Source organism: Salvelinus namaycush, chromosome 30 (assembly GCF_016432855.1).
Source record: "Salvelinus namaycush isolate Seneca chromosome 30, SaNama_1.0, whole genome shotgun sequence".
Lineage (NCBI taxonomy): Eukaryota > Metazoa > Chordata > Actinopteri > Salmoniformes > Salmonidae > Salvelinus > Salvelinus namaycush.
The window spans coordinates 12,954,439-13,079,557 of record NC_052336.1 but is presented as its reverse complement, the minus strand read 5'-3'; the positions used below and the strand labels follow the sequence as shown (position 1 = coordinate 13,079,557).

General features: G+C 43.7%; 2 protein-coding genes and 1 pseudogene across 2 annotated transcripts; 1 reads left to right on the top strand and 2 right to left on the bottom strand.

Moving 5' to 3' along the window:
• The first annotated feature begins 50,847 nt into the window (after positions 1–50,847).
• LOC120024957 (homeobox protein aristaless-like 4) lies at positions 50,848–71,967 on the top strand. Its single transcript, XM_038969344.1, has 4 exons — positions 50,848–51,193; positions 64,406–64,719; positions 69,756–69,884; positions 71,647–71,967. The coding sequence occupies exons 1-4, from the start codon at positions 50,848–50,850 to the stop codon at positions 71,965–71,967; spliced, it is 1,110 nt and encodes a 369-aa protein (XP_038825272.1).
• Positions 71,968–77,954: 5,987 nt separating this feature from the next.
• LOC120025384 lies at positions 77,955–96,380 on the bottom strand (annotated as a pseudogene).
• Positions 96,381–97,998: 1,618 nt separating this feature from the next.
• LOC120025355 (diacylglycerol lipase-alpha-like) lies at positions 97,999–123,070 on the bottom strand. The gene is made up of 19 exons (XM_038969892.1): positions 122,971–123,070; positions 122,576–122,787; positions 117,890–117,991; positions 117,532–117,670; positions 117,170–117,257; positions 116,891–117,025; positions 116,665–116,742; positions 116,439–116,563; positions 115,881–116,031; positions 115,103–115,186; positions 113,464–113,541; positions 113,101–113,181; positions 112,601–112,743; positions 111,473–111,541; positions 111,306–111,378; positions 109,311–109,519; positions 107,364–107,490; positions 102,213–102,385; positions 97,999–101,227 (listed from the first exon to the last, which is right to left on the bottom strand). The coding sequence occupies exons 1-19, from the start codon at positions 123,063–123,065 to the stop codon at positions 100,153–100,155; spliced, it is 3,237 nt and encodes a 1,078-aa protein (XP_038825820.1). The 5' UTR covers positions 123,066–123,070; the 3' UTR covers positions 97,999–100,152.
• Between the last annotated feature and the right edge of the window lie 2,049 nt (positions 123,071–125,119).

Sequence of the window (125,119 nt, the reverse complement as noted above, 5' to 3'; positions counted from 1 at the left end):
TTCATCAAAAACAACTTTATATCGAAGTGCCTTCGAAGGCCTGTACATGCGCAATGTAGTGCGATACGACAGAACCTATACGTATTTATATGCATTAGTTTAGCTAACCGACGTCGCCATGACATCGCCTACAAATTTGATCGGGGATTTCTATTGGAGAAGCAGTGTTAGCCTATTTCATACTGTACTGTGTTTGTACTGATTAACAGGTGCCTGTTAATCAAGTGATCGTGTGTAGTAGGCCTAAAATCGAAATGTATTTGTCAATTGCTTCAAATACAACAGGTAAACTTAACCGTGAAGTGCTTGCTTATGAGTCCTTCCCAATGACGCAGTTAAAAATAAAAAATGGTGACACGAGGAATAACTACTCAACAATGGAGCTAGAGTGCATTCAGAAATTATTCAGAACCCTTGACTTTTTCCACATTTTGTTACATGACAGCCTGATTCTAAAATATATTAAATTGTTTGCCCCCCCATCTACACACACTACTTGATAATGACAAAGCAAACAGGTTTGTAAACATTTTTGCACATTTCTTAAAAATAAAAAACTTTAATATTGCATTTACATAAGCATTCAGGTCCTTTGCTCAGTACTTTTCTGAAGCACCTTTGGCAGCGATTAGCCTCGAGTCTTATTTTGTATGACACTACTTGGCAGAGGTGTGGACTCGAGTCACAAATATGATGACTTGGACTCGACTGACTTTAACACCAATGACTTGACTTGAGCCTTATGACTCGACCTGACACCCTCCCCAAGCCCAAATATTAAAAATGCTATTAAAAAAAAAAAAAAGTGCACCGCATCAACTCTTCATTTAACGGATTACAGTTTGAATCGGACAGCAGCCAATTAAATTGTGCGTGGCAGTGCAGAGGAACGTCGGCGGGTGAATTCAGATTGAGCCCTTGGCAAGATACCCAAAATTATTATTTTCGGATATAAAGACACCGCTGTATCAACAAAAAACGGATTGCAACTTGCAAAACATGCGGGAAGAAAATTACAGACGGAGATGCAACAATTTCCTACTTTGTTCGACATTTAAAGCTGCACAAAGAACGGTAAATCATGGCTAATATAGCCGACAGCTATATATTTTATTACTTTACTAGTGTATCATGTAGGCTAGTGTAAAGTTTAGTCAATGAGCCTCCACACAGTCAGTGCGGGAACGTGATCATTACACCCAAGATTGAGCTACAACTGGCTAGGCAGTTGATAGCCTAAATCCTGCCTGACGTTCCTAATGGGGGGGGGGGGGGTATTTCTCATGGCTACCCATGTATTTCCATGGAAATATAAAGTTGATTTGGAAAGTAATTAATATAGATATTTTTAAAAGCATTCATGACTTGCGTAAATGTAATATACTAACTTTTGTTAAAAATATTAAATGGTATTGCATTTGGTGAAGAGCACACGTAGCACATTCATCTCCTGCACATCTATCACTCCAGTGTTATTGGTATATTGTAATTACTTCGCCACCATGGCCTATTTATTGCCTTAACTCCCTTATCTTACCTCATTTGCACACACTGTATATAGACCTTTTCTACTGTGTTTGTTTATTCCATGTGTAACTGTTGTATGTGTCAAACTGCTTTGCTTCATCTTGGCCAGGTCGCAGTTGTAAATGAGAACTTCTTCTCAACTAGCCTACCTGGTTAAATAAAGGTGAAAAAAGAGCACATTATGACTTTAGGACTCGAAACTCAAAGATAAAGACTTGACTCGGACTTGCCTGTCTTGACATGGGACTTGAGTGCTAAGACTTGAGACTTACTTGAGACAATGACTTGGTCCCACCTCTGCTACTTGACACACCTTATTTCATAGTTTTTCCCCAGTCTTCTCTGCAGATCCTCTCAAGCTCGATCAGGTTGGATGGCGAGCGTCACTGCACAGGTATTTTCAGGTCTCTCCAGAGATGTTCGATCAGGTTCAAGTCCTGGCTCTGGCTGGGCCACTCAAGGACATTTAGAGACTTTTCCTGAAGCCACTCCTGCATGGTCTTGGCTGTGTGCTTATGGTCGTTGTACTGTTAGAAGGGGATCCTCTGTGTTCTAGAGTAGGTTATCATCAAGGATCTCTCTGTACTTTACTCCATTCATCTTTCTGTCGATCCTGACTAGTCCACTAGTCCCTGCCGCTGAAAAACATCCCCACAGCAAGATGCTGCCACAAACATGATTTACTGCAGGGGTGGTGCCAGGTTTCCTCCATACGTGACACTTGGCATTCAGGCCAAAGAATTCAATCTTGGTTTCATCAGACCAGAGAATCTTGTTTCTCATGGTCTGAGTGTCCTTTTGGTTCCTTTTGGTAAATTCCGAGCAGGCTGTCATGTGCCTTTTACTGAGGAGTGGCTTCCGTCAGGCCTGATTGGTGGAGTGCTGCAAAAATGGTTGTCCTTGTGGAAGGTTCTCCCATCTCCACAGAGGAACTATGGAGCTCTGAGAGGGTGAACATCAGGTTCTTTGTCATTTTCCTGACCAAGGCCCTTCTCCCCCGAATGCTCAGTTTGTCCGGGCGGCCAGCTCTAGGAAGAGTCTTGGTGGTTCCAAACTTCTTCCATTTAAGAATGATGGAGCCCACTTTGTTCTTTGGGACCTTCAATGCTGCAGACATTTTTTGGTACCCTTCCCCAGATCTGTGCCTCGACACAATCCTGTCTCGGAGCTCTACGGACAATTCCTTCAACCTCATGGCTTGGTTTTTGCTCTGACATGCACTGTCAACTATGGGACCTTATATAGACAGGTGTGTGCCTTTCCAAATCATGTCCAATCAATTTAATTTACCACAGGTGGACTCCAATCAAGTTGTATAAACATCTCAAGGATGATCAATGGAAACAGGATGCACCTGAGCTCAATTTTGAGTCTTATAGCTAAGGGTCTGACTCTGAATACTTATGGAAATAAGGTATTTCTGTTTTTTATTTTTCTAAACTTTTCTAAAAACCTGTTTTCGTCTTGTCATTATGGGGTATTGTGTGTAGATTGAAAAATTTAATCAATTTTAGAATAAGACTGTAATGTAACAAAATGGTCCACCACACAAAGGACATCCAGCCAACTTAACACAACTGTGGGAAGCATTGGTGTCAACATGAGCCAGCATCTCTGTGGAATGCTTTCGACACCTTGTAGAGTACATGCCCCGACAAATTGAGGCTGGTCTGAGAGCAAATAGTCTTGTGAGTGTGCATAGGGTTAGTGCAGATAGTCCGGTTAACCTTTAATTAACTATTTATGGCTTGGCGGTAGAAGCTGTCTTGGAGCCTGTTGGTCCGAAAGCCAACGCTCTGGTCCTGTTTACGGGATGGTAGCAGAGTGAACTGTCTATTGCTTGGGTGGCTGGAGTCTTTGGCAATTTTTCGGGCCAACTTCTGACACCGCCTGATATAGACGTCCTGGATGGCAGGGAGCTTGGGCCCCAGGGCCATGAGGAAGTTGCCGTATATATATTGCCGTTACTGTATATAGACTTTTTCTATTGTGTTATTGACTGTATGTTTGTTTATTCCATGTGTAACTCTGTGTTGTTTGTGTCGCACTGCTTTGCTTTCTCTTGACCAGGTCGCAGTTGTAAATGAGAACTTGCTCTCAACTAGCCTACCTGGTTAAATAAAGGTGAAATAAAATAAAAAAGTTCTCTGTCTGAAAATTATTCCGCATTACTCTTTAAATGTCAGTCAGAAGCAGTGTGATGTTTATGACCAAAGTACTTTCTAGTACAGCATCAATGGTGATACACACTCATGCAACTAATCCACCACACACATACAATCACAAATACACAGGCACACAGATGTTACTAGATTACATCACAGGCACTCATTCCCATACACACTTCACCCATATGAGAGGTATCACGTAAACTCCCTCTCGGTGTTTGAGGTTGCCAGTCTGCTTATTTTTACTCCCACCTGTCACCATCGTTACGCGCACCAGCTCCTCATCAGACTCACCTGGACCAAGGGGGGGCGCCAAGGGTTGGCGCCCCCCCTTGGTTTGTGCTGTGGTGGAGATCTTTGTGGGCTATACTCGGCCTTGTCTCAGGATTGTAAGTTGGTGGTTGAAGATATCCCTCTGGTGGTGCGGGGGCTGTGCTTTGGCAAAGTGGGTGGGGTTATATCCTTCCTGTTTGGCCCTGTCCGGGGGTATCATCGGATGGGGCCACAGTGTCTCCTGACCCCTCCTGTCTCAGCCTCCAGTATTTATGCTGCAGTAGTTTATGTGTCGGGGGGCTAGGGTCAGTTGGTTATATCTGGAGTACTTCTCCTGTCTTATCCAGTGTCCTGTGTGAATTTAAGTATGCTCTCTCTAATTCTCTCTTTCTCTCTCTCGGAGAACCTGAGCCCTAGGACCATACGTCAGGACTAACGGGCATGATGACTCCTTGCTGTCCCCAGTCCACTTGGCCTTGCTGCTGTTCCAGTTTCAACTGTTCTGCCTACGGTTATGGAACCCCTACCTGTCCCAGACCTGCAGCTTTCAACTCTTAATGATCGGCTATGAAAAGCCAACTGACATTTATTCCTGATTATTATTTGACCATGCTTGTCATTTATGAACATTTTGAAAATCTTGGCTCTCTCTAATTCTCTCCTTCTCTCTTTCTTTCTCTCTCTCGGAGGACCTGAGCCCTAGGACCATACGTCAGGACTACCGGGCATGATGACTCCTTGCTGTCCCCAGTCCACCTGGCCTTGCTGCTATTCCGGTTTCAACTGTTCTGCCTGCGGTTATGGAACCCCTACCTGTCCCAGACCTGCTGTTTTCAACTCTTAATGATCGGCTATGAAAAGCCAACTGACATTTATTCCTGATTTATTATTTGACCATGCTTGTCATTTATGAACATTTTGAAAATCTTGGCTCTCTCTAATTCTCTCCTTCTCTCTTTCTTTCTCTCTCTCGGAGGACCTGAGCCCTAGGACCATACGTCAGGACTACCGGGCATGATGACTCCTTGCTGTCCCCAGTCCACCTGGCCTTGCTGCTATTCCAGTTTCAACTGTTCTGCCTGCGGTTATGGAACCCCTACCTGTCCCAGACCTGCTGTTTTCAACTCTTAATGATCGGCTATGAAAAGCCAACTGACATTTATTCCTGATTATTATTTGACCATGCTTGTCACTTATGAACATTTTGAACATCTTGGCCATGTTCTGTTATAATCTCCACCCGGCACAGCCAGAAGAGGACTGGCCACCCCTCATAGCCTGGTTCCTCTCTAGGTTTCTTCCTAGGTTTTGGCCTTTCTAGGGAATTTTTCCTAGCCACCGTGCTTCTACACCTGCATTGCCTGCTGTTTGGGGTTTTAGGCTGGGTTTCTGTACAGCACTTCGAGATATTAGCTGATGTACGAAGGGCTATATAAAATAAACTTGATTTGATTTGATTTGACTCCATCACCTTCCTGAGTACCTTCCCTATAACTGTCACTCACTTTGGTTCTTTCCCTCGGTGTTATTGTTCCTGTGTTCAATATCTGTACTCTACTCGTGTTTCTTGTTTTGTTCCATGTTTGTTTATTTAAATATTCACTCCCTGTACTTGCTTCCTGACTCCTAGCATACACGTTACAAGGGGTAGGCCTCTATAGTATATATCTGCAAGCACACACACACACACACACACACATCCTACATATGCCTTTGAAAAGTTTCCATGATGATGACAGCAGTCTTTCATGTGTGCTTCTGTAGTCTTAAAACACTCTCACATAGCATGAGAGGTTCAGGCTGTCAAATATCACCAGCCACCCCAGAAGCCACGTCTGCCTACCTCATGGGTCAGCCACACTGTAGCCTACCCTCCGGTGGCTGCTCTGGCACCATAGCGATTATGACAGCAGGGTGAGACAATGATGTACTACTGCTCAGATCCGAAACGGCAGATAGGCTAATTGGTAATTGAGCCTTGGGACCGTGATCTAATTCTAGATTTACCCATTTCAACTCTGGCTATAAAGAAATACATTAAGCATTCTAAAGAAATTACATTGAGGTGATTTACTGTAAATTAATGGCCCTTGATTTCCAATAGAGAGTAACAAATGCTTAACTACATTTTCATAGATTGTTTTGATTTTCTTTGCATGTTATTATTAAACACTTCAACCAGTTTTATATAATTTTCTGGTCAAATAATGCAGCCCATATGTTAAACAGCTCTCGATGTGCCTATGCCAGAATTAGTGGGTGGTTTGTGATGCCATTCAGTATCTCTCCCTTCAGTCTCTTTCTATCTCCCTCTCTGTATCTTGGATCATGGTTTGATACACAACAATGCTGCTGAGACGCCTGTCTGTCCAGGTCGAGGTGCTGCAGTGATCTATGCCTTGGACAACACATGAACAGTGAGCAATAACATACTCAAATGTAAAATAGTCCTGAAGACACACCATGCCGCCACACACAAGTAGCTGTTGTCTCTTCCCAATCTCTGGGGTTTGGAACAGCTGTATGCCTCTCCTGTCTTCTGTTAATTTATGTGTTTGTTATTCTTCAATGTAGTCTGGTTTGGCGCAGATCTTCTTACTGTCTAATCTTTAAGATGGATGGCCAGAGATATGAGAGTCTGTGTGAGATCTGCTCCCCTTATTGACCAAAGCTCATTATTTATGGGTGAAAACTAACTACACCCCTGATATTGAGGGGAAAATGTACTGTAATTTAATTAAGGAGGAGCAGTAAGAGACTGTTAATTTCAAACTGGCATTACTAACACATCTGGGCCCTGAGAGATGCTTGAGAACCTTCCATAAGAGCTGAATTGATGATCTGAATATTGTCCCCTGACAGTAAACGCTTGCACAACTGTTGAGCTGTGCTTTGATAGGCTATTCATGGAAGCTGCTGTGGATGGACGTAAAAAAGAGAATACATCTGAAAAGAGATTCGAGTCTGTCTTGTGGTTAAAAAGGCTTTCATGTGGAATTAAGTTGAAGCTCAAATCATTCCCCATTACCTTTTCCCCTGCTTGTGCCTGTCATGGGAGCGTCTCCATCTGAGCGCCTTACCCCTGTGTCACTGACAGCTCCTAAAGAGCCCCGCCCCCATCTGACATCCCCTCCTCAGGCTCCAGTTCTAGTAATCCTTCTCTTTCTCTGAGCCAGTGAGTGAACGATCACAGCTCTCTCTCTCTCTCTCTCTCTGTCTGTCTCTCGTTCTCCTGGAACCTGCTGAGAGATAATTGCATCCATGGTTGCTAAGTTTTCGGTTTTGCACGTGAGGTCTCTGAAAATGTTTAAGTCTGTCGTAATTGGGAGTTGGAGAAACAGCGCTAACAGACATAAATAAATGGTTACTGTTTGGCTTGTGAAAGGATCACGACCACATGAGAGGGATGATGTCCTCTTTGTGTGCAATGAGGGAGGAAAGAAGTGAAAGAAGGAATGAAAATAGAATGAGTACTGAACTGGCTCCATCCACAAAATGAACGGTTCCAGAATTCTGTCTCTCTGCCCAGATATGATGGCTCTGTATGTGTGCATGCACCAGGGGGGTACATGGCCTGGCATACACATCAGAGCAACTCATGTCTGATTATAAATTCTAGCATACCAAATGGTTACTGAGCATAATGACTGCCTATATAGCCTATCCCTCATAGAGTTTGCTGTCTCCTAAGGGGGCAACACCCACCCAGTCCCTCGGTTGTGAATGGATATGGCCATGAATCCGCAACACAGAACCCCTCCTGTTGAAAGTGCTTGGAGACAACTGTCTTCAGTCAGGCCATTGAACAAATGCACAGGCCTGACACACGTCTGCCCCAAATAAAACCCTCTGTCGCTGGAGTTCATCGAGTCTCAGATGGAAAGCCATGAGCGACTTCTGTTTTCATCATAGCATCCAGAGTATAAACAGAATGTAAACCTCTAATAAACGACATGAAGGGCGTCTGGTTCCAATCGCAGGTCTTTCCCAGAGCCTGAGAGGGCTGAGCCTGAGAGAAACTGAACCCTGTTCAGCAGCGTTTATTTAAGAGGTCACGTCTGTTACATCATGACTCCATCACTATCCAGCAGCCATTCAGGACAGGGGTGGAACACAGAGTCAACGGATGAGCCTCATGGAAAATGAGGTAAAGACAGTGGACTAGACCAGTGTGTTTGTCTGAAGTCAGAAACAAACTGACCTATTGGAGATTTGCCTGTTGATAGCTCCTATAGACAGAAGATGGCGCTAATATCACAGATTGTGGAGAGAGAAGTGAAACTGCACAGTTTGTGAGAGACACAAGAGGAGGGAAATAGAGGAACGGATAGACAGAGTTTAACTTGTTTATAACAAGAGAACAACATGCACTTTACAGCATCTTCTTCACATTAGATTACATTATGATGCACTTGCATTGCCTTCTGTCAAATCTTTTCACTTTTAGTAATGAATGAAGGGAACAAAAAAATAAATATATATTTAACCTTTATTTAACTAGGCAAGTCAGTTAAGAACAAATTATTATATATATTTACGGCGAAGGACCTGTGGTGAAGGACCTGTGAATACATGGAGTTTTCAGGCCTCCAGAGCACCAGACCTCATCACACCTCAACAGTGTTCCCCAGAGTCTGGCCCTCTCCTGGGCTGCCGGGGACAGGGGCAGGGGAGGTGGGGGTTTATGGATCCCCAGCTCCTCTCTCTGATGTGGGCCGCTGAGTAATGGTCATACATCCTTCAGCGCTCCTCTCCTGCTGCACATTCTGACTGGATTGAATACGTGCAGAGGATTTATTGGCTGAAAAACCACAGGGGCCCCACAAACACTTCAGCCCAGCTCCACTCTCAGTGCAGCCTAGACGGGTGCAGGAATTCAACAGCTGCCCCACCGGTTACTCCTCTCTTCTCCTCTCCCTTTCACAATATGTCTATGTGTCTCTCCTCACCTCTCCACCTTCATTTTTTCAAGGTTCTCTCCATTATCAGCTCTCCATATTATTTTGTCTTTCCTACATCTCGTATGAATCTCTCTGGTTCCACTCTTAGTTCTGCAGCTGCACCATCGAAAGCATCTTGCCTGGCTGCATCACCGCTCGTTATGGAAAATGCACCGCCCTCGACAGCAAAGCGCTACAGAGGGTGGTGCGTACAGTCCAGTACATCACTGGGGCCGAGCTCCCTGCTATCCAGGACCTCTATATTAAGCGGTGTCAGAGGAAGGCCAGAAAAATTGCATAAGACTTCAGCCCCCCAAGCCATAGACTGTTCATCTGCTACCATCCGGCAAATGGTACCGAAACATCAGCTATCCGACCAACAGGCACCGAGACAGCTTCTACCCCCAAGTCATAAGACTGCTAAATTGCTGTAAGACTGCTAAACAGTTATTTAAATGGTTATCCGAACTATCTGCACTGACCCTATCTGGCACTGACTCTATGCACACTCACAAGACTATGTATAGACTCACTCACTCACTCACACACACACACACACACACTGAAACACTTTCACACTCACCAAATGCTGCCCCTACTCTGTTATTTAATTTAATTGTATTATTATCTATCCTGATGCCCAGTACCTTTACCCTGCCTTTATGTACATACAGTTGAAGTCGGAAGTTTACATACACTTAGGTTGGAGTCATTAAAACTCATTTTTCAACCACTCCACAAATTTCTTGTGAACAAACTATAGTTTTGGCAAGTCGGTTAGGACATCTACTTTGTGCATGACACAAGTAAGTTTTCCAACAATTGTTTACAGACAGATTATTTCACTTATAATTCACTGTATCACAATTACAGTGGGTCAGAAGTTTACATACACTAAGTTAACTGTGCCTTTAAACAGCTAGGAAAATTCCAGAAAATGATGTCATGGCTTTAGAAGCTTCTGATAGGCTAATTGACATAATTTGAGTCAATTGGAGGTGTACCTGTGGATGTATTTGAAGGCCTACCTTCAAACCCAGTGCCTCTTTGCTTGACATCATGGGAAAATCAAAAGAAATGAGCCAAGACCTCTGAAACAAAATTGTAGACCTCCACAAGTCTGGTTCATCCTTGGGAGCAATTTCCAAACGCCTGAAGGTACCACGCTCATCTGTACAAACAATAATACACAAGTATAAACACCTATTGGAACACGCAGCCATCATACCGCCCAGGAAGGAGATGCGTTCTGTCTCCTAGAGATGAACGTACTATGGTGCGAAAAGTGCAAATCAATCCCAGAACAACAGCAAAGGACCTTGTGAAGATGCTGGAGGAAACAGGTACAAAAGTATCTATATCCACAGTAAAACGAGTCCTATATCGACATAACCTGAAAGGCCGCTCAGCAAGGAAGAAGCCACTGCTCCAAAACCACCATAAAAAAGCCAGACTACGGTTTGCAACTGCACAAGGGGACAAAGATCGTACTTCTTGGAGAAATGTCCTCTGGTCTGATGAATCAAATATAGAACTTTGGCCATAATGACCATCGTTATGTTTGGAGGTAAAAGGGGGAGGCTTGCAAGCCAAAGAACACCATCCCAGCCGTGAAGCACCGGGGTGGCAGCATCATGTTGTGGTGGTGCATTGCTGCAGGAGGGACTGGTGCACTTCACAAAATAGATGGCTTCATGAGAAAGGAAAATTATGTGGATATATTGAAGCAACATCTCAAGACATCAGTCAGGAAGTTAAAGCTTGGTCGCAAATGGGTCTTCCAAATGGACAATGACCCCAAGCATACTTCCAAAGTTGTGGCAAAATGGCTTAAGGACAACAAAGTCAAGCTATTGGAGTGGCCATCACAAAGCCCTGACCTCAATCCTGTAGAAAATTTGTGGGCAGAACTTAAAAAGCATGTGCAAGCAAGGAGGCCTACAAACCTGACTTCATTACACCAGCTCTGTCAGGAGGAATGGGCTAAAATTCACCCAATTTATTGTGGGAAGCTTGTGGAAATCTACTCAAAACGTTTGAGTTAAACAATTTAAAGGCAATGCTACCAAATACTAATTGAGTGTATGTAAACTTCTGACCCACCGGGTTTGTGATGAAAGAAATAAAAGCTGAAATTAATCATTCTCTCTAATATTATTCTGACATTTAACATTCTTAAAATAAATTGGTGATCCTAACTGACTTAAGACAGGGAATTTTTACTCTGATTAAATGTCAGGAATTGTGAAAAACTGAGTTCAAATGTATTTGGCTAAGGTGTATGTAAACTTCCGACTTCAACTGTATCTACCTCAAATACGTCGTACCGCTGCACAGAAATATGGTACTGGTACTCCCTGTATATAGTTTATTTCTTGTGTATCCTTTTGAGTTACAATAATTGTTTTTACTCTGCATTGTTGGTAAGGGCTCATAAGTTAGAGAGAGATAAGGAATCCCTTGGTTTTAGCTAATTTAAAACACTGTTAAAACCTAGGGATTCCTTATCTCTCTCACACACTCTTTTCCCCCCCTGCCCCACCTCTTTCTCTCTTCGGAGGTAAAGGCAGGATCTTCAACTCCTCGAGTCATTTGGGGATGTGTGCACTCCACCAAGAGTCTCCCTTAAATTAGCCAAACTACATGAATAATTCATAGCCATGTGCGGCAGAGAGAGAGATGAAAAACAAAGTCCACGGTTGTAACTACCTATCGTTATCATTATTATAAAAGTCCCATTTTATGCACCATCATGCAAGTACAGTGAGGTTTTGGTTGGGGGATGGTTCAGAATAGCTTACAATTCCATGCTTTAATCTGTTTTTATGATCTCAGCTCAATATAATGTATTCACTAGCTTTAGATTTCAAACCCAAATCAACCATGTCCTGGATTGCAGAAGTTACAAGACCAAACCAGCAAAGGCTCTGGTAATTTGGATGTTTTCAAAGAGGCTATAAGAGCCTCTTATCCCACAGAGTGTGGCCAGCTGAAACCACTGGCCAGTCATAACATGGTGAGTTCATAGGAGTGTGTTTACTACTAGCCAGGCAGCAGACTGATGCTCAGTGAGCCTGTTGTCCCCTAGTCTGTCTGCCACGTGCACCGCTCAGGGATGACATGGCACCCAGCCGGGGGGGTGGGCAGAATAATCCCAGCTCGTAATTGCCACAGACATCCATCAGGGTACACATCCATCCATGTGCAGGCTAAGACAGGGGCCTGTGTTCAGCCTCCACACAGACCCTCCCTCTAGCTAACTCTCTCTTTCACTCTCTTTATCTCTGTCTCCCCCTCGCCCTGTGTGTCTGTCTTTATGAGGATCCAGGGTTGGCTGCCCATATGGAGGAAGCTAAGCAGCATTTGGTGCCAAGATTGAAATCAAAAAGATAAATATTCCTTTCCCCAGGAGGGAAGTGAGAGTGGAGGCCTGATCTCCTCTATTGATGGGGGGAATGGGAGGCTGCGGGTTGGGGGGGGGGTCTGTTCACCAGCTGCCTTGCATGAGATATGTCCTATACTCCTTATAAGCAGGGGGTGTCCCTCTCTCTAGTTTGGGGGTATGTATGCTTACCATTGGCTTGTATGGTTAGCTGACTTTCTCTCCCCAGCATTGCAGGTCCCTCAATATCACCCTACACAGCTGATTTATTTACCATTTGATTAAAATATGTTGATATAAGATGTTGAACTTCTATTCACCATGCCTTGTATACTGTAGTTCAACTGCTGGGTTAAGGTTGTGAAAGTTGTGAAGGTGTGAATGGGAATTACGTAATTAGCTTAATGTAGTCTGATATAAACACAGCACCCAGTGAGCCACCCAAGAGACAATCAGAGAATGCACTCCCTAAAGTAAAAGAGAGATGGGTGACATTAAAGGAAGAGTGTTTCATTATGAGGCACATGGATAACTGAGGCCCTTTCTGATCCACAGCACACAACTCTTTGCGGGTGAAATTAGCACACAGCTTTTCAACATGTTCCTAATGCGAATGCTCTCTGATGCTGAGTGTCAGAGTTGGTATCCCTAGTTTTTTATATGTAGTTCACACGCACACAAATCCCCCTCCCAGTAAAGAACCATGTATTCCCCTGACAGCAGGGAGTAGCAAGCTAATTGAGAGAATAATGAAAAGACGAAAATAGCTCTATGAGATGCCCTCTAATCCTCGCCTCTTCTACTCCATTATTCCTCAGCAGGCCTCTCCAGGCTGAGTAGCTGAGGGGCCTAGTGTACACTTGACTAGAGAGTCTCTAGTCTCTCAGAACCCAGAACTGGTGACCCAGAACTGGTGGGGCCCATATTCTCTCTCTCTCTCTCGCTCTTTTTCTCTCTCGCTCTTTTTCTCTCTCTCTCTCTGATTTCTCTATTTCTCTCTCTGATTTCTCTATTTCTCTCTCTGTCTCTCGCTCTTTTTCTCTCTGTCTCTCTCTGATTTCTCTATTTCTCTCTCTGATTTCTCTACTTCTCTCTCGCTCTCTCTCGCTATTTTTCTCTCTGTCTCTCACTCTTTTTCTCTCTGTCTCTCTCGCTCTTTTTCTCTCTGTCTCTCTCTGATTTCTCTCTCTCTCTCCCTGTCTCTCTGTCTCTCTCTCTCCCTGCCTCTCTGTCTCTCTCTGTCTCTCTCTCTCTCTCTCTCTCTCTCTCTCTCTGTCTCTCTCTCTCTCTCTCTCTCTCTCTCTCTCTCTCAGCCAACACAAAGCAGACTCCTCTGCCTGTGAGGCCCAAGCAGGCCCTGCACAGATGCATTTGTAACAGTATAACTTTAGTACGTCCCCTTGCCCCGACCTCGGGCGCGAACCAGGGACCCTCTGCACACATCAACAACTGACACCCACGAAGCGTCGTTACCCATCGCTCCACAAAAGCCGCGGCCCTTGCAGAGCAAGGGGCAACACTACTTCTAGGTTTCAGAGCAAGTGACGTAACTGATTGAAATGCTACTAGCGCGTACCCGCTAACTAGCTAGCCATTTCACATCCGTTACACATTATAACACTTAACAAGAGAGAGAGAGACATAGAGACATAGAGGAGAGAGATGGTCTGGATTGATTCTCTCTACACTTAGGAGAGACTATTTTCCAAATGTATAATTACAGCATTGCTTTAAGCAAAAAAGTTTAGACGACTGTGTAAAATCAGTTAAATCATACCAACAGGAGAGGAATTGCCAAACTTTGACCCTGGCTTCCTGTTGTAGTGTTGCGTGACTGAGTTTGGCTCTTGAACCCCCAAACCTGGGGCAATATTTCAGCTGCTCCAAGGGGTCAACTGTAACCTGTGTTGGTCAGCAAGCTGAGGAATCCACACGCGCCAATCTTATCTGGCAAGGTGAAACCAGAGCAGGCCTGGCGCTGCCGTCAAACTGAGCCAGGCCCAGAGGGCATCATGGGAACTATTGGGATGCCTGCCCAGGGACAGGAACCTGACTGAGGTTCACAGTCATGTGACCGGCTCAGAGACTGGCTTTGAAACTCATCTGTCACTCATCATTAATCCCTCTCCAGGTCCAGTTACACTTCCAGGGGAAAACATTTAATATACTACAACTCATATATCCAAAAGAACTACTGAAAATTATACTACATAATCATTTTCTTGTCATATTTCAACATTTGTCTATTAGCTTTTTAAGGATGGAAATATAAAACATGCACAAAAAAACATGGTTTTATTGTTCCATACACCAGATACACAGACGCAGTGAAATGTGTTGTTTTACAGGGTCAGCCATCGTAGTACGGAGCCCCTGGAGCAAATCAGGCTTAAGTGCCTTGCACAAGGGTACATCAACATATTTTTCACCGTGTCGGCTCGGGTATTTTAACAAGCAACCTTTCGGTTACTAGCCCAACGTTCTAACTGCTAGGCTATCTGCAGCCTTTTATAGAGATGTTGTTTTGTTCTGAAATGTTTGTGTATGTTAGCGCAATACTATAAGCGCAAATGTGCATGTACAGTATGTACAGTAGTGGCAGAGCTTAAATTGAGCTGGAGCTACCTGGAGCTGGGCTCCTGCACACTGGGTCAAAGACAAAAGGAGAATACAAAGAAGAACAAAATAATCATAAACCAAGGTTAGGGTTAGGATTATAGTTGAGGCTAGGATTATGGTTGAACCGGGATGTGGACAGAAAACTAGGGTTAGGGTTGTGGTTGAGAATAGGGTTAGGGTTGAACCGGGATGTGGACAGAAAACAAGGGTTAGGGTTGGGGCTAGGGTTAGGGTTGAACTGGGATGTGGACATGAAGCTAGGGTTAGGGTTGTGGTTGAGAATAGGGTTAGGGTTGAACCGGGATGTGGACATGAAGCTAGGGTTAGGGTTGTGGTTGAGAATAGGGTTAGGGTTGAACTGGGATGTGGACATGAAGCTAGGGTTAGGGTTGTGGTTGAGGATAGGGTTAGGGTTGAACTGGGATGTGGACATGAAGCTAGGGTTAGGGTTGTGGTTGAGAATAGGGTTAGGTTTGAACTGGGATGTGGACATGAAGCTAGGGTTAGGGTTGTGGTTGAGGATAGGGTTAGGTTTGAACCGGGATGTGGACATGAAGCTAGGGTTAGGGTTATTCCCAATTTAACCAGTGTGTTTGTGTTTGTGTGTGTGTGCACATGTGTGTGTCTGTGTTACAGTTGGGCAACAAAGACAAAGCCATCCCATGATGCAACTCCCCACCAATCCATTATAGTCTGTGTAATGTTTCTATGTATTTTATGTTTTAGGCCATTACCTTATCTCCTATTTAAACCATCACCATAGTTTCTATACTAGAGCACTTCTGGTTCTGGTAGTGTTCAGTCACTGTGCAGGAAATCCCTCAACACTCTTCATTCCCTGAAGATAGACAAGAGGTGTGTGGCACACTCCCTTGTCTCCTACCATTATTTTTTGTGAGGTGGCGTTTTTTCAGATGGCCTTTCAAACATGTGTCCCTTGAAGAGATCATACATGACATAAAATGATACTCCTATTACTACTACAAGGCAGAAAATAGGGATCATCAATGATTAAATCTTGCAGGGCAGAAAGTAAAGAGGTCCCAATGGGTACAGGATCTTTGGTTCTCTCCTCCTCTCGTCTCCTACGAACTGAGAGGCGGGGTTGGATCTCACACCCTGTGCTGGATCTCAGACTTTCCCCCATCCAGGGGTGTGACTCTGTCTCCTACTAAATCTGAGCTCAACCACTGTGATCCAACTGCACTGCTCTCCCATCTTTCAGATCCAAGCCTGGACACACGTGGAGGGGTCACATAGTAGAATGGGAGTCTGTGACCTGCCACGCTCAATGTTGGACTACATTTTTTGTCTGCTTCACTTTAGATCTCATTTGAAATCAGCTTCAAAGCACCTTGTGATATTTCTGTGTGCTCTGCCAATGAAAACCCCTGGGCCACACAAAGAGGGTCTCAACTAGATCACAACAGGAGGTTAGGAGAAAAGACAGTGATGAGTTGACCTGAAATTCCTAGCTGTGCATTTCTTTAAAACATTCTGCTCTTGTCATCAAAACTCTCTCGTTTTTACATTAAAGCAGATGGAATCTGTCATGTTTACTTGAAATTCAGATTTGAATCAGTTCAGATGGAAATCTAAACCCAAACTTGGAGCCGGAGAGCCTCCGCTTCAGGCCGGTGTTTGTGTTCTAGCTTTATGGAGGGTTTTAGACTTCCACTGTTACCTCGGGTGAAATCTATCCACTTTAGAAAAACTAAACAAAACTGATCTGCAGATAAGAGAAATGGACATTTCATCCAAACGAGTCAAACGAGAAACATGTTTTTGGAGATATCCTCATTCATGTTGATGGTATCAGTCCACGAGCTCATTGAAATCTCTGTAGCAGAGCTCTTCGAGTAGATGGTCAGCTCACTGGATAAATATGCAGCAAAATGAAAAGGGTTGACCATTCGTTTTTAACCAGGATGAGAGACCATTAAAATTATTACACCCTTGCACTGTCTCTGCCTAAGATAGGAAGGAGAGGAGACTAGTAATATTCATGCGATCAAGAACTACTCCTTTCTCCAAGGAACATCTTGGCATACAGAAGGTGAAAAATAGCAAGTGAGAGAGAAAAGAGGGACTGGGAGAGGATGATTGAAAAAGAGAGCCTACATTCAACTGTATCACAGATAAAACACATATGCTCCACATCAATCATAGGGACAGAGGAGGAGAAAGGCCTGCTCTGAAATACACAGTATGACTGAACCTATGGTAATGGAATGGTTATGAGAATCACAGGATACGCAATTACAGATCATCGACAAAATTAGCTATATGACTGCACCCCAAAAAGAATGCGCAGGGCAGGATGCTTTCATGTGCATGAGCCAGCGTGCACAGATTTAGCCCAAACAGTGTGCGTGAGCATTTATGACTAGCATGTTTACAGCTGAACACACATGCTGATGTCTGGTGTATTTCCCTGAGGAGAAGGGTCTATTGTGATTCCTGTGTGTCCCAGAGCTCCCCAGTCCTCTGTGGTGTCTCTCTGCAGTCTGGTTGGACTGGACCAGGGCTCTGGAACCTGTCAGCGTTTCCTCAGAAGGAGACTTCAGGAACAGAGACAGGCTTCATTTAATTAACTTTGGTTGCTATTCTGAAAAACACTCTCTCTCTCTTTCCTGTTTCTTTAGGGCTGACGTGAGGCGCTGGCTGACCCCATCGTCCCAGCAGGCCTCAGAATGGGCATGGTGATGGGGTTGAAAGGCTGACATGGTGGGGCTCTGTGGATGATCTGGGGTCAGGGTTTAGATTGAGGCTGAGGAGCTGTTAAGACAAGGTAGGGTTTGACATTACACCATGGGCATGCGTCAGTACCAGGAAGTCTGCGGAGCATACAGACTCCACATCAGATACACTTCCTGGCAGGCAATGGGTGGGCGGCGTCCATTCCAAGACCCTGAAAGGAGCCTTCAAAACACACTATGTGCAGTTCAAAGCTCATAAAGACGCACTGCAGAGATCCACCTACGTGTTTCACACACATCAACAGGCCTGTGTGTGTGCGCGCATGTGTGTATTTGCGTGTCAGGGAGTGTAAGAGAGTGTGTGTACCTGTATATGCGTGTAAATGTGTGATTGGAAACAGTGTGCAGGCCCTTGCGGTGTGCTGTGTGTGTGTCTGTGTTTGTGTGCAATGTTGTAGTCCAACATCAGAGACCAGATGGTTCATTATGTAGTTATAGTTCAGTTCCAGACCTGGTGGTGGTGGTGTGACTGTGCATTCATTGTGGGAGAATGGCCTCACGTTAGGAAAATTGTGTACCTCTCAGTTGATTTCACCCACAAGGGCCACATCCGCAGCTTTTGAATCCTGTTGGTTTATCTTGCCCAGAAATGCTCAAATTGAGCATATCGTTTTTAGACTAAGAGTGCACATGTTTTATACCAGAAGACAGTGACTGCAGACCACGTATGCATTGGTATGTTATGTGATATTATATGACTCACGTTTATTCAGTATCTTGTTATATTATATGACTCACGTTTATTCAGTATCTTGTTTTTCCATCTAATATAATGTAATATAACACTGTCATTATCACCTGACCTAAACCAGTCAAAACAAAAAATACCAACAGTGGACAGTGTGTCACTGTAACATAAATTAGATTTCCCTTTAAGAGCCAAAGACTCAAGAAATGACCAGAGTACTATTACTCCACACAAACAAATGTGTTTTTCAAATATGGTAAAACTGATGGTTATCTGGAAACGGAGCAAATGAGATTTGAGAAAAGACAATTACTGCTCACGTCATGATCTAACCATGACAACACACAGTACCAAACAATAAACAACTATAACTCTGCCTCCGAACTCTACGGGAGAGATTTTTGGACAGTGGATTATTATGACAAAGTTTTGATGGCGTGTCCTCTGCAGAGTTGCATTACATTTGATTGTGCTAATTCCAACCACTTACAGTTTACAGATCAGCCGAGGCAGAAAACGCCTTTTGGCACTAAATCCTATACTCAGTCACTTTTTCTTATTGAAGAATCAACATGTCTATGCTAAAATTTTGACGTATGAATCAGGACGACCCTGTCGTCAGAAACAAATTCATATCAATCCCATATCATCTCCTTTTCCCACCAAATCATGGAGCAGCAAGAAGTTCCGAGGGTAGACAGCTGGGGTCCTGACGAGAGGGGGAGAGCAACGCCTAAACATAGTAACAGGCAGCAGGGTTCTGGCCCTGCAGGCTCTCCTGTTAGTGGAGTAAGGCCAGGCCAGGCAGGCTCTACCTACCTCCAGCAGGGCTTGTTTCTCCCTGACAGTGAAGAGAGGAGACCATGAGCAGCATAAACACTGCACTTCCTCCCTCTCCTGGTTTTCATTCACAGCAGCTTCCTCCCACCCTGTGGGTCTCTCTCCTCAGGGGTCCAGCTAGCACCACCCCCCACCTCTTCCCCCTGTGAGACATGGCCAGAGTGTTCCACTCGGTCTTGAAGCTCCCACATTGCCTTTCGGCTTGGCAAGTGGTCCTGGCGTTTAGTCCAATCACAGGTGACCCCTCTGATCCCCTACCACCAGAGAGGGGGTTAGGGTCCAACAGAAACAAAGCTCTGTTTACAAGAGGAGGCTGGATATTCACCTAGCTGAGCTGATCTCTAAGTTAACATATGGAGTCTGTTTGACGACGCAAACACTGCTGTTCACTTACGAATGTCTTAGGATTCACTTTGTGTGTGACTTATGACCAGTATATTTTCTTGTCAATTTGTTTTGAATCAATTGCAATGCCCTCGTCATATTTTGACATACCATCGGCACAGTCAGAGTAGTTCAGGACAGGCACATGACAAAGTAATTACCATGACCTTCAATGCAATCAAGAGCTCAGCGTCCTCCAGCAGTTGTCCTCTGCTCTCTCTGTCTGTGTGCCATACAACCATCTTAAGCATGTGTGTTTACTGCTTGTTCTACAAAGCAAACAAAGACAAGAAGAGCCTCAGCAGTGATTAGAGAAATCAAACAAATCCTCACCAGGACGTGACCTCATGGGCCTCCAGGCCGGATCAGGTTCTTTGGAAAGGGTGAGTCAGTGAGGGTTGGGGGTGGGGGTTAAGGGAGGGTGCTCCGGGACCAGAGGTGTGAACTCAGAGCTAACGGTGCGCCCCGTCTCGATTCGGTTTACCATATCCGTCATGGGAACATCGGCTCTATTTTCTTTTCATTACAGGACCAATCCCTCTGCAATCCTTCCAAACAACAGTGGAATAACAGCTTATTTGCTCTGTGTGGCCTAGGAGGAGGGTGGAGTGATTGTAGTCTGCACTGAGGTCCACCGAAGACTCTTTGTTGTTGAGCTCGGCCCTCTGCAAAGGTGGAAACAATCTTTCCTCTCAGTGTAAACTTAATCAGTGGGGAATTGGTGAACCACTACAAGATTACATTTTTCCCACGCCAATAACCTGGCCTCCTCACTCAAGCTGGTCCACTGCCTTACTAACTCTGCTATCTGATGCTATTTGGAAGTAGAGCGTTGATGATTGACTCACAGCTATGACATACAGTATGTTTTTTCAAAAGAGGGAAAATTAGATGAATTAAGATCTGACAGAAGTAACACAGAGGAAATCCAGACTAGGGCACTTTGAAGGATGCTGGCAGGGGACATTTGATTTGTACCTTTGTTGTATAGCGTATTGCAAAACCAAAATATATTACTCTTTTCATTTGTGCTCTGCTTCAAAAAACCTTGACAACAAAGAAGAACACCCAATTTAAGGATGATTTTTTTTAAATCCCCCAGTTCAAAAACATGAGTGGAGGTTGCAGTGTCTGGGACAATCTGTCGTGGCAGGTGAATGATGTAGAATGGCAAGGCCTGGCACGCATACGTCGTCCTCAGAACAGTCTCTGCCTAATTGGCCTTTCCACACGCAGCCTGCTTTAGATCAGAGCTGACACTGCTGCGTGCAGCGGGAGTCCAGGACAACCAGCTCTACATACATGTACAACAATCCAAGATCTGTTTAGTGTTTCCCTGAGGACTGGTTTATGATGCGTTTAACTGAACAGACAGGCTTGGCTCTGAAACCTGGCGTCATGGGCAGTGGGCACGGGTCTATTGAAAGAAGATGATGACAAACAGCAGAGATAGGTGGTCCCGTGTGGCTCAGTTGGTGGTCCCGTGTGGCTCAGTTGGTAGAGCATGGCGCTTGCAACGCCAGGGTTGTGGGTTCAATTCCCACGGGGGGACCAGGGTTCAATTCCCACGGGGGGACCAGGATGAATATGTATGAACTTTCCAATTTGTAAGTTGCTCTGGATAAGAGCGTCTGCTAAATGACTTAAATGTAAATGTGAGATACAGCAACACCAGTGAGGGAGGGGGTTAAGGCTAGCTGGGTTACCCTCAAGGTGAGGATCTGCTCTATTATCAACAGGTATATCAAAGATCGACATTCCGTATGCACCTGTTCTGCACCAAACCTTCCTTTTCTGCCTCCATTCCACTTACCAAGGAATTTGGTCTCTGTCACTGTTAAAACTCAATGAATTCAATCTGCATAAAGAAAAACAAGAACAATGGCCACATTTGTGATTTGTCAGTGTCATTCATACCATTCATATCAATCCTCAAAAATAGCTGTTATCAGATTAACCAAGACACAACCGGAAGTCAGTCTTAGTCAATAGGATTGGTATTATCTTTAGTAAAAGCTGCAAGATTCTCAGCAGTCAGGAGTGCTGCAGACAGAGATTCCTGTCATGATGTGTGAATGAGATGGAAATGAAGATGAACCTCTAATTTACAAAATCATGTTAACACCAAAGAGGAGCTGGAGAATATCTCAGTTTGAAAGATAAATCCTGGACTTATTTTCTGAGGGAATCAAAGGGATAATTTGACCATTATGGCGACAGTTGAAGTCTGTGCATGACCGTACTATCCAGCTATTCCAACATAATCTTTTGAAATAGACAGACACCCTGTACCCCTTTCTCTGGCTTAGCTTTTAATGTAACTGCGATCAACCACAACAAGATTTTTGAGGTCCGGTGTTCATCCCTTCGAAATCCTGCTGAGTAGTTTTGGAATTCTGGAGTGCCATGCCAACCGTGAAGCCTCCCTGCCTCTCGCCGGCACTCCATGGAGGGCAATTTTCCTCTGGCTGAGCTTACCAAAGCTGCCTCACCTGGAACCAATCTGTAATACAATCGAAGGGTCCTGACTTAAAAGCCCAGTCCTTCCCTTTGATAGTCTTCTCCTGGTAGCCTGCGTGGCGCTGGAAACAGTCCCTTTGTAATCTTCAGATACAAAAGAGACCGAGGGATGGAGACAAGTATTCACCCATCAAAGTGAATTATGCAAATAACCCAGAAACAAAGCTCAGATACTCCTTATTTTTCCTGGGAGGGAAAGAGGAAATTGGGGCTGGACACAATGTTTCCTAACATCCATTGTGTTTTTTGTTACTTTACCATACACTGTAACCTACAGTAACATCATGGTATGTTGTAGATGTAGTAGTGATGCAGCACTGAGTTCTCAGGCTTGCAGGTGTCAGGTGAGCAGCCTCCTCTGAACACCCACCCAGCTAACAATTACAGGGAGAGAGAACATTATCTTATGTTCTGAAAACATGGCAACCATGTTCTGTGAATGTTTGGCTTGACGTTGATGGACAATTCTCCAAACCCTTAGAAAACTGGACATTGTAATATTCTTGTTCTGATGAAACTTAATATTAATATTAAATATTCTGAAAACATGGTGACCACGTTCTGGGCAAGTTCCGTTTGACATTAAGTGAATGGTCTTGAAAACAGTCCTTGCACATCACTGGAACGTTCTTATGAAAACGTTAGGTAATGACCTAATGACACTCTTAAGGGAAGGTTCTCTAAAGTTGGGAGAGTGTTTGTTGTTAGCTGGGCAGACATTTCCTACCTAAACCATGACTGGGCCTTATTCAACAAATGACCTTCCTTCCCCAGTAGCTCAGCAATTTACCCCTACAGAGCTCTGAGGACTTCCATGATAGGCGAGCCTAGCAATTAAACTTTAATAGCTGTCCGTTGAGGGGTCCTGAGGGGCCTACTCCTGAGTCAACATGCCAGACCCCATTTCCTCTTCCTCACATCTTCCTCGACAAGCAATCTCTCCCTTCTCTGTGTGCTATAGGCCTCACCAAAGCCGTGCAGCTAGTCCTGTAGGGAGCAGAACGGAGAGGAGGGAGAATCCCTGGCTCTAAGTAGCCTGGGAAATAAACCTAAGGAATGCAATAGAGAAGTAGACATTAAAACATGTAATTTAGGGGAATGATAATTGGATCCACTTTAAGAAGAATTTATATAACTTTAATATTGGTGTCCATATATTGTAGCATGGAGAAAACTACAAAAATTGTAACCGCTGTAAAGAAAAACTGTCCTAAATGAACCTCCGAACCTCGCGAGTGGGGCAGCGGTCTAAGGCACTGCATCTCAGCATCACTGCAGTCCCTGGTTTGAATCCAGGCCGCATCACATCCGGCCGTGATTGGTAGTCCCATAGGGCGGGCGACGCACAATAGGCCCAGCGTCGTCCTGGTTTGGCCGGGCCAGGCAGTCGTTGTAATTAAGAATTAGTTCTTAATTGACGTGCCTAGTTAAATAAAGGTTAAATAAAATGTAATTTAATGAAAAAAATATATATACAGTATGTCCTCAGATTAATGTCTTTCACTAACGAGTGGCCAATTTAATGGCTGGTTGTATAAAAGTGCTAAAAATGGGCTAATGGGCCTGTTCTGCCATGTCATGTAGGAATTCTCTTCACCAGACATTCTGGGGGATGTAGAAATAGTTATTTTGGAGCTGAGGCTCTTTAAAAAAAAGGTTACTTGCCCCTGCATGTGATTTTAATTGAGTAATTAGTTGTAATTGAATCAGCAGCAGAAGGGCATGGATGTAAGGCATGAAATGACAAGGCCAACTGTTCAGTGGCCTCTTTGTATCCCGACCCGGCCGGAGGTCCTTACCTTTGATAGTCCCCTCAGTCACAAGTCCTGATCGGCATGTGGCCAGCAGCCCTTCTGGACCGGGGCACTGCCAAGCGCTCGCACCACACACCCCCTGTCCAATCGTCTAATCAACTTAGCCCCTCTCTTGCTTTCATTTTTAGGATTCTCTTCTCACATGTCCAACGTTTTCACATCTTGGTGTGTTTCCATAATCATATTTCATACCCCAGAGGCCCTGAGAGGAATTCCGGACCAATATTAGATTACATTAACTTCCATCCAAACGTTTATCTTCATCCAAACTTGTCGGTTTAGTAATTCACATTGAATTGTGTGTAAAGTTGAACCTTTTAGGCTGATATCTCACCAATCAGATATGTGCTTTATGGTCTAACACGCAAGAGTATTGTGACTGACGACTGTCCACATTGTAAACCATAGCAAACAGTAGCAAATCTACCAAATAAACTTGCAACATTTTCAAGGCAACAGTAGTCGATGGACCAGGACTACAACATGGCTGCCGTGCTCTCATTACGAGAGGCCATACCAAGCCTGGTGTTAGACACTGCCAACATCATACAATATCCAGAGAAAGGTCCTCTATAATGGCCATCATTATAGGAATATAATTGCTGTGTTATGCTCTAGTATGCTGCAAGTCACTATATTAGGAAATCATTAAATCTTATGGAAAAAACATGTGTTTCTAAACAACCATAGCTCATTAGCTATGAACAAAGACTGTGAGTGGAGCACAGCAAAGCTTGTCCTGGGGAGTTTGCTATTTCTGATTGGTTGTTAAGTTTTATTTCAAATCACTGCTACTGATTCCCCATGCGGGCAGCGGGCAGGACGTATTGTACTGCTTTATTATTACAGCCGCAGCAGCTGGCACCAAGGTGGAACCCAGAACTCAGCCTTGGATACCACATGCTGGCGCTACTTATTACCCCTTTCACTACCTATTGTCAAGGTACACCACACTGAAACCTACTGTACCGCTGGAAAGACATTCTGATGACAGACTGGTTTTATCGCTTGACGCACCTGAACAGCTACTGCTGAATCACACTTTCAACATTTGAGTTGGCCCTTGAGATACTAAAGTGAACATATACAGCCATACTAAATCAATATTTATTATCACGGCTTCTCATAAAACGAATCATAAAGATATCTGATAACACTTCCGTTTAAGGGGTCCTTGTTACAAGTATTGTAGTTAACGGTAACAACTCATAGTTACTGTGTAATAACAACATGCAACTGGTAGTAATTGCAGTCTGTAATTACAGCAGTGTAACAACAAATTCTTGTTACCATGCTCGTTACAAATGGGCAGGGTTCCATTAAATTCACCAACTTCTTCTCAGCTGCATCCGATGCATTAACAACTGTGACAAAGGTTGGGAACTCTTCTGGATGCACTTGGTGTCTGACAGATTATAGCCTATACTCATTACGATCAAATTACTTACCCATGAATGTGCACTGTTCAAAATATACTGAACATGGAAACAAAGATTAAAAACTCTGATGCGTTTTATTGGACAATACCTAGTAAGCAATACTATACACATTCAAAAGTGAAAAACTGTAGATATGTTATAGTATTGCTTACTAGGTATTGTCCAATGAATTCTGTAACCACTCCCTCTTCAAATCAGGGTTGATTGGAAAAAGCTGTTCAAAAGAGTACATCGATTATCATATTTTGTACTCCCTGACGAAGGCCATGCAGCCGAAACGCATCAGAATTTAAAATCTTTGTTTCCTTTGAACATGCCTTACAAATAAAGTCATTTTAATTCATTATATGAAGTCTGCCTTGGTCCTCCTTTCTTTTTGATGACCAATTTACCCATTTTTACCAAAGAGCACCTTCTGTCTACCAAAATCTACTATTGTTTCCCTTCCTCCTTTTTTTGCAACATGTAAAGTGTTGGTCCCATGTTTCATGAGCTGAAATAAAATATCAAAGAAATGTTCCATACACACAAAAAGATTATTTCTCTCAAATGTTGTCCACAAATTTGTTTCAATCCCTGTTAGTGATCATTTATCCTTTGCCAAGATAATCCATCCACCTGACAGGTGTGGTAAATCAAGAAGCTGAGTAAACGGCCTGATCATTACACAGGTGCACATTGTGCTGGGGACAATAAAAGGCCACTCTAAAATGTGCAGTTTTGTCACACATCACAATGCCACAGATGTCTCAAGTTTTGAGGGAGTGTGCAATTGGCATGCTGACTGCAGTAATGTCCACCAGAGCTGTTGCAAGATAATTTAATGTTATTTCCTCTACCATAAGCTGTCTTCATTGTCATTTTAGAGAATTTGGAAGTACGTCCAACTGGCCTCACAACTGCAGACCATGTGTGACCAAACCAGTCTAGGACCTCTACATCTGACTTCTTCACCTGCGGGATCGTCTGAGACCAGCCACCCAGACAGTTGATGAAACTGTGGGTTTGCACAACCGAAAAATTTCTGCACAAACTGTTAGAAACCGTCTCAGGGAAGCTCATCTGTGTGCTCGATGTCCTCACCAGGGACTTGACCTGACTTCAGTTCGGCATTGTAACGAAATTCAGTAGGCAAATGCTCACCTTCGCTGGAGAAGAATCCCGGATTAATCTCTGTTTCAACTGTACCGGGCAGATGGCAGACAGCATGTGTGGCGTCATGTGGGCGAGCGGTTTGCTGATGTCAACGTTGTGAACAGAGTGCCCTATGGTTGCAGTAGGGTTATGGTATGAGCAGGCATAAGCTACGGACAATGAACGCAATTGCATTTTATCGATGGCAATTTGATTGCACAGAGATACCGTTGACGAGATCCTGAGGCCCATTGTCGTGCCATTCATCTGCTGCTATCACTTCATGTTTCAGCATGAAAAGGCACAGCCACATGTTGCAAGGACCTGTACACAATTCCTGGAAGCTGAAAATGTCTCAGTTCTTCCATGGCCTGCATACTCAGCAGACATGTCACCTATTGAGCATGTTTGGGATGCTCTGGATCAACGTGTACGACAGCATATTCCAGCACCCGCCAATATCCAGCATCTTCGCACAGCCATTAAAGAGGAGTGGGATAACATTCCACAGGCCACAATCAACAGCCTGATCAACTATGCGAAGGAGATGTGTCGTGCTGCACACCAGATACTGACTGGTTTTCTGATCCACGCCCATACGTTTTTTAAAGGTATCTGTGACCAACAGATGCATATCTATATCCCCAGTCATGTGAAATCCATAGATTAGGGCCTAATGAATCCTAATGAATTTCAATTGACGGATTTCTTTATATGAACTGTAACTCATTAAAGTCTTTAAAATTGTTGCATGTTGTTTTTATATGTTTGTTCAGTGTATATCTCCAGTCAATGTTGTTGTTAGCACTTGCTCCCAAATTAAATTGGTTGAGCTTAGGAAAAAAGATCTCAAATTGAATGTCATCCCAGATGAGGAATAAGACACTATTTCAAAGCCTAAGTACAATGTAAGTACTAGTTGTTACACTTCATTTTAACTAGCTAAATCATGTGTATCTTGATGGGTACTTACTTGTTGTTATAGTATGCCTACAAAGTACATTGCCCATCCTGACAATCTAATCGTCAGCTTCTGAAGGTGCCATCCAAGTGAAAAATAAACACACTCATACACCACAGAGTATATGTACTATCTGCATAAGTACAATGTAATTACTAGGTGTTACATGGGATATAGATATTTCTATATAATTACTTTGGGCTACTACTCATTACCAAGTGAAAATACCTACAAACAATAGATGAACTTCTACTTTAGTCAACTTTATCGACAACATGTAAAAAGATTTTGCTTTTCTTACAAAATAATTAGGATTTTTATTGTTAGATTAATAATTGGACTCATTAGATTAAACAAAGACATAACATAAAAATACCTTTTCTAGTGGTGACTCAAATCTGTAGACTATAGAATGGTGAGTGGCCTAGATAGGTAATTTAGAAAAAATAAGATTGCCTTTTTCTCCTCTTTTTAACATTACAAGTAGCAATGGAAATATGTCTCTGTCTGTTTCTTTCTTGTAAACATTTTCCCATCCTAGAGTTTGTTGGGAAGACATTATGCCTTAAAGTGGAACTGACAGCGTTTTAACTACTTTGCAGATATGGAACAAACAGACAATCATAATATCAGTCACAAATATAACATTCCCAGTTTATGTTACAAACCCAACTTTATAAGAGGTTTTAAAAACAGGTTCTATTTGACTCAGCGTTCCATGACGTACACGTATTGTTGGCAGAATAGATGGATGCAGTTCAATGCATGATTAGATTAATAATCTAATAATCTAAATTATAATTCACAAATACATTTCTTGGTAGTCCAAAAAGTATTGCTATCAGGTTGTAAATCCCAGCTGGCCTGGTACATTGTTTGCTGCCTCCGTTCGAGATGCACTGTTTCAGTTTCAATGACTCAATAATCTGGACAAAAACAGACGACTGTAACTAAGGCTGGGAATTTCAATACAATCAAACTAGCAAGGTCAATGATCACAAGTCAGTCATAATGTGGCTAATGGGCTAGCGTATCTATTTATATAGCAAGCTAAAAAAAAGAGACTGACATTAAATAGATAGCTAGCTAGCTGCTAGGAGGATGTAATGTCATGTCATTGAAGGAGTGGGTGAGCGACTGACTTTTTCCCCTCATATTGTTTTTCGGAGGCTATTCACAGCTAGAGATGCAGGTGTCATTTGGTTAGCTAGCAAGAAAAGTCCAGTTCAAAGTGAATGGTGGTAAGCCTGTGTGGCAATGGGTTGTTTGCATAAAGGCCTACTGTAGCTCGATTGGCTATGGTGCACAGGTCTGCGTAGACTCCGGTCCTGGACGAGACAGATGTTTTTATTAGGTTTATTTACTCCAGAGTCTATTAATTGTCTAAACGCACGGACGCTTTCCCTCTTTATATTGCTATAGATTTTTCACAAATACCTTAGCATATGTAATTCCCAAACATTCTAAGAATTTATGAAAATGTGAAAATGACCATATCTAAGCGGTCACTTTTTTTTTGATTTTATTTTGTTAAATGTGTCATATTCTTCCTGGGGGTGTATATGAACAGATTTTTATAAGATTAAAATGCTGTCAGGTCCATTTTAATTCCTTGACATGATGCCTTAAATAAATAATAGCACCAATGCATCTCATCCAAAAGTGAGAACGTTCTTTAACAGGTTTTTATGTGAACCGCTAGTGAACCCGTTTTTTGCCATTGCGCTCATAAGCTTCCATTAATTTGAAACGAAAGCTTTACCTGGACCTGGATACTAGACTCCAGAGCTTTTTTAGTGCAGAGTTGTGTCAATGAAGTGATCGGTTCTAAGTTGGCTAACACATATAATGTGGTTTGTGCAGGCTGAAAATTGTGTGTTGGGATGCTATTGCCAGTGGTGTAAACTAAAGTACCAGTACTTAAAAGATGCAGGTGTCATTTGGATCTTAAACAGAATAAATTCGTAACATATTTTATTGTACTGTATCTGTACTTAACTTTCCTATTTATCCTTTTGACAATTTTTACTTTAATTCCACTACAGTTCTAAATAAAAAATAATGTACTTTTTAATCCATACATTTTCCCTGACACCCAAAAGTCCTCATTACATTTTGAATGCTGAGCAGGACAGGAAAATGGTCCAATTCACACACTTATCAAGTGAACCACCCTGGTCACTCCTACTGCCTCTGATCTGGCGGACTCACTAAACACAAATGCTTTGTTTGTAAATTTTGTCTGAGTTTAGGAGTGTGCCCCTGGCTATCCATACATTTAAAAAACAAGAAAATTGTGCTGTCTGGTTTGGTTAATATAAGAAATCTGAAATTATTTATACTTTTACTTTGATACTTAAGTATATTTAAAACCAAATACTTTAACTCAATTAGTATTTTACTGGGTGACCTTTTATTAAGGTATCTTTACTTTTACTCAAGTATGACAATTGGGTACTTTTTCACCGCTGGCTATCAGTACACTATAATTACAAGTAAGTACCCCTCAAGATACACAGAATTTGGCTAGTTAAAATGAAGTGTAACACCTAGTTATTACCCTGTACTTATGCAGATGTTACATGCAATCTGGTGTACTAGTGTATTTATTTACCATTTGGGTCGCACTTCCAGAAGCTTGAAAATGAGAGCCAGGTTGTCAGAATGGGTGATGTACTGTAATGAACTGTATACGTTGGTGAACTTAGTGGAAACCTGCCCATTTGTAACAAGCATGGCAACAAGCATTCGTTGTTATACTTGTTACAGACCGCAATTACTACCAGGTACATCTTGTTATTACATTGTAACTATGAGTTATTACAATTAACTCCAATACTTGTTACAGTGTAATTACACATGTAATTACACTGTAACAAGCACACCTTAAGAGGAAATGTTACCAGATATCCTGTAATATCATAAATTCAGGTGAATTAGGTTTGTATATTCACAGAGTAGAGATGGGAAGACTCACCCATATGGACATAATGTTGTCACATGTGATGTTTGCCTCTTTTCCCAACCATGCCATCCCCTGCTGAGCTGTAGCTGTGGAATGGGGCTCTGCCTGCTTGGGCCTCTGTCTGTGGCCTCCATTGTTCTTAGCTGAGCTATAGCTGGCCTCAGGCACAGCTAGCAGAGCACTAAACTCAGCTTCCTATTCCCTCCAGGCCCGGCCTTCCGCTCCCTTTCACTCAGCGGATGTCATAATATACTAAGACAAATTGATTATTCTTGCCTTTTTTTGCGGCATGGCTCTATGTTAATCTAATTAATTGGTTTACATTGTTCTTGTGTAGTTTAGTCATGTTGGTTGTATTTTAGAGTTCAGAGGAGAGGATGAGGGGAGAGGCCATAAGGGTCAGAGGTTAGCCAAGTCTGTTCAGATTCACTTGAGATTGGGAGTTTTATTGTGGGATGTGGTGCTTGTCTGAAACCCCTCTGGAACCATTCCATTTATTTTAGTACCATTGTATTACGTTAGGGGATTTCCACCAAATCTGGAAGAGGACAAATCTAGTTTCAGTGTTGTATGGTCCTTAAGGACTATAACACTGTTATCTGTTGTTTGCAGGCTCTCCTGTAGTGTCCAGCCAGACTGAAGAATAGAGAGAGAACACTGACTTTGGATCCTGTGTCTGTCCATTGGGAGACAGGACGAGGGACTCAAGGTTCTGGTCCATACTAAAAAAAAGATATATTAAAAAAATTACTATGAAGATCAGCAGGACCCATGTGACCCAAGAGTCCGTAAACAGCACACACAGCTCTGACTGAAATCATTTGGACCTTCCAAGCAGGATGAACAGGGCTTTGTTGCCAACCTGGCTGACCCCCACAACCTGCAATATCTAACAGGTTTGGACCACATGGGCTACACTTTAAATTGTTCTACACTTCTACAATTACAGCAAAGGTGCCCTTTATGCACTAAGTACTCACTAATAATACTGCTTATGTGTGCCCTATCAGTGACATCCCAGGTCAGGTCTTCTCCAGATGAGAGGGGTCAAACTGATAGCTGACCCAAGTGTATCACAGAGAAAACCATTCAACCAGTAACCTGCCAAGCCTTAACCTTTCCTCAATGTAATCAGTGGCTAAATATCAAGGCATTCACATTCACTTGGAAGGTCTTTGTGGGTCCTTATGTTAGATAATGTGATCAAACCTTATTAGTACATTTCATTAAAAATCCTGGCAGTTTGATTGCTCTTTCGCCCAGCCTGTGACAGAAGAGCACACACTCACATATTCACACACCAATCAACTATGTAAATGTACATAAATAAGATCAGATTTCTATTGTTGAAGTTAAATTGCATTTACATTGAATTGAGTAGCGGGCAAGTGAAGCAAGGAGTAAAATAAATGTTTTGATGTACTGTATGTATGGGTTTATGGAGGGAGAGATGGAGAAGACACCAAGCCCCCCCACCCCCACTTCTTGTGTTACTCAATTCCCCAACCCTGGGAATGAATGAACTGTGAATAAAGGACATCTTCATCCATGCAAGTGTCCTCGCAAATTAAATGAAGAACATGACTCTGATTAGGGGGCTGTTTGAAAGGGCTCCTTTCAAGTCTCTGTCAGGACATTCCTAGGTATTAGGCCTATGAGTGGCCCTCTCTGTTTCCTCCTCATGGTGACCTCTGCTCAAGAGGTCAGTTTTTTCGCAATACCTGACAGCTCTGTTGGGCAGAGAGGATGCCAGCTCCTCCGGCTCCACAACCCAACACGCCACCCAGGCCTGTTTGCAGATAAACCAATACTGCCTTAGAGAGGCTGCAACTCAAACATGTTTGATAGAACATTGTGCGTAGAACAACAAAGATTTGTGGCATTTCCTGTTCATCAAACTGCATCAGACCTCATTGTCTTTATCTTATTGCTGAAGTAATGATGTAGTAATGCCCTCACATTCAGTCACAGAGAGATAATCATCTTATTGGATAAGCAAATGTGAAGAGATTGTTTTAATGCTTGTGGGAAGACCTTCCAATTCAAATCCTTGTTTCTATGAAAGTTCAAGAAAATCATAGTTTAAACTACAAATGTGCCTTACCGAGGTAGAGATTGTTAGTGTGGTATTGTTATGGCAGCCATCTCCTCTGTTGAGCCTAATAAGATCTGACATTGTTCTGACAGCCACAGGACCACAGACTGTAACTACTTTGGAGGATGGGCTACCGGCCTTCACAGTTAGAGATGGACTCTCTACCCACAGACCTCCTGGCCCACTGTCTGCCTCTCCTGAGCTTGGTGCCACAGTGCAATATCACTCCCTAGCCCTCTAAGAAATACCTGTGAGTGCAGTGGCAATGTCTATATGTGTCTATGGATTTATTCCATCAATGGAGACTTGAATGGCCTTTGGCTACAGTCCAGCCAGCCATCAAAATGAACATCATAGTGGGGTTTCACGGAGAAAACACAAACACTTCATTAAGAAGTGAATGATATCTATGAAATATGCAGCTTTTTGTGTTGCAGACAGACGCTGCCTTGACTGCAGTTTGTCTCTGTGCCACTTTCACTGAGTGTGCTCTGTAGATGGAAGACAGTCTCAGATAAATTTATTCTTGATTTCTCTACTGCCTGTCCACTGAAATCAAGCACTCTGTAAATTCATGTAGTTTTACTGTAAAGTATGTGATGTGGTGTCATGCTTGTTAAACCAAAGTAAGCAGTGGTGCTCTGTACTGCAGAAAAAAGCTCCTGTCTAGGTCAGAATCACCATCTCAAACCCTTTGATAAACAGTGAACCTCCTCTGTGGCATCACACAAGAGTGTTTTATGTGGAAACCCATGTAAAATGAGATCACCATAGAGAGTCTTTACAGCTGCTTCTCTTTTTCCAAATAAATGATAGAGTTCTTCTGCTCATGGTCATTATCCAATATGGAAATGACTGACACAACCAGGACAACCTAGGAGGCACACTATGTATCACCATAGAAATAGGACTTGGATGATTTTTCTGAAGAATATCAAACCCATATTGACAATGAGACTGAGTTAATACACCTGACAAATAGAGAATAGAAATATTGAAGGCATATTTTCTTCCATTTCACAGTATTTTTCAAGTAGACGTGTTTTCATTTGGCTCATGGCTTCATAGAATTGTGTCCCCTCTTTGTAAGGCTGTTTTACCACAACATGGAAACCAGCATTACACATCTTCCCTCCACTTGACTAAAGCCCTGATAACAACGAAACACAGTCACAGTTGTGTTCAGATGAAAGAAGCATCAGTGGAAGGATGACACTGGGTTCCCATGGCTGGGGGAAACACTGCAAACATTTAGCAGATACTCTACCATAAGCACTCTCATCTTCTCTTTATAGACTGTAAGTCAATCTGTATACAGTACACTGTACTGTACAGTATCCAAGCCGGGTCAAAGATGGACCTCTAGCTTACGTTCTACAAAGATGGATTTTTCTGTCCAGATTTGACAAATTAAAGACAGACTTTTAATTAGTGGTGTTTTTCCTCTGTGGCTGTACAGTCTACAACACATGGCTATTATATAACATGTGATTGCTCTCTGTGTTGCCATTAACCATGAGAGAGGCCACATTACACAGAACACGAGAGCGAGACACTTTAAAGGGGTAATTCAAACATCTGACGGAAATCACAGACACACAGCCAGACACTTCACACACATGACACCTTTTATGAGATAAAATAACACACTATTACTTTCCACTGAAACAAAACATTTACGCGAAGTTCAAGATATACAGTATTTTACAAGGATAGTTTTGGGAGCTTGTGAGGACTTATGAAAATATCTTCCTTTTACATGTTGTGCAAAGTACTACGTTAAGCTTTGTAGGCTTCATAGTCATAGAGGTACTCCACACATTTCATGACCATGAGAGTGAATAAGGACCTCCTGACTGCTGAGGGCATCAGTAAATCCATATGTCAGTATGGCTCTGTGTCCCATAGCACTGAGAGCTTTTGTCTGCAGTATATGCTGGAAGGCCTGTGTTGACCTGTGTCTGACCAGCCAGCCTCTTCCTGCTCCATCCTCTTTAAGAAAATATTTAATTGAATTACAATGGCGTGCCTGGAGGGGGCATGGGAGGAGATGGAGGGGCAGGGGTGACACTGACCTCTGTCCAATCATAATATTTCCACTTGATTTGGAGGTGGTAGTTATAGGAAGGAAAAGGTAGTCCGGAGACTGGACTATGTGCCAGCCTGGAGGCAGGTGGCTGACCTGGAGCTCTGAGACCTGCTCGCAAGCTTGGGAAGGAGGGAAGGAATCTGTGTGTGTGTGGTGTGTGTGTCTGTCTGAATGTGTGTACACTGCGTGTGTGTGCAAACGTGTGTGACAATGAATGTACAGGCTTGAGAGAGAGAGTATGAGTAAATAGTTTAAAACAAAATAGAGAGTTCCCATCTCGGCCTTGGACACTGTCTGTCAACTGTTGAGTGATAGGCTTAGGGTCTGTAGCTAGGTTTCTATCCAATTGGGGACAGATTTTCATGTGAATATTCTAAAACAATATGCACATTTTCCCACCAGAGATGTGTTTCACTCAAATTGACTTGGTGCGGATAAAAGTATGTGTGTGTTGACATGTACCGAATAAAGAATACAAGTTAAATGGGATTCTATCACATTTTCAACTCTGCTGATGGTTTTGTCACAAAACATGTTGTGTTATATAGCTCGCAGATACAGTGCGGGTAGGCTACGTATATGATGTGTCACGCCTGCTCCCCCTCTCAGGCGCTCCAGGGCGCCAGGCTGCCTTTCATTACGCACACCTGTCACCATCGTCATCATGTCACCAGAATAAGACCCTCAACATTTATTGGAAAGGAGTGTCAAGCTCACACCATGCACATTCACCACCCTGTGAAGTTCATCATCATTTATTTAATCTGTAGCCTAATAAACTGCATGGTTTCCCGAGTCATAGTGGGAGGACTACATAACATAAACGTTCCAACATAAACGCCATTTCTCGCATAGTATATTTTACCGACATAAAAAGATCCCACATTGTCTAGCATATTTCCTTTGGTCGTCATTTGGAACGTTTACCGACAGATTTGCTGTTTCCATCAGGCCTGTCGTGACATTTTATATCCGACATGTACTTTACTCGCATAAAAAGGTTGGATGGAAACCTGTTTTGTGTTGTGATGTGTGCGTTTTAACCTCTTCCCTTCCTTGTACAAAACGAGGACCAGCAGGATTGGCAATGTATTAGTTACATGTAACACACTCTCGGCACAGACGTGATCCAAGCACACTATTTGCTGTTGACAAGTCCACTACATAGCCTTCACGGATAATTCTAGCTTTATTTAAGATGAACGCCTGTCCTGTCTGGGGAAAACTCAGCACTACATGAATATAGTTTATCTACTCTAGCTAACACACATAAGCCTCATAGTAATCAGACACTATGAAATGAGGCAGAGATGGTTGATTTGGGAGGTTGAGAGCAGGCTACAGATCCACATGAAGCTGGCTTTTGGCAATTCTTCACCACACTTGGATCAGGCTATTACCCTGTCATTCAGTAGAGATATCCATTGCACATTGTCTCAGAATTAATTTAAACCTCAGACAAAACTCTAAAGGGTAAATAACTGAGACCAAATCTAGAGACCAGATATACTGATGAATGAAGAAGAGAGAGTGTGGTCCATTTCCTGACACATGTGCACATGGCCAGCATCCCTGCCCTCTGACCTCTGTGTGATTGTCCCAGGAGCCCCTGCGGCCCTCTTCTCTGGAGTCCTGGGGATTGCCAGTGGCCGAGGTCAGGGGTCAAAGCGATGACAGCAAGCACCTTGCTGCGAGAGTCCTGCCCGTCCCGCAAACCAAACAAAGGAGGGTTAGGGTCCAGCCCCTCTCCACCCCCTGTCCAGCTCCATCCAGGCCAGGCAGATAAAACGCCCAGGACCCAGCCTCCTCTTATGAAAACATTGGCAGGGTCGCAGGATGACCTGGAAGATCACACACCACTTTCATCCCAGAGACTTCTGACCAGGGAATGTGGCTTCACCCTGGTGAAGGGAGAGTCTATTCTGTTTTCCTACGCTGGACTCCCATTTGAGGCCCATTTCACCACCACCACCACTTTGCTTTCTCGCATCTCTGCCTCAGACACATACTGAGTCAATGTCTGCCGGTATTCAAGCTATATGCAATATACAGTTTTTAGAAAAATAATGATATGGGAACTGCAATGGATTTCACAATACTGCATATATGTTGTCATACCAGAACCCCTGTAAAAATTAGATGACTTCTCAGGGGAGTTTATCCTCCAAACATTTCTAAATAAAGTAAGATAAAATATGCCTTTTTTTACAGCCTTGGGGGACAAATAAAAAAGCTGTGCAGCATGGAGTGTGAGATGAGCACTGAGCCAAATCTATAACTCTGAACTTCATACCGATGTTCTACCCCTAACTTTCACAGTTCAATCCATAAGGGAATCATTGAGACCGAACGCTTCTCACAAAACCCCAAATGCTATAGAAGATTATTTGTGCTGGAGCCAGGGGGCGAGACCTCACCCTTCACACCCTGATCGTCTACCCATAATTCAGAGCAAAGAGCAGTACAGAGACAAAGACAGACAGGGCCGACGTACACGCACACATGTGCACTGTCTCTCATGCACACATTCATGCAGAATGAGTCTTACTCTCCCATGAACAATGACTAAAACATGATTCACAGTAAACATTAATGTAGCTTTGTTTAGGACAGAAGAAATGGCTATAATTCTATAGTCTGGTGAGTTGTGTCTCTCTAAGATCCAGACAAACAGGTGTATCAGTCTCCAGGAGATCTGAACCTCCACATGCCTCAGTGTCTGACGCTTCAAATGAATCTCTAATAGCCATAGTGACTGAGAACAGCAGATAGGTGACAAAGACAACTATGGTATTACTATCACAGAAGTGGAGTCAGATACAGTTAAACCGGCAGGATACCTGGGAGATGACCATAGCAGAAGAACTGCCCAGTCCAGCAGATACACAGCTTGACCAGCTCTGTCTGGCTAGAAATAGTGCTGTCAGGTAACTGATTTGTACCTAATTTTCCTTACAAGTGCTTCCATATGGTAGTCATATGCAGTAGAGGGGGGAGAGGAACAGAAAGACAACTCTCCTCTCTTCTCCCGCTCCATTCTTCACTCCTCCTCACATCCTCCTACACACTGTGACTGACTGTAAGAGAAAACACAACCTGAGAGCAGTAAAATTCAGTTTCTGCAGCCTGTTGTCATACACACATACACACACAGACTTTTTTCATACAAAGGGACACACACAAATTTTAATAAAAATAGTTTTGATTGGTTTATTGAACTGCTAAATGTCTTTCAATATAAAACACAAAACAAACATTAAGAGCATTAGATGGGCTAGCGTACAACAACAATACAAATAATGATGCATAATTATTTACACGTGCACAAGTAAAGTGAAATGCCTTTCTTGCTAGCTCTAAACCCAACAATGCAGTAATGAATAACAATGTAATACTCCAAATGACAAGGTAGAATAAAAACACACGAGAAAAATAAGAAATTCGAAGAACACAAGAAAGTAAGAAGCTAAATACCGAGTCAGTTCCAAAACAACATTTACAATGTGCAGAGATACTGGAGTGATGGAGGTAGATATGTATAGGGGTAAGGTGACTAGGCATCAGGATATGATAAACAGAGTAGCAACAGCGTAAATGATGATTGTATGTGAGTGGTTGTGTAGAATCAGTATAAATGTCTGTGCATGTTAAATGTGTGTTGGCGTGTCAGTATGCGTGAGTGTGTAGAGTCCTGTGAGTGTGCACAAGGGTCAACTCAGATAATTGATTTTCATTTATGGTGCGATACTGAAACAGTGGTTATAAGAACAGGGTTAGTGAAGGGACAGAGGTAGCTGGGTTTGGAGACAACAGTGCTGAAAATATACATATCAAGTTGGGAGGGCTCAAAGAGCCATGTGTACTATTTTCAAATTGAAGGCATTTGGCGTCCCATTAGATGTCCTTGGAAGTGAATAGCAGCTTCAGAGAATTCAGAGCAGTGCTTCTCTGTTTTTTTGGCAAGCACTGTCCTCCCAATGCCCTACAGTGTTTATAACGGACCTTCCCCGAATGCACTAGGACTGGCTCTCTGTGTCTAAAATAGAAGGCTTGGACAGCTATAATGTTGTGTTTATGATGTGCTTATAGATGTGCATGCTTGATGATTATAGTAAACAGATAATGTATATCGTTACCAAACTTTTAAACAACGGCAACACATAGTAAAGCAATGTAGCAATGCCAAAAACAGGGCATAACAATTCAACATCTGGCTTTTTCCACGGGAGAAGATAAACAAATTGCTGGACATCTGAGTAATTTATTCAGAATACATTGCCATTTAAATTGCTGCCTGCAACCTATTTGCACAACATTATCAGTAAGACGTGGTTGTTGTTTGTTACGATGCCTGTGAGGTGTTGATAAGGTATTCACTGCTTGGTTCTCTCTCATTCTCTAAGGAGAGGTTCACACCAGTGGAGGCTGTTGAGGGGAGGACGGCTAATAATAATGGCTGGAAAGGAGTCAATGGGTTGGTATCAAACGTGGTTTCCATGTGGTTGATACCATTCAATTGACTCCATTCCAGCCATTACTATGAGTTGTCCTCCCCTCAGCAGCCTCCACTGGTTCACACGTTCTCCACATCAATTCAAATATACCTTCTCACTTTGTGTGCTGTTCCCTATGCATCATTCCAGTTTGAGGTGTGAAACAACAAACACTACAGTATCAGTATGCAACTTTGGCAAGTGCAGTTTCATGCTTCCAGAGGCTTTATGTTCATCTACCATTATCATATGAAGAGCCCGATCTGAATACTTGCGGCTGTAGACTGTAAAGCACCTTAAGGACCTCCACAACAGCCTCCTGACCCATACAACCAGAATGGCTGCATTTGAGAACTAAATTATGGGTAGGGACAAATACCACACGTATGAGGCTGCCAAGCATGTGAGGCATTAGTTGTTTACATACCAGTGGGTGACTGTTAAATACTCTGAGTATGATTAATGGCAGTCGATATTCCATCTCCCCACATTCCACATGATTCCTGGGGTCTGTGTGTGTGTCATTTTTTCACAGGCAGGATCTAACACACACAGCCGCTCATTCTGAGGACAGTAGGCTGCATTAAGGTGAGGGACGTATCCTCTGTGGGCCTGTGTGTGTTCAAACACAATGACACAGTATGGCTAGAGGGAGCCAAATACCATCCTCTTGAGGTTTAACCTATACATGTGCACTATCCAGGTCATGGACAAGTGGACCACTCTGATATTGACTGCTGAGCATCTGGGCCCGGCTGGACCGATAATACCTCACAGCAGACAGTGTTATCTGGGCCTCTGTCAGGGCCGTGGAGGATGGAGGGGCTTTAATGTGCCGCACGCACAGTGCTCCCCTCCTTCGCTCCTCCTCTCTGTGCAGCGCATGCCGGGTGTGCTCTGAATTTGATGAAGTGGGATAATTCGACCAACTGATCATATCACTCAAGGAGGAATCCCAAGATCAAGACCAGACTGCCTAGCCAGTCACATATGGGATGCATTTTTGCAAATCCTAATAAACTTTCATCTGCAGATTGGGGGGGCCGTGGGCATCAGCTCCAGGCCCCCTACAAGTTCTGCAGGAGCAGATCCTAATGTAAGGAGATGTTTGACGGGCTGGGTGGAAAATGAAAATCTGGGACTGACCTAGAGTCAAACCCAAACTATACGAACTAAAACTCACATCCCCACTCTTGACTGTGCCCCCCCCTCTTCTAAATAAGATTTAATTTCAGACAGTGAAAATGATTTCATAAACAATACCACATTCAGTATAATCAACATTTGACATAATATTCAGTCATTTTCACATTATTGTTCTTAATTTCTAGTAGTTGTAGTATGCATATTGTACAGTCTTCTGATGAACAGTGATGCTTATGTGTTGCTACACAGGAACGTTGCCTGTTCCACCTTGTAGCCCTAGTGTTAGAGTAACAGGACCAGATGTGTGGCGCTGCGGTGCCCCATCAGGGGAAGACCAGCAGATGTTCCGCTGATGCTGCTGATCAGTATGTTACGGAGGAACATACTCTGTTCAACACTGCACTAGAACGGTTAAACCCAGCCTAGCCAAGGAGCAGAGACCAGAGAAAGAGGGCACTGATGATTTTTCTGTCTCTCTCCTTGGTCCTGTTTATTAAATTAAAGATCAGTACAACCGCTGGCCCTTTTCCCTTCTTCTCTGTTTAATTTGATCAGAGAATCTGCTGATGCAGTCTGCCCCTCCACTCATGTGAAACCAATTTCAGCAGCACATAAAAATCTGGTGCTCTGCTCCAAATAGGCACGGTGAGGGCTCATCCTCACGCAGAAGACACTCACATATCCGGGGGTGTCTGTCTGAAAACACAGGGGTAGGGACAGATCAGAGCTACACCCCACACAGGGACAGGGGAGGGGGTAACAGAGTTGAGCAGACCTGGGTTAGCGTCACGGGTAGGAATGGGTTTCTATGTTATACCCCAGCCGCCTATCCTCAGACTGACGACACCACACAACATGCAGGGTGGAATAAACAAGCGTCAGTGAATGTTGTGGGTCATGCGTCATCCAATCAGCACCACAGGATGACTATGGTGGGGCACACCATATGGTTACTATGGTGAAGGGAAGACCCCCCCACTACGCCTCACAAACACACTGTATCTATGATTCAAAACAGTAGTCACACGCAGAGCAGTCTGTTGAATACACACCGTCTCACTCTCACCACATGCACACACACACACAAACATGCATACACACATACACATACACACACACACACACACACACACAATTGCAACATTTGAGGAACATTTCTACTGTAGGTTACTAATTCCAAACTCCCCATTACAATCAATAGACCTAACAGTTCAGCAAGAACAAGAACACAAACGACATGAATGATGATGAGATTTTCAAATGTCCAGGTTGAAATGACACACTCACTACACATTACACGGTCAACATATATAAACAGCACACAACAAATCACATGAAGCAGTAACATGAGAGTAACCGCCTACACTGTCAGATAGAACACTGTGTGTGTATGTACGCATCAAGGCATACAGACCAAACTCAACTCCCTGGTACACTGTGATTCGTTCATCTGGGCAATGTAATGAATGTCAAATGTGTTCAGGAGTAATTACTTGTGTTCACTTCCTGCCTGCCTGGGCAGGACTGTTTTCCCCTCTGCAGAGCACGGGCCAGTCTAGATACCTGTGATGCAAAAACAGTGGACTAGATAGAGGGAGCAGAGCAGAGTGGAGCCTCAACCCAAAACAGACCCTCTGGAGGGAGATTGTGTTCATCAAACACTGCTGAGCTGTGTCCTCCTCGCTTTGGCTTCAGCAAGCCCAAATGGAACTATCTGGAACATACAGTGCAGTCCCACATTAGAGAGAGGAGGGATGTGCTAGTCATGTGATATCATGCTCAAATAGACTGCTTTGGAACAGTTATTTTATGTTAAATTAAATAAGATCTGCGTACGATCCACTCATCTTCCTGTTCCTCTGTCCACTTTACATCCGCTAGCGTCACTGAACAATGCCGTCAATTATTAGCGTCTCTCCACACTGTATTAACAGCCATCAAAGGCCTCCACCACCAGCCTAGCCAAGGGCTACAGTCAACATGGCTGACACAGTCACTGTACTAAGGATGTAGCCCGCATGGTGTCTCATCCATATCCTTGTGTTGTCTTTTAATTTCCACATTCACAAATAGATGACTCTTCCGGTGATTGGAATGAGGCATTTGAATAGAGCAAAACACTGTGGGTGCAATGGGTGCATGTCAAGGTCATTGACTATGACAACTGTCACTCCCCCCTTGTGTCATGAGGACAATGTGTTGGGCTATTACACTGGGCTGACTTTCTTCCAGATCAGTCACAAACTATCATTTAGATGGCTGCTAATACTATAGAATCAGACTTTCTAATACATAAGCTGTTAAGACATTGTACCATCAGACTGCAATATTGCAAGATATTTGCAGAGTTGAGCTGTGTGTTGCCTTCTTATTGCCCTCTTTTGTCTGGAAGGGGGGGGGGGGGGGGGGGGGGGGTTGAGGGCGGGGGTCATCTCTCTCCCCTCTTCTAAAATCCAATATTATGAATCACATGCAGCCCCTTGACTAAAACAGATTTTTTTCCTGATGTTTTTTCATATCTTGTTCGCCGTGTTTTCATAAAGTGTACCTCATTAAAATGGATGAATTCCCCCCTGTTCCATTATAGCGGGAACCTTATGTCTATATTCTGTATACCACAGGGATTTAGACCACAGCTCGTGTGCGTGCTGGGGTGCACCGCCCATCGACGAAATAAGGGGTTCACGTTTTAATAAATCAGCAAATTTGTCAACATTTCCACCATGCAGCCAGTTTATTTCATACATTTACCCTTATACTGAATGTCAGGGAATGAATAGTTGTTGGTTCAGGGAACATACTTTGACAGAAAGACGCAGATGACTTTGATCACATACAAAATAAACAATATAACATGTGATATAAAAACCTCTGCATCTGATTATAGCATTTTCAGACAAAATACTTATATGATGCTAGCATTTTAACTAATCCCTAGAGAACAGTGAATATAGATCATGTCAGGCTGTCACGAATCCCGCTTCCTGAGTCTGTTTTTGCCTGTGTTCTGTCCTGGAGTGTTTTTTCCGGTGTCCTGGAACGCACCCTGTCTGGTTGCCGGGCGAAGTAGCTGGTTGGGAGATCTCTGATTTACCGCACCTGCATCCAATCCGCTATCTGCACACCTGGTCCTGATCATCACCCCTCCACTTCATAAGCACTGACCTGACATCCATTCCCTGCCGGATCGTTAGCCATGAACAGTATGTTGTGCCAGCGTATCAGCCTCCAGTTTGTTAGAGTTTGTTTTGTTGTTTTGTACGTCTTGCTTGCCTTGAACTTACCTCCGTTTGTTCTGTCTACAGTCATTCACCAGGAACACTCACCCCATTCCTGCCTGGTCGTCGGTGGCTTCTGTTACTCCCTTGGATCTGCCTATTCACTCCCATCAACTCACCTCCACTGCCCGCTCCGCCACCTGGATCTTTCTACCGCTACATTTCAACTTGTAAATAAATACTCACCTTCATCCTACTCTCCTTGTCCTAGTCTGCTTCTGGGTTCAATTGTAGAAGAAGCGTGACACAGGCATCCTCAAACATTGAAATAATTCAAACTGACAAACAAGTGTAAAAATTATGATGATTATTGGTCTCTGCTTCTCTTTCGTTAATACAGCAATTGACATTGACATTAATGCTGTATAGTCCAACGCTTTATGATGATAATAATAATCTTACCCCTAATAATATACCCCCTGACTATTAGAAACAGAATAGTGGTTATTGTGACACATATTTCAATGATGACCCAAGGGGACCTGAGTTTGTAATTGCAAGAGCAGCTAAATAAATAAGACACATGATGTTGTAAATAATCAGCTAGGTACAATCCATATAGCGGGACGTTCCTATCAAAGAAGTCTACTGACAGGCTCTGCATTACTCCCGACACGTTATGATGGCTTACAACTGTTTCCTCAGCATGAGATATATTATATTACAACTAAAAACACGTATCATCCACTTCTTTCAATTTTTTTAAATACACATAATGACACTTTCATGAAATAATTACAGTGTTTGAGGTTTTAAGTGTACTTACAGTGATCATACTCAAAGATGTAATAACTTCTACATGACTTTGGGCTAATGTTACACCTTATAAAAACAGCACTAAAACATTTGTTATTAAAAGCATCAAAATTCTCCTATTAAACAAAACAAGTGTGATACCAAGGTGTGGCAAGTGTTTATTTTCTTGATGTATATATATATATATATATATATATATATATATTCTATTTTATTAAAATGCCACACTCAATAAATACGGAGCCTTATTCAAGGCAGGTGGGCCTGTGGTCGAAGGGAAGCTTTTAATAGCTTTGCCAGAAAACTGACACGTTAATAGCTTTTCAATAGTCAGGAGTGTAATCGCTAGCTGGAGCCCCTCTCCCTCTATGTACTGTGTCTATTCCAAGCTGCAGCACCAAAGGAGGGCGCATGGTTTTTATAATAAAACAATTACAGTAAGTGAGACTAGGGACGCTTTACCCCTGAAATAAACAGAGTAGGAATCACGCTTGTGGCCAGAACACGAACCACCCTCTGAATATGCCAATGGAAATATACAACATATAGTCCATCTTTATCTACAGTGTAGCCAACATATTATTTTGCACAGTGCGGACTGTGCACACTATAGACAAAAGAGGAAAGTAGCAAAAAATGTCAACCAAATGTTAGACAGTATTGTAAAGTTATATTATACTTTTGGGGGTGCTATGTTCTGCTTACTACTGCTTAGAGAAGTGAAACAAGACACTTTTGGTAGTAACCCTGTAACTAGTAGCCTAAATAGTAGCTCATGGTATTGAAAAAGTACAGAAAATTGTGACACCTATTCTGGAGTCCGTGTCGATGTAGGATCTTAATTTGATCACTCTGTTGCAGCAGAACTTTCCTGCACTTCCTGCACATTTACAATGTGTAGTGTATTTGAGGTTTAAAAAGGTTTCTGAAGTTTGTAATTTCCATTTTGAAATTTCAGGCTTGATTTTTGGGACTCCCGAGTGGCACAGTGGTCTAAGGCACTGCATCTCAGTGCTAGAGGAGTCACTACAGACCCTGGTTCGATTCCAGGCTGTATCACAACCAGCCGTGGTTGGGAGTCCCATAGGGCGGCGCACAATTGGCCCAGTGTCTTCTGGGTTTGGCCAGAGTAGGCCGTCATTGTAAATAAGAATTTGTTCTTAACTGACGTACCTAGTTCAATTTAAAATTAAAAACAATCCCTTACAAAAAATGTATCAACCACTACAAAAATGTCAATTAATTATAATCCACATAATAATTCACATTTCCTGTTGCTGCAGGATTATTTTCCTGCTGTAGCAAACTGTCTCAAATTAAGATCCTACATCTGTAGTTGCTTAGTTGAATCATCAACGTTTCTTGATCTAATACCTGCCCTAGGAGAGGGAAGAGGCAGTCTCAGCATTCAGCATCCAGCTGTGGGTGTGGAAAGCAGGCACAAGCCACATAACCATTTATTATTTGGTTTAGGTGAAGGTATTAGTCATTCACAGCCTCTTCTGAAAACCACAGCGAAAAGCAGAGAGAGATATTTCGCTCATTGTAGCCTACTTAGAGACATTTTGTGGAGCCACTGTGCTCTCCTAGCTGTTATTCAGAAGCTGGTGTCATCACTAACCCTTCTATCATTGCTGGGGTATAGGATGTGTGTGTTCAGCCTCTTAAGCCCTGATGGGCTTTCATTACCAAACACACCTGTTCCTCTGGCAGGGGTCAGGGGACGGAGTAGGACACACACAGTGGTTCACTCACATTGTAAAAGTGTTTCTTGGGTTGTATTTTCCCCCATAAAATCTGGTATTTGAATCCATTTGACTGTCACAAACCTATGTACCTCACTTCTCAAAGGCTTTTTGCTGCTGGCTTGGCTGAACGTAAACAGTACTGAAGTATAGAGACAGCGATACATAAACATAGAGGCACCTTTTCAGCTGTCTAAATGGCCTTCAAATGTAATCTTGGGAACGAAGTGCTGCTGTTACTGCATTGCCGTATTTGACATATATATATACATACATATATATATGTGTGTGTGCGTGTGTGTGTGTGTGTGAGCGCATACGTGTGGGTGTGCATGCGTGTGTGTAAGATACTGTGTGTTCGTGTATGTTTGTATGTATGTGTGTGTGTGTGTGTGTGTGTGTGTGTGTGTGTGTGTGTGTGTGTGTGTGTGTGTGTGTGTGTGTGTGTGTGTGTGTGTGTGTGTGATTGCTCAGTATGGCTGGTTTGCATTTATTCTGCTGTGGTGTTGGGTCCTCCACACGTTCTCTCTGTATGCCATGAATATACATTCCTATACTGCCAAGAGTGCTGCTTTCTACCACCCTGGGCACCAGCCTCAGACCTGTAACACAACCTGGCCCCTGCCCTGCCTGCCTGCCTGCAGAACAAATACACAATGTGACATCATGTCTCCCTCCATGTCTACCTGTCGGAGACAGGCTGGGCACATCAGGTTAAGGTTGGGCGACTGGTTTCTGGACCACATCCGTAGAGGTTAAGGGTGGACCCACCAGCCCCTGGAACATCCTGATCCTGTTCCCATCTATGACTGACGCATCACACTGTTTCTCCATTTAGACAACATGACAACATATTCCACTTTACCATTCACTAAAGCATACAATGTTCCTCATTTCGTCGGTCTGTCATGACAGATGCCTTACATAATACATAACATAAATCATCAATCTACATTATTCAAGCTTGCACACTGGTGTGGTATTTTTGCTACCTTGTCTTTTTTCTTTACCCTTTCATAAGGAACGGCACAATGTACAGTACCTGTTATCATAGGATATTAACAAAACTCCAACATCGGAGAAAATAAGTGACAGATGAGCTGAGAATATTTCATTTAAGTTAATAGCAGTTTATATAGCAAGTAATATGGAACAAACAAACGTTGCTGAACGGAAAAGTAGACAAAGCCTGTATTGCTGTATATCACGTCAAAACATCTAGGATCATTGCTTCATGTTACTGGTAAATAACTGGCAAACAAAGTGAAAGTAACTTTGTGTTTGACACAGATGTGACAAATACAAAACATCTATGTTAAGACGTTGTGGAAATGGAAGTCACCACCCCCCCTTGAAAATATAGTTTTTTCAGGACTTTCTCCTCCAGCAGATTTCGGGTCCGTTTTTGGACCGTCTGTACAGAGACTGACTGGGAACACTGACTAGGAACGCTTATTGTTGTTGTATCTGTCATTGTTGCTCTATTCTTGTCCCATGTCTTGCTTAAGCAATGCTTCATTTCATATGTCTGGCAGCTGTGTTTTTTTGTAATTTTTTTGTGTGCTTTTGTTTTGTACTAAATTGAAAAAGAAAATCATTTAAAATAAAATATACAGCAACAACAAAAAAGACGTTGTGGAAATTCGATTAATTTGAAAGTAAAATAATTTTAAAAAGCCAGATCTAAATACATTGTGGCGTTTGATCTCTTTGATATGAATGACCACTGTCTGGAAACAGAACTTTTAATTAAATTGATTCACACTGCTTTAGGGTGAAATCAATCGAATTTATCTGTCCTTGAGACTGAGCGTTTAATCAAGCGCTTATTTCACATTAACGTAATGTTATCTACATCAGTCAATATAACATTTTAGTGGGCCTCCACATTTCCAAAGTCCACTGAAATATCCTATTCATTCGTTTATGTAATTTGTGAGTCCTACTAAATTAATATAATGAATGCTTCTCATCTAATATTTCAATAAATGATGCATGACAGAAAAAAGTTGGAAGCAATTTGGAGCAATAATAATTATAATAATAATAGGCTTATAATAATACTTATAATGCTTTAATTAATTATTTTGATTGATTGGTTTTGGGTTTAAATGACAACAACATATCTGAGGTGTGTGCATCCCGTGGAAAGAAATGGTGAATATATTCATTGGTTCGATGGTGGAAAATATAATCACCCGTGAGTTTTACACAAGTTCTCTGATACCGGAAGTACTGGGGAAGAAAGTCCGCAAATGAGCACCAATGTGGAGATGTGCTCTATTTAATTTAATATGGAATGCGGCTTTGGATAACCCTGTTTTATAGCGTCCTTGCCTTGGTGTTTTACTGTTGACAGTAAAGGAGAAAAGGCTATCTCTAGGCCAATCTAACAGGTAAGATTGGCTTAAGCTTGCGCTAAAGGGAAAGATATAAAGACTAATATAAAGACTAACTAAACCATGTAGCCTAATTTACGATTATAATTTTCAATTAAACTTAACAATTAAAGGAATCACCAAACCAATCACCACGAACTGCATAGATAAAACTGCACACCGTGTAGGCCTAATGTGTACTATAGCGTGTGGTTAAATTAACAAGGCCACTTTAATGCAGCCTGTATTGAACTTCGTTATGCTGTTGATTACGTTTCCCTGGGTAGTAAATAATACCAATGAATTATTTAAGTGCTTGAATGCTCAAGTCCGTTTCCTGTAATATCACCATGTAGCCATGTCCAATAGCGTTAATGGAAATTTCTATCGCCACATTATTTTTTTAATGAACATTCGTTTTGTAGCATCTAAAAAGCATGTAGGCCTTTACTGTCGTCTGAAAGTGATCTATAGCAAAAGGCACACGATGGAGACTGCCTTTGACTAGGCCTTTGCTACGTTTTTGGGAAACGTTTCATAGTAGGCTAATTATGTTTTTAATATTGCGTTTGATACACTTAATTAAACATTAAATTAGACATTCATCCTAATTACAAGTTTGACTCGATTTCAGCCCACTCATGCAAGATTTTTACATAAACTATGAGTGTGAGATTGTGCTAAATTTGCTTAATTGATGACATCACATTTTAATGTAGCCTACTAATGTCCCACTACCCTGTCATCACCACTTGTAGGTTTTAGGAGGGTGTCAGTCTCGTTTCCAAGCTCATTACCCATGAACTACACCGTGAACATTCAGTGATCAAAGAACCGTGTTGTTGCAGAGATATTTTACGCGGAATATTTTTCACCGGAGGGGCTTAAACACAGCAACTCCCTGTAATAAGATTGTAGCCTAATAGCCATATGTTCAAGTCTAAATACAGTGACTATAGTAGCCAAGCATGTTCTTCACCAATTCAATTAAAATATTTAATTTGCTGAGCAATATCCCACAAAATTGGAGATATCAATGAAAAAGTAACTCAAGGAGAAAAATATGTTTTTTTCCTGCATGTGACAAATAAATGTCCCAAAGTCCCACGAGCTCATTAACATAGTCCTAATCTGTAATTAAAATATTGAAGTAAGTGGCAATAGAAGACACGATGACTCCTACCACTACGTTTTGACATTTCAGTGATGTGCTTGTTGCTGAGTTTGCAATAATCGTTGTAATATAGAAATATCTCCAATTATTAATACATATTGGACTAATTTCACTGAAATTATTAGATAATAATTTTGAGCCCATAAGCCTTTAGGCCCACATAGTATGATTTTGTTGAATTAGATAGACGTGGTTATATCAGTGTGGTTCATTTATCGACGGGACCCATTCAACCTTTGCAAACGTGTCTAATTGAGGAACCCGTGCTATAGGCTTAAGTTAAATAATTTGCATTAAAGCTTGAACCCGGCGATATTAAATGCTATTAAGAACGTACAATATATTATTCACATCAAATTAATCACATCAAGAGGCGAAGGGTTTGACACGGGGATAAATTATAAGTGCAATGTGATTGATCATCAATCAGTTGATGACATGAGGAAAAATATTCATTTCAAAAAGTCAAAAAAACTTAGATCAACGGGATATAAGGATAAAGTTGTAGATATTCTGAATATAGGCTAACTCATCATTAACGATAGAAAATATTTTCTGAGTGATATGGTTTCCAGAAAAATAAAATGTAATTCTGCTTAAAACACATAACCCCCCTCCCCCTCTGAAACAAATAAATAGAAATACGTGTCACAAATCACACAATACACATGAAAAATAGATAGGCTATATTGTCCTGTATGTGTCGAGATCCCAGTTGTCTGGAAGAAGTCCCCTCTTGACGAACCATTACGAATCAACCATAAAATTGCGCTCTCGCTGTTGCCCTTCACTTACAATTAGTTATATATTCATACCCTAATTACATTAATGTCATGTGTTAAGTCCCCCCACATATTAAAAAAAAGAAAAAAAAAAGAAAGTTTTTTCTTCTGAGGAAAGGTCTGACATCACCCATTCATTTTATCAACATAATCACTCCGGAGATGTCTTGACTTAAAGTCCGCACAGCTCTAGTGTATATCGGGGAGATCTGGGTTGCATCTTCTGAAGAAAGACGCATTTTTGTTACTCCTCTAAACCTTAAGGGGAGTTTTTAGCTTTTGGTCAGCGAGTGGTTCCTGGAAAACATCTGAATCGTTTTATAACCAAACACAGCTGCCGCGCCAGTGTATGTGTGTGTGCGTGACAGTGTGTATGTGTGTGTTCATCCGTATGTGGAAGAGGGAGAGAGAGTGAGGGTATCTGTTTGCTTCCCTTTCCAAAACGGAAAGAAAGAAAAAAGTTTGGTCGTCTTTTTCTCACAGTAACTTTTTTTAGGCATGAACGCCGAGACGTGCGTCTCATACTGCGATATGACATCCATGGATTCATATTATAGCCCCTCTGCACCGCAAGGTAGGGATCATCCGACGAACCCGTTTAGGACATTCCAAGCGAGTGACACCAAATACAGCCCCACTTTCCTGCCAAACAAAGGTCAGGCTTACGGAGAAAAGTCTCGGAGCCCATTCCAACAGGAGTGTCAGTCATTGGATGCCACCGCTGGGGAAGGCACCTTTAACAAATACCACCTCTTCATGCAGAGGTCTTCTTGCAAAACCCCCCCGGAAGGAGGCAAACTGCACCAAGAAAGCGGACACAACGGAGCGCTCATTCCCTGCTATGGTGAGTAAAACCACAGTTCTGTTTCGAACGAACGGAGATTTCCCGTGTCCCGTATTGTTTACTCTTATGGAAAAACCATATCAAATGACAACCGAAAGTGTGCTTGTGTTCTGTATACACTGCTCGGTGTAAATATCTGTTCACTTGACTGACTATGCCCCCAATTATGAGGGATGTTTTGCGTATTTTCTTCTTAAAGTTGGGAACGTTATGCATGTCTCCACATGCCTCGTAAACAGTTTCCTGTACGTTGAGAAATTCCTTCCAATAATCAGAACCGACGATAAAATCAAATAAATGGGTGAAGTAATCACGTCTGCTATCATTCCGGGTGTTAGGATAATATCACTAATCGCATATGAACTTTTGTCAATGCATGAGTCTTTACAAACTCAATGTGATGGACTTCACAACTTACTACCAATATTACGGCCACAACTATCCCCTGTAACACAATTACGAAGAGGCATAACCTTCCGGACTATCACGTTTTCCCTTTGACGATTGAATTAAATTAGGCTATATTTAATGCGATAATCTGCATTACAATCCTTAATATTGAATCTGAATCGGACAATTGAATTAACACGTTTTCAAGCATGAAAAATTACCGAGCGTTGAATTTACTTTAATATGGGAAATAGTTTATCAGCGGACCAATATTATTATCCCTAGTCTCTTTAAATCTATAGGCTACATACTCAATATTGTCTCACGAGCAAAAGATGTTGGGGGAGTTTGCAAATGTTAAGAATCCATCGATGACATACACAACATACACATACACACACCCACACCCACTCTCACACACACACGTTTCGGCACCTATATGATATCAAGGTAAAGATAATCCGATTCTTATAGAAAATATTGCCCAAACTGATAGCCTATGGTGAATTGAAGTTGGTGACTACAACAGCCAGATTTTTTGAACTGACAAAATAACACTGTAAAGGCCTCTAGCCTACAATAGCCTATGTGCACTCTGCAGAAACGTTGCGTTATCGTGACTTGGGTATTGGTGACCTTATAGATGTTTGTATGGCCATACAATAAAATATAACGGATCACAAGTTCTTAAACAATATTTGTTTATTTTACAATGAAATACAACCTTTAACTTTGCAACTGGAAACCCACAGTTGCGATGCATTAAATTAATATGTAATGTGAAAAAGACCTACATGCAATTCTTAATTCTTAATAAGAAATAATACCCTCTACTGATTTACCGAACTATATCTTTATGTTGAAGATATTCTGCAGAGGTCTAGCAAAGGGCACATCTTGAGCGCAGGAAGAATCCGCCCATGCTATAAATTTGACACAAATACCGCAAAATCCAGCGCTTTCTCTAACCATCTGCGAGCAGCTTGTGGGTGAGATGAAAACCCACGGACATACAGCGGCTTCTCAGATGATGAACTGGAGGGAAGCATCAAATACTGCGGTAAAAACTTTATGAAACCTCTCTCAGGAGAGTGGCTACAAGTGCTAAGAATTTTTTTAGGAGTTATTACAAATTTCAAACGTGATTCATTTGTTGTTTATGGTTGAGAAGTCAGTGACCGAAGCCAGATGATATTCGATACGTAGGCCATGAATCCTCAAGAAAATGGTTTACTTAAACAAGACTAAAGCAGTGCTAAAATTATAATAGAGGCAAAATATGCCTTAGACTTTCTGCCAAATAATTATGTCAGTCTCACGTTTCGAAGTCTCTATAAACCAATTGCTATTAATGTTTGAGTAGTTAGCTAATTTCTAAAACATGTTCATTCAATTTGGCCCAATTCTGTCTCAGGTTTAGGCTACATTTAGATCAAAGATGTCCAACGTTCCTTAATTTAAACGCACATTCTTCAAATGTTTTATTACGAAATGTAAGAGCGCATAGACATTGATCGAACCACATGATAGTTTATTGAACGCTATAGGTAACATTAACTTTAATGTAGCGCAAGAATAAGTAAAAATCACCAATTTCAATAATCCTTAATTAATCATGCTCGAAAATCAACCAAGCGCTCTGTGAGGGAAACTGAAGTATTTTTCCATTCATCTGTGTAATGTAGAACATTTAAATGTAATACCCATTACATCTGACTTATAACATAACAATAACATCCGTTTCCCGTTTTTCCGAAAAACTAAACCGACACTAAAGATGCATGCACAGTGAACGTATTGGACAGTGCTGCTAACACAAACAACATCCAAATTAAAATCAAATGCCAGATTACTGAAATTATAGAATTAAATTAGAATAGTTAACCATTTTCATCAATATACTGACTTTCGATTAAACGAATGTACAGGCTTCACCAAACCTGTTAACGATTCACTATTACAGATATTCTAATGAATATCTAGTGAAAACGACAGGAGTTCTGTCCTTCGTGAAAATGAGAAAATGGGGACACAACCAAAGAGGATATAACGAGTTGAGATATCAATATAAAAGCGAAAGCACTGAATCACTGCTGTCAAAGAGAAGACATTGATCAATTGTCTGGTCTAGCGGGCCAACGTGAGAAAAAGTACACATGAAGAAACTTTAGTTAAACTTTGCCACGCTGTTCTTACTATTGGCTAATGGCTACCATGCTGAGGATCAGGGTGATATTAATGAGGATAAAGCTGATATTATTGTTGATGACTAGACTATCATCATCATCGTCATCGTCATCATCATCATCATAACAGTAATAATATTATTATTACATAATTAAGTATTTACAGCTGAGTTACGGAGGAGGGCTGGGCACTGAAAACATGCCACTAACGTGCCAGAATAGGATTTATGTAAACCTTAATGAAAGCACATAAACCAATCAGTCTTTCCTCGCTACATAATTAGTTTAAACGGGTGACGTAACATAGCATAGCCATCAATATAAGATTTAATGATGGTCTGCTGTGCAGATGTTATCGAATCTCTTTGGTTTAATCAAATAACTTTAGACAACAACACACGAACACCAGACACTTGCTTTGTCAAGAGTATGCGACTGATCGATCACTGCTGGGAATCTATGGGAATACGACTACTACTACTGATAATAATAATAACAATAATATTAATAATAGCTAAACAATAGTTAACCATATGAGCATATTATGATGAATCAGAAGTCATTTACCGTATGCACATCTTTATTATTCAAAAAGCGACAAGTTGCCTATTATGTAGTCATTATATAGCTTCCAATATTTAGATCATTCTGAACAAGAAAATATTCACCTGAAATAAATGAGTAAATACTCTGATCCAAATTTGAACCCAAACGTGGTATGCCTATAACATTAAGGCTACAAGTTATTCAAATTAAACATAATATTCCCTTTTTCACATACTTAATTTCCAATCCTGTGTTACGGCCTTGCTTAACATTTGGTACGTAATGACTCACAGGAGAGGCGTGCGTAATATAGCGCTGAAAAGATCAGGCCAGCACATAAACCTGTAAAAAATTACGAATATGCGCGGCATATACAAAGTCAACCAATGAAAACGTATAGACACGGGCTGAAATTTGAATGATCGATGTGAAAGTGCGTTTGAATCACATAGACCTATACTAAAAAACCAAACACATTGTCATGCTTTCCTATCAACTCGGGGTCATATTTGTAATGGAATGCGTTAGTGTCCGGGGAAGAGTTTTGATGTTCTATAAACCTACCAGATCACATAGTCAATCACGAGATCTTACTTAGGGTCACGTTTTAAAGACCCCAAACCTGGTATAGGAAGCCTTATTGGTTTCGACCACAGGTATAAGTCATGGCAGGAAATTCAACGGAGACTTCGTGAGTTATTACTTCAATCAGGCTTAAGCAGGTAGGCTGAAATTCCTGGAGTCACAGTCTTTACAATATTTCCCACTAGACACCGCGGGGACCTTTGAAGATAATACCAGCGCTGTTTTCAGGAGATTTCAAGGGAGTTTGTTTCTTTTTGCGTTCAGCTGAACTTGCCGGTGGCCTGTAGTCTACATAACGTCGCACACTCGGTAGATGTAAAGAAAATGATTTCTGCTGTTAATCTCAAACAAACCGCTATAAATAATACTTAGCCTTATGATGCCTTCCTAATATATCTTATTAAAGCAATAAGTGAGCCACTAAAAAATAAAGTTTACACCAAAGGACATATCTAATATTTTACAACGGATGACACATTCGAATTCAACAATATAAGACTATTTTCTTTCCATGATAAGACCACTCAATATTGTTATATGACCTTTCAAAACAAAGGGCCCAGTAAAATGTGATGTTCTATGGCAGGGTTTCCCAAACTTGGTCCTAGGCCCCCCCCCCCTCTGGGAGCCCGTTTAGTTTTTTGTCCTAGCACTACACAGTTGATTCAAATAACCAAGTCATCATAAAGCTTTGGTTATTTGAATCAGCTGTGTAGTGCTAGTACAAAAAAACAAAACGTGCTCCCAGGGGAGGCCCAGGACCAAGTTTGGGAAACCCTGTTCTATGGTATCACAGGACCCTGGCTGGGTAGACCATGCACGTTTTTACAGTGGTTGCCCCCGTTGCAGCAGCCTTGCCTGACAACAGGTATGACTGACTCCTCAGACAGAGTGAACATTAAAGAGCAGGCAGGAAAGTCTCAGCACTACAGGAGACCTCCACCATTAATGTGACTCAGATGTACATCAGCACTTCCCCCAGTTATTTTCATACTTTCAAAGGCCAGCCCCTCGTAACCACAGGCAGTCCTTGCGTGTCCAAGAGGTGACTGGATTGTGTAACCTTGCTAAACAAGTGCCGCACACAAATACACAACATGTCCCCAATACAATATTTGGTTATGGGGTGGGTCGCAAGAGACTGAAAGGATCAGGGAATGATTTTGTGGATGTTAACATTCTGTACTGTGCTTGCACATCTTTACGTACTGTAAGAGGAAGGAAACAAATACTTTGTACCTGCAACTAAGAAATGAGGCAAAGTGAAATGTAATGTTTCGTCAAACAAATTGTAAATGACAGCTTGAACCCTTTAGATTTTCCTACAGGTTTCTTAATCCACAATTGAATTATAGTAAAAACTGTTGCTCCAAAACAGTATAGGGTAACAAATGGCATGGTTTCAACCATTCCTCCATTCAAACCTCTTAAGATGAAACAATTGGACACTTTCTACGGCCCATCAGTCCAGTTACATTGAGGTTCTCTCAGGTCCAGCAGCCCTGGACCAACAGTATGCTACATCAGGGACAACATATACAAGGTCTGTGCATTAGCAGTAGGGGAGAGCAGTCCCTTTCCTAGCCAGGTCTACATGCAGTGATAAAAGCCTGTAACTCCACTGGACTCCAGGCTCCATTAACCACTCCTCTCCTCCAGGTAGTAGGATATTTAGGGCCTGGCTCTAAACATCTCAGGGAGAGTGGACAAAATTCAACCTGTTAAAATCTGACAACAGGTGGCCTTTACATTGGGGGATTGTGTTTTTTTACATTAAAATATATAGTAGAATAGAATAAGATGGAATAATAGATCGTTTCTTGACTTGGTTTGACACACACAAACAATGCACATTGTCAGAGATAGCTATCCTTGGCTTCTCTGCCGTGTCAAGAGTGGTCAGAATACTCACTGACAACGTAACCTCCAAACTAGGAACATCAATCTCTTTATATTTTTCTTGAAGCAACAGGAGTTTTCCTCTTATGGTGCTTGACCGTCTTCCCTGAGGACAGGATACAGAGACCTTTAACTATGACTGACCTTTTTAGAAGAGCTGTACACCAAAATTCTTCAGAGAGAATTGATCTAAAACCCAAAAGAATCCAAACAGAAACGTACATTATGTTTTCGCAACAATTGTAGTCAAGATCACTTTAACTTTAACATTCCAAGTGCTTTTCCAATTAACTATTCGTGAGCTATAAACGGAGAGAGGAAGCTCCTTTGTTGTGACATTACAAGCATTTGGTATATAGTTGTGGTTACAATATTGTGTTTTCACTCAAAGAGAGGGGGGATATAGGAGGTGTGAATAAACTGTCCTGTGAGATCCTTTCAATCTAGACTGAAGCCACCAACACCCCATCTGCTGCCCTTTCTCTCTCTACCGTCTTTAGTACAGCACAACCATTTGAGCCTTTCTTTCTGTCCGTCTGTGCTGATTGATATGAGCAGCGGGTAATAGAAACCAGCCATGGAAGTGCTGCGAAGCCTGGAGAACCAGGACACACTTCAGCAGGTTGCTGACATGACTAGAGGTGACAAGGACCTAGGATCATTTTACCAGTTAACTCGTATTTTGGCACAGCAATTTACATTAAGCTCAATCTGCCGGCTGGAGTGCGACAGGGCTACATTGAACCTCGTACTCCAGGCCTTCTCTCAGCCCGGCAGTCAGATCCTCTGCTGTGTAACTAAACCCTCCATAGTTGAGGCCCTCAGAAGATGCTTACTGATCAGACGTCCAGCACATAGAATATCTCAGAAGATTAGAGTCTGTAATATCACCTACTGCGTATACATTTTCTCAGACGTTATAGTACAGTAAAAAGTTAGCATGTCCATTGGCCTGGACAGTGGCACCCATCACAAGAACTGAAATTATAAGCATGTTGATTTTTTCTATAAACTACCCATTGAATCACATTATTTCACATGGTGTTTAATAATGACAGAGTACTATGTAAGTTCACATGGGAGCTGATGTAAATCATTTTAAGAAGCCTAGATGAAATTATATATTATTTAACAAGCAGATGATCATTTTTGCTTCGTTACAAGTGATTATCAATTTGGACCACGAAGGACAATCTAGTGCTCTTTCCACATTGTATTTACTTCAGTATAACAATGCTATTGTCAGAAGTGGAATCCACATTATGCTAAGAGGACAGTGACCAACCTGTCTTTTATTATGGCATTCCCGTGCACTCGTAAAATGGATGTTTGCTTCATTGTGGTTTTTAACATCACCCGAGAGATTCAGACCTCACTGGGAAAGGAGGAGGGAACATAACGTCAACTGTTAGATAAACTGAGAGGATCTCACATTAAGAAGCCTTCCCCTCTCAAGGGGTCTCCCTCTGCATTCATTCAAATAACCTCAAATCTATTGGAACATGAAGGCTTTCTTTCCTTTAGTCATTTCAGTACAGTACTGGTTAAAACCACAGCGTACGCAGTCAAATATTATTTTACATGAACTTTGCATTACACTGGGTATTATATCTCCAACACAACTTACAGTGTTGTTACAGTTATTACTGTGTATTTACATGGGTATAAGAGCAGGGGAAAGTGTTTCCAGATATGCTAATAAGTTGGTTTCAGAAAGACAAATAGAGCTTTGTTCCTTCATCTTATGTGTAATTGTCTAACACTGTCTTGACCTTGGTTTAGTGCTAGCCAAACTGTGGAAAAGGCACTGAGTAGACCCTAGCCCAGTCTCAGGCTAGTGGAGATCCTGCCATGCTCTGGGGCCTGAGAGAGACTCTCAGACAGATGAAGAACCTTGAAGAGAGAGGGGTGATTTATCAGTGTCTCAGGCTTTATGGATACGCTCCCATAGCAGTTGTTTTTTGGCGCAGCGTGTGCACTTCACAGCAGCCTGATGGGATGAATCATCCCTCTCACTGTTTGACTTCAAAGTGGACGCTTACCTATCAGATGCTCCCAAACTACTGTAGCTGTAAGCTAGTCAGAGAGGTACTTATGGAACTTTCTCATCCGTTAGCTGAGGTTTTGTTTACGGCGTCAGGCATATGAGAGGGCAGCAGGGATATGAGAAAGGCATGGGCCTAGTGAGCACCAGCTTAGGCTAACCTTGAACTGTTTCAATGACTGCAATTGACACCATAGCCTACTCATACTGCGGTGCTATTCGTAGTGGTGTCATGGTGCTCCTGACCAGGAACAAGATCGTTTAAGAAGGACTGGTTTATATGAACTGCTGAGACTCGACTCCATCTGCCTTTGGGTAGGCGATTAGCTCTGGTTTTGCAAATGGCCGTGTAGGCAGAGGGCTTGCTAATAAGGCTCTCCCCATGCTAATGCCTTGTGGTGACACACTCACTGGTTGCAATAAAATTGATCAATGTCTCTCACATCACTTTTCATTCGTCATGATGTAGGCATGACAAAGTTTACATCTCAACACACCAGTCAGTCTCTCCATCCACTACCTGTGTTAGTTAGTGTGTCTGTATGTAACAGCCTCACAGCCAGCGGAACGGGCCGGAAGAGAGGACTTCACAGAGATGGCGGGACTTCAGAGCACAAAGCTTCCCATTATGATTCAATCCATATTTTAAGAAGGGAAAACAAACCAAATTAGAGTTACAAATAAACGCTTAGCAGAGAAAACAGCTTACACAAATTTCCTCTGCACCCTGGGTCCAGTCAAAACAGGTATCTATCAAGCCTAGACTACACACACTTAATCTCTTTTATTTATGTTTTCTAATATTTAGGGATATTTCTTTGGGTTTGGGAATATTTTGCCATTAATCGCTCTCAGTCACCGCAGGGTGTCTAATTTATAGTGTTTCTTTTAAATGCTGTGAGCTGACCCTAGCCGTCCTTTTCAATAAAGAGGCTGGGGAGGCGCCCTGTCGCTTTACTGCCAGTTAAATTACACTTTGATGTTCCCCTCTCGTTTTTGACAGCGACTTAACGTCTGTCCCCAGTGAAGGTCTGACCCTTGCTAACTTTAAGGGGTCCAGCACGGATATCCAAGGGCAGGAACTATAGTAATTTACCCCTCATAGCAAAGCTGCTATGATGATCATATCTATTACTCTAACGTAACCATCTTTTTTATTATAATTATAATTTCTTATTTTGACATTTTCTGTGGACACAACTTTTTAAAAGACTTAGAGTGCAAAATATAAAATTACGTTTGAAGACATTTTTTTGTGGGGAAATGTAGACGCTATTAAAAGGGGTTTACAAGACCCTGTGTTGCTCTGCAGGCAGGTGTGAATACTATTAGGGTTAAACTGCCAATTAGTTCTCTGGTTTAACCTCACCCCTCTTCTCTCTCACCCACTGATGAACTCTGCTTTCAGACCCTCTTGGTTTCAGCTTGGTCAGATCTGGACTGATTTAGTAGAGTATTCTGTTTCCTTGACAGTGTAAAGAATAATATGAAGATTTCAGTTCTGAACTACCTTGTACTTGGACACAGCCACAGTTCTGTATCACATCTCATTATTTCTTACTTTAAACAAACATACAAATAGCATAAGACAGCAGTTATAATACTGGAAAGGAACAGGGAAGCTATTTCAATTTTAGATCACAGCAGTTGTACAGTCACTGTAGACTTGGTATGTCAGATCCCTAACAGGGTTGGGGCAGACAAAGAACAATGGGCTCCAGACGTGCCTCTCTCCGTCAGAGAGCTGTAATTGGAACTGATGTGGAATCTTGGATCCAAAGTAAAAAAGAAAAAAATCAGTGAACACTGCTGTAGAGCAGCTTCCTCTAAATGGGAAACACGCATGCTATGAGGTTTAAATGGGAAACACGCATGCTATGAGGTTTAAATGGGAAACACGCATGCTATGAGGTTTAAATGGGAAACACGCATGCTATGAGGTTTAAATGGGAAACACGCATGCTATGAGGTTTAAATGGGAAACACGCATGCTATGAGGTTTAAATGGGAAACACGCATGCTATGAGGTTTAAATGGGAAACACACATGCTATGAGGTTTAAATGGGAAACACACATGCTATGAGGTTTAAATGGGAAACACGCATGCTATGAGGTTTAAATGGGAAACACGCATGCTATGAGGTTTAAATGGGAAACACGCATGCTATGAGGTTTAAATGGGAAACACGCATGCTATGAGGTTTAAATGGGAAACACGCATGCTATGAGGTTTAAATGGGAAACACGCATGCTATGAGGTTTAAATGGGAAACACGCATGCTATGAGGTTTAAATGGGAAACACGCATGCTATGAGGTTTAAATGGGAAACACGCATGCTATGAGGTTTAAATGGGAAACACGCATGCTATGAGGTTTAAATGGGAAACACGCATGCTATGAGGTTTAAATGGGAAACACGCATGCTATGAGGTTTAAATGGGAAACACGCATGCTATGAGGTTTAAATGGGAAACACGCATGCTATGAGGTTTAAATGGGAAACACGCATGCTATGAGGTTTAAATGGGAAACACGCATGCTATGAGGTTTAAATGGGAAACACGCATGCTATGAGGTTTAAATGGGAAACACGCATGCTATGAGGTTTAAATGGGAAACACGCATGCTATGAGGTTTTAGCAGAAGGGACTGAGGAGTTTATTGTCTGCTTGCTTCCAAGTGTTGTATCAGGGATGCTGAGATCTAGGTCTGTATAACAGGTAAAAGGTGAAAATGAGAGGGGGGTTGTAACCACTGATAAATTACAGCAGCATGTCAGAACATATCCTGGCATAGAGACAGAAGTGTCTTTCCTTTATACAGTATATAACATATCATACTTTCACTAAGCCAAAATATGATTGTGTAATCCGATCAGCTAAGGTGAAAGTGTCTGAGTATCAGTTATCTTCAGGAAAATCCACCATGATGCTCATTGGAAATGTCTTTCTCCCCAATCAGTGATCATGAAATGTAGTGAGGAATGCCACTCTGACATTGCTCATCCTAATATTCATACATTGGTTAATTCCATTATTTTACTTTTAGGTTGTGTGTATTGTGTGTATTGTGAATTGTTAGATATTACTGCACTGTTGGAGCTAGAAACACAAGCATTTCGCTAGATCCGCAATAACATCTGCTAAACATGTGTATGTGACAAGTACAATTTGATTTGATTTGATGATACTGTATTTCTGAAATACTTTAGTGATGACTACTTTTAGTGATGACTGATAAGCTCTTTACCTCCATAGGAGAGTTGGAGAAAATATTGCCTCTGCGATTTCAGAAGGACCTCTCCATGCCAATTACTCTCAGTGGGCTTCTTGCTACAGGCATATCTCCTTCTATCCGTCTTTTACTAACCCAACTCTGTTAACAGGAAGAAACAATTCAACATTAGCCTTTAATGGCTGTGTTCACTCAGGGCTCCCCCCACTGCATGGGTATCTTGACTGACATTATTTGCAGTAAGACTTTCTCATGATCCTCATCCATATGACCCAGCCCCCGGAAGGGCCCACTGCTGTTCACCTTGGGCAGTGGAGAATGCCTTGCCTCGCAGCCACGGCCCAGCGCACGGATAACAAGCGGGAGATTGTCACAGTACCCTGCCCCTGCCAAAAACCATCAATGACACAGGGCATAAACAAGAGTCTTTGATCAGCTGCAGAGAGCCCTTGATTTCAAGCAGCCTGACAGCCTTGCCTTGTTGAGACCATCGGTGCAGGGCATATGATGAGGGAATAACTAGAAATGATTACGTTTTGGTAAATGCGTTGAGCTCGCTCGTCTCAGGCTTAACAGGATGTGTCAGTCCTGGGCAGGCAGCAGGCAATGTGGGAGCCATTATACCCCTGGCCAGGGCCCGGGCCCCTGTCGATGCTGCCTGCCTGCCTGACAGTCCACAGTGACCAGGGTGCTTGGCAGCAGCCTGGAGAAGGCAAACTGACACAGCCAGAGAGAGTGAGCATGCTGCTGAGACGGCTCAAATCAGACCCTCACAATTATTTACCAACACCAGGAGTAATCTTTTTCCTCATATCCAACTCTGAGGGAAAAGCTCTAACTTATAGTATGACAATAACAGACAGAATGAGAGTTGGAGGTTTTGAGAATCAGACGGGTGAAACATAACAGTGCAACAGTGATTGGTATAAGTGAACAACTTAATTACAATATTATGGTAGGAAGAGAGGCTTTCCCTAAGTGTGGCCCCTGGAGTAAACAAATCCTACAGCACAAGGCTTCTATTTCTCATGGTGTCATTGACTGTTATGCGGCTCCCTTTAACCAAGTCCTTGAAAGGTGTGTAGGGCGGGGGACCGAGGGTGTGTGTATCATCAGATGAGCTATCAGGTCCCCTCACCTTGCAGCACATTACCCAACAAGGCTCTGTGTGGAGGGCCGGAGGGCATGCTGCCCTGCTGTGTTGAAAGCAGTACGCACACCAGAAGCTCACATGCACACCTACACCCCCTGGCTCTAACTTGACAAGGCTTTACCCCAGCCTCAGATAAGAAATGAGCACATCCCAACCCTGGGCTCCCTAAAATAACTCCCTGTCTCTTAGAGCTAAGCTAAACAGAGGGGAGCGTAGTGCCTGGACTCACCACTAGACCGAGCCAGAGGGGACGTCACCAAGCAGAGGGGTTGAGAAGCAGATGTGAGGTTTGGCTTGGACCCCAAACCATATTCTATACACCCTTGAACAGCCTAGAGCCCAAGGGGGAGGGTTTGCAGTTCATGTGAGTGAGTATGACAACACATTGCCTTCCCAGGACCCTAAACAAACCCCTTAATAGAAGCCGTAATGGAGAGAGTTTAATGATCCACAGGAAGGGAGGGCAGTAAGGGCACAGAAGATTGGCACTATTGTGGAATAATGAACGAACGGCACACTGGCACAGACAGCATCATGGGAATGTATGATCAGTAGGCTGACTGAGGTTTCACGGATAGGCTGCTGTGTGTGTTTCCCCTCGCTACAAATTACCGTCCAGCAAATTGCCACTGACACTCTTGTTGCCGGGTTAGTTTGGTCGTGTTACTAAGTGAGCTTCAGCTTGCAGCCACACCACAGACCACGCCCGGCCCACGTGTCTGCGTTAAAGACCTGAGTTACCCCAGCGTAAGACCTGACTCCAACCCCAACCATACTGAGAGAGAGAGCGAGAGAGACGTGAAAACCTGTAATTTTCTATTATTTTGCAATTACTGCCTGCCAGGGTGTCTGTTTCCATGATTTATGAGCAGCGGTATGGAGGGAGTGTTCTGGGAGTCACACAGCTTACACATACACTCCTAACCACACCATGAACCAGAGTCCAGACCTGGAACCAGCTGTCCAGGGAGCTTTCAAAGAACAACATGCTGCAAGAGTCATTTAATCCTTGTGCTAGTGCTATATAATACTGTAAACACAGTCTAAATGAGTTTTCTGTTGCACATCAGTCCCAAAACATAGGGTGTCAATAATAACCACATCCATAATAATTGAGCACAGTACGAGATATATTGTGTTCTAACACCTTCCTTCTCTCATCCTCTCTCCAGGTAAAGACAGCTCAGGACTGACAGACTCTGACCTGACCCCGAACTCTGACCCCTCTGGGATGGACGGCAGCTACCTGAGTGTGAAGGATCAAGGCGTGAAGGGCCCCTCGGACCGACCGGGCTCGGACATGGCCAGCCCCATGGACAAGGGCGAGGGTGAGAGCAACAAGGGCAAGAAGAGGCGTAACCGCACCACCTTCACCAGCTACCAACTGGAGGAGCTGGAGAAGGTCTTCCAGAAGACCCACTACCCAGATGTGTACGCCCGTGAGCAGCTGGCCCTCCGGACTGACCTGACTGAGGCCCGGGTACAGGTAAGACTGGCTCATCTGAGAGGAGCTCTACTGCTAACCGCTACTTACTCAGGTCCTGTGAAGATCTGGGACTTCAGTCTAGCAGTATCACCTTCATTACACATCAATAACAGTTATGATCACCGTTATAAACAGAAGCACAATTCGTAGAGTTCTATACTTGAGCATCCTTTACTTTAGGCCACGACTGGCCAAACAGGAACAAGGACCAACGCTATCTCGAATCAGGTGGCAGCTGTTAGTTATTGAGAGGACTTGAAGAAAAACCGGAGCAAGCCAATGACTAGGAGATTGTGGATAGAACCACAATAATCCCTCAACATCTGTGGCTTTGGAGAGATAACGTCGCCAAGACACCAGGGTGAGAGTGAGATTTATCTGGTAATGTGGGAGTAGGGGCCAACGCAGGGCAGGAGGCCCCAAGGGGCTGAGGCTGGAGCTGGGCCTCATATGTTCACTGTCAAGAGAGCAGACTTTCATTCACATATGAAGATACTCGCTTGGTTCTGCTCAGCTCCACACCCTAGCCTGCACCTGAACCCCTGGACTTCTGAACCTCTGAACTGAGCTCTGTAAGTGGCTAACCAGGCCGGGGCTACAAACATACAACCTTTGACCTTTGATTTACATATAATCCGTCAATGACTACAGCCGCATTCCAGCATTGGTGGATAGCTGATGAGACTCCCCTCGTTCGGAACACAGACACAGACACGGACATACACACACACACGTGTGCACACGCAAAGTCTACCAAAAGCCCTTGGATTCATAGTGTTTTTCTTTCATTAACATCCTGTTCAGGAAGAATGTGTCCCTCCCGTGGTCTCGGGGGTAGGTGTGAAAACCTTCCCGAGTCTCTGGTAAGTTGTGAGGTTCGCAGCAGCCATCATGCACTATTCCATAGGAAACATGCCACGATATACAGTACAATACCAACACCAATATCTGTAAATTCAAACGTCATGTGAAAGTAGAGAGCAAGTGCTCTGTGAAAGAGTCTGAGGGATGAGATCAGGCTGGATCTTTATATGACATGTGCTGGCGCAGTGGCCAGAAACCCCTCAGAGTAAAACACAGGAAGTCCCTGAAGCCAGAGGGTTGTAATTCAGCCTAGAGCTCTCTCTCTCTCTCTCTCTCTCTCTCTCTCTCTCTCTCTCTCTCTCTCTCTCTCTCTCTCTCTCTCTCTCTCTCTCTCTCTCTCTCTCTCTCTCTCTCTCTCTCTCTCTCTCTCTCTCTCTGTCTCTCTCTGTCTCTCTCTGTCTCTCTCTGTCTCTCTCTGTCTCTGTCTCTCTGTGTGTGTGTGTCTGAAGGTATGCTATTCCTCTAGCTATAAGAGGGCTGGTACAGCTGGGCCTTTTACAGCCTAAGTTCTCCCACTGGCCCTCTTAAACCATTCAAGTTAAAAGATAAAAGACACAAGATGCCTCATCAGTCAAAGAACAGGACTTTCTGCTCTTTACTCAGAAAAAAGGAGCTCTGCATCTAAAGTGGACAAACTGTTCAACTAAATCCACAAAATTTTGTGCTGCTAAAAATCTAATAGAACTGTGAGTTTTTGTTGATTGGAATTCCACTGAGATTTCAGTTTTGTGGTTGTCAATAGATTTCCAAACAAATACTTCTTGATCAAGGTAGTGTTTTTCAGATTGTAACTGAAGTACTCTCTCTTTAGTCCACTTAACGGGACAGAACAAGAGGAGCTTGTAAACTTGCCTGACTTTAAACGTTAGCCAGAGAAATGTTTGTTTTTTCTGTCTACTGGTTTCAAAGGGAGGAAGTCATATGCACTCCAGATACATCTACTCAAGTTGAGCTCTGAGTCATATGCACTCCAGATACATCTACAGGTCACAGGTCAAGGGTTTCAATAACATCACATCTCTCAGACTACCTTGCTGTCAGCTCACAGCTCTGAGGCTGCTGGATATGGAAATATTTTTATTTAACAAGGCAAGTCAGTTAAGAACACATTTTTATTTACAATGACAGCCTACGGGGAAACAGTAGGTTAACTGCCTTGTTCAGGGGCAGAACAACAGATTTTTACCTTGTCAGCTCAGGGATTCGATCCAGCAACCTTTCAGTTACTTGCCCAACGCTCTAACACGCTGTCACCCCAAAGGACCAAACTACAGACCTTAGTTAAGATAAAACAGGACAGCCACCCATCAGAAAGCATAATAACAAACAATGTAAATATGATATTAGATATTGAATGTTGTGCTCACTCAGCTGGGTAACTATACAAGGTAGAAATACTTAGTCATTGTGTACCACCATTGTGTACTATTTGCAGGTCCATTTGGGCCTTGCTATAGTATGGAAACAGCAGTGGCAGACGATCAATCCTCAAAGCTGGTCTCTGACTTCAAAGTGGCTGTATCCCCATGCAGCTTCCCTCCCAGGACAGTTTGGCATTTCTCTGTTCTTTCTCTCTGTGCTGGAACATAACTAAAGCCTCATAGTAAGTCTCTAAGCTACTTTAGCTGTCAACGTCTTTACCAATTACTGCCACTACCCAGTGAGCACAACACAAACACTTAGCTCTACGGAACAGACCCTGTCTAGGGAGAAGTCGGACAGAAAGCACAAACAAACCGTATCTGCTGGTAGATAGATACTTACTGTCCCAACATGATCAACAACTCTACTGGTGGATCACTGTCAAAAGACACAAAGGGAGAAGGTGCATGTGAACCAAGGAGTGAGTCCATCCAACTATCACAGCGTAATGTTTACAATCTCTTCTCCACGTCATTTATCATTGTAGTTGAAGAGGGGCTTCATTGGCAATAGAAGCTAGTGACTATTTGGGTTGTATGAGACTGTTGAAAGAAAGACATGAAGACAGAGAGAGAAGGAAAGAGACAGATGACAGCAGTGAGAGGAGAGGAGAGGTGAGGAGGTAGCATAGCTGTCCTTCTCTCTTGTCTGTGTGGCTCCTCTGGGCTGGAGGGGGAGCATCGGAAAGCCAGGGGTTTAGGTGTCAGGAAATTAAACATAAAATGAAAACAAGCTCTGGTTTGAACATTCTCCCATGTCACTTTTCAATTTCCCAAATTCCCTACTCAGATTTAAGGAGGGAGGAAGAGTGTGAGTGAGTGAAAGAAATAATAAATGGAAGAGGAGAGATAGAAGTAATGTCAAGGGTGCAGAAAGAAAAAGGGGGATTAATTGGCTAGTTATTGTGCTCTCTCAAAAAAAATGCTGTGATACCATATACTGCTCATATATTTTCTGTATCAGTGTAATCAGTGAGTAAAGCTTTCTAAACAGACGATGTGAAGCTGAGGGACAGTGCTCTCTGTGCTCTGTGCCTTGACATGAAGTGCAATCAGAGTCAGGCTGATATCAGGTTACCCAGCTCTGAGATAGGTCCTATGACGTTGTGTGGGGGAGGGCGCCAGGCCTAAGCCCATCTGAGACTGACTCTATTCAGATCACTTTCACCAGCTTTGATGGAAATTTAAACACAATAATGCTTTCAATAAACAACCGTTTTAGGCTCAAATGTCAAAGGTAATTGCAGCACACTTTTGTCATGAGAAAATTGCTCTGTTCCTGTCAGAAGACAAAGAAAGGGAGGGAAGGGTCTGTGAACGTTTTGAGTACTCAAGTGAAAACCTCCTCTCCACATTGTCTGTATTAGAGGCCTAGAGATCCTTCCTTTCTGCTCTCCTCTCCTCTCTGATTGCCCACCCGCCCAGGGAATCAGACCAACAAATGTATTACTTCACCTTCTTTTTAAATACAGTATACCTCTGAAAGTGTGTGTGTGTGTGTGTGTGTGTGTGTGTGTGTGTGTGTGTGTGTGTGTGTGTGTGTGTGTGTGTGTGTGTGTGTGTGTGTGTGTGTGTGTGTGTGTGTGTGTGTGTGTGTGTGTGTGTGTGTGTGTGTGTGTGTGTGCGTACGTACGTGTATGTGTATACTTGGTTGACGGAGATGGAAAATTGTACGGCAGTGGCTGTGTAAACCACAAACTGATTGACCAAGGCTCATCTTCAGAACCAAGTTCCAACTCTGTGACAAATCAAGATTGCAAAATAAAGGAGGCTCCCCCTTTAAATAGGCCTCCACTTCACGAATCAATAAGTAGATGGAGTTAATCTGAGCGGCAGAGGGATCACAGGAAAATGAATTTCTGGCTGCTTTTGAGACTATAAGCTTAAGAATAGTTTGCTTTATCTACAGAGCAGCACATACGTTCACTTTTTTCCACTAAGAGTTTCGGCACATTAATGTCTGTGCAGATAGAACAGTCGCTTTGGCTGTGATCCTCAGAACCCTTTTTCCATACAGAAAATAATAGTGTTATTTGTATCTATCAGAAAGGCATTCTCCTGAGATGTGGTGGAAAGTTTAAAGCTTCAGGCTTACTGGGTCCAGTACTATCTCCGCCCAGGCCCCCACTGACTCCCCCACTCCCCCATCTCCCCTCCACATCTCCCCCTCCATCCCAACCTCCTGCTGCTGATGGCGCTGATAGGAGGGGAACTCAGAGGAGGCCTTCACAATGCCTGTCAACTCCCCCAGACGTTAAACTCCAGCCAGGTCTCTGCTTTCTCTGAGAGAGGGAGACTGTAAAAAATAAGCCATGCACACAGGCTCAGGGCTGAGGGGAAGAGAGTCCCCTTCTCTGCGATTCCCCTGCCAGGCCAACCCTGGAGGTTCCTGTTTCTCAGGTGCCTGGCAATGCTGCTGTACAGTGTTTGCCCGCAGTTCAAAGAGCCTCACGGACGCACTGAGCCCCAGGCTTGAGAGACACATGGCAGTCTCTTTCCTCCCCTTATAGCCAAAAGACACAGAACAGCACCACAATTATAATCACAACAGTGTTTGTGCAAGTTATGTGCTTTGTATATTATACTATATTAGACCGACATATTATTTTAGTTCTATTGGATGTTCAGGGAAAAACATGTATGACTGACTATATTCTTCTTTCAATTTTGACCTATGCTCAAAATGTTTTACTATATGTATCTAGGGATCTTATGTGACTATGTGACTCAGTCCTGACCTTTGCCCAGCAGGTGTGGTTCCAGAATCGCCGAGCCAAATGGAGGAAGAGGGAGCGCTTTGGTCAGATGCAGCAGGTTAGGACACACTTCTCCACGGGGTACGAGCTGCCTCTTCTAGCCAGACCTGAGAACTATGCACAGGTAATAATAATTAATAATACAATCATTGAATTTATTTACTGTATATAGCGTCTTTTCAAATGCTCAAATAAAATGCTTGGGCCTCCCGAGTGGTGCAGTGGTCTAAGACAGTGCATCGCAGTGTTAGCTGGGCCACTAGAGATTCTGGGTTCGAGTCCAGGCTCTGTCGCAGCCGGGCCGCGACCGGGAGACCCATTAGGCTGCGCACAATTGGTCCAGCGTTGTCCGGGTTAGGGGAGGGTTTGGCCAGCAGGGATGTCCTTGTCCCATGATGCACTAGCAACTCCTGTGGTGGGCCGGGCACAGTGCACGCTGACACGGTCGCCAGGTGTACGGTGTTTCCTCCGAGACCTTGGTGCGGCTGGCTTCCAGGTTAAGTGGGCATTGTGTCAAGAAGTAGTGCGGCTTGGTTGGATCGTGTTTTGGAGGACGCACGGCTCTTGACCTTCGCCTCTCCCGAGTCCGTACGGGAGTTGCAGCGATGAGACAAGACTGTAACTACCGATTGGATACCACGAAATTGGGAAGAAAAAAAATTATAAAAAGTAATAATGATAATAAATTAAAAATTAAAAAATGCTTACATAGTAAGGAGGAAACTCTCCTCAACCACCACCAATGTGAAACGCAGCAACCATTTGTGCCAGAACGCTCACCAGCCATCAACTGTCATGGTGGAGAGGTGAGGTAGGTCTTGGAGGAGCAGAGAGTGGGGTTACTTACATCTTCTGGATGTTACAGACAAAGGATTTGAGAGAGCAGTTCAAGTTGAGGGGGAGGCCTTTCTCTGTGATGCATTGACAGATCAGCAGGCCCAGATGAGGCAGCTCCCCTTCCTGTTCTCTCCTCTCTCTGTCTGCCCCCCAGAGAGTGAGGTCAGGCTGGCTCCAGTGACAGGCCAGACACACCCTCACATAGACCCAGAGAACCCCCCATGTATTATTCATCTGCACAGAGGGTCAGAGGGCAGGTGTGTGTGTGTGTGATACTGTGGAATGCAGCTCTGTGCACATCTGGCCACTCCATGCGAGCCTCCAGCACCACTACCCCGGCCCCCCATCTCAAACACTCCCACACCCACATCCCTATCAGCTCCCTGACCCCCGCAGCTCTCTCTCTGTCTGTGGAGGAGGGTGACAGGAAGCATGGAGATTACTAAGACAGCCAGGCAAGGTGTTGAAGGACTGAGGTAGGAGGGAAATGTCTTTCCCTTCAACTTATGTACCGACCTGCAGCAACACTCCAATAGAGTTTTCAACGTTCAAATATCAGGCTATGGATAAGTAGACCATAATGTGAACGTTGCTCCACAGAGTTGATAGGTTAATGAATCATTGAAGTCGATTTGACAGACTATGGTGGGTATCGTACACTTCTTGATCTTTATAACCTTCAAAGCGTTTTACCATAAAAGGTCTACCTCGTCTTTAGGCCATTGAGCGTGCCGGGCGAAATACCAAGGAAGAGACAAGTGGAAGCTGGTGCACAAGATAACCATTTTTTGGGGGGGTGAGCGTTGTAGACTGATGAACTTCACCGAGGAAGCAAAACATGACAATAAATAATTGTACAACTTGTGCTGTATTGCATTAGTATCCTCGGTTGGTTCTTTTGTTTGTAAACAGGATGTCAAACACACACCACATCCTTCATTCTGCAATAATCATATTCAGTCCACAGAGGGTGTCTGAAAAAACTAAGCACTGACTCACCCACATAGTTTTGGTATTTAAAGTGACCCTGTCCTCTCTCTACGTTTCAGATACAGAACCCATCATGGATTGGTGGTGGCAGTGGAGCGTCCCCTGTACCAGGCTGCGTAGTGCCCTGTGACTCAGTCACGTCCTGTATGACCCCTCACCCTCACTCTGGCAGCGGCGTATCTGATTTCCTGGGCGTCCCGAACCCTGGGGGTCACATGGGACAGACACACATGGGCAACCTGTTTGGGGGTCCTGGCATGGGGTCAGCGATCAACGGGTATGATCTGAACAGCATGGACCCGGACCGCAAGTCCTCCAGCATCGCCGCCTTGCGTATGAAGGCCAAAGAGCACAGTGCAGCCATCTCCTGGGCAACATGATGCCTCAACAGCAGCAGGACAGGGGCCTCTGGGAACCCCACCACGTCCAATCCAAGCCAAAGCAGAGAGGGGAGGCAGTCTGTGCTACTATAACAGAAATATTGATAATCTAAAATAATAATGATGATAAAAGCCATAGCAAATTGCTGAAGATGAGAGAAAAGAGACTAACAAATCTGGACAGTGCACTTCTTTATTTTGTGTCTCTGATGGGAGAGACCAGTGGACATCAGAGATGAACAACAGTCAGTCAGTCAGTCAGTCAGGTAGTCAAAGCATGAGGTGAGAGGCAGGAAATCAAGAATTAGACCTATCCTTAACGAGACAAATGAATTGGTTGCTTGTTGGAAACAATGTGCTGGTTATACAGTAGCTATAAACTAAAACACAACAAAAATAACAAAAAAAGCTGAATAGATTTGAACCAATCCCTGCACTTATTCAGTTAATACAGGTAATGCTGTTTGTACAGATATTGAGATGCGTCCGCTAACACACCTGCTATTGAGTGTCAATATAGCTTTTTCTGTTCAGGTGTTATTATACTTTCTTGTTTTCCGGTATTTAAATTTTAAGTGTGTATTTCTTTATTCATTTTGATCCTGGTTTTGTCACAGAATCCCTTGTCCCTTTCTGTCAGACTGTGTGCAAGTGCAACTGTTCTCTCCACATAAACTGCAAACTGATATTCACACACATACATTGGGCCTGATTTGGGTCTGTGTGTACATTTGGGTTTCCTAAGGTCATTTTGGTCAGCTTTACTTCAAGGAGAGGGGTGTAGGTAACGGTCAAGACCAAAGCCGATTCATCTCCGTCAGACTAACTGAAAGAGTGCTGATAAAATCAGTCATATTCTTCAGTTTGGGAAAGAGGTAAACCATTTCAAAGGTAGCTTACTGTTTCTGGTTTGCATGGTCAGCACTAGCATACTTTAGGTTGGTGCTACCTTCCAACATTTAAATGTCAGATATAAATCCAGGTTTGTTTAAATGCGGGCAGACGAAGAGCCCTACTTGCCCCGCTGATGGGCCGTCACTGAGCCAAAGAGGGACGGGGACGAGGAAGTGGTGTGTGTGAGTGTGAGTGTGAGAGAGGTGCACAGCAGGCCTGCTGGGGGCTACAGGGTCTGAGAGCACCAGACAGGCTCAGCTCTGTTTGCAGGAGGAGATTCAAAGTGGACATGCCATTTCCTCCCTTGGCATTTCCTCACCTCACATTTCCACCTAGGGAGTTACAGGAAAAGTGCCCTCCAGTCCCTTTGCCAGAAATAGCACCCAGCGGCAGCCTTGAACAGCAGAGAGGCAGTGTAGATTATATAGACAGTTTTTGAGGGAGGATAATAAAATGGTGACTAGTTCAGTGGTCAGTGGTCAATGTTGACCACTGTCTCTTTTCATGCAAAGCCTCACTATAGTGGGATGGTATTCTCAATGGAGAACCTTTGGTGCTTTTGTTAGAAGTATTACTTTGTCTCCACACAAAATAAGCCGTCAGTCAGTTTTATACTGGGAACCCCAGGTCTCTTTCCACTTGGAGGAGACTTGTGAAGTGAATCCCTGTGAAACAGTTTGTTGAGGCAGAGGAGGGCTGTGAATTGGCTGCAGGTCATGATGGACTTGGGGGAACGTGTACTGCACAACTTTATTCCATCTCTCACTCACGGTTTATTTTCCTCTTGGAGAGAGCCATCAGTAGGCACTTAGCAGCTCCACTCTGTTCCTAAACCAATGTGCTCTTATGCATCTCTCAGTCCCAGATGCAATGTATGGCCTTTCGCTGTTAGAGACACATGTAAGTTCAATGCTGAATTTCCTGAAGGTGTGTAAAGAATGTGGAGAGGCTGCGTCCCATGAGAGCGGTGTCAGAGTAGCAGGCTGTCATAAAGACTGGATAGCACTCTAGCAGAGCTCTGAAAGAGCTAAGCATCTAGCAGCCATATACATCTGCCCTGCCAACCCAGTGCAATTCATTCTGCTCTCAAGACCTTATTTCCATGTTTGCATCAACATGATCACTTTACCAATGACAGTAGAGATATGTTGTTAGAAATTCCTCATTCTCCGCGGTCTGCTGTCCTCCTGACAGCTTTAGCATGACGACTTGAGTTGAGCAGGCTGAATTTTGAGCCCGGCTTCATTAACTTTTTGGCATAGGGTCTGAGCAGGACCATTTCAAGAAAAACCACCAGCATGCCAGGATGAGGATCCAATTACAGCCCCCCGGCAACAAACAGATTGCCCCCCCCCCCCCTCCTAGCCCCCCCCGGCAACAAACAGATCCCTACCCTTATAGTCCCCCGTCCAATCCCCATCCCCCCCGTCCCGTCCCTGGCAACAAACAGATCCTCCTGTCCCACCCCTTATAGCCCCCCCAGGGAACAACCGGATCCCCCGTCCCTGCACCTCAGTGTGGACATGGAACAATGTGGGGGGCAAACTGTATTCCGTGCTTTCAATGGCTCCATGTCACGATTTGCGGAGGTGACAGAAATAGTAGACCTGTTCCATCATCTTATGCATTATGGGCTTTCAGTTTTCCCAAGGTCCCATTTGGATCAAGTCAAAACAAAAGGTCTCATAGATTTGAAGCCAAATATGATACCCCATGCACCTTAAGTGGAGAATACATCTCTAATTCACCAACACAAGCCTCATTATTTCCCCTTTCACTAGGTAGCTCTGCTAGGATATAGTATTATGTATGATCCAGGATGAACTGTCAGCATCTGCACTAGGTAGCTCTGCTAGGATATTGTGGTATGTAGGATCCAGGATGAACTGTCAGCATCTACACTAGGTAGCTCTGCTAGGATATTGTGGTATGTACGATCCATGATGAACTGTCAGCATCTACACTAGGTAGCTCTGCTAGGATATAGTATTATGTACGATCCAGGATGAACTGTCAGCATCTACACTAGGTAGTTCTGCTAGGATATAGTGTTATGTACGATCCAGGATGAACTGTCAGCATCTACACTAGGTAGCTCTGCTAGGATATAGTGTTATGTACGATCCAGGATGAACTGTCAGCATCTACACTAGGTAGCTCTGCTAGGCTATAGTGTTATGTATGATCCAGGATGAATTGTCAGCATCTACAAACAGTGGATCAGAAACCCTTTCCAAATGACGACTCAGATTGGATCCAGTTTTACATGGCAGTTCAAGCCTAATGCATGAACATACTGCTGACAACATGACTTGTCTCTCAGTGTTTGGAGGTGCTCCTCTGAGATTTGGAGATGGGGCCCCTGTGCTCTCATAGGCCGCTCTAAGGGGTTGCTGGGAGTGCGAACGGGCCGCGGCGTTCCGGTGTTCTGGGAAAAGGACAGTGCACACAGCTGCGCTCAGGGGATAAATGCAAAACAAACATGCCTCGCGCATGCTTCTCCTCAGCTGTCATGGCTCCATTTTCAAAGAAGCCCCCACACTGCACTAGGGCTCTCTCTTTCGCTCCTCTGGCCGAATGCCTGCCCCTCCGGCACTACGGCCATACACAGCCGCACAGCCAGGCTGCAGCCTTTTTAATTAACACTGGGACATCTGTGGACAGGGATTCTTTCTGGGATTGTGTGACAGAACAGACAGAGCCACCCGTGGCCCTGTGCTTCAGGTTGGCCTATAGCTGTCTCTGACTAGGGCCTGTAGGGTTTACAGTGCTGGGTTGGGTGCTTCTCAGAGCTCAAACACACATGAAGCTCAGGTCGACACAGAGTTGATTTGTTTACCTTTTTCGTCATGTTTTTGAAAACATTTGAATTTCTTTATTTATAGACATGTTCTGTTATCTGCAGTTCTCTATTGATTGAGAAGGACAAAACCGAAAGCTCAGTGTTAAAGACTGCAGAAACGTACAAGCCCATATGAAGCCTTCTTGGATGAATCACAGGTTAATATGTAAATATTCTCTTTCTCATCTACCCTAATCGAGGCACAGCTTGCCTTAGGGCCTTAACTGATCAGATATGCAGAATTTAAGTAGTTGCGAAACGGCTTGTATATCAGCTCATCCTGTTGTAGCCTGCAGGGGTCCCAGTCTGTCCCTCGGTGATGATGTCACCTTTCACACCACCCCTATCATTTCTAAACTACTGAAGCAGGGCAATAAAAATAAGTAAATACTTATTATAATATAAAACTGTGTGTTGTGTGTGCATGTAAAAAAAAAAGTTTTAAATGTAAATTGGACTGATTTACAGTCATTTACAAAGACCCTTGAAATGTTACTAATTTGATGTAAAGTATTGCTTTATCTTTGTGAGATACTTGTGGGTTGGTTTTTGAGTGATCCTTCTGAAGGGGGTGGGTGTTCTTGGTTTGTTGAGTTTCCAAGTATTTTGAAAGGTTTTTGTGGCTTTAAGCTATATTGTACGGCTTTTTAATAATGATGGTATACTTTTACTTGTGTTCATGTTCTCATATATATTTTGAGTTACTATAGTACAGTAAGTTATTGCACTTACATAATACTTTAGAAAATTATTTTACAAGCATTGAGAGCAAAACTGTTGTTCATCACATACTTATTTAAGAAACACACACACACACACACAAAAAAAAAACTGCATCAACTACAAATTGTTTTAATGGATAATTGAAGTGCAGCTTCAATTGTCACGAGTAATTTCATATTGTTCCCACCAATTCTTTAAAGGTCCAGTGCAGTCCAAAATGTGATTTTCCTGGTTTTATATATTCCACACTATGAGGTTGTAATAATACTGTGACATAGTGAAAATGATAATGGCCTTTTAGTGTAAGAGCTGTTTGAAAAGATTGCATGAAATGTCAGCCTGTTGTGGTGGGATGGAGTTTTGGCCTACCTGGTGTCAACACCAGGCGGTACAATTAGTTAATAGACCATTAAGAAAGAGAGTTACATCCTGCTCTGCCAATAACAGCTGGTGTTCAGTTCTCCCCTCCCCACTCAGACCACTCCCAGACAGTCTAGCAAAATTCTTGCTTGAGAAATTGCTCTTTGCTAAGAAGTTGTTTTTGCTTATTTTTGACCATTTTAATTGAAATCACAGTAAGGTACTTTACTGTTACCCTGAAATAATTTAATATTGCGATTAAAAAGGCCTCATTGGACCTTTAAACAAACAATAAAACACATTTAGTCAAGGTCAGCGCTCAATATTTGACAATCTTTCTATGCTGTTGTGTGGTGTGAATGATACTACTGCAGAAGGATTCCTATTCTCACGGAAAGGTCCTACATTTAAAGACTGGGATGTTTTTAGGATGGCAACTCCAAGGATTAATTAAGAGTAGCAGTTTTCACAATGTCCTGCAGCAATGGGCAACAACATCTGACCGTAATAATAATGGAGATTTTGGGGATTCTGGTGTTGTTCTGTTTTGACTGATGTCTATATAATTAGGATGGAGGGGTGGGAGGGCCATCAATAAAAATCTAGTGTAAAAAAAGAAAAAAATTAACACGTCCATCTTCTTGTATTACATATCATCTACCTCATATGTTTCATGATTGCATCAGCTACAGTGACAGCCTAAAATCCCTCTGTATTTCAGACATGAGGGCTGAAATGAGATCGCACAGCCTCCAAGAATTTCACGCTAATTGAAGTTGACAAAAATACTAACAGTGCCCTTTTGAACTGCTGACATTGTACAGGGTGGATTAGGGAGCGTATATTAACAGGTGACAGGCGAGGCTGAACAGCGGTGCTGCACACGGCCTGGCTGTCACAACAGCCCTGGACAGACATGGGCTTTCACCAAATCAGAATGAGGACAGAGAGCGTGACAGACACAGAGGCCTGCTACTGCTGACTGCATGAGAAAACCACTCATCTAGAACACTTCCGATGACATAACTGTTTTCAAGCACTTTTATCAACTTCCTCTGTTCTCCAGTAGCTGAATTTCCTCTTCACCTCAGTTAGCTCCTCAAGTCATGCACCTTGGTTGGAGTGAGGCAGCGCCATTGTTCCTTTCTTTAATCACAGGCCAATAAAATGGCCATGAAAAACATCTTTATTTAGCATGTATTTCTTTACAAAGTCATATTTATATATATTTTGGGACACATTTATCACAAACAACAATCCTTACACAAGTAAAAAAAAATACAAAAAAACAAAGGCAATATTGACATCTTAAAAAGTGTGTGCTGACTCAAACTTGAAATGCTTAGGACATTCCTTTAGAGAGATGAGCAAGCCTACACAGAAGGCAAAAACAAAAAGAGAACTCAGAATTGGGGAATTGTACAACCTGGTGCCTACATCTCCATGAAGCAGACAGTCCAATGTCACCGCATCAATTACAGTAGCTTCCCTCATATACCAGACGTTACTGCAATAGTTTATATATTATGCAGCACAACACTTTAAAAAAGGTCATTCAAATGTCCAGATACCGGCCATTCTTTTGAAAAGTGTTAGCAGTAGAACAATTGGCAGTAAATATATAGTGTACATATTATTTGCGATATATCCTCTATGCAGAGAAAGCTGACCATACACCTCTGCAGTGCTCACACTAAACAAATAAAAATAGCTCATGCCATTAAATGACCTTAGACGAGAAGCGCCCTCTTAAACAGCCTTGTTTTTCATATTATTTATCATTTAAAAAGATTCATCAGTTTGAGATAAATGACATAGGATATATTATCTCGATGGGTGTTCAACATATTACTCATCCCCGCCCCCCTGTGCTTGGCAGACAGCAGCGTCAGACAGTGGTCCTGACTCACCATGCTACATTAAAATGTAGCACTGCTGTGATTTATATACACTGACCCCAGATCAGCCAAAAAGCCCACAGGGCCTCTGGCTCGAATACAGCAGCAGTGGACATACACAGACTAGTCATCTCAGTCGCACAGTGGATTCATCAGCGCACAGTGGATTCTGTCCAGTCAACCAATGAGCACACACACACCTCATCTCTCACCACTTCCACTTAAAACCAGTATTTAGGAAAGGAAACAATACAGGCTCCCAACCCCACACCACCCTACAGAGATCAACAACAACCTTCCAGATAGTTCTATATGGACAGAGATAGAAGAGTTTATGTCTCCCCTGAACTAGATGATGCTGGGTATGTATGGGTGTCTGGGGGTTGCTGGGCCACAGCCCTGTCCGGTCAGAGACTGCCGATGTTGGGGAAACTCTTGAGCTTCTCTGGGAAGTCGTCCTTGTAGAGGACTGGGTCTGCACGGTGTTCCACTAACTTCAGGGGCATGGTTCCGAACACCGATGCAAACTTGTTGATGCACTCCGATCTGGGGAAGTGTACAGAAGTTACCGGCGTTAATATTGAGGCATTCAACCACAAAAAAAAAAAAAAAAAAACACATTCAGATATTGTATGTCCACTACTACCTCTATGAATATTGATTTGGCATATGCACACCATTTCTAGAGTTGCTAGGCGATGAGCATGCTCAGTGCAGGACGTACCTCTCTTCCATGTGTGTCTGGTCCAGGGACAGACCGTCAATGGCTGGACACTTGAACTTCTTCCTTGGGGTCACCTAAATGGAACCAGGACAGTGACCTTTACAATCTACCATTCCGCCATTGCTACACAACTAAGAAACATACAGTACAGAATCTACTGTGTGGTGAGATCAAATCCCTGTGCTGATGAGACAAGTCTATAACCGTCAAAGTACTGCTTAAAGGGATACTTCGGGATTTGGGCAATGAAGCCCTTTATCTATTTCTCCAGAGTCAGATGAACCCGTGGATATGGTTTTTATGTCTCTGCGTGCATTTTGAAGGATGTTGCTAACTAGCTTTAGCGCAATTGTTAGCATACTAGTAAATACCATAGAATTACAATCATTGTGCTAATGCTAGTTAGCATTGGCTTGCAAAACTACCTTCATACCGGAGACAGACATAAAAATGGTATCCATGAGTTCATCTGACTCGGGGGAAGTAGATAAGGGACTTCAATGCCCAAATCCCAAAGTATCCCTTTAAGTTGCAGTTCTCTAGAATGTGATAAACCCATTAGATAAAGTCATGCTAATTGTGACAGCAGGTCCAGCAGTGGTTGTTGCAGCAGAGTGTGATTGAGGGCTGTTGCGCTGAGGGAGGATGGTGTGCTGCTGTATACCTGAATGGTCATTAAAGGCCAGGGCATGCTGCTTGCGTGCCGAGGAGAAACAGCTGTATGCTCATTAAAGGGGTGATGTATGGCCTTCCTCCGTCTTACCCACCCCACCAGTCCATCTTACTCCAGACTGGAGATCAGTGCTGAGGAGGACGTGTGGGAGATGTGGGGTGGGGGGGTAGCCTACTGCAGGCACAGAGGGAGGGAGAAGGCATTGCTTTGACGGTGGGGTGAGTGAGCCCTGGTGAGCTTAGGAAAACATAGTCGGAGGGGTGGCAGTCAGTGACACCCAGAAAAGAGAGGTTAAGGTTGGGCTTTAGGGACGGCCTCTGCACCTGGACACGGTCACAGCGTTGGGGAGGTATCAGGGGGCACAGAGGGGTGAGAACTGATCAGAGACAGAGCCTCTGGCAGGACAGGAAGAAATAAATATTTCTGCATTCTGGGACTATTCCACCTCTGTGGAGTTGGAGTTAAGGCCTTCAGCTTCCTGATATGTGGTGCATGTTGTAGTACTGCTCCTAATGAGATATTAACATAGCTCCGTCCCAAATGCCACCCCATTGACTAGGAAGTTCACTCATTTAGACCAGGGCCCATAGGGCTCTGGTCAAAAGTAGTGCACCATTATAGGGAATAGAACACAATTTGGGATGCAAGCCATGGCTCTGGTGAACATCCAATATTGAATTTGACCCCCTAAGGACCTAATGTCAGCATAATGGGTTGGGTAGGACTGTTGTGTTCAGGTGGTGGGACAACGTTGTGTTCTGTACCTTTATGGGGGCTTTGCCAATGATGTTGGCCACCAGGAAGTTGATGGCGATATCCTCACAGTTCATATGAGCATCCACCCAGTTATTGATGTCTCCTGGCATCTTGTAAGTGTACAGGTAGTTAAAGTACTGGAAAGGAAAGAAGCCAGTGTTACTCAACATCAGCAAGCAGTGGAAACTATCTTCATGTAGATAAATACTGAAATACATTTGTCATCCTACTCACTCGTGATATGATAAATGAGTCTAACCTCTGAATAGAGGGATGTGTTCTCAGAAGTATTTGCTTTAAATCAAAAGGAAAGCGTCTCTCTCTCTCTCTCTCTCTCTCTCTCTCTCTCTCTCTCTCTCTCTCTCTCTCTCTCTCTCTCTCTCTCTCTCTCTCTCTCTCTCTCTCTCTCTCTCTCTCTCTCTCTCTCTCTCTCTCTCTCTCTCTCTCTCTCTCTCTCTCTCTCTCTCTCTCTCTCTCTCTCTCTGTGTGTGTGTGTGTCTCTGTGTGTGTGTGTGTGTCTCTGTGTGTGTGTGTGTGTCTCTGTGTGTGTGTGTGTGTCTCTGTGTGTGTGTGTCTCTGTGTGTGTGTGTCTCTGTGTGTGTGTGTCTCTGTGTCTCTGTGTGTGTCTCTGTGTGTGTCTCTGTGTGTGTCTCTGTGTGTGTCTCTGTGTGTGTCTCTGTGTGTGTCTCTGTGTGTGTCTCTGTGTGTGTCTCTGTGTGTGTCTCTGTGTGTGTCTCTGTGTGTGTGACCTAACCCTGACGGCTGCTCCAGTCAGAACCATGGACACCTCGTTGGTCCACTCGGACTCGTACTTCCACATCTCGTGGAGCCGACCCGGGTACCCCACCAACCGGTCTGGGAACTCCCTCCACACCTGAGGGGCATGGTCGGGGGAAAGAGACGGTTAGACACAAATTACAGGTTTTCCAGGAATTTGGAGAAAGTTCCAAGTTAATGGAATTAGGCAACACTAAAAACATTCCAAGTAGCCTCCTTTCACTTTCTTCAAGGTAGTGCTAGAAGACCGCCATCACTGAGATACTTTGAGCCCCAAGGTTCACTAACGAGATGAAAGCTACAGGCCCTCTCTGTGATGGGCAGAGACTTGTGACTGGATAACTGGATGGAGACTGGATAACGGACTGGAGACTGGATAACGGAGCCAGCAGCCTGTCCCAGTATTGGACTCAGCGAGAGGCAGTAGAGCCAGACAGCCTACCTTCCCCACAGCAGCCTGCCTCTCATTTCATGTCATTATCCTCAAATTGTTCTCAATTGTCTCAATAGGTCCTAAATGCCTTCAGGTGAGTGCCAAGCCGGGCTGTAGGCATGGACAGCATCAGCTCTGGCCTGTCACCAAACATATCTCCAGCACCCGGCAGCCGCCTCACAAATACCACTACTGGAGGCTGACTTAAGCTCCCTGGAGGAGTTTAAACTCTGGGGTCAGCACTAAGTGGCCAGCGTTTACCTGCCAGTAGGAATGCACTAAGCCCAAGGTCAAACATTTGGGGCGATATCTCCCAGGCGAGATACAGGGTATCCTCTCTCTCACCTCGTAGCCAAACTGCAGTTCGTCAGACGTCAGCATGATGATGTCATCGTCGATGGCCAGCACGGCCTCAGTCTCGATCTCGTCGTACGGGAAGAAGCGGTTGCTGAGCTTGTTCTCTTTGGTGCGCACCACCTTGAGAGGCGCGGCAATCTTCGGCCATAGAGAATCTAACCGAGGGACAGAGACCAAGGGAATATGAGTGATAAGCCTACAATACAGACTGGTCATAGAAAATCCATTCTATCAATGCAAATGGAGACCTTGGCAAACGGGTCAGTTAGCATTGTGTGCTACTTGAGAAGCTGCAAGACATTAAGTAAACTGTGAAAATTACTTCCACACATTCCAAATCTGACAGTATATATTGCATCACCCACCCACACCTAAGACATCAAACCAGACTGCCAGTTATCTAGGTCAAACTAACATCTAGACTTCAGTTGGAGAGGAGTGGAGTTGGGTTGCCATCAAGGGAGATGTTTCAAAATGGCAATCCTAGTGGAAAAGTACGCTAGCAGTAAAACTACAATCACTGACTCGAATAGCAACGCCAACTTGAATCATGTGCAAGCCTGACCACACCAAGATTCCTCTCAAGGCAGAGCAACAAAGTTAGCTTTTTTTAAAGTAGTGTTTAGTGAGCTTGGGAAGTGTCCATGGCACGGAGCAGAGTCAGACAGATGGCACAGAATGTGTCACCCCATTAAGGCTCTAACTGGGGCCTGACAAGCAGGCAGCGCTCCCAACTGCCCGACGAGCTCTGAACGTCTCCACACTAAACTGTCAACAGGAGAACTGCTGTGAAATATTCAAGCGCTTTCTTCTCGCTCTCTTTCCCCCTCTCTTTTCCAAAGATGAGCTGGGAGATGAGTACAGTGCAGGGGGAAATCACCAAAACAAAGGTTATTAGCTTAGCTCTGATTTAGCCTGGCATTTTCTTTTGGTATTGGTTTGAACACACAAACTGAAAAAACATTTTCTGTCTGCTGGAAGCCCATCTACTTTGCTTCTCATTTTCAGACTTTTGGGATAACCAGGAGATCCTCTCCACTACGGAAAAACAGAATCCTGCTGCAAACCCCATCTCTCCATGCTCTGCAGCTCCATAACTGTCTTTGACCGATGTGAAAAACAGGTTTCTTCAGGTCATAATGCTAAAATTGTATGAGTGAACAAATAAACAATGAAGTTAATCATCACAACCAAACACAGTACAATCTCTGTGCATGTCAGAAGCACAATCAGGCCTTGTGAGGATGAGGAGGAAATACATCCTCATCCCAAGCAGAGGCCCCGAGTTGACCCATGAACGGCCCCTTGTTAATTCTAATGGGTCACAAAGCTCCAGCCAGGCTCCACTGACGCCTCTAATCAAAGGCTACACTGGGCCATTAGAGTGAGCTTCAAAGTGGCCCGCTGCTTCATTACATTACACAACTCTATGCAGAGGATAGATTTAATTCCCTGCCGTCCCCCGAGCTGTCAGTGTTAAGGGGCGCCATAAACAGCCGCATACCTAAATCGCCTTGTTAAGAGGAATCATTAGAGCGAAAGCCACAATAAATAATGACTAATATCAGCTTACTCTAAAACATCTCTAATGGGCTCTAAATGAGGGCTGTGGCAGTAGGACAGACAGGCAGCACTAGCAGAACACTGCACTCTGTTTGATGAAGTGGAGTGTCTGTAGTGGACAGTATATCAACATGAATGAAAGGCCTCTACGTCATCTGGCTTGCCAGTACCGAGGAGACCTGTTGACATCGGAAGGTTAGAATGAGGTGGCTGCTGCAGCACCGAGTGGGGTGGGTAGGAGGATTTGTTTTCTGTCCGACCGGCAGCAACATGCCACGGAGCTGCTCCAGTTTCCTGATTCTCAACATGAAGCAAAGCCAGAGAGGTTTGGCTCCAGCCGCGAGCATGTCATGCTTTTCAGCTGAAGCTGTTATCACTCATCTGGTACACATCAAGAGCTCCATTTTGTGTATTAAACCATGGCATGGTGAAATAACCTTCACTTCTTCTCACATCACAACAGAGATAAAAGAAAAATTGGACTCTATGATAGCTATGAAGTAAGGCAATCTGACAGAACACTAATATCCCATCTTCGAACATCCAACATAACCTTTTCAGTGACAACGATGATGCTAACTCATGAAAACTCCTATTGCTGGTGTGCTTGTTTAAGGGTAATATTTGAATCAATAATGGGTTTAATGAACAGTATGGGGAAGGGAGGGTCAGAATCAGAGGTGTATTCACTAGGAACCAAACAGAAGAACATCTACCAAAATGGAGAGGGACTACCTGAACCTGTTCAATAAGAAGCTTATTTTAGTTTCAGCCCCTCAAAAAAATGTATTTTGCAAAAAGTTACACTATGGTGTGTGCTAATGAATATAGCCTAGGGCTCGCCTTCAGGGGGACTCTTGTTCTGGTTGTTCCACACCACTAGTAGCTTGGCCAGGCTGGGAACCTTGGAGATCTCAGTGATGACCCGGAAGAGGCTCTCGATACGGTCGTAGGTCAGCACCACAGCAGTGAACCCTGGGGACCTCGGTGGGATGAGAGGCAGGAACAGAGGGCTGTTCACACTCGACCACTTCTACAGAGGACAAGAGACCAAAAAGGTTAGAGTCACTCTCTCCTACAATGCAGACTTATGCCTAGCTAGCTTCATCTGTCTGCCATCCTGGCCCGCGTCATGTTTTCCATCATGATTTAAGCTGCCATTCCATTTCTTGATTCAGCAATGTCACCTGCAGTGATTTCCAGACAATGGTTTTTACTAGGGAACAGGAATAATCTTTTAATTAATTTGAAAGATTAATAGACTCACAATCAGGAATGCCGAGCATCCAGCGTGAAGTAGTCTTGGAATGCCAAGCACACTAAAAAACAAGCAGTAGCTGAGCTGTTCAGGAGTAAGACAGAGACAAAGAGTTCCACCCTCATCTCAGGTACATGTGTAAGTTGAGTCCACACACTATGACTTGGCAGTCTTGGCCTCTCCTGCTGTTTCTACACTGCTGCTTTGGGATGTTATAAGTGACGTTTTGTCATGAAGCTCTGATGAGCTCCATGCAGCAGAGGTCCAGATGAGTTTTAGTGGGGCGGGAGCGTCTTAAAATGGCCCGTTAACTCTGGAAGATGCACCGACCCTAGCCTAGATCAAGTGACGCTGTAAAAGAAAATACTGGCAGTGCAGAGAGCCCTCTGATGCAGTTACACACACAAGGAGACACTCAATCCAGACCTCTGAACTAACATATAGACAACAACTGACATTGAGTAATGCGATTATACAAGAGTAACAATATGTCAACATGCGACACAGAGGAGACTCACTGCAGAAGCTTAGTGCTCCACAATGCAGGTTATATCATCTACAGGGTCAACTTCAACGCTTCCGTTCTCTGCTAGCAGGAGCATTATGCTGACTGGATGATGTGGTTTTAACCCTTAATTAACTGTCAAACACTACAACAGTAGCATTCTCAAATAAAGGAGGTTGCAGCTGACTTAATCAACTGTACCAAAGGCCCCCCCAAAGCCTCCAGACCTCCACTAGAGACATGTGCTAACCTCATAGGGAGGGAATGGAGATTTGTGGGCTTCTTGAAGTGCTTCTCTGTTCTGCTGCAGACAGGTGACCACAAACAGACTGGTGTTTCTGTGGCTCTTCCAACGGCGTCCACCATATCTGTCACCATAAACATGGTCACCTCATATACCCTACATCAGTCAGTACTCACCAATAAAAAAAACTCAACTTTACTAGCAAACGGAAACTTCTCTGGGGTGGTGTGACACTGACATACAAGCAGAGGGGGAAATAATTAAACTAACACGGTGACACATAAGTGGTGAGATGAAGAGAAGAGGAAAGGGACCACTTAAGTCATTTGTCAGATGACATAAACAAGATGAAAGAAAGACAGCCACTTCTCCAATGTTAATTAGCCCAGTTAAATTGAGTTCACTGCTTACAATGATCAATTTACACAAAAATGGGAACATGCAGCCATTTGGGTGATTTAGGCTACACATTATTGTGGTGGTGTTTGGAAAAGTAGATTGACGCAAATCATTGTAAACAGAGAACAACATGGCATTTGAGTGTTTGACAAACAGTGTTCTCTCCACAATAACAAATGCTTTCAAGGCAATGTGGAAGTAGCGGCAGGTCCATCTAGCCAGCAGGGGGCCTTTGATTTGTGTGTGTGTGTGGTGTGTGTGATGATTGTCTACCAGGGATTAGGAGAAGCAGAGATGGTGCAGCCGTCACATCTTCTCAAGAGTCCTGATATGAGCACATTCACAGTGCAGGCTTCGTCTGCTCTCTACCAGTGAAGGAATCGTCTGGTCAGGTTTCTTGGCCCATTTAAACCACTGAACAAGCCCCGACTTAGCCTAAATTCAAACGTTAGATGTCCCCTAATGGTCAAGGTCAAGCTTAAAAAATAATCAGTTGCCATTTACCATGAATATTCATTACTATGAAAGGTGTAATTAATTGGACCGACACCACCCTTTTTAGCAAACCATGGTGCGTTGTTTAGTGTGCACCCAATTGCAAAGTGTGTTCACACCATTCCAAACTAAGGGAGAAAACACGCCAGAGCTCAGAAGAAGAAGAACACCCTCCAAACCAATCTGATATGAAAGCCCCCTGGGTACAAAGTCTCCTAACCTTCAGCCACCTTTCAGAGGCTGAACAGGTGACTACCATGGATTACCCGTTTCGTATCTTACAACTATGCCCACGGCCGTACAAAAAGCAGCCTGTCTGTCCCTCCCTAGCCTGAAAACCCTTCTAAAGGCACTGCTACTAGCAGAGAGCCTGTGAAATGTGCTTTCAATTATGACCCCGAACGAAGGATACAGAACAGCAGAGAAAAAAAACTGCTTGATTTATTTAGTGTTCTGTTTCAATTCTGCTCGACGTGTTTCCACTGAATACGTAGATAGCACTTCTCTAGCATTGGAATGGTAATAGGTCTGTGGCCCTGCACAATTAACCTCTTGTGAGCAGGGACTGAGACAGCAGACCTAAATGACGACGATTGGTTGGGAAAAAAGGCAGACAGGAGTTTCAGATAAAGAGAGAGGTGGGTAATGTCAAGTGTAACTGTTGATTAACCAGCTACCCACTCCAAAAAAAGGCAACACTGGCTCTGATTGAGCAGTTGGCTTGAGTAGAAAGTAATTAGTCTTGAAGTGTTGAAGAGCTTTTAATTACTCTGAGAAGCCAAGTGTTGTAAACATACCTTCAGTCAGAGTCAGTGTGACTTGATCAGACCAACATAACCTGACTGGCTCACATATCACCAACCATTGGTAGGACTGGGTAGGGCTGTCCAATAAGGAGGAACATGGGCCCCCCTTCTCTACCCCACAGACAGACAGACAGAGAGAGGGGGGGGGGGGGGGCAGAGTTGCATGTGGTGTCTTTGGGGACTGCAGCAGATCAGGCTGGGCTGATTAACAGCCCCTGAGAGGTGATAGCTGAGCCAAGCTGTCTGCATCCCCACACTCCCACAGAGAGGTTACTCACACACACACACACACACACACACACACACACACACACACACACACACACACACTCCTTAAACAGTGTTCTCTCACACATACACAATGACTCAAACACTAAGGCATGTATTTTTCACCACACTGGAGGCATCCTCCCAGTGCAGAACTGCTGACACAAACACACTGGCTGTTTCAGCAGTACTGGGTGTTTACCAAGCAGCCAAAGACCACTAGACTACATCTGTGGAGAGAGGGACCTATAAAGAGGAAGCTGTCCTGCCACCCAGCCAATACACTGGGAAAGACTTACCTGGGAAAACTGTGTCATATCTGTCACTGAGGGAGTCAGTCACTGTTTTTCTGTTTTGTGAGGCCAGCACAGTGTCAGGTCACACATCAAATCAACCACACACTGCAGACTGCACCCCCATAAATATGCCTCGTATGTCTAAGAAGATTCAGTGGTTAACCACAGTAAAAAACAATAACGTGGTGTAGGCTAGAGGGGCATAGATTATAGCAGGCTCCAATGGAAGACTTTTGATGTATCCAATCATGTTAAAACACATCTAGCCTAAAACGCATCATTCCACTCTTTAAAGACCTAGCAACTAGAGGATTATCACCACCACAGGAGGGTTGTTCCACTGTTCGTAGGTAGGTGCGGGCAGCATAGGGGTAGATGCGGTCATTGATGATCTGAAGCGTTGTCATGCCGATGGCCTTCATGGAGCTGAAGTAAGCGTCCCAGAACCAGCGGGCCTGAGGAGAACAGAGTTTTTGGAGTAAAAACATATGGTCTGGGCCCTGGACAAACAGACAAGCTGTCATAAACATGAACACACATTCAGAAGGCATCCCAGTGACTGGAGAACAGGAAGGACTGCTCTAGATGGTTAGAATCTCTAACATCATCTGTCCTACAGCAGGCCAAGACCTTCTACAGCTCACCTGACTTTCAAAGCACAGGGCAGCCAAATATCAACCTGGCCAGTGGTTCCAAACCTTTTCTGTTACTGTACCACCACCTTAATTTTACTCTGCCAGGGGTACCCCTGAAGTACCCTCTCATGTGCATTTTACCATTAGGCCTGTGGTCTCACGAGTCTTCTCAAGTACACCTTGTGGATAGGCCAAGTACCCCTACAGGTCCTAGTAAACCTGGTTGGGAACCCCTGCTTAAGGTCCATTGGGACTACAATACATGTTTGATCCAAGATGTATGCAAACTATCTACTTTTAGTTGTGCATCAAAAATCTATTTTTAGTCACTTCACTACCAGTCCATGGTAACAACAAGGAGCATTACAGTGCCAGAGGGGAAGTGTAGCCTAGCAGTCAATCATATTTCAATGCAGATGTTACTTGTACACCCAGGCAGCACCCCAGCTTCCCTGGTTCTCCCCTCCCACTGATCCATTAAGAAACATCAAGGGACAGCTATGGAGGTAGAGGAGCCCATAAGAGTAAATTATCCTTAAAACAGAACTGTCTCCTGCCAGGAGGCGCCATGTCAGTGTGACCTGACTCCACCTCAGCAGCTCCTAGGTGACCCTGAGTGCAGCACTCTTTAACAAGCACATGGGGGAGGTCCATACTGGACCCCTCAACTCCAATTGCCATTTGACTGGTTAGCCAGAGCACACCCTGGAAACTATTCCCACAGCCTGAAACTCAAGGTATTAACAGCATATTTGTTGGGTGAGAATAAGACCCCCAGCTGAAGACGATCTCCTCTGTTTTGGATTAGGAGCAGTGGAGGATCAAGCGACAAATAGACAACAAGAACAACGGTGCACAAAATGAAAACTGCAATGCAGCAAACACAGTGATAGCATTGGCTGCTACAGCTTAGCCAATGAGCCAACCGTTTTGCTAGAGCTGTGGTAGTCTTGGCCTGGCTACAGGGCTCTGTCCTTCCATAGCAGTGGAGCAGCTTGTCCTGGTGTTTTTGTTGTCTTATGGTCCAGAGAGCTCTCAGCGGCACATGAGAAGGGACCAGCCCCCACTCCACACCCGTAGTCCCCTTTAACACTGGAGAAATACAAAAACAGCGTTTATTTTTATGGAGGGGGTGAGGAGTATTCAAAAAGACTTTCTAATCTCAGGGGGACCCAACGGCCCATAAATCAGCCAGTGATGAAAGTTTCCTTTCCGACCGGGAGGAGGCAAAAAGCAAACTGCTCCGGCCTAAGAGGCCCACCCCGCCCCCTCCCAGCGCCTGCAGGAATTTTTATGAGGAGGGAAGAAGAGACGGAGTCACAGCAGAGAAAAAGGGCAGAGCGGTCTGCTTCACTGCAGCACTGTCATTCCCTTCCTCTAACATACGGCGCTGGGCTAAGGAGACTGAATTCTCTTAAAGGTGTGCTTGAAGTTGGACCATAAACATACATCAATTCAAAACCGAATTGGCTAATTTATGCTACTGCAACTAAAATAAATGTAATTACTTGCACCTCTTAATAAGATATAAATCTTGTAAAAGTAAAATTGTCATGGTGAACAATTACTTAGCACAAACTTGCTTAGGAGGACATTGTAGTATTACCACGATGACAGACAACTGATCATCAATAGTGGTTCCTGTGAGACTGAGAAATCATAATAGCCAGACTTTCACGACCAGGGTCAAGGGAATAACCCAGTCCACCATCTCTTTCTCTAGCTATACTCTGCTGTCCGTCAACTCCTTTTAGACAGGGAGGGTTCAGACAGGATTACATTGGGCTTGGTACTATAGCTGCAGCCCTGTGATTGACAAGTACTCATTTCAGCTGTACTGATTAACAAAGCATGTATTCTATTCCTAGGGTCTGACACAAACAAGGCTCAGAGGAAAGCCTCAGGTGACCACCACTAACATTTAGCAGCTGTTAAGCACTTAGCTCACAATTTGCAACCTATGTGGATGCTACCACATCAGATGTTCAAATAATTTTTTTCTCCTGAAATGATGCTGCTGGCTACTGCTGGATTAGGAGTTTTACATTTGACCTTAGTTGTGAGGCCCTGTATAAGTGAGACAGAATGTCTCCTCAATTATTCAATTATCATTCAATTTAGGACTTAGTAAATCATACAGATAGTCAATCAAAGCTGACATGGAGTCATCATGAGTAAGGCTGTGTTATTCTGATCTTTTTTCCACTAATTGGCCTTTTGACCAATCACATCAGATCTTTTTCACAGCTGATGTGATTGGTCAAAAGACCAATTAGTGGAAAAAAGATCAGCATTGTGTATTTTAGGCATGCTAGCCATATGGTCAGAGACCTTTTAAACCCATAAAGGACTGAAGATGACAGTGTGGAATTCAGAACCACTGAGGAAGGAAAAACAGTCAGGCCCTCTGTTGGACAGTGAGTAAATACTTCACTTCAGCTCTTCAATAAGATCAATCAGAAGAAAAAAATATATGTTCCTACAGCTCTTATAAAAAAAAATGAAGGGAAGAAAAAAATACATAGTTTTACACACTTCCAAATGAGTTAGAGTTGACAATGTGTTGTCTATAGTACTGACAATGTCTATTTATGGGGGACCAACTCAGTGACTCCCAGTGTCTTCTCCTCTCCAGCCAGTGAACGTGAGTGAGGAGTCTCTCCAGATGTGTACAGGTGTGGACTGATATGGAATGGGCTCTACGGCGCCCTATAAATCCTGGATAAGATGGGCCTTTGTGCTCCGGCCCCACCCTTACACGTCCTGAGCCCGGCTCCAACACCCTCCTCCCATCAGTCCTGCAGGGGCCACAGGCACGCACATGGCAGTGACATACCTACCTACGCCTCACATTCCCCTGGCTTAAGATGTACTCACTACTCAACTCAGACCAATATGATTTGGTTGTGTTCCTCTGATCTCCAGTGAATTGATACGTTTATGATCAGTATTTGTTTTACTCCAAACAAACTACAATCCTTATCATCAGTCCTCATCTCTACTGAGAACCTTTTCCTGACAGGAAGACAACTGATTACACATCTCATAACTAAATTCCAAGCCCTAGACACAGACAGACTAACAGAGAAACACTAAGAGCAGTGGATAAGCATTTCAGATCCCCACAGCTACAGAGACAGGAGGGGGACCCTCAAGGGAAGACATATTCAAGGCTTGGCAAATGAAACAACTCCAACAGGGTTTCTGAGCTGTGGGGCTGATATGTCTGTTTGGCCAGTCTAATTGGTAAATGGACTAGCGTTGATACAAGGGAATGAGAAACAGCTTGGACGTGCAGAGCTCTCTGAGGGCTTTCACTTCTGTTTATTGAGGCTCAGTTGGACCAGTGAAAGGAGGGGATTTGTCATTGATTTGGCGCGACTGAAACTAACACTGAAGAACCTTTATAAGAGCTTTTAATCAAGATTAGATTGTCTCATGTTCCCAAACAGACAACAGGACAGAAACTCTAGTCCTAAGGGCTCATTACAACGTGTCTGTCTCACACTTCAGTCTGCCTGTGTTATGGCTTCCATTGGGCTGACAGTGAGGCACGCGTCTCACAAGAACACAGGTTGGAATGGGAGCGTGAAAGTCACAACTCCTTTGACCCCGTCTTCACACTAACTTAACCTGAGAGGGCAGGAGACACTTTCTCCTGAGGCGTATTCATCTGGAAATAGACTATTACTACAACTCTATAAAGAGTGCATTTCCCTATATGTGCATATAAAAATCCCCAGCAAAGGGATTCAGTCTATTTGAATTTTAGCTGAAGAAAAGATGTGATCTGACTGTCACCTGTCTTTGCATCTCCTCCACCTGCCTGTGAGGGATACTCTTCAAGACGGTGTACATCTCTGGGAGCTTCTCCTCTGGAATGACCACAGATGCTCTGTACAATACACACACACACAAAGACAGAAAAATCTCAGTCAGTATCAATGGCAAACACGGCCACTGGTATTAAACTAGATCAGAAATCACAATACGAGCTCAGAAAATGTAATGCAGAGATGTGTGTTGAAGTTGGAGTGAGATCATGAGCAGTGTCTTTAGCGTACCTCTTCCAGTCGAGGACCTCAGAGAAGGGCAGGATGTATGAGTCTGCTAGGATGACAGGGACACAGCCAGCCTGCAGCACATCACTGAGGGTGGCCTGTCCCAGCCGAGCCCCGCGCAGCACCACACAGAACGACGACTCCTGGGGAACACAGATTACAACAAGGTATTACAATATCATAGCCATATCAACTGTACATGGCTTTATGACATAGCCGTCGCCAAACTAAGGAAGCTTAGACGGGTCAAAAACATACTAACACAATATTAGTGGGCAGCTTGTGTTTGGTCAGAGTCTGATAAAATGACTGCATGAACTGTCGAGGTTGCCTCCCATATGGAAGAGTTTAGGGTGGGGAGGGCAATGTCATGGTGGACCAATTACAGACGTTAAAAGTATACAAGCAGGCAACCTAAAATACTATTCTAAAATACAGGCATCACTTAAAGCGAACCTTTCCAATGTCAGAGGTGGAGAAGGGGGAGGGGGGTGCTTTCACTGAGATTCTGCCACCCCACCCCTCCAGGCCCTCTCCTTGGTGGGACGTACCCCAGATGTGCGGCTACGCTGCACCCATACCAGATGATAAGCGCACTTCCTGTCTAGACAGGCCAGAGACGGGCTGGAGATGCACTCTGAGCAGACAGACAATGCAGAGAGGCACACTGGTTGACTGACTGCCACAGGCATTGTTGTAGTTTCCCAGGTATAGTCTGCATAAAGTTACCCACCTAGATAGACTGCCAACTCTTAGAGATGACCTACACAGCTGAGCAGAGCCCTCTTAAATGCATTTAAGTCAGATCTGCATGGCCATTATCAATGTTAAACATCAATTTCCCCCTAAGCTGTGTAATGTCTACAAGTGTGTGTACATGTTAGTCTAAACGGTAGCAGGTCTCTGTATGCGTCTCACCTGGAGAATCTGGGGGTAGTCGAACACCTGGCCCTTGTAGCAGCGTTTCCTCGCTGAGGCGGCTCCCTGAGAGAGGTTGCTGCACTTGTCCAGGAGGAGCAGAGCCTCCCCGTTCTCCTCCTTCAGCCTCTCCAGCTCTGCCCGGTACTCACGGTGGATGGCCGTCTGAGATGACAGAATGAAGTAGCGCCGGGGCCTGCAGCCCGGGACGGGGACACCATTAGAAATAATGTAAATCTCTGTGACTGATGATGGTGACTGTAAAAGATAACTTCCCAAATGTTCCCACTGTCACATGAAGTGAGGATGCCTGTTGTCTTGCTTGAGGAAGCGATAAGAGTCCTATTCTAGGTGCAGAAGTGTGGGTGGTGTTGTTGCTGCTCACCCAGGCTGTCTCTCAGGCAGCTCCACGTCTGCAGACAGAGGACTGTACACAGGGATGCTGACATCATAACCCTGCCTGTAGGTCCATGTGGAGAAGCCTCCCCCTGCAAGCAGAGCCCTATAACACACACAAAACAAACACACGTATCCAATGTTACACCACTGTCACATAGGCTTACATAGTTAAGACAGAGAGAAGAGACAGCTATACAGAACTTTGCAGCAAGACAATACATGACAGATGTGCATATGCCCTGGCTGTTTCTTGTCATATCTGCTTAACAATGCTATTGAGTAACATGAAGATTGAAAAGTATTCACATGGACAAAAAGAGGCTGCCTAAACCTCATCCTTTTGTAGATCTGTATATGTAATAGTTATATGAGAACTGACAAACAATCTTTATGGCGTCCTACCTGTGGATGCAAGGACAACCTCACTCACACACACTGGCCTATATATACACATACAGCTGGTTCTGATGAGGCCCCACGCCAAATGGAGCACAGCTGGATGAGCCCAGGAAATTCCCTACAGCTCCAGATAAGTGTTCATCGTCTCAGGGCTTTCGGTTCATAAAATCCACCTTTTCCACCCAAAAGGAGCGATCGGCCAAGAGCAAGGCTGGGAAACATGGCCTCTCTCTGTGGCAGTAAATACCAGGAGATTAGGCATGTCTGCCCGCTCAAGGCCGCTAGAGGTTCTGTCATCTCTGGACTACTTTTAAGTAGTACTTTCATCTTAGCTGAATATTTTTCAAGACCCCCTGTAATTATATGCAAGTACTGTAGTTGTGTTGGATATAAAAGATGGAATTGAATCTGGATTATCTAGTCAAGTAAAACGACAAAATATGGAGCAAAAAAACTAATTTAATAAAAACTATGAGTTAATTTAACAAAAATAAAAAATGTAGAAAACTATTCTCTGAACATATCAAGACTATGGACATGTAAAGAAAACTGAAAGCTATGTTAACACCATGCTTCCCTCTAGTGGTGGTCTTGGTAGAACAAAATGTGCCTGGCAGTAACTCTGCTAACAAACACTGATCATTCATGCTGGAGTAAATATTAGCTGGAAGTCAAGGTTGGTTGATGAACAAAAATGTGAGTTTATCCAACTATATTCATTGTAATTGACTTTCATTTTTTCTGTGCTGGGTTTATTAATGTTACCGGTCTCTTGGCACATCAAGGGCTGTGTTGTAGTCTGGAGGTCCTCCAGGTAACATGTTGAACAGAAGGTGGTTCATTCCTTTGTCCCACCTGGAAACAAACATCTTTAGGGGTCAAAAACCTACAAATGTGTGCACTTAGATATCTGAAATGGGCTGATAGATCAATGTGGTAGATGAGAGCGGGGAGAGGAAGAATGACAGAGGGTAAAGAAGGATAAATACATATGAAGAGAACTCCCAGCTTCGGGGTGGAGGAGATAACAGTGCAACCCGAGCAGTGTGCAGGAAAGGTTACCTGGGGAGCATGGCCAGAGCCTGGGCAGTCTCCCGGATGCGCAGAGAGTTCTGATTGAGCACATCAATAGAGTGCACGAACAGGCATGCCCTGGTGACGTCATCGGTGTATAACTCACTGTCGGAGATGGCACTGAGCAGGTCATTGTACTCTCGGGACAGGCCTGTGCTGCTGATTTGCACGCCTACCTCATCAACAAAACGCTGCAGAGGATAGATGTACACCTGCCAGACAGACACAGTCATTTATGATGGTCCACTTTAGCTGCTGTTGGATATATAACATCCTTCAATCATGTGGTTCAAAAGACAAGGTTCAGAGACTAACAATTGCAGATGAAACTAACTTCACATATCTGTAATTTGTGATGTGCGATGGAGACTAGGCGCACCTTGATTCTATTCTTAGGGTTGTAGCCACATCGATACACATCAAAACAAGTGTGCATTCTGACAGGCAGTCAGACGAGAGGTGCATCCTGCACGCTGCGTCGGTCCAGGCTCCAGTCTGCCGTTGATTCGATGGAGTGTGGCCAGAACTGGAACATCCCTGTGGCGATGAGTCCCAGTAGCACCACAGAGAACAGGGTGATGTAGTAGATGCGGTGTTTGGTTTTCATCCGTGGAATCAGAGCCGGGCCCGTGAACTGTACTTTCCAGACGCGCACATGCTGAGCCTGACCATTCAACCACTTTGAGAGAGACAGAGAAATAAATATGTGTCTCCTGGTCCGTTGACACACTGCCAGGGTATGTATCAACAGTCTAAAATGGCTTCCTCTCCTAGAGGAAATGAAGCCATTTTGGACTACTGTTACAGCAAGAAAAAAAAAAGTTACTGTAACGTTACTTGGCCTTGCCTAAAAGAGCCAAGCAGGTCTCTTTATAAAAAATTACGTAACGACTTTAACCCAGTGACCGCTTACAACACTAGCTCTCAATCAAAGGCATTCTGTGAGGTAAAACTACCTAACGATAACAGGCTAAACTGAACAACTATCTAATATAACTTAAATACTCTGGCAGCAAACTCAATTTAGCTAGCAGACTGGTTGGCGAGTTAACTATATTGACGTTCAATGAAAACTTAATAGATTCGCTAAAACCAACTAGTTAAGTCGGCGTTTATTATAAAATACCAACTATGTATAGTGTATATAGCTAGCTAACATCACACTTCTCATGATAAACTGAAATCTTGAAAAGTAAAAACAAGTAGCCAGCTAGCTTCAAGCTTAGCTAGCAGGTTTAGGCAGCAGACTTCGATTTGATCAGTAAACTTACCTTCACGCTTAAACGGTGCGAAGTCTATCACAAACTGTTAATTCATACCCTCTTCTTAGCTAAGCGGCAAAGCAATAATGTATAGTTTTATACATTTAACGTTAGATAGCTAGCTAATTAAACGATATTGATGTTATCGTGTGAATAATTTGATTTCCGGAAGTGGAACTCTTCTTCGCCTGTCAGAAACCCGTGGACTACTCTGCTTGCACTAGCTATAGTGCCACCTACTAAGGCGGAGTATCATCACACCCACCCAGTAGCATATAGATTTCTTTCACAAGAGACATTGTTTTTCTCCACTGAATTATACTGTCTCTAACTTGACTTGTGAATGGATAGCTATAACCTGGCATGAAATAGCTATATACTGGGTCCATTGGTTTACAATTAACAAAATATGACTTTATAATTTACATGCGAATATTTACTTGAATGTGTAATCAACAGAAGCATAATGTCAGACATCCAGATAGGGCCTAGATCATTTCAAACTAAAGCCAGCTGACATTTGGGCTGTTATGTAGGTTGCTACCAATGTTTTCTCACTATTCTCCCACGCACAACCACCATTATGGTAGGCCTATCTAGCTAAAAATATGCAGCTTGTTGAGAGGTTAGCAAATAGAAATGACATTTAAAAAAAAAGTTCAAGTAATTTTCTTTAAAATTGTTCTTGCTTTATTCCATTACAGGCAGGGCAGTGAGGGGTGGCGGGGGTTAAATACATTCTCAATCTGGGACAGGAAGGGAAGAGTAGCAAACCAGGTAAACATGGACAAGACATCTTTGAATTATTTATCTGTCAACACAGACCAATTTCTAAATCAGTTATCAATTTTGTTCAATTCTGCCAATAATCTGTCATATAGATCTTTCTCACTATATATATTCCTTTTTTCCCCCCATACATTTGTACTTTTTCTATATATGTCAATATTGATATAGATTTGTAATATACCTGTTATCGTAATACAGTCATTTTCTACGTTATTCTATTTTTCATTTAATCTTTTTTTTTTTTTTTTTACAAAGACGGGAAACAAAACATCTGCATATAAATAAGGACAAAGAAGACACTGCTGTACATGTCATGGTGAAAAGGGAATGTGGCATCTTCCTATGGTGGTGCTGATATAGCCTACACTGGGCCGTGACCCACTGCAGCAAAGCTATTTCACACTGGTTGTTCAACACTGTGCTGGCAAAGTAGAGACTGCTGTGAGAGCATGGATTTGTGTGGTGTCAAACTGTAATCTGGCCACAGAGTGAGGCCTGTTGAGTGACACCACAGCAAAGCCATTTCTAAGAGTACAGCTTCTATAGGTCACCACAGTGACCCCTTCATAATGGATGTATTGTATCATAGGTCACTGTAATGACCCCACTTCCTATTATAGAGTCTGTCTTTCTGCCATCACCATGGCAGCTAGTGGAGGCTGCTGAGTGGAGAAAGGCTCATGATAATGGCTGGAACAGAGCGAATGGAATCAAACACATAGAAACCATGTTTTTAATACCATTCCGCTAATTCCGCTCCAGCTATTACCACGACCTCCTCCTCCCCAATTAAGGTGCCACCAACCTCCTGTGATGTTGACACCAACCTCCTGTAATGTTGACACCCAGTACTTTTTCACTTGGACAGAGATATTTTCCCACAGAGATATTCCCTTATTTTGAGAGAGTCGGCTGAAATTCACCAGCCTTTCCCAGCAACTGAAAGCGAACTCATAGAACGCAAACCAAACTGTTACAGGAGTAATAATAAGGATAATAATAACATCAATAATAGTAAGAAACAACAGTAATAAATAATGTAGTATGTTTGATCCAACTAATACAACTGATATGAAATATGTTTGCCACGTTTTAGTAAAATGTAGTGAAAGTGGGCACTACAACCTGTACAGTTCAACCTCAATATGCTTGATATGAACCAGTTTAAAGGGAACCAAAGACTTAGAAGTCATTGACATAATTGTGTACCTCAGCAAGACCCCTTTAAGAGGAACAATCTCCTACAGTGCATCTCATGTTTTTTTTTATAGCATAATTGGCTTGGTACAAACACTTGGAGAGAGACATGTTTTGGGAGATATGTGCCATGGCAGTGTTGTAGGGATAGCTTCCTCATCCTCTCCAGGGTGGTTTAACACAGTTTGAACGGGAATAGACTGATTGGCTATTAAAGGGAGCGATACCAAAATGTATCTTCTCCCTCTCGGAGTTAAACTTGAAACCTGTATCTTTGTTTTGTCAAAGTGTACATTTTACAGTATTTCACAAACATAAACAATATCACATCTTATAAATACATTTGGCAATACATTTTTGGGAAAAAAGGGGCAAATTGTGCATTTTGATGTGTGTGAGATGGTCCGTATGTTAGTAAGAGATACTGACGGACGAGTGATTTCTGTTAAAAAAATGAATACTACGTTCCTCATGCTATAAAAGACAACCAAAGACCAAAACCACATTCTTAACATTTGTCACAATCACTGTTTTAAGACACATAAATTCTCTATGATCTACACTCCTTCTCTTCCACACTGTCATTTCCTGATAGACCTGAGAAACAAAACATAACGTCTTCTCTCTCTCCTCTCTATTGTTCAGCATCTGTCTCTGTTTTTTTACTTTCCTGATATTAAAGATGAATAAGCTTTAGGAGCTGATGAAGGAGGTGGGTAAGTTAATTGTGATTATGTGCCAATGAAAACCCCACCTAGTGTCTAACTCCTCCCTCCCCCTGTTCAGTTGTCTCCCATTTGATAAAGTCACGTCACTGCAGGGCTGTAATGCTACCATGTGTTGATGTGAGATAGTGTGTGTTGGAATGACAGTCAGTGGTGAGGCTATTCACCCCAAAGCAGCACAGGCCCCTGGCATGCAGACAGAGATTCAAATGTATTATTACAATAGTAGTGAAAATGCTTTACACAGCTTTTGACACCTGAAAATGGAACAATAGTTTTTCATCTCAGTCTTATTCATTATGGTCTGCCATGTCATGTCTTTGTAAGGTACTGTAACAGCATAGCAGATTGCATTCCATCGCATGCATGTTCAGTGATACTTTAACATCAGATAGATGCAGCAACGGAATAAGGAAAGAGGAGAGAGAAAGAGTCATGGAGGGACTGAGTGGGCCACTATACCATAGACGCCAGTGTGTTTTCTTCAGGGTAGGGACAGGGAGTGGAGGTTCGTAGTGAGTGCGTGGGAAGAGGTGCTCCGTCGGCGGGAGAGAGGTCATTGATCTCACCAGAGGAAGAGAGGGGGAATGAGGTTGAGAGGGAGATGCCAGAGGAAGGGTCAGCAGATCCAGCAAAGGTACGCGGGGGCTTGGGGACCAGGTTAGGCTCCATTGTGGCCCGAGCCAGAAGCTGTGTATCGTCCCCCTTCTGTCCTTCCCCTGGCCCCTCTCCCTGACCATACGACCCCCGACCGGACTCAGACTCCCCGTCAGACAACTCCAGAGGCGGTGAGCCACTGCCATCCAGCCTGAAGAGAGAGTCCAGGTACTGTGCAAACTCCAGCACTGCCTGACTAGGGTTGCCGTTGGACAGCTGGGCTGGAGGAGTGGAGGAGGAGGGCTGTGACTCTCCTGTCTCTGTTTCCCATCGTTCTGCCTCTACTCCCTCCTCCTCCCCATGGCTGATCCGTGGGCTGAGGGGAGCATTAGGGGTGCTGCCTGGGCTGTAAATGCCAGGCATTTGATGGCAAGGGGCGGCACAAGGCTCTTTTTGTGTGAAAGGCTGACCTATGACACTCTGGGCCAGTGGTGCTGGGGAGTGGTGGCCACTATAGCGCGGGGTGGAAGGGGAGAGCCGCATGGGGTAGTCTGGGGTGGAGCCGGATCCCAGAGGAGTGAAGTAAGGTCCTGCCTCTCCCAGCTCGTGCTCTGGGGTGGCCTGGTAGAGGCAGTCAGCAGCCAGCAGCTCAGTGCGGGAGCTGAGAGAGGGGTTCTCCTCAGGGATAGGTGCATTCAGTTGGAAGGGGAGGCACCCCAGCATGGGCGAGCCCCTGAGTGCAGCTGAGGATCGTCGGGAGTCCAGGCTGTAGAGGGACTCGGCGTCTGACAGGCTCTCCATCACGGCCAGGGGGGCGTGGCGGTCCCTCAGCTCCACGGTAAGGCGCTCCCTGGCCCCCCGCAGAACCACTGGCACTGGGGGAGGGGGGCACTCCGCAAAGCCATCGAGTGAAATCTCAGAGCGAGCACAAGAACTGAAAGGAGGAAAGGTGGGAAAGAGGATGAGAGCAAAGGAAAGAGGGAGGGAGGGAGGAAATAAATTGGAGGCAGAAATGGTAAGGGGTCAAGTAAGAAAAAAGTAGAATACGGTAGGAATAATATAAGATGGATGTGAGTAAAGAAAGGGGGGTATTATAGAGAGTAGAGATGATAGAGTGATAGAGGAGAGGGGTTGGAGCACAGAGGGGTAGGAGAGAGGGATAAAGGGTTAAGGTCACACTTCACAATCACTAACAGGCCACTAGACTACTTCTGTTCTACAGGGGCTAAACTAGAGGGGGGCGAGGGGGGTGGACTGTGTACTACCATACGTTGCCACTGATCTGGAGTCAGACCAATGACTGTGGGTCAGAGAGCAAGGAGCGTGCATGGGAGAAAGGTAGTGGCAGAGTTAATGCTGTCATGCTTTACTTCTATCTGAACACATAGAAGAACAAACCTTGAAGGACTAGGTACATTCTTGCAGACTCTTGCACATAACATTCATTCTATGGCCAAAATAAAGGAAACACCAACATAAAGTGTCTTAATAGGTTGTAGGGCCACCACAAGCCAGAACAGCTTCAATGCACCGTGGTATAGATTCTACACGTGACTGGAACTCTATTGGAGGGATGCAACATAATCAATTTCATGCTCATCCACCATTCAGTGGATAGGGGTATTGTCATCCTATGGGGGCAGAGCCATGGTAGCTAAAATGTAAAAAATAACAGCCTGCCCAGCATTTTTAGACATGACCCTAAGCATGATGGGATGTTAATTGCTTAATTGACTCAGGAACCACACGTGTGGAAGCACCTGCTTCAATATACTTTGTATCCTTAATAAGTGTTTCCATTATTTGGGCAGTTACCTGTACACATGCATGAGATTTTTTATTATAGTCAGTCAGTCATACATTTTTCTAGTCTCTGCCCAGACCCTCCCAAAGCTCCACCCATATCCCAGTGGACTAACCGAACACTGCTGTTCCTGCGGTGTTGTGTGGTTGGGGTGGGTTGTTGGGAGGCAGGAGGCGGGGCGGCTGCCATGAAGATGGTCTCTGGGTTCAGGTCCACCTCGGTTGGGCTCACCATTACCTTAGCAGCTGAAAGCAGGGCTGTCTTCCCTTTGTTATAGTTCTCCAGCACCTGTCAATAACACGATAGGAGGAGCAGTCAATTTACTGCTATCAGCATTGTAGACATTATTGACTGATTTGGAGGCTCTGGAAGGACTGAAGAAGGAGGGAGAGCAGTAACAGTGAACTAAGGTGATCAGTAAGGAGCGTTTAAGTGCTGTAGAACTGGAATTGCCTGTAATATGTAATTGACATCTGCAAGAACAATGGATTGACAGGTAGACTAGTACAGGAAAAAGTGAATGTTAAGATTATTGAAAACAAGGCATTGAGACGAGTCAACACTGTGTCAAGTGAAGGGAAAGATGAAGGTCAGAAACACTAAGTCCATCCACCCTCATTTGTTTAAGCATGGTACTTGAATACTGAACAAACCTGGATAGCACAGGCAAACACCAAACCTGAGTAGAAACCAAAGTCATGCACTATACCCCTGGATACAAATCTCAGACTTTCACCTTACATGTTGCTGCACAAGTAGTCCATACAATGTAGGCCAACGCATATGTATGTGTGGTGTGTACACCCTAAGTAGGTTATTCATCTAAACTGATGAAAAAGAAAAGGAGAGCAGAGAGAGCACAGACAACAGTTACTACACACTCATGGTAATCCCATTACCACACAGAGAGAACACAGACAACAGTTACTACACTCATGGTAATCCCATCACCACACAGAGAGAACACAGACAACAGTTACTACACTCATGGTAATCACATTACCACACAGAGAGAGCACAGACAACAGTTACTACACACTCATGGTAATCCCATCACCACACAGAGAGAGCACAGACAACAGTTACTACACACTCATGGTAATCCCATCACCACACAGAGAGAACACAGACAACAGTTACTACACTCATGGTAATCCCATCACCACACAGAGAGAGCACAGACAACAGTTACTACACACTCATGGTAATCCCATCACCACACAGAGAGAGCACAAGACAACAGTTACTACACTCATGGTAATCCCATCACCACACAGAGAGAGCACAGACAACAGTTACTACACACTCATGGTAATCCCATCACCACACAGAGAGAGCACAAGACAACAGTTACTACACTCATGGTAATCACATCACCACACAGAGAGAACACAGACAACAGTTACTACACACTCATGGTAATCACATCACCACACAGAGAGAACACAGACAACAGTTACTACACTCATGGTAATCCCATCACCACACAGAGAGAACACAGACAACAGTTACTACACACTCATGGTAATCCCATCACCACACAGAGAGAGCACAAGACAACAGTTACTACACACTCATGGTAATCACATCACCACACAGAGAGAACACAGACACCAGTTACTACACTCATGGTAATCACATTACCACACAGAGAGAACACAGACAACAGTTACTACACTCATGGTAATCACATTACCACACAGAGAGAACACAGACAACAGTTACTACACTCATGGTAATCCCATCACCACACAGAGAGAACACAGACAACAGTTACTACACACTCATGGTAATCCCATCACCACACAGAGAGAGCACAAGACAACAGTTACTACACACTCATGGTAATCACATCACCACACAGAGAGAACACAGACAACAGTTACTACACTCATGGTAATCACATTACCACACAGAGAGAACACAGACAACAGTTACTACACTCATGGTAATCACATCACCACACAGAGAGAGCACAGACAACGGTTACTACACACTCATGGTAATCACATCACCACACAGAGAGAACACAGACAACGGTTACTACACACTCATGGTAATCACGTCACCACACAGGTAAATATGTTATTTGTCTTTAATGAGTTAAAACACAAAATGAAAAAAAGCATGATTCAAAAACATACAATATCATGAATAAATATGAAAACATGTGGATCACAAGCCATGCTTTTTTTATAAACACATTGTGACATGGAATACAACATTACAACATGAAAATGACAAATGGCTATAATGAAACATGAAAATAAATTATAATGGGAGTTAACATTGAACAAACATTGATGGTATTGGTATGAAAGCTATGTGTAACAGGAAGAGATGGACAGAGAGGGATGTGAGTAAAAACAGTCAGCTAATGATGGCTGTCAATCAGCTTATAAAAATCTAAATGAAGTACAGTACTTTTCTGGATATAACTATAGCACATACTGAGAACCAGGCGAAAGATCAATAAGGCAGGAAGCAGCATGACCTTAATATTTCCATAGCAACAACAATAGAAAAAGGCACATCCCCAACACCCCAGCAGCACCATAGGGGACACAATCAGAAACAAAGCCACCAAGATCAAATACTGTAAAACACATCGACCAGTAGGTGCATCTCCAACAGTGCTCAGAGTGCTCTCCCACAGCACAGAACAGTACCAGGGAAGTACTGTTCTGCCTCCATGACCAGTGCTTGACTTGGACTGAAATAGGTGCTGGTACTCATTTTGAGTGCTGGTACTGTTTACATTTAGGTGCTTGAGCTAGGAAAAGGAGCTCAAGCAGTAGAAAATGTGAGGTGCAGGTATTCAGCTCTGGTGAGCTCCTGCCCAAGTCAAGCACTGACCATGACTAATAGACCAGCACGTCCTCCCTCTTTGTTACGAACCCATTGAGATACATTATTAGGTCAATTTATCTTTTGTCTAATTATATCAATGAATTGATCATAAACGAGGGCTAGCTCAGTGCTCCATCATCTCACTAATATAAAGTGAACTGGTCTGAATGGTGGGAGGTTATTTCAGGCCGGTCAATCTGTACAAGTAGTCATCACCGTCAGGTAACAGGCTACTCTAATATAAAACCAGACCACTGGAATCTATTTGATGTGACAAAACGGTCTACAGTAGCCTGGTTGCCGGTCTGTTTGTGCCATCATGCCAACTGTGGGGGAATCAGAGGACTCAGAGACACTTAGCACATCCTCCTTACTCAGGACACCTTGAGCTGCCAATTAGGAACAGTAGGAGGCCACAAGGAATAATAAGGAGGGGGTTAGTGTTGGAGAAATGGGGGTAACCATGGAAACCTCACTGCATCTAGAGAAAAGCGTGTGTTAGTTAGTAAGTAGGTTGTGTGGTGGTTTCTCAATCCGAACAATTTGAAGCTAAAGCAAAGAGCTAAGAGCAAGACAGAGTTTGTAAGACTGAAGAAACAGAGGAGGACTGTGAGCTGGAAAGGAGAAGTAGAGGCTGTAATGTTAAACCAGAGGATTTGGGATAGGTTGTGTGGGGGTGGTGGATGGTGTATTTGAAGAGTCTACTTGGAGAGATGAAGGGGTATTGGATAGTACAGGTTCAGAGGGGCTTGGTGGAAGGGTACTGCAGGGTACACCTGTAAGAGGAGGGGGTCTGTCTGTCATGATTGTGGGGGAAAGGGTAGGTCTGTTTGGGGGGTACTTGATGCTTGAGGAAAAGAGAGTGGGTGTGACAGAGGTGTGGAGAACAAGTCCGTTTCCTGAGTAGAGGGGCCATTCGATAATTGGGAGACGGCGGGTTGGTCTATGTGGGAGACGGCGGGTTGGTCTATGTGGGAGACGGCGGGTTGGTCAATGTGGGAGACGGCGGGTTGGTCTATGTGGGAGACGGCGGGTTGGTCTATGTGGGAGACGGCGGGTTGGTCTATGTGGGAGACGGCGGGTTGGTCTATGTGGGAGACGGCGGGTTGGTCTATGTGGGAGACGGCGGGTTGGTCTATGTGGGAGACGGCGGGCTGGTCTATGTGGGAGACGGCGGGCTGGTCTATGTGGGAGACGGCGGGTTGGTCTATGTGGGAGACGGCGGGTTGGTCTATGTGGGAGACGGCGGGTTGGTCTATGTGGGAGACGGCGGGTTGGTCAATGTGGGAGACGGCGGGTTGGTCTATGTGGGAGACGGCGGGTTGGTCTATGTGGGAGACGGCGGGTTGGTCAATGTGGGAGACGGCGGGTTGGTCAATGTGGGAGACGGCGGGTTGGTCAATGTGGGAGATAGAAGTTTGGTCTATTTGGGGGGAAATATTTGATGGTTCAGTGGGGGAAAGACTACCTATAAGAGGAGGGGTAGAGTGTGTTTGGGGAACAGATGGGGTATCTCTAAGAGGGGTAGATGGCAGCTCTATTTTGGCAGTAGAGGGACAATCAGAAAGAGAACAGGGAGAGGAAAGGTATTTGTGGGTATCAGAATATGTATTTGAAAGAGGAGAGAAACAGAGTGGGTCTTTCTTGGTATCAGAAGAGCTATCTGAAAGAGGAGAGGTAGAGAGTGAGTCTTTGTGGGGGTTAGAGGAGGTATCTGAAAGCAGAGGAGTAGAGGGCAGCTCTGTTTCAGAGGTTATGACCACCACAGTGCTGGCTGGTTGGCCCTCATCCTCCATCTCCATTGGCTCTGCACCTGCCTGCTCAGAACTGAGACCAAATTGTTCCAGTACCTGCAGAGACATCATAAGTATCACACAAACATACAAACACACCACTGCAGTTTCAATCACACAACACCATGCTTACACCAATACCCAACACACAGCAGACACACTCCAACACCAATGCAGTTCCATCAGAGTAACCTCAGTATAGCCTAAGCATGTAGTGCCTGTGGAGCAGCCCAGACAGAACATTCAGCACACCGTCAGTGAACAGCACCCTTCTCCAGCTACAGCACAAGAAAACATGAGGTTAGTTCTAACTATTCATTGAAAACATACAATTGTTAGGAAAGCTTTTACAGACAGAAACCCACAAACACATCCATACATCGAACATTCATCCAGTGTCGTCACCTGCCAACTCAGTGTATGAATGATGTTTGATTTATTGATATTTCCCTCAGTGCATTTCACCAGTGCCCCGCTACCTTATTCTGTCACCTTCCCCAACAGAGCATCTGACCAGCACCCCTACACTCTCATTTTATCTACAGGAAACCTCCACTCATCCCATCCAACACACAAAGGAAACCCAGACAGACATGGACAGTGTATCTATTATATTCACAGACCTTGTTAAGTCCCTCCATCACCATGTGAGGCATGTGCTCGTTTAGCATGGCAGGGGAGATGATGACCTCGTTGAAAGACTTGTTATCCCCCCAGAGAGCTGAGTAGGTGGGCTCCTCCTGTCCACAGCTACACACAGAGGGGCATGCTAAATTATATACGCAGCAAAATGATGTATGCATGCACATTTATACCAAAAGTCATGTCTGAGTAAATCCAGCCTTTTCCCTAGTAGTTTCTATCCAATTAGCATAAAACATGTCACACTAGATGTGTACTAAACTGATTGGTAGTATACACTGTCCTCACCCACTTGGACGAAAGGAATGCATGTGAGGATGCTGTTCATCAACTACAATACCACTAAGCTCACCACAAAGCTCTCAGCCTTGGGACTGAACTCCTCCCTATGCAACTGGGTGCTGGACTTCCTGACGGGCCGCCCCCAGGTGGTGAAGGTAGGCAACATCACCTCCTTCACACTGATCCTCAACACGGGAGCCACACAAGGGGGTCCTCAGTCCCCTACTGTACTCCCTGTATACCCACGACTGGGTGGCCTCACACAGTTCCAACTCCCTCATCAAGTTCACTGACGACACAACAGTAGTAGGCCTTATTACCAACCATGACAAGACGGTCTACAGAGAGGAGGTAGGCATTCTTACGGCGTGGTGCCAGGTAAACAACCTCTCACTCAACGTCAGCAAAACAAAGGAGCTGATTGTGGACTTCAGGAGGAACCAGGCTGGGCACGCTCCCATCCTCATCAACAGGGCCGCCCTGGAGACGGCCAAAAACAAAGTTCCTCGGCGTAAGCATCTCCAAGGAATTGAAATGGTCAAACCACACGGACACCGTGGTGAAGAAGCTTCAGCGCATAAGATGGCGGGAAGGATAATTGGTATAGATCAAGAATCAGCCACCAACCTGCACACAAAAACTCATCCTCCTAAAAGTTGAAAGCATTTTACAGGACACTACTCATCCCCTTCACTCAAAACAGATAGATATGAGGACCTTTTCATTTCAACAGCCATTAGGCTGTATAATAGTCTGTTGGTCCCTCCAGTGTACAGCATATTGTACTTTCACTTTAAACGTGTAGCTATAACACTCTGAATTAATTATTTTGTGTAGTTTCTGTGTTTTCATGTTTTATGTAAAGTCTTTTTAAGCACATGACCAAACAAATTTCCCCCTAGTGGGGGAAGGCATGACAGTGACTCTTCAACCTCAGGAGGCTGAAGAAATTTGGCCTGTCCCCGAGGGCCCTCACAGTGTCCAACAGGAGCACCATCGAGAGCATACTGTTGGATTGTATCAACTCTGCCGCTGACTGCAAGGCTCTACAGAGGGTGGTATGCTCGGCCAAACACACCATCGGGTGCACACTGCCTGCCCTCCAGGACACTTCCAACACAAGGTGTTGCAGGAAGGCCAAGAAGGTCATCATGGACCTCAGCCACCCAAGCCACGGCCTGTTCTCCCCGATTTCAACACTCAATATAGGAGCATCATGGTAAAAACTGACAGACTGGCCAATAGCTTCTACCCCCAGACCATCAGGCTGCTGAATAGCCACCACTAGGCAGCTACCTGCTCCCGCTGTCCCTCTCCTGCCCCACGGACTTCATTTTACCTCCCCCTCAACGGACATTTATCCGCCCGCCCCTACCTCCCCCTCAACGGACATTTATCCTTGTTACTCACTCGTCACTCTATGGAGAATTATCCTTGTTTACACACTTAACTACTTTTAACTGCTGCTGTAATTATGTGTCTATATACAGTATATGCCGTCCTGTGATCTTTTTCTATTCTATTATTTGACTTTTTATTACTACTATATAAAGAGGATTCCACAGTACCCTGAAATTACATCTGTGACCCTGTGCATGTGACTAATAAACTTTCTTGTGCCATCATTGTAATGCCAGGGCTCTTACCATGTCTCTGAGGGGTGATTGTGGACCACGTGGATGACCTTGCCCGGGGGGTAGAGGGGGGTGGAGGCTGACAGGGCGATGCTGAGATCACTGGGGTGCAGCCAGAGACGGCTGCTGGGGGGCACGGGGGCTGCCTGGGGCTGAGGGCCGTCGTCCACAGGCAGCTCGGACTTAGGAATGCACTTAGTGCCCCCTGCAATGATCCTCCACTGGCAGGGAGATATCAGCAGTTACAACCTATACTGATAGCGGTTACAGCACAGTGTTGAAGCTTCCTTTCTGTAGAATATACAGAGCTTGACCACACACACACACACACACACTTTGCTATCTAATTGGAAATACAGTTGAAGTCGGAAGTTTACATACACCTTATCCAAATACATTTAAACTCAGTTTTTGACAATTCTTGACATTTAATCCGAGTAAAAATTCCCTGTCTTAGGTCAGTTAGGATCCCCACTTTATTTTAAGAATGTGAAATGTCAGAATAATAGTAGAGCGAAAGATTTATTTCAGCTTTTATTTCTTTCATCACATTCCCAGTGGGTCAGAAGTTTACATACACTCAATTAGTATTTGGTAGCATTGTCTTTAAATTGTTTAATTTGGGTCAAACGTTTTGGGTAGCCTTCCACAAGCTTCCCACAATAAGTTGGGTGAATTTTGGCCCGTTCTTCCTGACAGAGCTGGTGTAACTGAGTCAGGTTTGTATGCCTCCTTGCTCGCACACGCTTTTTCAGTTCTGCCCACACATTTTTTATTGGATTGAGGTCATGGTTTGTGATGGCCACTCCAATACCTTGACTTGGTTGTCCTTAAGCCATTTTGCCACAACTTTGGAAGTATGCTTGGGGTCATTGTCCATTTGGAAGACCCATTTGCGACCAAGCTTTAACTTCCTGACAGATGTCTTGAGATGTTGCTTCAATATATCCACATAATTTTCCTCCCTCATGATGCCATCTATTTTGAGAAGTGCACCAGTCCCTCCTACAGCAAAGCACCCCCGCAACATGATGCTGCCTACCCCGTGCTTCACTGTTGGGATGATGTTCTTCGGCTTGCAAGCCTCCCCCTTTATCCTCCAAACATAATGATGGTCAATTATGGCCAAACAGTTCTATTTTTGTTTCATCAGACCAGAGGACATTTCTCCAAAAAGTACGATCTTTGTCCCCATGTGTAGTTGCAAACCGTAGTCTGGCTTTTTTATGGCGGTTTTGGAGCAGTGGCTTCTTCCTTGCCGAGCGGCCTTTCAGGTTACGTCGATATAGGATTCGTTTTACTGTGGATATAGATACTTTTGTACCGATTTCCTCCAGCATCTTCACAAGGTCCTTTGCTGTTGTTCTGGGATTGATTTGTACTTTTCGCACCACAGTACGTTCATCTCTAGGAGACAGAACACGTCTCCTTCCTGAGCGGTATGACGGCTGTGTGGTCCCATGGTGTTTATACTTGCGTACTATTGTTTATACAGATGAACGTGGTACATTCAGGCGTTTGGAAATTGCTCCCAAGGATGAACCAGACTTGTGGAGGTCTACAATTTATTTTCTGAGGTCTTGGCTGATTTCTTTTAATTTTCCCATGATGTCAAGCAAAGAGGCACTGAGTTTGAAGGTAGGCCTTGAAATACATCCACAGGTACACCTCCAATTGACTCAAATTATGTCAATTAGCCTATCAGAAGCTTCTAAAGCCATGACATAATTTTCTGGAACTTTCCAAGCTGTTTAAAGGCACAGTCAAGTTAGTGTATGTAAACTTCTGACCCACTGGAATTGTGATACAGTGAATTATAAGTGAAATAATCTGTCTGTAAACAATTGTTGGAAAAATTACTTGTGTCATGCACAAAGTAGATGTCCTAACCGACTTGCCAAAAGTATAGTTTGTTAATAAGAAATCTGTGGAGTGGTTGAAAAACAAGTTTTAATGACTCCAACCTAAGTGTATGTAAACTTCCGACTTCAACTGTACATGCGCTACCTTTGGCTTGTCGCTCTTCTGTAAGACTTCCAGCAGGTGGCGCCGAAACCCCTCCAACTGAGAGAGACCAATCCTATGAGAGACAAACAGGAGAGAAATGAGTACAGCTGTACACCATGACAGATATGATACTTGAAATAGGTGGGGTTTCTACATAGATGACATACCTTGGGACAAGGTCCTTTCCCAAAACGACAGAGGTGATAAACTCTTTGGAGTACTCCATGGCATCCTCACTGTAGAAACAAAACGACGAGGAGAGTCAAATCGAATCTAATTTTATTGGTCACATACACATATTTAGCAGATGTTACTGCGGGTGTAGCGAAATGCTTGTCAGACACACAAAAAGTGAAAGAGGATGTGAAAAAGGGAAGAGCGGGTCAGAGTGTGATGTGTACTCTTCTCTTTCCCTCTATCACCACAAACTGTTGCTGCTGAATTTCCAACCAGATGTTTTCCACGCACAAAAATCATGAGTCTGATCTCATTCCAACTGGATAAATAATTCAACGTCTCTCCACAGCAAACGTCGATGTGTGGAGGAATCAAGACCCGCGATGAGTTGCCCTTCGATAAAAAGCATCCAAGATATCGACATCGGTGTCATAAAAGGGATTGGGATCTAATCAATATCAATAGATGAGATCAGAGACAAACGTGCTAGATCACGAGTCACGACTGACAAATATGAAGAAGATCTCAGCACAGAAAACACTGGTATATACAGAGATGGTGCTTCTGAGTTCCCTGCTTTATGCTATAACCTAGAAACTGGAGGACTTGACAAAAGGCCTCTACCTCATCTGATCAGCACAGATAATCTAGAATCTAGAATCTAAACACAAATGACCTTCTCAGAACAGCACTGGACTGGCAGAGCACTGGAACATGTCATATGTTCACACAATCTCTTTCACCATGATTTATATTGCAAATCCAGTTTGAGGGGACTGGCTGCTTTATAGAGGTTATTCAGCTTTGCCACAAGGCAAAAAAAAAACAAGCCCCATAATAGAGCCTAATATCTACTGAAAAACACACATGGACATGTTACACAGTGATCTTATGACTGTTGAAGGCGAGACGTTTCAGTGTGCGTGTTTAGTGTACTATTGGTAATTTAGTTCCCAATGCAATTCCAGCCTATACAAGCAATGGGATATGGATGTCTGATGCAAAGTTCTTGATCCAAGTAGGTCTTGGTGCTTTCTGTCCTGTTGCAATAGCTACAAGTGGCTACAAGCAACTACATCTACCATATAGTTAGATGACATGATGAAGGCCATAGTTACCTCAGAAGGCCACCTGGTGGAGAGTAGGAGTAGCACTGCAGTGTGGGGTACTGGGGGCGGAGCAGGAAGGACAGAATGGCTGCAGTACCGGCACCAAGGGAGTGTCCCACTATCACCAGCCCGTAGTGCATGGTTCCCTTACCCTGAGAAAAACATTAGGTTTAGACTTGTACACACGCACACACACACTCTTCTAATGCTCTGTTCCCATGAAAGTGTAAGTTACGTAAACATGTATTACATTTCAACCAATATACACAAATCCTTTCTACACAGATTAGAATTATACTTGTACACACACACACACACACACACACACACACACACACACACACACACACACACACACACACCCTTCAACAAAATCTTATATTTCTTCTAATGCTCTGTTCCCATGAAAGTGTTAGTTAGGCAAACGTATTACATTTCAACTAATATACACAAATCCTTTCTACCACACTCCACACTGAGACATATCCACATATTCATCACTCATGTACCAAATCTCTTCCAAAGGCTTGTGACAAGATCATTTCCTGCTCCAGTTTCTTCTTAATGTACTCTGCTGAGTAAACCATCCCCTGAGAGAAGAAGAGAGGAAGGGAGGGAGGGAATAGCGGAGAGAGGGAGAGGCAGACTGTTACATTCCATTCATCTTTGATTCACTTCAGCCTCTATTAAATAATTGTAATATCCACTCATTTTACATCTATAAATCATTCCACTTTTGAGAAATGAAATGGCCCCTGCGCTTTGGGAGCATATTGGACCAATATCTCTTGGGGATGGCTTGTAAGAGGGTGAAGAGACACCCAAGGGAACCTCTGATTTGACTAGGTCTGGCTGGGTGAGTGCATTCTGACCTTGTGGCCCAGCCAGTTTCCATGCTGCTCCTCCACTGGCAGACGCTCAGAGTCCCCTGTGAGATCAGTCAGGGCATCCTAACACAACACACACACACACGAGAGAAAAAACATGTTATGATACGACTACATGCACTTAAAGAGATTCTCTGGTACTTTTGTAAACCTTTTAGCCACTAGTTCTGAAAGTAGCACTCACGAGCCAAAAGTGGTCCCTGAAAACTGCGTACTACTTCACGTGTGCAGATATGTGCACCATATCATTGCTCTCTGTCTCCCGGAAACCTCATTGGATTACACTGGGCAGGCCTATACTAGCTGTCACTCAGCGGCAGGTAGCCTAGCGGTTAGAGCGTTGGGACCGTAACCGAAAGGTTGCTTGTTTGAATCCCCGAGCTGGCAATGTGTGAAAAAATCTGCCGTTCTGCCCTTGATCAAGGCAGATGTCAATTAAGGCAGCCACACGGCACCTCTCTGATTCAGTTGCTGGGTTAAATGCAGAAGACACATTTTGGTTGAATGCATTCAGTTGTGCCATGGACCCTTTCAAATGCGAGGGACTGTACTCATTGGCCAGAACTCGAATTGCTAGGGGGCTGGGCCACATTGGGGGAAATGTAGAGCAAATGGCACGGCACAGCTTGAAGAAAACAGTCGCTTTCAAACTAGGGATTTCGTGGCTAATTGAGGTAAAACAGTAATTCTGCTCATAGATTATGCATGTATGAACCACACATTGACACATCTAGACCAAAGTGGGAGGTTTAAAAAATACTTTCTTAGTTGCCGGAGCATAACTTTAAGTGGAGGAGGTGATAACAAAAGATGAAAGACAGGAGAGACAGTGTGTGTGTGAGAGAGAGCGAGAGAGACAGAGAGCGAAAGAGATAGAGAGCGAGAGAGATAGAGAGCGAGAGAGACAGAGCGCGAGAGAGACAGAGCGCGAGAGAGACAGAGAGAGAGCTCTATTTCCTCAAGTAAAGAAAAAACTATTTTGATGTGAGAAAAATAACCGTGACATTTTAAATAGATGGGTTGACACATATTCGAGGGGAGTTCTGAATACTGCTAGCAAGTGCAAGACATTTTCTTCCTGCTCCACTTAAATAATAGTTTCCCTTCCTTGGACACTAAGAAAAGTTACCTCGTAAATTATAAAGTATAGTGATTTTACAGTACTTGAGCAAAATTGAGCCCATAGAATGTTTAGCCAACAAGAGAGGGGGTGTGGGAGTTCAGTTGAAGACGGAGAGGTTTCATGGGAATTTGATGTCATAGAACTGTGAGGAATTTAACTTCACTGAAAGTCGTTGTACTGCATAACATTGTATTGTGCTCCATGATTGACTGACATGGACTTTGGTGACTATCTGGTCATTCACTTGTGAGTCATTGTCTGCATCCCAAATAGCACCTTTTGGCCTATATAGTGGACTGTGTAGGTTGTTGCAGTCTTTTTGGGAGATACCATCACCCTCTCTCTTTTTTTAAACACTACATGCACAACTTTTGACCAGAAGCTCTTGTCAAAAGTGTTGCAATAAATAGGGAATAGATTGCCATTTGGGACACAACCATGGTAGTTCGATGACTCTCTGGTCAGTCACTTGTGAGTCATTGGTTTGTCACTGTGTCTTACTTTGGGGGACAGGGTTCCTCGAATGCTGATGACAACTTTCTTTTTCCCATGATCCACAGCCACAAAGAAAGGTGTCTCGTAAACCTATGAAGGGGAGAGAGAGAATAGTGAGAGGTAGCAGCTAAATCTATTTATTTTGGTAACACACATCAATCAAAGGCATCGCAGAAGAAACAGCCAAGGACTATAATGATGTCTTCCATCATGGAGTGTCCTGGCCTAACTCCCTCTGTGATGCGAGTCTGCAGATTCCAGACCCTCCACTCTTCTGCTAGCTAGCCTGCATGGTGTGGTTTAATGGATGGAACGTCAGACTTGGCCCAGTTAACAGAGAAGTCTGCTTTACAAATCAGTCAGTGTGTTTTGAGTGCTCTCTTTCTCGCTACGGCAACTTCCCTCTGCGAACAGGAAATAATTAACAGGTGGAATATTTTGGATGTGATTGGGATAGTATTTGTCCAGTCAGCCACTTGGCAGTGTGATTTACTTCCCTTGGTACAGAGCAATATAAGGTGTTATATTACATATATTATTGAGGGAACTAAGTGCAATATATCATTGAGGAATCGTTTAGAGAAACAATTCCAAGGAGAGTGATTCAGCAAATTGTTGACTGACAGACAATATGACAAATCATACACCTGTTCATCTGTACAGTTCAAATTGCTTCTACTAACACCGCATGTTGTATCTTCTGTATTCTACTCATGCCAGGTAATTGTCCAAACTGACCCCTGACCTCTAAGTCTGTCACCCTTCCGTTTGGTTCTCTACTCACCGCGTCATGCCAGGATGTGTAGACAACGTGGACCTGCTTCAGCTCTCTGTCCAGGAAGTGGCGGCGGATAGCCAGGACGTTACAGCCACAACAGTTATCCTCCTCCACTGTCACTGTCTGGGACAGCCTAGAGCCAGACCCTGATGTACAGCTGAGAGAGAGATGGAGGGAGGGAGGGAGGGAGGGAGAGAGAGAGAGAGAGTAGTGGAAAGACACAAAGAGACGAGAGAGGAAGAGAGAAAGCGAGATGGAGTGATTACTACAATAGGTCCTTAGATTGAGTGTGTGAGTCTAAAACACAAACATATCTGTGTGATTCAGTGTATTTAGGTCTTTGTATCACTAGTCAAGTGGTTAGTGCGTGGGTCAGTGTTTTGTCTGAACAGTGGAGTGGAACACGCTGTGTGTCAGTGCTCCATTGTTTACCCACTGTGTCAGAGAGTGGGGTCTGACCAGAGTGTTATTGTCCCATTGGATTACCACTTTGTCAATACTGATGAATGTGAAATGTGAAACCGGTGTAAGTGCATGGGATGAGAGGGAGGCAGGCAGACTTACTGGCAGGAGCTGGCCAGGCGGCACAGCCCACAGGCAGGCTTCCTTATCAGGTACATGGGCCAGCCGTACGCTGCCAGGGCAAACAGCATGTAGTAACACACCTCCTTGTACATGCCCATCTCCGTCTGAGGGACACACACACAATGTTAAAAATACATCCAAAACAGAGACAGAGGCTACACCGCTGCCTTAGAGGTTCAATATAAAACCACAAACACACACTCACCGAGTTCTTAAGGTCCAGGTATTTGGTGTTGCGAGTTACAGGCATTCCAGATAAGAAGGCTAAAATGTCATTGTTGGCCTGAGGGAGAAAAACAACAATTTCACACATTGGAATATACAGTACTAGTAAGACTGTCAAACACACACACACAGGCCCTCCAACTCTGTTAGCATTTTACGTATCCCTCTCTCTTTCTCTCTCCACACTGGTCCCCATCCCCTGTTACCTGGTCCAGGATGGCACCTCTGTTGGACCTCTGTCTCTGGCGAAGCAGCACCAGGCCAGCTATGATGTCACTAGGCACAATGTCCAGATCTCTGAAGAACTCTGCAAACAGGCTGGCCACCTCAGAATACGCATCCTAACGGGAGAGGAGAGATAGAGGTTGAACCTTGAATAACCACAAGAACAGATCCTAACCACAACCATTGCTTCTCACTGAATAGATTGTATCATACAGGAAGTTGGGTGATGGATAGAGGAACAAGAATTCTATTTCCCTCACAGACTGTGTGTCCTGGGCTCGGGTGCAGCACATGAAGAACTTCAGTCTCCTGCTCCAGCTGCTGGCTTGGCCCTCCTCTAGCCTGTGTCTGAGGAAGGGAGGCACAGCAGGATGGTTACCTTAGTGTGCTGTGCTGGGTGAGGACAGAGTAGGACAGAGAGGGTAGTAGTGTGTAGGGCAGATGGTAGTAGTGTGTAGGGAAGAGGGTACCAACCTGAGGGTGCAGGTGGTATACTCTGTAGAGATGGTAGTGTGTAGGGCAGAGGGTACCAACCTGAGGGTTTAGAGATGGTAGTGTGTAGGGCAGATCGTACCAACCTAAGGGTGTACAGACGGTAGTATGCAGGGAAGAGGGTACCAACCTGAGGGTGTAGGTGGTGAGGTTGCGTTGGCGTCGCCGGGTGGCTTTCAGTTTGACAAAGGTGCGTCCCGTGGGGTCAAAAGTACACATGAGCGTGACGCACACGCTGAAGATCACCAGCCAATTGCACACCACAATCCCTGGGGGGAGACAGGGTGGACAAAGGATAGTTTTGATATGTTGTGATCTTGATAACGAACAACGCAAATGTGTAAGAAAAGCAAAACATGCCCATGGGCATTTCTACTCCATTACTTTGTTTTACAAGTCCGTCCTTGTTCTTTCTTTGAAGATTACTCTAGTCTACAACATGCTTCCTCCATTGATTGCTGCTCCCTCATACTCCCTCTCTAACTCACCCAAAGCAAGGTTCTTGGCAGTGACATCAGAGCATGGTTGGTAGTATTGGAAAAGCCAGGCGATCCCCACCACTGCATATACCAACTCCACCAACAAGATGGCTGAAAGAGAGAAAGCAGGGAGGGAGAGAGGGAAGTGAAACAACATTACTCAATATTGTGAAATTAGACAGGATATTCTAAGAACAGGTGGAGTATACAGTGCCTTTGGGAAGTAAAAAATAAAAACAAATGCATAGAAAAATGAAAAACGAAATACCTTATTTACAGTTGAAGTCAGAAGTTCACATACACTTAGGTTGGAGTCATTAAAACTCGTTTTTCAACCACTCCACAAATGTCTTGTTAACAAACTATAGTTTTGGCAAGTCGGTTAGGACATCTACTTTGTGCATGACACAAGTAATTTTTCCAACAATTGTTTACAGACAGATTATTTCACTTATAATTCACTGTATCACAATTCCAGTGGGTCAGAAGTTTACATACACTAAGTTAACTGTGCCTTTAAACAGCTTGGAAAATTCCAGAAAATTATGTCATGGCTTTAGAAGCTTCTGATAGGCTAATTGACATAATTTGAGTCAATTGGAGGTGTACCTGTGGATGTATTTCAAGGCCTACCTTCAAACTCAGTGCCTCTTTTCTTGACATCATGGTAAATCAAAAGAAATCAGCCAAGACCTCAAACAAAATTGTAGACCTCCACAAGTCTGGTTCATCCTTGGGAGCAATTTCCAAACGCCTGAAGGTACCACGTTCATCTGTACAAACAATAGTACGCAAGTATAAACACCATGGGACCACACAGCCGTCATACCGCTCAGGAAGGAGACGCGTTCTGTCTCCTAGAGATGAGTGTACTGTGGTGCAAAAAGTACAAATCAATGCCAGAACAACAGCAAAGGACCTTGTGAAGATGCTGGAGGAAACCGGTACAAAAGTATCTATATCCACAGTAAAACGAGTCCTATATCGACATAACCTGAAAGGCCGCTCAGCAAGGAAGAAGCCACTGCTCCAAAACCGCCATAAAAAAGCCAGACTACGGTTAGCAACTACACATGGGGACAAAGATTGTACTTTTTGGAGAAATGTCCTCTGGTCTGATGAAACAAAAAAAGAACTGTTTGGACATAATGATCATCGTTATCTTTGGAGGAAAAAGGGGGAGACTTGCAAACCAAAGAACACCATCCCAACAGTGAAGCACGGGGGAGGCAGCATCATGTTGTGGGGGTGCTTTGCTGCAGGAGGGACTGGTGCACTTCACAAAATAGATGCCATCATGAGGGAGGAAAATGATGAGGATATATTGAAGCAACATCTCAAGACATCTGTCAGGAAGTTAAAGCTTGGTCGCAAATGGGTCTTCCAAATGGACAATGACCCCAAGCATACTTCCAAAGTTGTGGCAAAATGGCTTAAGGACAACGAAGTCAAGGTATTGGAGTGGCCATCACAAAGCCCTGACCTCAATCCCATAGAAAATGTGTGGGCAGAACTGAAAAAGCGTGTGTGAGCAAGGAGGCCTACAAACCGGACTCAGTTACACCAGCTCTGTCAGGAGGAATGGGACAAAATTCACCCAACTTATTGTGGGAAGCTTGTGGAAGGGTACCCGAAACATTTGACCCAAGTTAAACAATTTAAAGGCAATGTTACCAAATACTAATTGAGTGTATGTAAACCTCTGACCCACTGGGAATGTGATGAAAGAAATAAAAGCTGAAAGAAATAAATCTCTACAATTATTCTGACATTTCACATTCTTAAAATAAAGTTTTGATCCTAATTTTTTACTAGGATTAAATGTCAGGAATTGTGAAAAACTGAGTTTAAATGTATTTGGCTAAGGTGTATGTAAACTTCCGACTTCAACTGTATAGTCACACTTAACATACAGTGCCTTCGGAAAGTATTCAGATCCCTTGACTTTTTCCACATTATATTATGTTACTCTTAACCTAAAATTGATTAAAATTGTTTTCCCCCCCCCCATCAATCTACACACAATACCCCATAATGACAAAGCAAAAACAGGTTGACATTTTTGCTAATTTATAAAAAATTCTAAACGGAAATATTACATTTACATAAGTATTCAGACCCTTTACTCAGTACTTTGTTGAAGCACCTTTGGCAGTGATTATAGCATCGAGTCTTCCTGGGTATGATGCTACAAGCTTGGCACATCTTTATTTGGGGAGTTTCTCCCATTCTTCCCTGCAGATCCTCTCAAGCTCTGTCAGGTTGAATGGGGAGCGTTGCTGCACAGCTATTTTCGGGTCTCTCCAGAGATGTTTGATCGGGTTCAAGTCCGGGGCTCTGGCTTGTCCTAAATCCACTCCTGTTTTGTCTTGGCTGTGTGCTTAGGGTCGTTGTCCTGTTGGAAGGTGAACCTTCGCCCCCAGTCTGAGGTCCTGAGCACTCTGGAGCATGTTTTCATCACGGATCTCTCTATACTTTGCTCTGTTCATCTTTGCCTCGATCCTGACAAGTTTCCCAGTCCCTGCCGCTGAAAACATTCCCACAGCATGATGCTGCCACCACCATGTTTCACCGTAGGGATGGTGCCAGGTTTCCTCCAGAAGTGACGCTTGGCATTCAGGCCAAAGAGAATCTTGTTTCTCATGGTCTGAGAGTCTTTAGGTGCCTTTTGGCAAACTCCTAGCGGGCTGTCATGTGCCTTTTACTGAGGCGTGGCTTCTGTCTGGACAGCCTACCATTAAGGTCTGATTGATTGAGTGCTGCAGAGATGGTTGTCCTTCTGGATAGTTTCTCATCTCCACAGAGGAGGGAACATCGGGTTCTTGGTCACGTCCTCTGACCTGCACTATGGGACCTTTTATATAGACAGGTGTATGCCTTCCCAAATCATGTCCAATCAATTTAATTTACCATAGGTGGACTCCAATTAAGTTGTAGAAACATCAAGGATGAGCAATGGAAACAGGATGCACCTGAGCTCAATTTTGAGTCTCATAGCAAAGGGTCTGAATACTTACGTACAGTTGAAGTCAGAAGTTTACATACACCTTAGCCAAATACATTTAAACTCAGTTTTTCACAATTCCTGACATTTAATCCTGGTAAAAATTCCCTGTCTTAGGTCAGTTAGGATCCCCACTTTATTTTAAGAATGTGAAATGTCAGAATAATAGTAGAGAGAAGGGTTTGTTTCAGCTTTTATTTCTTTCATCACATTCCCAGTGGGTCAGAAGTTTACATACACTCAAGTACTATTTGGTAGCATTGCCTTTAAATTGTTTAACTTGGGTCAAACGTTTCGGGTAGCCTTCCACAAGCTCCCCACAATAAATTGGATGAATTTTGGCCCATTCCTACTGACAGAGCTGATGTAACTGAGTCAGATTTATATAACTCCTTGCTCGCACACGCTTTTTCAGTTCTGCCCACACATTTTCTATAGGATTGAGGTCAGGGCTTTGTGATAGCCACTCCAATACCTTGACTTTGTTGTCCTTAAGCCATTTTTCCACAACTTTGGAAGGATGCTTGGGGTCATTGTCCATTTGGAAGACCCATTTGCGACCAAGCTTTAACTTCCTGACAGATGTCTTGAGATGTTGCTTCAATATATTCTCAATTTTCCTCCCTCATGATGGCATCTATTTTGTGAAGTGCACCAGTCCCTCCTGCAGCAAAGCACCCCCACAACATGATGCTGCCTTCCCCGTGCTTCACGGTTGGGATGGTGTTCTTGGGCATGCAAGCCTCCCCCTTTTTCCTCCAAACATAATGATGGTCAATTATGGCCAAACAGTTCTATTTTTGTTTCATCAGACCAGAGGACATTTCTCCAAAAAGTACGATCTTTGTCCCCATGTGCAGTTGCAAACCGTAGTCTGGCTTTTTTATGGCGGTTTTGAAGCAGTGGCTTCTTCCTTGCTTAGCGGTCTTTCAGGTTATGTCGATATAGGACTCGTTTTACTGTGGATATAGATATGTTTGTACCTGTTCCTCCAGCATCTTCACAAGGTCCTTTGCTGTTGTTCTGGGATTGATTTACGCTTTTCGCACCAAAGCACGTTCAGCTCTAGAAGACAGAACGCGTCTCCTTCCTGAGCGGTATGACGGCTGCGTGGGCCCATGGTGTTTATACTTGCGTACTATTGTTTGTACAGATGAACGTGGTACCTTCAGGCATTTGGAAATTGCTCCCAAGGATGAACCAGACTTGTGGAGGTCTACAATTATGTTTCAGTGGTCTTGGCTGATTGCTTTTGACTTTCCATGATGTCAAGCAAAGAGGCACTGAGTTTGAAGGTAGGCCTTGAAATACATCCACAGGTACACCTCCAATTGACTCAAATTATGTCAATTAGCCTATCAGAAGCTTCTAAAGCCATGACATCATTTTCTGGAATTTTCCAAGCTGTTTAAAGGCACAGTCAACTTACTGTATGTAAACTTCTGACCCACTGGAATTGTGATACAGTGAATTATAAGTGAAATAATCTGTCTGTAAACAATTGTTGGAAAATTACTTGTGTCATGCACAAAGTAGATGTCCTAACCGACTTGCCAAAACGATAGTTTTTTTAACAAGACATTTGTGGAGTGGTTGAAAAACGAGTTTTAATGACTTCAACCTAAGTGTATGTAAACTTCCGACTTCAACTGTATATAGTGTGTCTGTGATAACATGCTGGTGTGTCTTACCTAGTCGAATGTAGATGACATACTGCACAGCTTCTCTGGGCTGTGTGTAGAGGATGCTGCCTCTCATACTCAGCCATATGATGGCACTCTCACAGATCAGGCAGCTGACCAAGATGCCCAGGTACCCCCGGCCATGGTCCACCAGGGTGACCGAGCAGGACTGGTCCGAGCCATAGGGCAGGCCGAACAGAACCACAGATAGAACCACCAGCCTTGCAGGGGAGGGGGAGAGGGGCATGGTCACACAGATGACACACCCATGGTTCAGACAACATTTTGAGGGGGTAAGTATTCCATCTCATATACAGCTTCATACTTTTAGCTTGGTGCAGGGACTCCTGACCAAAGACAGACACAGGAACATACACTCACAGAAAGAAACATCCAGTACTCACCAGATGCAGTGCAGTAGAAAGAGGAAGAGGGCGGGCAGCACTAGGTCATCACTGCCAACTGACCAGCGCCGCCGAAACATCACCATACCAGGCATCACTGCCCTGTTAGGGAGAGAGGAAGAAAACAGCACATTATGACACAAATCTTTACAACCTCGAACAAAAGAGCACTTAAAATAGTGGTTTAACACACACCCTTGGTTTTAATAAATCCTGCCCACAGTACCCAGCATCGCTGCCCTCTGAGAAAGCAAGAGGAAGAGAGGACGAGAAATAAAAACAGTGTCCACATCATGGTGTGATCAAAGGCCAGACCCTCTTTCCCCACTGACCAGCTTTCATAATAGCCAAGACTTCCTCAAAGCTCTGCTGCATCAGTCAGACTATAGCAGAACTATCAGTACGCTCTGTTTCTCCTCGCAATTGAAGCTCTCCAGATGGAAAGAGAGAGGTGAAATTGAAATATGGAGGGAGAGAGAGTTTGAGAGGGAGGGAGACAGTGGGGTAATGGCTAAAATAGTTTGTGGACAACGTGGACTAGGTAATGAGTGAGGGTGTGAGAGAGGACTTGTTTTAATGGGTCTGTTTGTTACCATATGCTCTGGCAACGTGAACACCGCTTTCATTCTTCCCTTCCCTTCATCCAAAAGGGCAGTCTAAAACAAGTCAAAAGTGCCTTAGGCCTAGATTGAACTGAAGTAAAAGAGAGGAGGGAGAGCGTGAGGGATCTGGAGAGGTGGCTAGCCTTAGCCTATAGTGGTATGCCGTTAGCATATTTTGTCAAAACAGAAGCAAAGCCCACTGTCACAAAACACATGGGTAGCAGATGGTTAAAACCGTGTAAGGAACGCCTAGTGTGACAAGTTTGTGACTCTCATTTTATAGAGAATTTAACTATAGGGTGGGGGCAGGGATTCTAAAACTGGATAAAGTCAGCAACTACATATTCCATGATTTTCAAGACAACTATGTCTAGAGTATGCTTCAATAAAGGCTGGCTAAACAGTGTGACAGGTCTATATGGTCTCACTACAGATTAGGACAACATTACTGCTCTGCTCCCCCCTGTCGCCGGCTGCCACATGGCTTCCTGTGGGTGTGACTCACATTATAGAGAAGAGGGAAGGAGGAGGGGAATGAGAGAAGAGGGGAAAAAAGGAATAAGAGAGTAAACCCCTTGTCATTTAGGCCGAAACAAAATTAGACTAATGAAATATAGCAGGTCCCACAATGTAGGAGGTCTGTCCTCCACCACTTGAGACAGTGACGTCATCACTCCAAACCCTCCTCTCCTCCAGGCCGTGTGTTATAGCCTAGATACAGGTTGCAGTCCCCATGGGGATCTTACCAGTGGAACACACTACCACTTTAACTGGAAAGGCTATATCAATAGAATCAGTGAAGCAGCACACTCTCCCATACCAATAAGCCCATGTGTTTTATTGAATCTGATTAGGCCTAGATTTAGAAGTCTGGGACAGGTATTGACGGAGGAGATGGCTCCCGGGTGGCGCAGCGGTCTAAGACACTGCATCTTAGTGCTAGAGGTGTCACTACAGACACCCTGATTCGAATCCAGGCTGTATCACAACCGGCCGTGATTGGGAGTCTCATAGGGCGGAGCACAATTGGCCCAACGTCGTCTGGGTTTGGCCGGTGTAGGCCATCATTGTAAATAAGAATTTGTTCTTAACTGACATGCCTAGTTAAATAAAGGTTAAATAAAAATAAAATTGTAGGGAGAAGCCGAGTTTGTTCTCAAACCCCTAACTGTCCCTTTGTCTTTGAGAAAGTATAATAGGTTACATACAGTCGTATGAAAAAGTTTGGGCACCCCTCTGAGGCTGCATAATAATTTACTCTGTCGTCACAGAAAATGATCACAGTGGCATGCCATTCATTTTCTAATAAAAGTTGAGTAATGGGGTATTGTCCAGACAAAGATTTTTAGTGTAGCAATATTAAGTTGTATGAAATTAAATCAGATGTGAAAAATAGGCTATGCAAAAATGTGGGCACCCTTGTCATTCTGTTAATTTGAATACCTGTAACTACTTAGCACTGATTAATTGGAACATACAATTGGTTTGGTGAGCTCATTAAGCCTTGAACTTCCTAGACAAGTGCATCCAATCATGAGAAAAGTTAT

Bases quoted from the DNA above. Each gene is read 5' to 3' on its own strand.
- LOC120025355 (XM_038969892.1), bottom strand. From the start codon at position 123,065: ATGCCTGGTATGGTGATGTTTCGGCGGCGCTGGTCAGTTGGCAGTGAT. The intron at 116,743-116,890 runs GTAACAGGGGAT...TTTCTCCCTCAG, and splicing joins GAGGTGCCATCCTGGACCAG to GCCAACAATGACATTTTAGC. The intron at 116,564-116,664 runs GTGAGTGTGTGT...TGTGTCCCTCAG, and splicing joins ACCTGGACCTTAAGAACTCG to ACGGAGATGGGCATGTACAA.
- LOC120024957 (XM_038969344.1), top strand. From the start codon at position 50,848: ATGAACGCCGAGACGTGCGTCTCATACTGCGATATGACATCCATGGAT. The intron at 51,194-64,405 runs GTGAGTAAAACC...TCCTCTCTCCAG, and splicing joins AGCGCTCATTCCCTGCTATG to GTAAAGACAGCTCAGGACTG. The intron at 64,720-69,755 runs GTAAGACTGGCT...TTTGCCCAGCAG, and splicing joins TGACTGAGGCCCGGGTACAG to GTGTGGTTCCAGAATCGCCG.